Raw genomic sequence first — 118,470 nt, forward strand, 5'->3', positions numbered from 1 at the left:
CTTGCAGTCTGCCCCGTTCATGCTGCAAAACAGAGAGGAAAAGGTTCCCAAATGCCACCCGTGTGCGTTTGGTTTCCGCCCCAGGCTGGAACTCCTGCGGCAGGGCCAGTCCCGGGCTCAAGGCTGAGCTTTAGCAGAAAGCTCCGGCTGCTCGGTCGGCTCCCCTGGGCCACGGAGCTTTTGTGCTGTCCCTGCGGTCCCCCCTCCCTGCCCCAGTGTCCCCACAGCCCACACTCTGCTCTCGGGACCGTCTCCTCGGCTCCTTCTCTCCCAGGCTCCCCCGGCAGCGCGTGCCGCCCGCAACGTTCTCCGGGGCCGTTACCGGTCCCTGCGCAGGACTCGCTGGAGCAAAGCGCTGCCAGAGCAGCACCGCAGCCCGGCGGGCCCGTCCAGGAGGAGCGAGGAGAGAGAAGAGAGAAGCGAGAAGCGAGAAGGGAGGCGCTGCCCCAGAGCGGCCCCGAGCCAGCCCGGCTCTCCCGCCCCGCGGCTCCCGGCCGCGCCCGGCGGGCAGGGGGAGCCGCTCCGCCCGGCCCGGAGGCGCCAGCCCGGGGCCGCCTGAGCGCGGTCCGCCGGGGCAGGGCGCGGAGCAGCCCCCGCCGCGGGGCCCGGCGGGCAGCGGAGCCCGGCAGGCGAGCGGGGCCATGGCGGCGCCGAGCCAGGCCTCCCTGCGCCGCCGGCTGCAGAGCTCGCAGGAGGCGCAGCACCGGCAAGCGCTGCTGGTGCGGAAGCTGCAGGCGAAGGTGAGGAGCGGCGGCGCCTGCCCGGGGGGAGCTGCCCGGGGCCGGGCCGCGGTGCGGGGGCCGGGGTGTCCGGGCCGCCCAGAGAGGGCACTGGGCCGCGGCGATGTCGGGGGCGAACGCGCGGCCCCAGCGGGTTCCTCCCCGGAGCTGCCGCGGGCGGGACGGTGCCCAGCCCGGAGCTCGGGGGAGGCCCCGGGAGCCGCCCCGCTCCGCCCGGCCCGCCCAGGCGTGCTGGGCGCCGCTTCCCCCGCTGGCAGCCCCGAGCCGCTCAGTGTGCGAAAGAAACCCTGGCTCGCTTGCTTGAGGATCAGGGAAGGTGAAGCTTCCCTGTATGGGAACGACTTCTCGTTGGCTGTATCAGCAGCGCCGTGAAATGTTCTGTGCTTGGGCTGCAAAGACTGAGAGCAAAGGGGCTGCGGGAGGAGCCGCGTCTGCGAGAAGCTGCATTCGCTCCTCTTCATTCTCTGTATCCACGCAGGTCCTGCAGTACCGGACTCGGTGCCGAGAGCTGGAGCAGCAAGTGGAGGCAGGAGGGGTGAGTGTGCAGGCTGCTGAGTAACGATAGTGTACGTGGCATTCGTTAACGCCGGCAAAAAACATCTCTCCAGAGTGACAGTGACAGAGGAAAACAGGATTTTGCTGCCTGAGGGTTTCAGGAAGCGCTGTAATTCTGCCCGTCAGTGTCTGTGCAGTTGCCATTCTTGGAGCAGCCAGTAGTCCCAGAAATGCCAGTCCAGAAATCCCCATCAAGAAGGATTTTAGTTTTGCGAGAGAGTGCTTTCCTGCTGGGGTAACGCGCTGTCCGAGGTCTCAGGAGAGGGCTGTAGTGCCTGGAAGAAGCCACGAGCTCCTGAGATACCAAGAAATGGAGAGGAGAGTGATGGATGCTGACAGTAGTGAAGGGAACACAAGAATTTGACTGATGTTTTCCTTTCTTCCTAAGGGATCCCTCCCCGGCAGGCGGGAAGCCACAGAAGACCACAGCCTGGAGAAAGCACTGCTGCAGCTGGAAGAGGAGCAGCAAAGGTACAAGGAAGAAGCGTTCCCTCATAGCCGGTATCCTGGATGCTCATGGAAGGGAGGGAAAACCTGCCAGTGCCAGCTGGTCTCCCCAAGGGAAGCGGTTGGACGAGCCGCTTTGACAGGAGAAAGGTCCACGATGTGTTTTCTGTGGTGCAGTAACAGTGCTGTGTGCTGAATGGCTCTGTTCTGAGCGGGGGGTTGTTCTGGGTGAGCTCCAAAGGTCCCTTTCCAGAGGAGGGGAGAACCGAACCTGTGGGTGGGAATGGGAGGCTTAAAGCCAGGAGAAGCAGCGGAGGTGGCCATCTCAGAGAGATCTTAGTTAATGCCAGGAGGCACTTTTCCTGCCTCTCAGTGTGACAACAAAGTCAGTGTTGAGGGAGCTGGGAAATCCCGGGGCTGCCGCTTGTGGGCAGCAGCTGTTGAGCGACCTCCTGGCTGTTTCTCCCTTTCCCAGGTGCGAGAATCTGGCAGAAGTGAACGCTCTCCTGCGGGAGCAGCTCGATAAAGCCAGTGAGGTTAATTCAGCCCTTAAAGAAGATGTTGGAAAACTGACGGCGGACTGGATGAGGGCCCGGGAGGAGCTGGGGTTGAAGGAGAGTGAATGGCGCCGTGAGCGTGAGGTAAGGAGAGGCTACGGGCATGCCAGCCGTGGCGCCAGAGTGGCGTGAGAATGGATTTGATTTCCGGCAGAGAGGACTTGCTGTGTGACAGTGGTGGCTCTGCTGAGCTGTGTTGGTGCTGAGGAGCAGAAGACAGGGCTGGGAGATGGAGGAGACCTGGTGCTGGGGGTTGCACTCTCTCCTCTCTGAAAGACTCGTGCAGTGTTGGCGAAGGCTGAACTGGCATTTCTTTTTGTCTTGGCACGTTTAGCTGTATGACAGCTACGTCAGGGGTGAACGTCACCGTCTCCTCAGCCTGTGGTGTCAGGTGGTGACCTTCCGCCGTCAGTTCCTGGAGATGAAGACTGCCACTGACCGGTGAGTACAAGGGAAGGCCAGAGCTCTTGCAGGAAAACTGTAGCTTCCCTTCACACCTGCTTGGCGAGCCTCCGTGTTACGGTAATTGCGGCTCAAGACGTGATTTCTCCTTTGACGGGCTGAAGCAATGCCATGAAGCTGCTTTAGCTGTCTTTGGAATCATTTGGTTTGATGCAGGTTTTCAGATCAGACTGAGGGCTCGGGCTGTGAGCAACGCCGGGGCCCTGAGCAGATGAACTTGACTGTGGTGATGTTTGGGCACATTAACTCAGGCACGGGCGCACATGGACAGGCTGGAGGAGACTCCCCACAGCTGTGCGTGCAGCATGTAGAGCAGTCCGTTTAACAGAACGGTGAAAATCTGCCTTACATCTCACTGAGTTTCTTTTCCTACTGCTCCTCATTGAAAGATCATTCATGACTATGTATGGGGTTTTTCCTTCTCATTTCGAGTGTACATTTGTTCTGGTCAGTTTGTATCCTCTTATTCCTGTAGCAACATTAGTGAGAGAAAGAATAGCTTCCCCACTCTGTTACTGCATTTTTCAGTTTGTTTTTCTTGGCCTGACACCTCTTTTTGTGGTGGTTTTCTTGCTCTTGGGCTGTCTGAGGTTCCCTTCTCACAGCTGCCTTCTACACAAACAAAAACAGCGTAGCCATAAGAGTACGTTCTTGTGGTGTCAGCATGCAATGTCACATTCCAGGTTACTGTCAGCCATTTATCTTATTTGATTATAAGCTTTCCTTAAGGTGAGAGTATGCCTGACCAACTCTTTAATTCTTGTAGCATTTGTGCTTTTTTGTTGCAACATTCGGGGCTTAATCTTACACCACCTCCAGTCCTAGTGCGGACAGTAACAGGTTGCTTAAGGCTGATCCCCAGGGTGTAAAAGGTGGGGACCTTGGTAAACTTCCTTACATCTATTAATGACAATGAGAGTATGTTAATGAGCTAGAGCAGGAGCAACAATCAGTAAGAGTAATTAGAGGTCCTTGAGGCCTTCTGGCTGTCCCACCCATTTCTCCTCATCTCTGAGGAGGAAACAGACTCATCCTCGACGATCACGCAGACCCATTGCTCAGCTGTCACGATGTGTCCTGGTCCCAAAGTGCCAGATGAGCGGCTCGTCCCAGCGCAGATGTCACCTTTCCTGCCAGCTGGGACTGGTGCACAGTGATGTGCTTCAGAAGTGAGTGAGCTGATCAAGATGGTGCTGTGAACACGGTCTTTTTCTTAATTCTTCTTCAGAGATTTGTCCGAGCTGAAGGCAGAGCACATGAGGCTTTCTGGAGCTGTACTTGTGAGCTGCTCCCGTCCAACCTCTGGCGACCTGGAGAAGAAGGAGCTTCAGGACAGGTGAAGCTGTTTTAAACTTTGCTGTTATCAACAGGATCTTTTGTGGCTGCTTCTGTGATTTGTACATGAGCTGTGTTCGTGTTTAAAACACACCCATTCTGCACAGCTCTGTTTCTGTCCCTCGTCAAACTGTTGCCTTCAACAGAACGGACAGAAACACCGTCTGACTGACAGAAGCTCTTCTGAGTGAGACGAGACTGGCAGAGAGATTGCATATCACAGTGTTTTAGTTGTTAGCTGATTCTTGGTGAGAAATGGAGAGCAGCATAAAGAGAGCACTGTCTCTGTACAGCCCTTTTGCTACCCAGGGCTGCGCTAAAGCAGTTGGGAGGAATGTGCACAGGAGCATCATGAGCAGCAGCTCCTCTGTGCTGACGGTTCCTTGCAAGACTGAGTGCAGAAGACCTTTGGGGCAAGAAGTGCCATTTTGCACCCTCAAGCTCATTAGCCTGTAGAGCTGGACGCTGCCTTTGCTGTATTTTCTGGGTTGAACTTTCTCTGCTGTGCTTCTGGGAGCTGCTTAGCTCTTTTCCAGGCGATGGTGTGCTGTGCTTTTGGAGTGGCACGTGGACCTTCTCTTCTCAGGGTGATGGAGCTCTCGGCCTTGCTTGTGCAGTCCCAGAAGCAGAACGAGGAGAAGGAGAAGCCCATGGAAACACCTGACGACACTGTGGAGATTCTGGTATGTTTTCCCTTGATCTGGGAGACAGCCCAGTGTTTGCTCCCCAGCCGTAGCACACAGAGGTGTGGTTTCCTCCGCAGAAGGAGTGGTAGAGATGCCAACTGTAGGGGAACAGCAGGGACATTGCCAGAATGTTCCTTGTGTGTTTGGCACAGGTGGAGTCAGTCCAGGTGCAGCAGCGGCAGGGGAGCTGCAGACAACTCCGGTGTCTTCCTCAGGGGGTTGCACCAAGGCTGTTGTGCCTGGGGCCAAAGTTCTTGGCACTGACAGCTTCCTAGCAGTCTATGAAAACGAGCTGTTGGTCATTCTCTTCTTAGTTGTAGCGAGGAAGAAATGGAATAGATGTGGGAAGGAATCTACTGGAGTCACGAGGGCTGAGGCTTCTGGGCACGGCAGTGCCGCTGAGGATGGGAAAGCTGCAGAGGGGAGCAGCTCTTCCCTGCCCACCCTTTCCTCCTTCTGTTCTCAGGAAGCCAGTCGGTTAGAGACAGAACATGAAGCTTCGTGGAGTAAAAGTGCCAAAGAGGAGAACCTTTCCCTGCAAAAGCTGATAAAGGATATAACTGAGGTGAGTGCAGAGCTGGGGCCACATCCCTGTAAACGAGGTTTCCAAATGCTTGAGGAAGGCAACAGCCCAGCCTGGGGAATAGAGATCTATGTTGGGTACTGTCTGCGGTAACCGCTACTGGCTGTTTAGTTTTTGTACCACCTTTCTGACGTAAAACCTGTTAGAACATCCGAGTTGGCTGTCCTGTGACTCTTGAGCTGAGTCGCTAGAAGTTTCAGAAAGTACCTTTGCCTTCACCGTCCCGCTCAGGTCTGTCTTGGGCTGTGCTTTCCGAGTTGGCTACTTGACATTTGTATTGCAGGATTGCTCGGGGGCTTCCCCCACCCTCCTTGAGCAATGACTCTTGTTCTTCAGATTTTATAAAATGTCACTGGCTCAATTGATGTACTTGCCAACTCTGCTCCTTTACTCGACATTCACTGACCATTATCCCCCCGAGAATCCAACTGGTCTAACTGTTTAGGGGGAACTTTAACTTAGTCCTAAACTTCCCTCTGTGGAGGGGGGTTAATCAGCCTCTCTCAAAGTCAGGTCTTTCCCCTGATGGAGTCACTGTTATCCACTTGGGCTACTGCGCAGAGTCATTATAAACATGAGCTTTTTCATGGCTCTTTTCCAGTATTCCTCAGCTTTTAATGACTCAAGGGTGAAGTGGGGGCAATAGGAGAAATAGATAAAGCAAGCCAAGTAGACTGAGCAGAGCGTAACAGCTTGCTGTGGGCTTTCAGGTGGTGTTGGATGCCAGTGACAGCACGGTCAGCATGATCTGCCCTGGCAGTTCCCAGCAGGCAGAGCCCAGCACCATCCTCTCTGTCCTGAGCTCCGGTGGGACAGAGCAGGCCTTTGCCTTGGTTCAGGAGGCGCTGGCAAGGAGGCGAGGAGCAACGCGGGTGAGAATTTCTGCTTGTCTTCAGCACTGGCCACAGGCTCGGCTGCTTGTGCCTCCCTTGGCTTGGACCCTTTCCATTTCCTTGGCCAGTTCAGCCAGTGTCTTTCCAGCCTTCCCACTCTTGGGACCCTGTTGCCTGGCCCGTCTCCCCAGCCCTGTGTTCTGCCGCTTTGCTCTCCTTGATCTCCACCCCCTCATCCCAGCTTTTGCCTTCAGCGGAGCCGTGTCTCTGCTCGCTGCTTCTCCCAGCTGTCTGGAGCCGTCTCGGCTGCTCCTTACTGCTTGTTTGTGCTCTTTCCCTGCCCGGTGCTTGCAGGCCCTACAAGAAGAGCTTTCTGCCAGGCAGGACTCTATCGATTCCCTGCTGCAGCAGCACAGGCAGCAGGAAGAGAAGTGCAGGAAGCTGCAGCAGAGGCTTGAGCAACTGGAGGAGGAATGCGCCACGTCCAGCAGGCAGCGGCAGCACCTCCAGTCTCTGGTGGAAGCGCTCAGAAGGTGAGTGTTTCCTCCTTCTCCTGCGCTCTAGAGGCAATCTGTTTCCAGTTCGGGGAGCTCAGAGGTGTTCTGGGCAGAGAACTTGCCTGCCCTACCTCGTGTGTGCCTCTGTATGGCACCACAGCATCCTCCTGTCACTGCTTTTCATGCTCTGCTGTGCCTCCCAAGGCTGTCTGGGCGATTCAGAGCAATGCTGGCATAGAAGGTGCCTCTCCCTCGACATGCTGCGTCTCTGCACTCTGCTCTTTGGGTGCCCTTTCCCAGGCACCGCTTCTCACTGGATGAAGGCAACAGCCTGCCTGCCTTCCTGCTTCCCTCTTCAGTTACCTTGGGAGGGGAAGAGCAAGTTCTTCCTCCCCGTGCTCCCCACAGCTCCATCCTGGGATGGGGAAAATGAGATCTGTGACTCTACCGGCCTCTTCATTCTTCTAACGGAGCCTTGTCTCTGCAGTGACTGTGCCAACCTGGAGAAAACCAGGGAAGAGCTACAGCAACAGCTGGAAGTAACGGAGCAAGAAGCCTCGCGTCTGCGTCAAAGGAACACGGAGCTGCAGCTGAAGGAAGACTCAACCCAGGGGGAAATGGTGGAGCAGCAGCAGGCGATGGAGAGAGCGCGTCATGAGCGGGAGCTCCTGTGAGCGTTGGAGCTTTCTCTGGGCAGGGGTGGGCATGGCTGGACCTTAGGAGCCCAGTGTACAAGGCTGAATTGTGCCTGCTCATCATTTGCAGCACAGAAGGGTGAAGGGAGCACATGGGCAGGGCTGGCTGCCTGCTGCCATCCAGCAGAGCCGCCTCCTTGTGCTTTGTGTGTGAGCTTCACAGAAATCATTCCCCACCTGAGCAGAGTCTGTCTTACCCAAAGAACTTTGTCAAGTCTTGTATGCAATGTATCCAAGAGAGGGGAGAGAACTAACACGCAGGAAGCTGTTGAGAGTACCTGAGCCACTTGGAAAGCTTCTGTGACTTCTGGAAGCTTGTTTTACTTTCTCAGTGACAAATGTTTCACCTACATCAATGGCAAAGAGTGATGTGGCTCTAGGCAAGAAATTCCAGTGTTCCTTAGGTGTAAATAGAAAGCTGTTGGAAATGACTCCAACTGCCATATCTGGGACATAGTAGGTACTCTTGGAAATGAGAGTGTTTTTAGATTAAGAACTTGTTTGTCTTTCCCCTTCTCACAGGCTGAAGGACTTAGCTGCACTTGAAGGAAAACATTCATTGTTGCAGAGTGAGCTGGCAGGCACGAGAGAGAAGCTGGAGGAGTCGCAGCGTCAGAGGGGTCTGCTGGAGCAAGAGAAACACAAGCTGACCACGGCCCTGGAGAAGGTGCGGGCACCTTATTCCTAGGGAGCCCTTGTGGGAGAGGGAGTTGTGACAGCAGGACCAGCACAGGTGCTGTTCCTGGCAGGAGAAGACAGGGAAAACGTTGTTGTCCTTGGGAAATGGGGATCAGACCACCCAGGCTCTTTGGGGTTTTCAGTCCCCACGTGCTTATCGGGAGCGTGAACTGGGAGCGTGTCAGAGACATGCAGGGGATGGGGAGTTGCTGCTTGGAGTCAGGGATTTTGCTGCCCTTGTTGTCACGTTGTTCTTTTGTCTCTGCAGGCTGAGCAGTCGGTGGCAGAGTTGACAAGGACTCAGAAGCAGCTGAGTGCTGAAATAGCTGATCTGCGTGTTGCAGCAGCCAACATGAGCAGTCTCAATGAAGCTCTTGCAGTGGAGAAAGTGCAGCTGAACAACCTTGTGCTGCAGGTGAGCAGAGCTGCCAAAGCTCTTGCCAGGTGTTTGTCTCCAGCTGCTGCTGCTTCTCAGCCTTCTTGCCTTCCAGCAGTAGGACTGGCTGGATGTGGAAATGTTGTTCCTTTTCGGGTCCAAGGCAAAGCTCCTTCCTGGGAAATGTTCCTGTCTTTTATGTCCTCTCTGCCTCTGTGATTGTAGCTGGAGCAAGAGAATGAAGTTGTGTCAGCGAAAGTGGCTGAGATGGAGAGAGCAAGAGTGTGTGAGCAGGAGCAGCTGAGCTGGTGTGAAAGAAGCAAGGCAGAGCTCTGTGCAGAGAAAGCCCAGCTGGAGCAGCTGCTGCAGAAAGCAGAGGAGCAGCAGGAGGGGCTGCGGGTGGAGCTGAGGAGACTGGCAGAGGAGAAGGAAGAAACCCGAGAGCAGCTCAGTGAGGTGAGACCAAAAAGCTGCTGCTTCTGGGTGTGCGTTTGGCTGCTTGGCTGAGTGAAGCTGTATCTGTTGGCTGCTGCAAGGTTTGTGTCAAGGAGACACTCGGTAGCCCTGGAGGGCAGAGGGTTTTTTCCCTTCTTTTTGGCAACATGTTGATGGCTTGCAGAGCAGTTCTGCATTTCTCTGCGCTGTCCTCTGCTTCTCTGGATTCTTTTAATCCACTGGTCTGTGTTGGCCTCTTCTGTGGCTTTTGCTGAGCTGCAAAGAGATGATGGTGCTGTCCCTGGATCAGAGCGGGGTGACTCCTGTCACCTGTGGCAAAAGAAACAAACCATGTAGCTCTGAATCTGTTTTCTGAGGCAAAATCCAGTTGGGAGCAGCTGATTATGACCTGGCGTGTGCCCAGGTGGCCAAGAAGGCCAAGAGCAGCCTGGCTTGTCCCAGCACTGGTGTGGCCAGCAGGAGCAGGGCAGTGACCGTCCCCTGCACTGGGCACTGGGGAGGCCACAGCTGGCCCCAGGCAGCCCAGTCTGGCCTTGCACATCACTTCCCAGTGAGCGGGGCCAGCGCCTTTTGGCAGCCCAGGCTCTCAGCGCGGTACCAGCAGCTGCTCTCACACTTGGAGCCCCCGGGACAGGAGCTCTTTCTCCTCCCGCCCACTGGCCAGCGGCGCTGGCTGCTCTGCACACAACTGCACAGCAAGGGCTCCAACTGCGGTTTGTCCCGTTCCAGGTGTCCCGGCAGCAAGAGTCGGCCAGCACTGGTCTGGAGCAGTTGCGCCAGGAGTCCTCTCGCCAAGGGCTCGCGCTGGCCAAGGTGTCCGAAGAGAAGGAGGTGCTGGTGCAGGAGAAGGCTGCCCTGGAGCTGCGCCTGGCAGCCGTGGAGCGGGACAGACAAGGCCTTTCAGAGCAGCTGGCAGAGGCCAGGTAAAGGGGGAGGAACCCTGGGCAGGACATGACTCACTGTCGGGAATTATAGAGCTGGTCATCGTTGCACGGGGCTTTCTTGCGTCCTCTGTGCTTTGGGGGTGTTTTCACCTTCCAGGGACAGAACATGGAACAATCTTGAGGAGAAAAAAAGAAAGTCATGTATACTGTGATCTGATGTGATTTTTCTGACAGCTAAAGCCAGCACAGCTCTCCTGAGCCTTGGGCTCATGTTCATGCCCCTCGCACATTCCTGTGTGAAGTCCAAAGCAAGCCAAGATAATTCCTCAGTATCTGGCCCCTTGGCTTTGCATGGAGTAACAATTAAACCATGCAGATGTTTACTGAGACCTGCAGTTTCTATTGGGTTTTGGTGTCTTGTTCAGTGCCTTTCAAAATTAGATCTTTCCTGATCAAGTGTTTTGACATGGGATCTTCAGAATTCCAGGCTATTTCGTACAGATGTTGTGAGGAGAACACTGCCATTTAGGGTGAAGCTGGAGGCTCATGCTGAAAACCGTGATGGCCTCCTGTTCCTAAGCCACCTCTTGCTAAGGACGGTGCAGGACCCAGAGCTGGTTGCACCAGCAGCAGAGAAACCTCTTCTGAATTCTCGCCAGTCTTTGGGGGTTCTTGCCCATCGCTGATGTCTGGGTCCCGTACTCCTTACCACGTGCTGTTTGGAGACAGACGTCATGGAGAAGTTCTACAGGGAAGGAACAAGATTCTGTGCTTCTGGTCTATCAGGTTTCTCAGATCAAATGTGATGAGTTCTGCTTTTCAAACAAACCCAAAAAGAAATAAAAAAGACTCCTTTAAAAACAGGGAGTCTGGAAAATTCCCTACCTCTGCCTATGCTGTGGGCAGCATTAGAAAGTCACGAATCAGGGCGGGAAATGCTCTCATTGTGTCCCCCTGCAGAGCAATTGGAAGTGCTGATGAGACAGGGGCTGTGAGCAGAGGTTGGGCTTTTGCTGGCTGGCACAGACGTTGTCAGGAAACCTGCTCCCTGTGTGCCATCGATCAGGCAGCAGGGATTCAAGATCTGGCTGTCAAGATGAAATTCGGCTGGGCTTGCTGTGTTACGCTGGGTCATAAGGAAAGCCTGGGCATTCCCTCGGAGGGGCCTGCATTGCTACTTTAAATGGCAGAAATCTGTTTTCTGTGCACAGGTGTCCATGCAACCCATTTTCCATTCTCAGGGGCAGGGATCTTGAACCACTTGTCACTGGAATCCCTCCCTGTGGGTGTCAGGAGCAAGAAGCTCATTTCTCTCCATGTCCACAACCTGCAGGTCGGTGAAGGAGACCCTGGAGTGCAGCCTGTCTGAGGCTCAGCAGCACGTATCTCAGCTGGAGATCGCCCGGAGTCAGCTTGAGATGCAACTTCACACCGTCACACAGGCCAAGGAGGTGATACAAGGTGATGCCCCATGTGCTTTGTTTCTGGTGATCCCCCTGCCTAGAGAAGACGGTATAAAAGCAGCTCTCTGTCCGCAGTGCTGGTGGGGAGTGAAGGAGCTGGAACAGATCCCTCCTGCACTGAAACTCCAAGGGCTGAAGGTCAGTAAGGTCAGAACCAGGGTCTGGGGAGACTCTGACTCTTGCCATTTGTGGGGTTTGCAGGGGAAGTGAAGTGCCTTCAACGTGAGCTGGAAGCAGAGAGATCTCTCCTGAGGCAGGAACGGGAAAACACGGCACAACAGCTCTTGCGGAGAGAACGGCAGCATGACGATACCCTCAGACTTCGGCAAAGCCATCACGAAGCAGAAATAAAGAGGCTTCTGCAAGACCTGGTAGGAAACAAGAGGCGTTTGAATTCCTCAAGCAAGCTTGGTGGGCTGTCTTGAGCAGAAGAACGGCCCAAGGTGTGAAACGGCAGCAAGTGTGCGTCACGGGCCACACGTTGCCAGGCCAGCAGCAGAGCCGATGGCTCGTACTCGAAGGCACGTGGAGCCCACGGGACTGTGCTGGGACAGGAAATGCAGCCACAGATTGAGCGTGGGCGTAAGACGAGTTCAAGGGCAGGTTGGGGGTCCCACCCAGAGCGTGGCAGCCCAGGGGGGGCTCTTAGCAGCCTCCCGTCTCCCATGGGGCAGAGTCCTGACCCTCCTGCCAGCTGCAGTCACGGGAACTTTGTTCCTTTCTCGGTGGACAGAGGGGTTTTCTTTGGGCTTGAACCCCAAAGGAGGGATGAAGCTTCCCATGTTTTTGAGGAGCTTGGCTGGGGCTCCATCTTGAAGTCTTTTCCTCCCCTCCTCAGGCAAGCGCGCGGGAAGGGCACCAGTCGGAGCTGCAGGAGCTGCTGGAGCGATGGCAACAGGAGAAGGCAGAGACAGAGAGGGAGCACGAGAAGCAGCTGTTGGATATGGAGCAGAAAGTTGCTGCCGTGCAAGCTCAACAACAAGAGGAACAAACTAGACGTGAAAATGCCGAGCAAGAGGTAAAGGCTGCGAAAGGAGAACTGGTGTGTTTTTGCGAGGCTGGGGCTGTGGGAGATGGCTGGGAATGGGGCTGTGTGGAGCATCCCTAATGTTTCCTGCACGGAATTTGGGGAGGTGAAAGGCGTGCAGGGCCAGCGCTGGGACTAGGGACGAGACCTCTCATAGGAAGCCAGGCAGAAATGTCACCTTTGGTTTCAGATTGTTGTGCTGCTATTGTGTTCTGGTTTTGTAAGAGTTACCTCAGAATATCTTCGCTGCTCTCTAACGGTCCTCTTTTGATGTTTCCTGGTAGGTGTTTAAAGCCTTATCTCCATTAAAGACCAAAGTGAGCTTGTAGGCCTGAATCCCCACGAGGATGGGGTTTGTGTTTGGGGAACAGGGAAGGGCGCAGCAGGATTGTTGGCAGAAGAAAAACCTTTTTAAAGAGTCCTGTGAAAGATTTCGGAGCGGTAGGACAGAGGTGTCTTCCGGGCTGTGTTTTCAGTCACTTGCTGGTGAGCTCTTTTGTGCCCAGCTCTGCTGTGCCAAAGCAACCCCGTCCTGCGCTGGCAGTGCTTGTGTCCTGCCCAAGGTCCTGTGTGCAGAGTGCCCAGGGACAGCAGAACCCCCAGCTGTGTCTGCAGGTCCTGACAGGACAGGGCAGCACTCGGAGATGACCGTGTGTCCCTGGCATGTCACTTCTGAACCAGAGTCTACTGAGTACCTTAAAACTGAAGTGATTTTCACCAAACCCCGCTTGGAATCCCTGAGTTTCCTGAAGGAGCTCTGGCTGCAGCCCTCTGGCAGCCTTGCATTTTCTCTGCTGCTGACTGGGGGCAAAAGCCGCCATGGAAAGGCAAACAGGACCAGCAGAAGAGGAGGGATCCCCTCACCAGCAAGGCGAGACACTTGAGAAATGCCACACGTTTTCCCGTGAGCTGACTAAGAGTTTGTTGAGGATTCAGTCCCGGAGGGACCCTGTTTATCCTGCCAATCTCCCTTAGGAAGCTGCGTCTCCCCGTGGGCAGAGAATGACCCAGGAGAGCAGCAGCGCAGCGCTTGGAGAACGTGTGAGCCCATCGGCCTTTGAGCCTTGGCACGGACATTTTGCGAGGGAAGTTTAAGCCCGTCTGCTCTTTATTTCTGTGCAGGCCGTGCTGGAAAAGGAGCGTGAGAAGAATTCTTTACTAGAGACGCTCCTCCAGACTCAGGGAGAGCTCACAGACGCCTGCCAGCGGGTAGAGCAGCTCAGGCAGCAGATGAAAGAGCAGCGAGAGAAGGGGCAGGTGAGTCTGCCTGGTCGGGTGGGTTGAAGGAACAGGCTGTTGGCCACTGGGCGTAAGCTGAGAGGGGCTGAGAGAGCCAGGGAAGAGAGGGAAGGGCAGTAGGAAGGACAGAAAGCCTCAGTGCTGGGGCTGGGCAGGCAAGGACTACTGCAGGCACTGAAAGCACAGAGCCTGGTCAGCTCCAGAGAGGAGCAAGAGGAAGGAAGGGTGACAGCGGAAGCAGCGCTGGGTAGAAAAGCAGAAAGAAGTGGCTGAATGAATGTGATTTTGAGGCAGAGAGAGGAAAAGCCGGACCTGATGGCAGGCGATCGTCCTCCTGTGCTGGGCACTGGGGAGGCCAGACCTGGAATCCTGGGGGCAGTTTTGGGCCCCTCACAACAAAAAAGCGCTTGAGGTGCTGGAGCGAGTTGAGAGAAGGGAACGGAGCTGGTGAGGGGCTGGAGCACAAGTGTGATGGGAGCGGCTGAGGGAGCTGGGGGTTCAGCTGGAGAACAGGAGCTGAGGGGAGACCTTCTGATCTCTGACCTGCCTGAAAGGAGCTTGGAGCCAGGGGGGTCGGGCTCTGCTCCCCAGGAACAAGCGCCAGGACCAGAGGAAACGGCCTCAAGTTGCGCCAGGGGAGGTTGAATCTGGGGAACAATTTCTTCCCCAAAGGGCTGTGGGGCATTGGAACAGGCTGCCCAGGGCAGTGCTGGAGTGTATGCCTGCCAGGGGAAAACTAGTCCTGATTTCAAACACAGAATGACAGAGTGTGGTCTGGCCATTACTCCTTCAAGAGGGGACAGTGGGGTTCTAGAGGATGGTGCCATGAAAACTCCACGCAGTAGAGGGCCAAAAGCCGCCCCCCAAAATGGGAAATCAAATGTTGGGGTTTTTCTTTCTTCCCTTCCTCCCTAACACAGAGAACATCACCATGCCCCTGCCCAAATCATGTTAGTCTGGACTTTAAATCCTGGCTGCCGCTCAGGCAGCTCCTCCCCACAGGAACACACTAGAGCTAGAGGAGGGTCAGGGAAGGGCACAAAGGAAGGTGGGACAGGCTGAGTGAGCTGGGAAAGCCGGAGCTGGAGGGTGGTGCAGGAAAGGTCTGAACAGCCGGAGAGGCAGGAGAGAGCGGGCAGCCCTGGGCTGACACTGAACAGGAGTGCAAACCCCGTAGGAAAAGCAAGCATCTATAGGTGGAATGACCTGACCTTTTTCTTGCTGTTTTGCAGCATGAACGGGACAGGCTGGAAGCAGTTAAAGCAAAGCTGGTATGGGAGAGAAAACGTCTCCAGGAGTCAGTCACAGCCTCTGAGATCCGAGCAAACACAGCAACAGATATGAACCACTGCCTTGAACAAGAACTTCAAACTACTTTGTCTGTCTTAAAAATGAAAAATGAGGAGGTGGAAACGCAGTGGCAGAAAATCCAGATGCTGCAGAAAGAGCAGAAGGAGCTGACCCAACAGCTGGAAGACGAGAGGAAAGCAAAGGGGGAAGAACTGGAGCGTGTGGCTGCTCTTTTGAAGCAGACTGAAAGAAGAGAACTGGAGTGGCAGCAGAAGGCACAAGCGCTGACTCTTGCCCTCACCAAGAGTGAAATGGCCAGTGGCACTCTGAGGGAAGAAGTAGCTGTCCTGCAGAATATGGTTTCGGAGAGGGACACGGACCGGTTTCATCATCAGGTAGGCACTCGAGTGACCATCAGCCAACTAAAATGTCTCTCAAGGATTCTAAAGATGTTTCCTGTAGACATACATGGGAATCTCTCTTCCCACAACTCCACGATCTGCTTGGCCGAAGCCCCCGTGAGCGCAGCCAGCGGGCTGGCCTGTCTGTGCAGGGCGCTCAGACACCGTTCACCTGCTGGAATGTTTTCTGCCCAGCCCACAACTACCGACAGAACAAGGGGGCTTGATGTTAAAATTAACTCCAGTCCCACAGCTGGGGCTGGGTCGTTGGTTCTCTCCTGTCTGGGCACGCTTGGCCAGCGTGTCCTGCTGTGAGGATTTGGCACAGGAAGGAAAGGGCACGGTTGACCACACTAGCGTACGGAACTGGGTAGAATTTTATACCGATGGCTGAACAGCAGCGACACTGATGGTGCTTAGAGGATGCTTTCAGAGATGGAGATTTCTGCGAACAGCTTTTCCACTGTATTAAAAATAATGGAATTGGTACCGTTGCCTGATCTGGTTAAAGGCTTCATTGCCATTGCGGATGTACTTGTGCCACAGCCCAAAAAGCAGGAAGGCAAATGAGTGTGGATTTCTCCCAGGTGATGTGTAGGGGGCCCCTAGGAAGAGAGTTTGGGGCTATTTTGGGCTGTGGACCAGGGGGAGAAGAAGGGACTTGGCACTGTGCAGTCCTGAGCCCGCTCACTCTCCCCGGCTTGTTCATTCTGGCCCTTGTAAGCTGCATGTGGCACCAGCTCCATCATCTCCTCTCTGAATCCCCAGCAGGCTGCTGCAGAAGGGGAGCAGCTCTCCTGGCTCTCAGAGAAGAGACTCCTGTCGCAGCGGCTGGAACGTCTGCAGGGAGCAGTTGCAAGGCTGGAACTTGAGAAGACGGAGCTGCAGCAACTCAACGCTGAGCTCAGGAGGACCCTGGAGCAGGTAAAACAGGCTTTCCCTGCCTCTGCAAAGCCTCCCGGTGCTCTGGAACACCACACATTTCCCAGACAGCGCTTCGGAGTCCTCTGCTGGTTTCCTGCCCTCTTCCCCTTCCTCCTGTGGACACTCACTTTCTATTTTCTCTCCCTTCTGGCACCCCGTTGCCTTCACAAATGCACATTCACTGGGGTACCACCCTTCTTGCCCCATTGTCCCCATCCACACACACTGGACTCTCTCTGGCCCTTTCTCCTCCATAGTCTGCTTCGAGTGTGTTTTGCCGCAATGTTCTCAGGTGCAAGTGACAGTGTCTGAGCAGAAATCTCCTTGTCCTGATGTGCAGAGGTGCTTTTGCTCCTCGTTTGGTGGCAGGAGTCTGTGACCCTTTCTCCTTCCCCACGTGCAGGTGGAACGTGAACGGAGGAGACTGAAGAGATATTGCCGTGGTCGGTCGCTGCCAGACGCGTGCTGATTTTCTCTCTCTGACCAGCAGAAGGTGCCGGCTTCTAGACAGGTGAGAACAGAATCACACTGGGTGGCAGGAGGGTCTGGCCATAGGGAGGAACGATGGCAAATCCCAGTGGCAGCAGCCCCCCAGTAGAGACTTATTGTAATTGAAAAGCAGCAGGTTCCACGAGCCATAAGACTCCTGTAGGAATTGCTTCTGTTATTTGAGTTCACCGCCCAAGAAAATATTCTCCTATTCCAATTTGAGGCTGGGGATTGCAAAGCACTTGTCACTCTGGGAACAGAGGAAAACCTCTGGCCTGAGCTGTTTTCCCTCAAACAGCAAAGCCCGGAGCACTGCTCCCAGCGCTGCCAGATCCTCCGCTCCACAGCGGGCAGAGGGAACATCCCAGAGCTGCTGTGGCTGCGCTGCAAACGTTCCAGGAGCTGAGAGCAGCTGGGGCTCTGCTCCAACAAGCGCAGCAGGCACGGCCCGTGTTGCCAGGAAAGAACAGAGTGTGAGGATGTCAGGGCCCCAGCAGTCCTTTAAGGCTCATTTGCCCCCGGGCTTTGTTCATCAAATGATGCTCTGCTCATTTGTGAAATGCTCCAGAGTCAGGAAAAGTGAGAGTTTGCTCCCTTTTCCTGTGCCAGCTGTCGAGTTTGGAAACTCGATCATAACAGGACAGTTCTTTGCTGCCTCGTGTAACCAGTAGTCCTCCTGCTGAGGAAAAAGCGTGTGGAACTAAGGTGGCAGTAGCCCAGACCTCTCTTTTGAAACAAAGAGTTGGGTTGCTAAATCCTGTAGGAACCTCTCTCTTGAACATACCCGTAATGTCTGGTGCTGTACGTGGGTGGTATGCCAGAGAGAAACTGGCACTGTCGATAATCTGAGCTCAGTTCAGGGTGACTCTGGGAACCTGTTGCTGCCCGTTGTAGAAGGACAAAGTGTTTGTCAGGGCTGGAGTTAGAGGGCGCGTCTTCCCTGCCGGCCGGTTCCGTGGAGCTACGGCTGGTCCTGACGGCGTGGGCTTGTCTGAGCTCGGCCTTTTGCCTCTTTCAGGTGTCCCTCCTGCAGACGCAGCTGGTGAAGAGCGACCTCTCTGCTATTTCTCCCTTGCCAAGGGGCAGTTGCACCCTTGGAGATGAGGGAGCTGAGTTTTAACCACCAGCTACAGGGGGGGTGGGGGGGTTGTGGGTGGGGAGACATCGGGGGCTGGGTGGGGAGATGGGGAGCAGGCGGATCGGAAAGGTTGTACCCTCCGAGTACCTCAGCCCATGGGGAAAGGAGGAGGGATCGTTGCGGCCGGGAGCTAGGGCTGGGGAACTGGGGTAAGTGGGGGCTGCGTCCCCCGCGTTTTGGAAGAGACCCCACAGGGATATGCCCAGTGGACTCTTCCCTTTATTTGAGTAAAGTTTTTCTTTTGGTTTGACTCCTCTGTCTCTTTTTCTGAACATTGAGCTCTAGCGAAATGAATTTCTGTACAGCTGCCTGTGGGTACCCAGCATGGCGCTCCGTGTGCCCTGGGTGCCAGGCTCTGCGTTTCTCTCTGCCCCGGGAGCTCCTTTTCTCCTCTTTTCTTTCTCTCAGGGCAAGGGGTGATGGGTTTAAACCAAAAGAGGGGAGATCTAGACTATAGATACAAGGAAGGAATTATTTTACAATGAGGGTGGTAAAATACTGGCAAAGGGTTGCCCAGAGAGGTGGTAGATGCCCCATCCCTGGAACATTCAAGGTGAGATTTCGTGGTGCTCAAAGCAACCTGATCTATATAGAATGGAGTAGAATGGAATAGAATCATCAAGGCTGGAAAAAAGATGTTTAAGATCATCAAGTCCAACTGTTAACCCAACGCCACCAAGTCCACCACTAAACCATGTCCCTAAGTGCCACATCTACATGTTCATTAAATCCCTCCAGGGACGGTGACTCCACCACTGCCCTGGGCAGCCTGTTCCAATGCCCCACAGCCCTTTGGGGAAGAAATTGTTGAAACCAAAGGACAGAATCCAGTACAAGCGTTAGGGGAGGGAATCTAAAACCCACCAGCACTACAGGGACATTGAGCAACAGCAGGTTCCACAGAGCATCGGGGCCATTATCACCACATGGTCACAGGAGCCGGGCAGGCCCAGCCCTCGCTCACAGGGAGCCCGCACCCCAAACAATCGCTTGTCAGGGGCTCCCTCGAGGAAAAATAATTGCTCACCCAGGAGCCGGTGAGGGCTCTCAGTCCCAGGAAGCCTCCTCAGGCGGTGTCCCTGCCCGAGGCAGGAATCTCACCTCCCTCATGGCAGCCAGAAGATCACTCCAGGGGGGTTAGCGGGGTCCTGTTTTATAGCCCGGTCACTTATGGACATGGTCTGGAAGCTTCTCTGGGCTGGGGCACCTCGTTGGCTGAGCACCCTGTCTGTGACCGGGGGTCCTGCCCCTCTGCTCCCCCAGCCCGGGGGCTGTGAGGGACCGGAGTCCCGGGTGCGGGATGGAGCGGTGAGACGACAGGGGGGCACAAAAGGTGCCAGTGAGCCTCCAACTGCCCAAAGCCTTGGACCCCATGGGAGGGTGCAGCTGCTACACGGGCAGGATTTGGGGGGAACAGATTCCTGGGTCCCCAACCCCACCGTGGGGCAGGATTTGGGGGGGCTGGGCTAACCCCCATCTGCAGCCCCACGGCGAGGGGAATGGGTCAGGAAACTGGCCCCTCCCATGGTCCGGGCCACCCACAACCCCCTCCAGTGCCACCCAACATGCCTCTATGGGCCCCCTAAACCACCCCGGCCCTCCCAAACTGGGGCCCAGCCCCACATCTGTCCCCGAGTGGGGCCGTGTCATGGCAGGATGGTTCGGGGCCAAGGTCTGCGCTTGTAGACAACGGCCCTTTCCTGGGACCCCCACTCTGCCCCCCAACTCTCCCCTTCTGCCCCCAGAGCCCACCTCGTGCCCTCCAACTTGGCCCGACACCCCCACCCCCTCCAGCCCCTAAGTGGGGTCCGGGATGCCCTGTGTCCCCCCAACGCCCGCACCCACTCAGCTGCCGGTTCTCGTTCATTGGGGGCCGGGGCCGGGACATGAGCGGCGCCACCAGCCCCGGCAATGTCCTGCCAGACACCCCCAGCCCCGGGGGCGCAATAACGTCTCCCTGCAGCTTCTCTTCTCCAGCTGAACCCCCCAACTCTCTCGGCCTGTCCTCCCAGCAGAGCTGCTCCAGCCTCGGATCATTTCTGGGGCTCCTCTGGCCCCTCTCCAGCAGGTCCATGTGTGTCCTGTGCTGAGGACCCAGAGCTGGACCAGCCCTGCAGGGGGGTCTCACCAGAGCGGGGCAGAGGGGCAGAATCCCCCCCAAACATCAAAAGAGGACCGTTAAGAGAGCAGTGAAGATATTCTGAGGTAACTCTTACAAAACCAGAACACAATAGCAGCACAACAATCTGAAACCAAAGGTGACATTTCTGCCTGGCTTCCTAGGAGAGGTCTCGTCCCTAGTCCCAGCGCTGGCCCTGCACGCCTTTCACCTCCCCAAATTCCATGCAGGAAACATGAGGGATGCTCCACACAGCCCCATTCCCAGCCATCTCCCACAGCTCCAGCCTCGCAAAAACACACCAGTTCTCCTTTCGCAGCCTTTACCTCTTGCTCGGCATTTTCATTGAAAGGGGCAGGTATCCCCCAACTCTTGGAAGAGACACTAATTGGCACACTACAATTACAGGCACGATTAGTTTCTGAAATCCTGAGGCAGTCAGCAGACCTTGCATATCAAGCTATGATAAAGGTGCCTGAACCCGACAAAGCAGCCAAATTATTTACGACTATTAATCAGGGTCCCAATGAGAATTACATGCAATTTATTGACCATCTTCAAGACACCATCAATAAGCAGGTTGAAAACTTAGAAGCTAAGGAAGCACTAATGTTGAAATTAGCAGTAGAGAATGCTAATGTTTGCTATCAACATGTTATCTGTGAGTTTTACAGTACATACTACGTGCTTCTGTGTATTGCCTCTCTGAAAATGAAGCAGCTTGTCAGGAATGTGAGTTAATTGTTTTACTGGTTGTTTTTACAGTTGTTTTTTTTGTGGCACTGATTGTGTAAGTGCGCCATAAAACCTTCTCCCCACTTTTCCCACTCGCGCTGCAAGCAGCCCTTTGCTTCCTGCCTCCTCCTCCCCTTCTCATGGTTTTTTACTTACGAGATGGGGTCAGAAATGACTGTTTTCAGTTGTGTTCCTAAGAAATCAGTATTGGGAGGTATTTTAGAACATAGGAAAGCACTTGGAAATATGAGGAAGAGGATCTTGTTAAATATTGAAATCAGTGGTGGCTGCTGTATAAGTTAAATGATTGGGAAAACTGGCTGGAGAATACAACCTTTAAGTATCTTTAAGCATAACACAGCAATCATAGATGTTTTCCTTGTTAGCCTGTTTTCTTTGTGGCTATTTGTTTAAGCATGTTGCAGTTTTAGTAGGTCTTTGTCTGTTGTGTGGTACGGTGAGTTCGCAGACTGTTAAATAATGAGGATCCATGGACTCAAAATGTGCGTTTTGTGATAATACATAAGATCATGAGTAATTTAGGTTTTTTTAATTGCATGAATGTGATGATAAAATTTTGTGTGTAACAGCTATTACTTTTCTTTCTAGCATGCTAGCTTTATTCCAGCATTCAGACTTGCACAACTCTGTGATAGGCTGTGTCTCATCTCGGTGTACTAAATTTGGCTCTTTTGTATGCACACCAAGTAAAGAATCCTGTTTTGGGATAACAGTTGTAGCACGCCAGATAAGACACTAATAAAAGCCTTGCCCAGTCCAGCTTGCTAGAGCAGCGGGGGGGCAGGTGCTGATTGGGCTCCAGTGCGCACTGACCTGTTTTGTCAGGGAGACCCGGCAGCACCTCTACCTGGCTGAGCAGTAAGCTGTCCAAAGGTGCAATGCAAAAGTCGAGATGTTGTCTTGAATAAGGGTAACTGTGATCCATCTGCATATTTGAACTTGGTGTTTGGTTTTCATATCTGAGCTCAGTATTTTTGTTCATACATATATATTTGGTACCAAAAGAATTTTGTTTGGGGAGATAATTACAAAATGGGAACCGGTTCCACTACTAAAATATCACTTTGCTCCCCCTTAGGATGCATCCTTACACATTAGAGTAACTTTTAGGGGAATATTCTGATGAAAGAGAATTTGAAACGATATTGTACTCGAATGTGGCTTAAATGTAGAATTCTGGGGTTTAATGCTGTATTGCAATTAATGTTGTTCTGCAGAACTTTGGAAAAAATGGGATGAAGTACGGTACTGTAAGTTAATTTGCTCTTATTGTTATCTAATAATTTTGAGACCAGAAAGGAATTTAAATTGTTAAACTCTGATTGGTATTGTAAAAAAAACCCAAACAAACCGAACAACTTGAATGCTATGATGTGAGCTTGGTGTTGTACGAGTGTGACCTTGCAGAGCTGGAGCAGCCAGGAGGACAAACCACGTCCTGGGGGCATCAAACACAGCGTGACCAGCGGGTCAGGAGAGGGGGTTGTCCCGCTGTATTCAGCTTTGGTGCGGCCTCACCTTGAGCCCTGTGCGCTGTGATAGGGCCCACAATTTAGGAAGGATGTGAAGGTCCTTGAACGCGTCCAGAGGAGAGCAACAAAGCTGGTGACAGGGCTGGAAGGAACGTCCTGTGAGGAGCAGGTGAGGGCGCTGCGTTTGTCTGGTTTGGAGAAAAGGAGGCTGAGGGGCGACAGCCTCCTGGCTCTACAGCTCCCTGAGGAGGGGACGTGCAGAGGGAGGTGCTGAGCTCTGCTCCCTGGGATCCAGGGACAAGGTGCATGGGAATGGTTCAAAGCTTTGTCAGGGGAGGTTTTGAGTGGACATTAGGAAGCATTTCTTTATTGAGAGGGTGCTCAGACACTGGAACAGGCTTCCCAGAGAGGTGGGCAATGCCCCAAGGCTGTCAGTGCTTAGGAGACATTTGGACAATGCCCTTAACAACAATTAACTTTTGGTCAGCCAGCCCTGAAGCGGTCAGGCGGTTGGACTAGGCGATTGTTGTAGGTCACTGCCAACTGAAAATATTCTATTCTATTCTATTCTATTCTATTCTATTCTATTCTATTCTATTCTATTCTATTCTATTCTACTCTACTCTACTCTACTCTACTCTACTCTATTCTATTCTATTCTATTCTATTCTATTCTATTCTATTCTAATGCCAAACACACTACAATTGCTCCAGTTCCTAAAGAGGTACAGTGTGACAGTGAATGGGATGGTCTGACAAAGTGGCAGTGCTGGGGAGAAGGAGGATTGCTGCAGCAAGGCAAGGGGTAGAAATGACAGCTCTCCTCCGGCAAAACCCAAGAGGCCGGGCATCAGCAGCACTGAGGAGCGTGGGGGAGCTCTGCTGCCTTGTCTTGGCAGAGAGTTCCCCTCCAGCTCCTGCGGGCAGGGCAAAGAGGCTGTCCTGAGCATAGCTCAGCTGCTCCCAGCTTCAGTCAGCAGGGAATAGGCCAGCACTGGCTGTTCACGCGGCAGAACATGTTCATAAAGCTGCTTTGACAAGAAGATGAAATCCCTGTCCTGTATTTGTAAAACCCAACGTCCTCACTGTTTCCCCGCGGCAGCAGCAGCGCCTTCTGGCCTGGGACTCCCGGGCACGGTGACTCCTCCAGGTCCAGCACATGGCGGGTGCGCTGACGCCCGTTGCCCAGCTCAGGTTTCTCAGTCCCTGTGCCGGGCTGGCTGCGGGCACAGTGCTCCAACCTTCCTTCCCAGCAGATACACCTTCAAACGCGTGCGTCAGTATGGTTCAGCCACTGACAGAGCAAGAGGTTCGCCTGGTGGCAGAACGTCTCCCCCACCCAAAATCCCTGATAGAATAATTTATTAAGCGTGTGTGAAAGTGCAGGCTGCCAACTGCTGTTTCAGACCCTGCCGTCCACAGCCTCCTCCTTCAGCCTGTCACCACGAGGCATCATTTTTGGCCCCAAGTGAAACAAAGCGGAGACATGGAGTGTGACAAAGCCCTGGGTCTCTCTGAGGTGGCACAAACCCCACGCTGGGCACACAGCTCAGGAGCGCAGCCCCTCCTTGCGGCCTGGGATGGCTTCAGGGCAGGACCACGGGCCAGCGAACTGCCAGTGCCGCACCGGGCTGGATGTGAGGTGTGTGCAGCTGGGCCCCCGCACCCGACTCCTACGCGTGTGGTATCTCCAGGCTGCCCCAGCCCACGCCAGGCAGCCTTGGCGGGAGCTTCTGAGCACGAAACGAGCCCGTGGTGAGAGGAGCGGCCGGCAGGGAAAGGCCTCGGCCCTCCCGCTATGTGCCGCCGCGGGCTCGGGGGCCATTGCCGGCCCCTCCGCCTCTCCCCTGCCCGCAGCCAGAGGAGGGGAAGTGGAACAAGCCCAGAGGTACGCGGCCCGGGGCCAGCCGTTCCCGCGGGGGAAGCTCCGCCGGGCGCAGCTCCCCAGGGCCGCGGCCCTCCGCAGAGCAGCGGCCCCGCAGCGCCCTGCCCGGCCCCGCCCGGCGGAGGAAGAGGCGGCGCGGCCGCTCCTTCCCCTTCCGGCTCCTGCACGCAGCCGCAGCCCGCGCCGCTGGGCCGGAGCGCTGCCGGAGCCCCGAGCGCTGCCATGGCGCCCAGGCGGCGCCGGGGCCTGGCCGCGGCGGGCTCCCTGCTGCCGCTGCTCTGCGCGCTGCTCCGCGCCGCCGCCGACACCAGCCCCGGCCGGGTAGGTCTGGGAGCGGGGCTGGGGCCGGCCCGGGCGGCTCTGTGGGGTGGCGAGCCCGCCGGTGCCGGAGCTGGGACCGGGGCCCGGGAAGCCCGGGGCCGGGCTGTGCGCTGCGCGCTGCGTTGGCCCGGGGGTGGGCTGCGAAGCGGGGAGGGCAGCGGCTCCCCGGCTCCTCCGCGCCCGGCTCCAGCCCCTCGCCGCGCCCGGGCGCTGCCGCTGCCCTCGGGCACCTCCCGTAGGGCCTCGAGCCGCTGCCGGAGCGGCCGGGCTCGGTGTCCGCTGCCGGGCTGCGCTGAGGGTGCGCGGCCGCAGTCGCTGGCAGTCGCTGCCGCGCTGTGCCGGGGCAGGCGGGACCCGGCGGGCAGAGCAGTCGGGCCCCCGTGTGCTGGGAGCACCGGCCTCCCGGGAGGAGCCGGTCGCGGTGCCTGTGCAGACATTGCCCGGCGTCCCCGTCCCTCGCCCGGCATCCCCGTCCCTCGCCCGGTGTCCCCGTCCCTCGCCCGGCGTCCCCGTCCCTCCCCCGCTGCCGCGCCCGAGTCTGGCTGGCAGGAGAAGGAGATACTTGCGGGCAGCGCCTCTCAGAGCTGTTTTGGTTACTGAGCCCTTGCTGCTCAAAGACAGCGTATTTTGGTCAGACGGAAGGTTCAGGTGTTCCAGCGTGCTGTGCTTGTCAGAGGCCAACGCAAGGTGCCAAGGCAGCAGTAGCAAATGTCCAGTCTCCAAGCAGGCTTGCAGCTTGGCTTTGCCTTGAGCCATTGCTGATGTCCATGTTGCATAGTGCTGTGTGTGCATTTACTTGGTGAACTTTAACATGCCTGGCGCAGGTACTGTCTTATGCCTTTGTTCTCTTGCTGTGGAAGCAAGGCCTTTCTCTCTTCCCAATGTATTCTGGTATCTTCTTGTTGCCATGAAGAAATGGGGATTGTTCTCCCTCTTGTGCTTCCCTGACCTGAGTCCCTTTCCCGCTGCCCTGTTGTCCTAAGGGACGGTGTTTGTCTCCTCTCCCTCTGAGCGACCAGGCTGCCAACGCAAGATGATTCATCAGCGCTTGTGTGTTGAGGACTCTACCTTGTGGGTCAGATGGGATTGTCCTTGTGGCTGGAAAAAGCTTATGGGATATCTGTCAATCTCATAGTAACCCTTGGTCTAAGTGTTGAATCGCAGGGCTGGGGTACTGGCCAGAAGAAACACTGGGGTGTGTGCATGAAAGGATTTGGTGGAAAGTTTATGAAAGCAAGCTTTCATTCAAGTTTTATTGGCATTTGCACTTGATGGTGAATTAATATTCCTTTTTCTTCTGGTATCAAAGTGAGAGAGGGGAAGAAAAAAACCCCTGAATTGATGGGTGTTTTTGAAAATTCTGTCCTTAGCATTTTGACAAGTTTGACATGTGTTTATTTCTAAGGCTGCATTTAGGGGAGGAGGTGGGGAAAAGGGACAAAGCTCCTTGAGGAGAGTTGGCTCTTTTCCTGTTCTGACAATTTGCTAGATATCTGCTATTAGTAGAGAAAAAAATCCACCTAACCAGAGTCCCTGCAAACTTTCTGAGTGTGTTTTTTGGTGGTGCTTTTTTTTTTTTTTTTTTTTTTTTTTTTTTTAAGAAATACTCCTGTGCTCAGTGCAAGCGTAAAGCTGAATCTGTGTTTGCAGGGACTGCCTGGGTTAAGCCGTTTGCTTGGGGTGATGGTTCAGAGCAGCAGCAGGTGGTGGGTGGGCAATGGGTTCCGGAGAGCGTGCTGCTGTGTGGGCTGGTGACAGCAAGGTAACAAGGTGTGCAGGTGACAGGGTGCGCAGGGGGTCTCTGGAACAATGACAGAGCTCCCTGGGCATCTCTGGTGCCCCAGAGACCTAAGGCTGCCCCAGTTACTCAGTAGGGATGACGACTATTTTGAATTGGCAGGTCTGCATTGTCCTGTCAGGACAAGGTGATATTAAGCTGGGTCTTCAACCCTTCCTAGGGATCAGATGATATTACCAAACCTAATTAAAAAAAAAGAGAGGTAGTTGAATTTTTGGGGGGCTAGTTAGTCACTTTTTCTTTTGAGGAAATGTTCTGATCTGTTAAGTTGAAAACTTACTGTGGCATCTTACCATCTGTTTCTCTGTTTTACAGGTTTGGTTAAAAACTTATGGCTACTTACTTCCATCTGACAGCCAAATGTCTGCCTTGCAGTCGGGAAAAGCCGTGCAGTCCGCAGTTGCCACTATGCAGCAGTTTTATGGGATCCCAGTAACAGGAGTTTTGGACCAGACAACTATTGAGTAAGAGTAACGTAGGCTAATTTTGTATTTCCCTTTCTTAACACATTGTCGTATCACCTGGGTTATTATTCCAGCTATAAGAAGTTCTCAAAAGGGATATATTTGACTGACTCAGCCAGAAATTCTTGATTACAGAAAGGTGCCCCTAACGAAAGCATTGGGACAACTTCACCTTTGCTTTTTGCCAACAGTACTGTTTGCAAGTGTGAGGAGAAGCTCTTGCTAACTGTTGGGTTTTGTACATAGATCCCTGCTGATCACGCACAGGCAAAGTGTGAATCCTGTGGGTTTCTGAAAGCAGAGAACATTGAGGGTTCCGTTTATTTCCATCTCTCTCTGGATTTAGGTGAAAATCTGCCTTCAGAAATGGCTTCTAGTGCATTTAGTAATTAACTGGAATCATGGATCTCCATAGATGCTATTGGTGGAGATCAACAGTTCCAATTTGAAGTGAGTTGTTGTAGTCTGATGACAATAGCCAAGACTACTTAGCTGTCAGTAGTTGCCATTTGTTGGACATCAGATGTTCTCTGCTGTATGTTGACCATGTGTTATTTGTCGTTTGTGATCAGTGTCTCAATAGCATGGAAGCATTGGTCTAAATTGCCTGGGCTGGAGTGACTTTCTTCTTTGAAGGCTGTTGCCTTTAGTCTGCTCTTCAGCGTGTGCTGCGGTGGTGCGGGTGAGAGCTGTGTTGTGTCGGGGGTGGGAGCAGCGTTCTGGAGTGGGAGCAGTTTGTTGCTGTTGGTCCCTGTCGTCCACTTGCCTGGTTGTCGTGTATTGACTAAATCTGCTGCTGGTCTGGACTAGGGCAGCATCTGTTGACTAAAGCAGAATGCATATAAGGTCTTACTAATTCTGGGGGAAAGAAGCATCTCGTGGTGAGCAACAAAAGAAAGCACAAATAATAGGACTTGTTTAGGCACTGCCTGAGAGTTTTCCCTTGACCTTTCCTTATTGCATCAGCAGACCCTTTTAGAGCACGCTCTGCCGAGTTCACCTCTCCTGTTGTAGCACTCTGCTGGCAAAAGAGACGCAGTAGCACTGAAGAAGGGGGCACCAAGTAACCAAGTAGTGGGCAGAACAAAGGGGTTTGGTTGTGTGCCTTCCAGACTACAAGAAGAGGGAGAAACAGAAGAAATGAGTGAATGAGGCAGGAGAGGATCATCCTGGACTGGGAGCGCCTCTCCCACACTCATTTAGTTCACAGGACAAGCCCCTTGTTCCCCATTGAGGGATAGAGAAAATCCTGTTTGTTTACTTTTCAAATGAGTTGAAAATGAAATGGTTTTTAAAGGTGGGGATTTTTCATCTGGAATCTCTTTGCCCTTAGTAAGTGGATGCTGAAGCAGAACCAGAGAGCAAGGTTGTGTACGTGCAGTTGTATGCAGAAGCTTGCAGGTGGGATGTGTGTGAGTTGGAACGGGCTGGGGTAAGAAGGGGCCATGGCATTGGGGGGCTAGTTTGGAAAGTTAGGGAGCTGCTTCTGCTGCCCTGTGGGCGATGGGAGCAAACTGCATTTGAGAGTCCCTGCTTTAGTAAGTAAAAGGATTTTTCTGGCAGAAATGAAGGTGTTGCCCACATTTTACTGAGTTTGTATAAGGGCAGGGCTTGATTGGTGCGTAAACACCCAAAGGCAGGTGGATGAAAGACCTGGATGGTACCTCTTCTGAAACTCCACTCTCCAAAAGCTCGCAACCTCAGCTGCAACCCAGCGTGGGTGTGCTGTGCAGGAACGGTTGCTCTACCTCCGTCCATCCTAAATCAGGAGGTCCCTATGTTGTATGGCAGGAGTACCTACCTAGAAATTATGTGAAAGGAAAAACAAGTCCTAAATGCTCTTAGCAGTGACCCTGTGTTTTGAGTGGAGGGGCATGTGTGGCTGGGCCGTGTTGGGCCATCCCCTCAGCCCTGGTTGTGGAAGCTGAGCAAAAGGAGCAGAGCTGGCAAGGCAGGCTGGCTCTGAGAGCTTGGAAGGAGATTACTCAGGTGTTTGCTAAGCTGTTAATTCAGTCTGTGGTAAGAGTTTTGAGATTGCAATTATTAATTTTTACGTTGCTTCTGCCAGCGTCATAACCTCTGTCCCTGTAAAGTGACTTTAGAATCAGTCAGAGTGCGAAGTTACTGTTTTCTATGGTTTCTTTGTTAGGCAACAAATTCTGCATATTCTGTTTACACTTACAGAAGTTTTTGGTCTCCTTCCCCACGTGTCCCCAATCCCCGAGCTTATTCTCCAATAGTGGTACCCGAGAGTGCGAAAGCCATCATGCAGGGGCTGCCAGTGGGAGTGGGGAATGGGAAGGAACAACACCACTGGTATTGCTTACCGGGACCTGTGAGGAAGATGGGGTAGGAGTCTGTTCAGCAGAGAGGCTGCCCAGAGGCACAGGCTTGTAAGGAGAGCAGGGGAGAATGCATAGAACAGCCTCCTCGTGTCCTGCCTGCAGCTGGCGGATGGAATTGTAATTTTGCTCAGCAGCTGGGCAAGGCGATGGTCCTGGGAGCGTGCCAGAGAGAAGGGACACTGACCTCTAGCAAAAGTGGTGACTGCTGTGTTTGTTGTAATCAATCACATGGCCCTGGATGGACCTGAGAAATAGTCTTAGTGGTGTTGGGAGTGTCTTGTGTGTCTTGTGCTTTGCTTTTAGCCTGTTGTGCAGGTTCCTGACCTTGGAATACATGACACTGTTTGAAAATAACTCTCCCACTGGCACAGTAGTAGGTGACTGAATGACACCTTCCCCGATTTAACAGAGTCTTGTGGAAGGATTGGAAGGGACCTCGAAAGCTCAGCCAGTCCAATCCCCCCCAGAGCAGGCACACCCAGAAGAGGTTACACAGGAAGGTGTCCAGGCGGGTTGGAATGTCTGCAGAGAAGGAGACTCCACAACCTCCCTGGGCAGCCTGGGCCAGGCTCTGGCACCCTCACTGGGAAGAAGTTTCTTCTCATATTTAAGTGGAACCTCCTGTGTTCCAGTTTGCACCCATTGCCCCTTGTCCTATCACTGGTTGTCACCGAGAAGAGCCTGGCTCCATCCTCCTGACACTCACCTTTCTATATTGATCCCCATGAATGAGGTCACCCCTCAGTCTCCTCTTCTCCAGCTCCAGAGCCCCAGCTCCTCAGCCTTTCCTCACACGGGAGATGCTCCACTCCCTTCAGCACCTTCGTGGCTGCGCTGGACTCTCTCCAGCAGTTCCCTGTCCTTCTGGAGCTGAGGCGCCCAGAACTGGACACAATATTCCAGATGAGGTCTCACCAGGGCAGAGTAGAGGGGCAGGAGAACCTCTCTGACCTACTGACCACCCCCCTTCTAATCCCCCCCAGGTCCCATTGGCCTTCCTGGCCACAAGGGCCCAGCGCTGGCTCATGGTCATCCTGCTAATGCCAAGTATAAACTTTGATGATCCAGTGTTATTGGTGTGCCAATTAAAAAAAAGGCTGGGGCGGAGGGAAGGAAACCATAAGTATAAGAATCCTGCTTTGAGTAATTGTCTCTTGTGGTTGTTTCTGATGCAATGTGTTTTTATAAATCCCCTGGAGCTCAGAAAGGGTTATCCAGACTGCTCAGTAGAGAATGGCTGTCCAAAAGCTCAGCTGAAGAAGGTCAACAGCAGCAAGCTACAGCTTTTTGATTCTTTTGCCATAGATCTGCCCTGCTGAGAAAATAAGAGATGGCTGGACTCGTACTTGGCCCATGTGATTAGACTGGGTTCCTTATGTCTGGGAAGAATGTTGAATTAGGGAACTGATCCAGAAAAACATTCCCAGCTTGACTTTAGCACAGGAGCACAACTCTGGTACTGGCTTTAACCAGGTAGTTGGGCTTTATTGCTGGGTCTGTTTTGGAATGTGTGTAGCTGAGCTCTGGAGCAAACTGTGGTAGAATATGGGGGTTCAGACAGGCCGAGGTGTTATGGGGTTGAAAGAGGAGTTAGGCAGCTGTGCGTAGCATGACTCTATCGGCAGCTCTGCAAACACTGATACCTTGGCAGCTTTGGCTGAAGAAGCCTCTAAAGCCCAGGGTGCCGGTATTGCAGCTTGGCCCGGGGACGAGGCCAGCACGGGCAGGGAACTTGACTGTCTTTGAGGGAATTAACTCTTGGTTGGGTGTCTGTGCAGTTCTGGTTGTCTTTGATAGCCCCTGTGGGGCTGATCTCCCGCAGCCCGCTCGGCGTGGGGCGTGAGGTGGGGCAGCCGGTGTCCGTCCGTCAGACGGGCCTGGGGTGTGAGGGGCTTGACGGTGTATTGCTGGTGTCTCAGCAGAGCTGGCACTGCCCGGCGAAATCCTGCTGGCTTGTCCCGCACATCCACATTGGTTTGGTAGCACTCTCTTCTTTTTGTCTTCTAGATGATAACCAGTAAAGGTGGAACAGAAGGTCATTTTCTGACTGTAATCAGGGCTTGGTGATGGTGATGTTCAGAGTACTGGAGTTCTCATGTAGCTCAGGAGATGAAAACCTAATTCACACTGTGGTTTGTATAATGTTATGCTAAAAACTTGGTGCCATATCACGTGACTGGAATTTTTTAAAAAAATACTCAGGAAATATCTAGGCTACATTAAGCCTAACATCTCTCTAGCAAAGTGGTAGAAGCAATGCAAAAGAACACAAATAAAGGACACCTGGAAAAAACACGGTGTATTGAGGTTGAGTTAATATGGCTTTTCTAAAAGCAAACCTTAGATGTGCTGCTTTTCTTCGAAGGTGGCAGCAGTTGTGTGGGCAAGACAGGTTCCTTACATTTCTGAAAGATGTACTGTACTGATAACTGTAAGGTAATGTAAGACGGGAAGATGTGTGCTGGCTTTATGTACTCAGCTTGGGTTCTTGTCAGGTTCAGTACAGTATGTGTAACAAGTCTCATTTGCTCCGTTTGTGGTGAGGAGCAGATGACAGATGAGTGCACTTTGTAAGCCCCTGTAGGTTTTACGTGTAGGAAGTGGACTAAGGAAAGGTCGGCTGCTCGGCTTCCTGAGCTGTGTGTGCTGTGAAAGAAAGTCCTTGTGAGGCTGGATGAGGCAAAGTGTCTGTCTGGTTTTTATTTAAAAGGTGTTCTGAAAAGAAGTCTTGTAAACCATCTCCTGGGAGTGGGAAGAGGCTCCCATCCTGAAGGTGTGGGGCTAATATTTCTGGTAGATGAGATGTCTATAGCTTAGGCTCAAGCACGTGGGCACATATGGACTGCTCATCATTGGCTGGTTGCAGCTGATGGGGGAATGTCTGCATTTGGAGGCCAAAAGTTGTCCCCCAGGTGGCCGGGGTTGTGGGGGAAGCCCTGCTGAGGAGAGGGGAGAGAATTGGGTAGTCAAGCGGTGGGCTACGGAGATGATTAGGGGCCTAGAGCACCTTTCTTATGAGGAGAGAGCTGTGTCTGTTCGGCCAGGAAAAGAGAAGCTGAGAGGGGATCTCATCAATGTTTATAAATATCTCAAGGGTGGATGTCAAGAGGATGGACCAGACTCCTTTCAGTGGTGCCCAATGGCAGGATGAGGGGTGACAGAGCACTGGAACAGGCTGCCCAGAGAGGTGGTGGAGTCTGCTCCTCTGGTTGGACTATATGATCTCCAGAGGTCACTTCCAACCCCAACCATTCTGTGATTCTGTGAAATCTGCCAGGATTGGCTACGATGCTCTTCTTGTGTGTGACCAGGCAGTGGCATGTTCCGTACCCCATGTCCTGCAATGTGTTCTCAAGGCCTTGTGTCACAGTGGACACTTGCCTTTGCTGTGAGACCAAATGTGTAAAACGCCTGATGAATGCCAGGGCCATGTCCCCAGCAGCAGCCCAAGCTGGGCCAAGGGCCACTGTGCTCGGGAGGCTGTGGCCAGAGACCACTTGCGTGATTCCTGGGCCCTGGTCTCCTGTCCTGGGCTGCACTGCAAAATCCCAAAGAATGTGGCTGGGGCAGAAATCTGCTGTGCTGGGACCTTTGGAGACCAGTACCTGTAGTTCCCGTGTTTCTGTCCCTGTCTCCTGTCTCCCCTGCTGCCACATGCAGTGAGGGGCAGATTCTTTCCTCTGTAAGCTGCTTCTGACTTCTCTGGAGTGTGCTAGCACCAGCGAGTGCAATGATATTCTGGGCTACAGTCGATTTCTCCTTGTCAGATAATCGTTTATATCAGAAAGGGACTTCTTGAGATCATCTACTGCAACCTACTCCTCAAACAGGGACAGCTGGGGCAGGTTGCCCAGCACCACGTCCAGTTGTGTTTTGGATACCTCCAAGGATGGAGACTCTACCGCTTCTCAGGGCAACCTGTGCCAGTGTTTGACCACCCTCAGCCTGGTGCAAGAAATAAGCAAAGATGTGTTGAGACTGGAGAAAAAGGAGGTTGGGGAGGAGACCTGTCTTCTCTGATGGTCATACGTGGGTCCTGTGAAGGGACAGCAGCCTTTGCTCTTCCAGGTCGCCTGGCCATGAGGCAAGAGTTTCCTATGTGACGAGGGACATCAGAAGAGTCAAGGCTTATGGGGAGGACCTAGTAGAACTTGGTGACTGTGACCCACAGATTGGAGTGGTCTGTTCTGGTCGTTACAGGTGAAAGCCTTTGTTATCTGGGAGGGTCATGCTTGCTCTTGTTCAGTCTTTTCTAGCGAGCTACAAATTGGAAGGTTTTTTTCCTGGCACAGGAGCACTTTAACAAACGGAGAGTGGATAGAGCAGGTGATGGCAGAGTTTGATCCCAGTGCACACACACGGGCAGTTTTGATCTGGGCCTCTCTTGTGACATTATTGTCACTAAGCTCTTGACAAGCATGAGGGCTACCTGATCTGGTGTCTGTGTTTCCAAAAAGAAAAATGAATTATTTTGGGTGTGCTGGGGTGTGGATTGTCAGCAGAGGTGTGTGTGCAGCTGTGTGCATAGAGGGTGAACCCAAGAGAGGGAAGACTGAGACCTTATTGGTGTCTGCACTGGCCGTCCCTCAGAGGTCTTCCAGCCACCCCTGAGTTCTTTTGAATCTCTTTTCCAAACTCTTTATTAGCTTGCTCTTTCCTTCCCTTCCAGGTGGATGAAGAAGCCTCGATGTGGAGTTCCAGATCATCCCCACCTACGCCATAGCCGGAGGAAAAAGCGGTATGCACTAACTGGACAAAAGTGGAGGCAGAAGCATATAACGTACAGGTATAGACCCCCCCTGCGCCTTTTCTTTTTGTGGGGAAAAAAATGTTCTGTATTTGTTTGGTATGCAAATTTTGTAAGTATTTTTGAAAACTGGATTTTTGCTCCAATGGCTACATGAGCCTTTCAATTCTCAGAACATGGTGGAGGGAAATACTTTCAGAGCACTGGAGTAACTGAAGAGTCTGTTCTCAATTAGAAAATTACTGATCAGTAAAGATGCCTAAATCCCAGCCATTAGTTGTGTCATTTCAGCAGGAAAATCCTAGTGAGCCCCTTTCTGTTGCTTTAGAAATATAAGACTCAGCCCTTAGATCATGTGTCTTCTTTAAGAAACCGTTCAAGCAGAAGGAACATCCTTGTCTACAGGCCTGATGATTTCTCCCTCTACTGATTTGTAATGTTTTACTGAATGTTTATTTTTGCAGAGGTTTTGCTTTTCCTCATGTAGTAGAGCTCTTGCTTTTGTCCAGACTTAGGCCTACAGAGGCCATGTGCTGAAGTGTCAAGTGAGTGTCATGTAGTGAGGATTGTTTCCAGAGATGTGTCTTGTTTGAGTCATTTAGGCCTTTACCTGTTGAAAGGCAATTGCCAAGTGATGCCAATGGAAGTTTCTGACAATAAGAATATCACTTCAAAATAAAATTAACCCCCCCTCTAGTTGAAAGTATAGCCTTTTTTTTTTTTGAGAGGGAAAGGAGGTTGCAGAGGAGTAAAAATTGTCAATGTAGACATTAAGGAGAAGATAGGGGTGAGCAAGGCTAAGACAGAAAGAAAGTCTGTGGTGAAGAGAGAGAAATATGAGTGACCAGTATGTGGAAGGTATCAGAACGTGTAGGAAGAGAGATGATGGTGTGAAGGGAAAGAGAATCGGGGGCTCTGTTCCTTCTGCCGAGAGCTCTGAGAAAGGAAGAGGAGGATTCTTTAGTGAGGGACCGCAGAGAATGGTAGCAGGGCCTAGTTCGAAGCTCCCACCAATAATCATTCCTTTGACTCAAATTTTAAAGAGACACCTTCTGTACGTGAAGATCGGAGAGTCAGATCCTGCTTCTAACCTTTTCTGGACCCTAGATACCAAAACTGGTATGTGATTGTATAAGTAAAATCTAAGCATATGTGTAACAGGAAGCAGGTTGGCAGGTGGCTTCTCTTTTGCCATTGTCAAACTAGTAGTTGTTTAACTTTCTAGTTTCGGTGTTCGTAGTTTGTCATCCAAGTGATAGACATCTTGTTTTACCACTGAATGTATTACAGTGTCTTTCATCTCTCAATCATTATATTAAATTGAGCCAGTTTCATTAAAAACTGAAAGTTGCTTCCATGACATGGATATTTCGTATTCCCCAAGCCAAGTTTAATAGGTCTTGAGTCTGCTATACGCACACACAAAAACCAGTCCATGAACAGCTCTTTTTAAGCTAAAGCTTACAATTACGGGAAATTTATGTGCAATTAAACTTTCCCCCCACCCCCCTAAACTCTGGATCGTCAGCTGTCATGGGCTGGGTTGCACCAAACGGGCAGGTCCATCGCTTCTGTGAGCTCTTAAGTATTTTGAGTAGTCCTGAGAATTAAGCTGCTCGTGTAAGTAAGGCTGTATCATTTACTGAAAGATTTGTTTCTGAAAAAAGAATTTTAGCAGTCAGGTTTTTTCATATGCTGAGTTCCATTTTAGCATGATAATTTCAGACAAAATCTGAAGTGATTTACATTTTTAAACTAGCTTATTTAGCTGTCTACACCAGGACTGAAAGGTTGTCAGGTTTTCAGGCAGTGATGCAAGATTAACCAAAGCATTGGGAATATTCTTGTTAGTAAATGTAGACTTCAGATCAGGGCTGTAGTTTTGTTTGTAACTTTATTTGTAATGGCAAAACTTTGCATGCACAAAGTAGTATCTGCAAAAAATAAAGACCCTTTAGAAATGGAAACTGTGTAGATGTGGCTATATACTGGAATTATAATAAGAAATCTTGAATGTGTTCTGCAAATTTAACACTTCTTTCTCATTCGCACAGTGTACACAACTATACCCCCAAGGTTGGAGAGGTCGATACAAGGAGAGCCATCCGACAGGCGTTTGATGTTTGGCAGAGAGTGACACCGCTGACCTTTGAAGAGGTCCCTTACCATGAAATTAAAAATGACAGAAAGGAGGCAGATATTATGATATTTTTTGCTTCTGGTTTCCATGGAGACAGTTCTCCGTTTGATGGAGAAGGTGGATTTCTAGCTCACGCATACTTTCCTGGACCAGGAATAGGAGGAGATACTCACTTTGATTCCGATGAGCCATGGACCCTGGGAAATTCTAATCACGATGGTAAGAGCGCAGGTCATTTTTCAGAACAAGGATAAGGTGAATGTAGACACATTGACAGGCTTTCACCTAGAAAATATTTGGTTAGTGGAGCTTTCACCTCCCATACAATGGTACAAATGTTTTCTCAAACATGGATTATATCTTCAATGAGTCGATAATTTTATCAGTAGGTTTGTGACTCCGCACGCCTCTGTGCACGTGTGTGAATGTTGAGGTGTGAACAGAAGTGTGTGTCTGCTGGCTTTTTACGTCTCTCAAGATTTGGACCATAGTTGCTACAGAAACCACAGCTCTAGGGGGGAAAAGGTGAATAAGAGAGAGTTGAAAAGTAAGCTCTGGATCTCCTGGAATACTTACCAAGGGCCATTGGAGTTAGTTGTAACGGTGAATAGAGAGAGTGAAGACATTTGAGTATCAAGTTGTTTTGATCAATATTTGTTTTCCCACAGTCTGAGTGTGGTCCTAATTTCTCCCATCAGAGGCTGGGTCTGGCTGATTTGTTAGGGAAGACCAATGTTTTCGTGATATTAAGCAGAGTTTCTGCGTCTTTCTAGCTTTATCTTACTCTCTAATGGCAATGAGCACTTTCTCATCTATTTTCAAAACTTTGATTGAGAATGGTGATGACTTGTAAAAAGTTTAATTTGGAAAACTAGAATTTTACAGTGGCCTCGTAAAATATCACTCAAATTTCCTCTACTCTTAGTGGTTTGAGAAGGGCGACGTGTCTTTAAACTTTTAGGGATTCAAAATCATGTTTTGAAACATTTTATAAGAATTAGAAGTTTATTTGGAATGTACATATGGCTTGATATTTTAAAGTGTATAAAAATATAGGAGCACTGTTGTGGCCATGATGTCTAAGGGCATATGCAGAGTCTTTCATTAGACCGCACAGTCTGAAAAGTAGAAAAGCTTTCAGGCATGCAATCCGCCTTCAGGCCTAACCTAAAAGTGACAGCTTTCTTTCCAAATGGAATGGAAATGAGAAAATCCCTCGGAGTTTTGAGTCTGTATCTATCAGATCCTATTTGAAAGGAAATGGAGCTGGCAAGTTCAACGTGGGAATGCTGATTTGTAGGAAAGCAGGAATGACGTGATACTTGTCTTCTCAGGGAAAGAGAAGTGATGTTTCCTGGCATGTTTAAATGACCAGATTAGATGTAGGCAGAGAAAGAGAGAGGTGACAGCCCGTGGGATGTGGGGGTTATGGTGTGGCAGAGCAGCACAGTTGCTGTCTGGAAATGTTACAGATTTTTATTTCTTGGTTTGTGGCTGGAGGGCAGTTTATGGGTTTCCCTGAGGATCAGGATTGACAATCGGACTGAGCGCTGGCCTTGTCAGAGCTGCTTTTGCAGCAGTTCGGTGTGTTTGTCCTTCACCAGTGGTCCGTGCGGGTTCAGTCTGGTCTTGGGAGTTATTCCCTCCCGTCCCTGGGGTGTGAGGGTGGTTCGTGCACGGGATGTGACTTCCCAGGTATGAGACCTGCGAGTGCTGGTGTCTGGGATAGAAGGTCCTTATGGGAAGGTGAAAGGGAAGGGTTTGACAACACGTACTTGGTTTTTCCTTTTCTCTTTTTTCCTCAGAAAAAGCTTCCTCTGATGACAAGCTTAGCAAGGTTGGGAGACAGCTTAAAGACTGGCAGAGATGGCTCTGGGGAAAATTCTCCACTGGCTAGGATGTTCCAACATAGATTATCGCTTTTAATTTTTTAAATTTTGTATAGTTTTTAGGATGGTGTTTGAGAGCAGTGTATACAATGAGTAGATGGTCGTCTCTTATTTTATAGAACCAATTTCTTATGCAGTCTCCATGTGGCTCTTTCAAAAACATAATGTGTTTCTCTGGTGTGCTGAGTGTCATGAGTAGTGTCCTCAAAGTGCATGTAATTGGTATTTGAGGAGCTGATGTGTATGAAAATTGATAGAAGAGTTGAGATTTCCATTCCATTCCAGAGGATAAATGTCATTTGTGTATTTGTTTTCAAATAAGCAGGTGGCACACTTATTTGAAAACTCTTCGAAAAAAGTCGCCAACAAGGATGTTGGGAATGGCGGGGTCATATTTGTCCCCTCCACCTGAGGGAAGCACTGATGATCGAAAGGGAATTTCACGTGTTGAGGATGACGGGGTAACCTGTAGTTGGAGCATTATCAATGTGAGTGTTAAATGTGAGGAATTTGGTTTCGCCTGTGTTCTTAGCCTTGGTTTGCAAATGTGAAGATGTCCTGTCTCCTCACTGGGTGATCCAGGCCGTTTTAGGATGGATTTTCCTTCTGTGTCACTAGATCCAGATTCTCACCTCTGATGTCTTTTACTTGAAATGCTGTTAGCAGGTCTTAAGGAGTTTCTTCTTGGTCAGGAGTTTCCCGCAGTGCTGTTTTTCATTGGCAAGAAGGTGTTAGCAAGGACAATACTGTCTTTCTAACAGGAGGTATTTCTTCAAATATGGTCTTGCTTGTCCTTATGACATATATTTTGGGGCAACGAGATTGTTCAGTCTGGAACTGAAGAAGTGTCTGGAAGAATAAAAATACCCTACCAGTAGATCAATAACAAAACTCGTATTTATTCAGATGCAAAAAGAAACTGTTCTGGCCTTTCAGCATCCATTCGATGACTGTGTAAGTCTTAAAATAGCCATGAAGTAACAATGGTATCCTTATATCAACCCACAAAATATCACCATGTAAAACATTCCATTCCTGACAAGAATGTGTATTGGTTGAAGGGAAAATTTGAACAGTCTGCCTCGAAGCTCTCTTAGCCTTGCAATGATTGTAAAGATAAATCTCTGGTCAACAGAGCAGGATGCTGAAACTGGCACCGTAGGTCCTCAGAGTATTTGGCTGATCTATTTCATCCATATAATTTTGTTACAAACCAGTATGGTCTGAAGCTTTGCTTTTGTTGGTCTACATTTGTCTCGCTGGGTTGTAGCCCCTGAAGAGTTTTGGTAAGTCCATGCTTGGATGCAGCTGTCACCCCACCAGCTGGTGGAGGGTTAGTTGGGATTGATCTACTCATTTCATTGTGCATGATTGTTGTTACACTGCTTTTGCCCCTTGTGGACAGCCATGTCCCTTAAAATTATTGGTACAATCATAATAACTGCAATGCTGCTGGTTGTCTTTCTGAGACTGTGGTAACAGAGGCACGTGCACCAGCACTGTTATGTTATGCTGTGAAGAATCATCCTGCACAGGCTTTCAAAGAGAATGCAAAGTTTGCTTCCCCTGGATATTAGTTCCAGTTCCACTCATGCATACAATTCCTTGAGCCGACTAATACTCTACTTTCAATTTGTGATTGCTGATTTATCATCTTAATTGTACTGCCTTCTCTGACATTCCCACAAGCAAGCTGTGGAAGATTAATTTAGATAACATTATGATGAGGATGTGCAAAACCAGGTAGGGAGCTGAACTCCTGGAACAGACTTTATTAACTGAGATCATGGGCTACAGAATTCCTTTGTGAAATTTTCAGATGAGAATGTCAATAGGAGCAGCTAGCGGCATGAAGCAGGATATTGGAATTTGGAAGGATCCAGGCAAATCAGAGAAGTGATCCAGCAAACAGGATGCAACTGGAAAAGGAGTGGGGTTTTACATTTAGAGATAAATCATCTACGCAACCACACAATGAGGAGCAACTGTCATGGTCACAGTTGCAGGGACTTACATTTTCCCTGGAAGGTGCTCCTCAACAGAAGTGAAATGAGCTCTTGAACTTTAGCTTCTCCCAGACTTGTAACAGCAAGGCCTCTGGCTTGTTCGACTTTGATGTGCGGGCACTTGGAGGCAACTGAAGCCGTGTTTGGAGTCTTTGGTTTTTAGTGGTACCTTGTGTGTAGCTGCTCGCAGTTGAGTGGCCCAGCTTGGCTGCTGAGGTCAGCGTGTTACGCGTCAGCGCAGGCGGTCTCAGTATCCCGATTGCTTGTATTACCACAAGGGACACCAAAGGTGACTTTGCTCTACTTTCTCCAAGTCTTGGGCCTTTTATACTTGAAATGAGCTGCAGGAACAGCTAAGCAAACTATAACCTGCCTGTCTCAAGGCTCAGAGCTGCTGACAGACGTTGCTCACCGTAGGCAGCAAAGCCTGTGCCCGAAAGAGGGTGAACAGACTTGGCTGTGCTGGGATCTCTCTCCTTGGCTGCCTCAGTGTCTTATCTCACTTGGCGCAAGCACAGAGGTGCTGCGTGAAATCCATTACTAAATGGCTAAATCAAGTATTTTCTAGCCTTTATATGAAAAAAGTAGTTATATATATGTGTATCTCCAACAACAGGTTGAAAAGGAATCTTGAGTCACTAAAGTAAGTTCTGTCAGTTTAAATATCCACATTACACATGCCTGCTCTTATACCGCTCTGACAACTCAAACATTTAATCCAGGTTAATTACAGGAAGTAAATTTTAATCTCCAGTTTAACGCTGCAAGCAGTATCAATAACAATCCCAGGCAAATCTTCTTCATGGTCTTTTAAAGTAGTAGACCATCGCAGTTCTGCACATTGTCAACACCATGCCAATAAATATGTGGTATCTGCCAACCCACTACAGATATTCACTTTATATAGATAGAGCTGCATAAAGCTGTTATCTGTATTCCTGTGTTGGCAGTGGCAATACATGCTCTGTCACCACTGCCAGGAGCGGTGCCTGTGTCTTACCAGTGCTGGTGCTGAGAGCACCCAGCTCCGCAGTGACTCTGGATGATCGGGCAGTGAGGTGGGCTGTGAACTGGCTGAAGGAAAGAAGCCAGAGAGTCGTGGTCAATGAGGCAGAGTCCAGTTGAGGCCTGAATCTAGTGGAGTGTCTCAGGGGTCAGTACTGGGGCCAGTGTTATTCATCAATGACTTGGATGAGGGAGTAGAGCGCACTGTCAGCAGGTTTGCTGATGGCACCAAACTGGGAGGAGTGGCTGACACTGGAAGGCTGTGCTGCCATCCAGAGACCTGGACAGGCTGGAGAGTTGGGCAGGGAAAAATTTAATGAAATATAACAAGGGCAAGTGTAGAGTTTTGCATCTGGGCAGGAACAACCCCAGGTTCCAGTATAACTTGGGAACGACCTGCTGGAGAGCAGTGTAGGGGAAAGGGACCTGGGGGTCCGGGGGACAGCAGGGTGACCATGAGCCAGCACTGGGCCCTTGTGGCCAGGAAGGCCAATGGGACCTGGGGGGGATTGGAAGGTGGGTGGTCAGTAGGTCAGAGAGGTTCTCCTGCCCCTGGTGAGACCGCATCTGGAATATTGTGTCCAGTTCTGGGCCCCTCAGTTCCAGCAGGACAGGGAACTGCTGGAGAGAGTCCAGCGCAGCCACAAAGATGCTGAAGGGAGTGGAGCATCTCCCGTGTGAGGAAAGGCTGAGGAGCTGGGGCTCTGGAGCTGGAGAAGAGGAGACTGAGGGGCGACCTCATTCATGGGGATCAATATGGAAAGGGGGAGTGTCAGGAGGATGGAGCCAGGCTCTTCTCGGTGACAACCAATGACAGGACAAGGGGCAATGGGTACAAACTGGAACACAGGAGGTTCCACTTAAATATGAGAAGAAACTCCTTCCCGGTGAGGGTGCCAGAGCCTGGCCCAGGCTGCCCAGGGAGGTTGTGGAGTCTCCTTCTCTGCAGACATTCCAACCCGCCTGGACACCTTCCTGTGTAACCTCATCTGGGTGTTCCTGCTCCGGCGGGGGATTGGACTGGATGAGCTGTCGAGGTCCCTTCCAACCCCTGACATTCTGGGATTCTGTGAACTGCCACCTCTGGGCTGTCCCACCTGCCGCGGTGACACCGTCTGTCAGCCGTCCTCTGCAGTCCGGATTGCTTTCCAAAGCTTTCGTGTGCCAGACACTGTGCTGGTCAGGAAATGCACTGATGCAGTAGTAAAAGGCTTAAAGTGTAGAAGGAATGATTTAGGGAAGACATTTAGAGAACCTTGCTGATGAGTTCTAAGGTATCCATGCCCTGCCAGGGATCACCAGAATTTTTTCTTTCAGCACGCCCAGGGTTGAGCTCTAAGGGCCTCCCTGTTATTGCTGCTTGTCTGGCATTCTCAGGGGGAGCAGCCGCTTCAGCTTTGTCAGGAGACAACCCCAACTGAGGAGTTATTCCCGCAGCGACTCTAGTGTAACTCAGCTTCGCATCACGTTCGGTCGCCTCACAGTTCACAGGATTCATCTCTCAGTATCCCTTGTTCCAGGTGCTCTCCCACACTGTGCAGCTTTGTGCCTGTATCAAGTTCTGTGTGTAAGTGCAGGATTAGCACTGTGGCTGCTCCTCAGATATTGGCAAGAAATGATGAACTTTGCTAACAGTGAGTAAACAAATATTGTAATCGTTACAACAAACATGTCCCTATTGATCCCAGTGGGTTCTTCCAGAGGCTTCTTTGGAAAGCTGCTTGTTCAGGGCTTCTGATGAAAAGCCAACCAAAAAGAGCGCCAGCGTTTGCCAGGCACTGCCAGAGCGGGTGCAGGAGGTGACACCTCAGGAGTCACTTTCAATACCAGATCAGTGCAGGAGCTTCTGAAGAATTTCTGGGAAAAAAAGGGCCTGAACCACCTTCTGGGAAGGCTTCTGTTGGCCACAGAGGGGAGGAACCGGGCAGATTTTTCTCTGTGGTTCCAGCACAAGGACTGGCATTGTTTCAGGGGGCATCTGCCTGGACAACAGGGCCAGCACTCCTGGAGCCACCATCTGGCCATCTCATATGTTCAGGAACCTGTGCAGGTTTTTCAGGACAGCCAAATACTGTTTGAGCTGACTGTGATTGCTCAGCAAGGTCCTCAAGGAGAAAGTTTTGATTAAAGTAGCTAATTTTGGAGGAGAGTCTTCCTGATAGCCGGCCTCTTGTACCCGTTGGCGGGGGACACACATAGTGAGCTTTGAGCTGACGTTTAATCTGCTGGATGGTGTGTTCAGAGTGGTGTCTTCACTGGAGATTAACTGTTTTCTATCCTGGCAGTATTAATATCACAAACCTTCTTGATTCTCTTGCCATTTGTATTCCTGTTCCTAAAGACAGGATCCTCTCGCCAGTGGAGTTCAGTTGCACAAACACAGGCATTTAGCCAAGCTTTGAGAGCCAGTCCTGTCCCAGCTTGGGCTGTTCTTGTTAAGAAATCCGGTGTGCCAAATTAATCTGAGCTTGAACCTGAATGTCCTGGTACTCTTTTTATTCCTGCTATGATTACAAAGTTCTTAAAATTGCCAAGGCACCTACAAATTTTCTGCTGCAGCAGTGCCCCTGCTTGGAGTCTGTCCTATTTAGATCACTGACCCTCACCTTTATCCCTTTGGTCCATCTCGGGTGTCTTATGGAGGATGTCCTATGCTTGTTGCCTTTGCTGTCATGTCTGAGTACTTAAATCTGCTTACTTGTTTTGAATACCTTAGAAAGACATTAGAGATACAATATGGAAGGTTTCTTCTCAAAAAATCCGCAGATACTGAGCAATGTTGTTATACTTTATGGACCGTGTCTACCTAGAACAGGTTCTTTTTCTACAGACTGTCTTATGGAATAGGGGTATGGCTTTCCCTGTTCAGATTTCCTGGATCTTGGAGGGATAGATAATTTGACCTCAAATGAGAAACAAAATGCAAGTACCATGCTTTTCATTCTCAGCTTCTGAAACTTAGTTTGCAGACTAGTGCTCTGGGTCTGCAGTCAGATGCTTTAGGTCTCTGCTCAGTTTAAACGGAGCACAAGGGACGATGCCCACGCCTCCCTCATCACTGGCACGTTTCTCCCAGCACCTCTTTCTATTTCTTCCCCTTTGAACCAGGGGAAGGTTGAAGTGGGCACAGTGTGAACCAGATGGGGAACAGATGTAGCCAAATATTGTCTTTCTCTTCCTTTCTCCTGATCTGGTTTACCTTAGAGCTGCCCCAGCTCTTGGGCTCAGATGGAAGAGCAGGTAGAAATGGGTGTCGGGGGCAGGAGGAAGGGTGCTGCCCTTTCAGCTGCAAGATGCACATCGGAATCATAAAACCACAGCAGAACTATTGTGTGTCTACGTTCTGGGTAGAGTTTGATTTCTTCAAACCTGTTAGTTTCTGCCTGTCGTTCTCTTTGCCTTTTTTTCTTCCTGCTCTTTTTAACTATTTTCATCCAGAAAGCTTTTCTTGTTCCTTAGCTGGATCTCTTTGCAAAGCCAGCTTCACTTTTGTCGGTAGTGCATGGTTGAAACCAGTGATGTTTCGAGTTTAACAAGAATGGAATGTGGTGTTTGGAGCCTCCAGTACACAAAAGGTGTCAGCAAACTGGGAAGAGTCCAGTGCAGGAGCACGGAGGTGATAAGGGATTGGAGCAAGAAGGAACCAGGGGAACTGGGCTTGTTCAGCCTAGCGAGGAGGAGGAGGATGGGGAGGAAGCATCTAACTGAGGGCATATTACAGGGAGGACAGAGCCACACTCTGCTTGGAGGTGATCAGAGGAAGGAGTTAAGGGCAATGGGCACAAACTGCAACAAGGAAATCTCCGTCTGGGCAGAAGGAAAAAAATTCTTCATCAGCAGCGTGGTACGACTGAGGCTGCCCCTGGGGAGGTGGTGGAGGCTCCATCCTCGGAGACATTCAACGCTTGGCTGGTTGATGCCCTGAGCAACCTGACGTAGTTTTGAGATGAGCCCTGTTTGAAGCAGAGAGTTAAACTCTATGACCTCCAGACGTGCCTTTCAATCAGAGTTTTTCTGTGATGCTTTAGCATTGCCAAACAGACAGAATTTTAATTCCTAGAACTTAAGAGCAAATTGGAGTTACTTCTCGTGGCAGCTCTGAGCTGTTCTGAGGTACTCAGCTCATAAAATTCTCTTTTCTATCACCAAATTCCCTTCTAAAACCAGGGATCTTTTAATGCTGAGGTTCCTCTTTAAGGATGACTGGTGATGCTTGTAGATGCATAAAAGGTAGCTGGCAATATTTTTTGCCAGATGTTTTGACATTTTTGAAGTACCACCTCTTATTGTTACCGTTTTTAAAATGCAAGAATATACAAGGTTTCTGTAAGGATTTAGTAGATTAATCATCTAAACATTGGATGTGTGTTAGGCCACAATATATACCAGATTCCCTAGTATTGAGGTGTATGTGTAAGTAGGTTTGGCTTTTTTTTTTACCTGGTCAGGTAGTTCTTTATTATCAGAGACTTCTAATTGTTTCCAATCACTTTGGAAACTTTGCTGACTAAACATTCTTTTATCCTATTTGATTTGTTTGATGACAATCACGATGTTTTATGTGGAGGGAGGAGACAAAGAGGAATGAAGAACAGCCAGTCGTTGCTCCTTTTTTTGAGATTTGTATTGGTGTATCTACTTTTCTAGGCTGACTTTCTATAATACTATTCACTTGCAATGCACTTGTTTGACTTGTACGGGTACAGTGCACGCTGGCTGAAAAACAAAGTGTGGCCTGAACCCTGTACCTTCACCCAGCATATTGCCAGAACTTGGTAGTCTTTTATTCTGGATTCATTCTTGTTTTCTCTGCGTTTTATCATGCTTTCTGTCTCCTTTCTTATTTTACCACTTTTATCATGTTTGCTGACCTCAGCATTTCCATAGAAAACAAAGACCGTTTATGAAGTATCAATATAGTGAGCAGCTTGACAGAGAGCACATGTACTCGCTACATGGTACACTTATAATCTTTGTGCTATTTGGCTGTTAAATACTTTTAAAAAATGTTCTTTTTCTGATTTCTCAGGTACAGAACATCTCCACATCTAAAGACTTTTGTTCTAACAAATGGCATTTTGAATCCATCATTATTTTTCAGGCTTCTGGCACTGTTGTTGAAAAGGAGCATCAGTATTTTTCAGCTGCTTTGAAGTTACCCACGTGTCCTTAGACTCAGAAGACCTGTTATCTGAAAGGCTTTCATATAGATGTTGGAAGCAGTGCACAGATTGTATTAAAATTTCAATTTATTCTATCAAGTCTTTTAATGATATTTCACCAGGTCATGCTGTCAGTCAGTACTTTTGTTCGTTGAAGGAGACCAGTTCAATATTTGGTCTCTAGAACATACCTATTTAATGTTGGTTTCATCCTGTAGCTACTCAGGGAGACTTGTTCCCGTAAACCAAAGTTCTCTAAAATCATCTGCTAATGTTGAACCAAATTTGAGCAACCATATAGACATGTGGTCTCACGACAGCCAGCCACACTAAAAAGAAATCAAATCAGACGGCTTAAATCAGCAACAGTTTGAGGTTACATCCCTGGCATGTCAATCCAAACACCCAAGGCTGTAAAATAAAGCACTTGCAAATTAAAGGTTTTTTGCAAAAGTCAAGTGAAGAGAGAAAGCCCACCTGCACCTGCGGAAGTCTTGTCTGCAGATCCTTCTTCTTTGCTACCGGACAGCATCTCTGTAAGTAGCGCTTTCTTTTCTTGTAAATGCTGCTGTTATACAAGCATAGAAGTGACATTACAGTCCTGCTGTGCTAGGGCAGTCTGGATTTTAAAGCTTTACAGTATAGACAGTGATAATTATTGACTACAGCTGAAATTCATTAATAAGGATCACCTGCAAATTCCACTTTCAAAACAATGCTTGTAAATACACCTGATGTTCACAGTGTTCTAGAAAGAAAATTATTATCCAGTGCTTTTGTCAGTAATTGTTTAATACACAGTATGAATGCAGTTCTGTAGGTATTTGGAATGCTATTGATTTCTGTATAATCAAAGTAAAATATTTTACTTCTTTCCACAGAAAATGAGATGCTCTGAAATTCCTAGGAAGGAGCCAATAGGGATCAAAACGATGTCTCATTCCCTTAAAAAGGAAGAAAAAAACCCAAGTGCCAAGAAGGCAGGTGAGCCAAAAAGTTCCTTTGTGCTGCCTGCCTTTTGTAAAGCAGAAACAGATGATGTGAAGCAAGCCAAAATACAGCAGTATCTCTAATAAATGTGCTGCATTCCATTTGCTGAAGGGGAGAGGAGTAAAATAACAGGCGTTCAGGAAGAGAAAAAATAAAAATACATATTAGCAGGTGGGTTGGACTAGATGATCTCCAGAGGTCCCTTCCAACTCCAACCAGTCTGTGATTCTGTGCTTAATTCTTGAAGAGTTTGCTGCTCATTGCAGCCACAGGTGGATTGCAGCATCAGCACCGAAATGACACCCAGTACTCTAGATCTTGACATCACAACCAAGTGACAAGCTTGGGAGTTGTTTAAACTACTTTTTGGTTTTTTCTCTCCTGTTTCTGAAGAAGAACATGAGATTTGAGGACAGATTAACTAGTACTTCTTGCCTGCTCTACCCAAATTCACCATGAATACCAATTGGAGGGGGGAACATCTTTTACATCACAGTTCTCTTACTTCTGAGTCCTGCTCAGTCTTTGCAGCCCCGTCAGGAACCTTCTGTGTCTGGGGAGGACAATCTCTGTTCTAGGTACAAAACACCTTCTTTGTGGCAAAGAGCTGCTCTCGCAGCGTCCAGAACAGCACTTGCTCTGTTGCCAGCACTAGGAGTTAAATACAATTTCAACTTGACTGGCAAAAAAGGTTCCCAAACAGCACAAACTGGTTTGTACCCATGCTGTGTATGCCGGGATCTCTTTGGAACACGCTGGTCCAGCCTCAAAATCCATTTGTTTGGGGGTCTTTTTGTAGTCGCCTTCCAGTTGTTCCACAGCTGGGGCAAGTACTAAGTTCTGTCTGTAGACTAAATCATATTTAAATACCTTAGAAAAAATAAAACCACCAGTATAGTTTTGTTTTAAGACTGATAGAATGAAAGTCATATCTACATTTTCCATGCTTGTATGAGTATTTTTCTTTACCATCTCTTCTATCAACTTAGGGAATGATATGCTGATATAGGCAAATAGGAATTTTCATTTTAGGATTGGTAATGCTTCGGTATTGAATTGCTTATTGAATTACAACCTACACTTTGGAAAGATAAGGGACCATCTTTGAGCAGAGCACTCTGACGCCACTGCCTGTCAGGCTGCTGAGCCAGCTGACACGTCCCGACCTCCCGCTCGCTGGCCGCTCGCTCTTGTCCGCACATCACTCCCTCAGTTTTGGTCTTGCTATTCCAGAAAAATATTTTACATTTTTCCTGTGAATTTCTACAGGAGATTGTCCTCATGTTGCCGTCTGTGTGGCGTCAGACAAAGCACAGCCTGAAACATGAGTCGGGTGTGTAACACAACCAAGAGGCCTCGTTTGCTCGCTGCCCTTTGGGGACAGTAAGGCAAACGACCTGTCTTTTGTGATGATTGCTAACATGATGTGGTTCTGTGTCCTTCCACAGTCATTCATCTCATAGAGATCAGTTTGTTGAAGTGGCTGCAGCACAATTTCTGTTCAGACTGCATGTCACTCCCTCTTCCTCCAGTGCGGCTGTTTAAAGACACTCTTGAGTTTTCATGAAGTCCTTAAGATGCATCATATTCATTGCTACATTTATAACGATACTAGTTTATGAACAAAACGAAACCTCTAGTTCTTTTTAACCTGTACTTTTCTTCCTTTCTAGATAGGAAAGCTGTTTTCCACATCTCATTTGACGCAAACAGATGGACGAGCAGTATCATCACTTCTTCAGGGTCTTCAGAAGATTGAAAAGCTTTTCTTGAGTGGAGCGTGTCGTGGAGGTGAATGGAGGAGTACAGACCAAGGACGTGTTCTTCTGCTGAGCGGTTCAGACTTTCCAGGCCTGAAGGTGCAAGAACCAAGGCATAGCTTAGAGTAGCCCTAAAGCTTCTTTAAGTTGTGCTTGGAAAGCAAGTGTTTCTACGTGGCTGTTGGAGTGGAAGGGAACATTTTGGTGTATTTAAAGCACGTTTAGTTCACACCAGTTTTTCTGTAATTGTCCTAGGCATGCTATTGTCACAAGCAATGATCTGATTCTTTCAGTATCATTCTTTAATAAAATTTCAACATTTAACCTTCCTATGTCTTTTTAATTATGTCTGAGTAAACTGCAATATGTAGATGTCTTACCATGTTCATAAAGTATAAAACTAATATGACAAAGGTCAGAGATTTACAGTTGTTTTTTTATTATTAATCAGATATACACTATTCTTTGTACTTCTGTTGTCTTAGAAGCTCTGTCCTGAATGTGCACTGTGCTGGGTGCTCTACAGAGCCCACCTACTCTCATTACAGCTTCATATACAGCTGTCGTGCTCAGGGATACGCACTGGTAGTAATATCACAACATTGCCATAATAGTATCCCTGTGACCTATTGCTGTAAACTGAGGGGCATTAAATGAGTGTTTTCTCTGACCTGCAGCAATTGGATACCCTACTACACAATGAGTTATTAGCCAAATAAAATGTTTTGATATGGATTTTCGTGATTAAAATGGATGCAACTACAAGAAGGCATGTTCTAGCAGATTCACAAATGAAAACCTTCCTCAAGATGTCTGTTGTCTGATCGAAGATGAAAATCAGAGAAGCAGGAGTGATGGAGTATATGACTAGAATGAAGATCATCCATAGATCAGTTTATCTGTGACTACATTGTTCTCTGTGTTGTTGCAATAAAACCATGTGTTTCTGACCTCTGCAGGGAAAGGTATTATATTGTAAACAATTTGAGAGTTCTTAACCAAGAACTGGTTTTGATGTGTGATTATATTGCAATTTATCTTAAGCAAGTTAGCTCAACTGGGAATACATCACCTAACAGGAGGTTTATTCTGAACACAAATTTAGATTACTTTTAATTAAGAAAATTCAACTAAAAGTTATGTTTCAAGTTGTGGGGAGTATAGAGCTTTTAAGCTGGATGTAAGATAAGCAGTGCATTCAGCTGGTTTAGCACAGTAACAGGCGATGCTTTTATATTGTTATAGGTGTGTCCTCAGTTATAACTTTATCTGGTGATAACATTGTTTTGGTAAGGAAAACGCATCAGCAACTTTAGAGCTAAATTAACTGTGTTTCTTTATGTTTTAGCATAGCAGGTCAAACTGTTTCACCCAATGAATCAACTTACAAAACAACCCCAGTTTTACAGGCTCATCCTTTCTCTGGTGCTCGTTGGTGGCCTGGATGCCTCCTGAGAATTGGGAAGGAGAAAGCTCAGGCAGGTCTCTGACCAGACCTGATTATTTTGTACAGATGGTGCAAATGAGCAAAAGTTGTTGGATTTCTCTTGGGACCATTCCCTGCACCTACAAAGCAAGGGTGGTCCGTCCTTCTTCACCCTCCTGTCTTATCCAGGTGGCTGTTACACACTGAATACAAGTTTTACTTGTTACTTGGTCTTGGGGGATGAAGTTGAACAGGAAATTAAGGAGCTTCCTCTGGTTGCCTGACCTTGTTTCTGTACGAGTAGCAAAGTATCAAGCTGGGCTGTTCGTTCTCCCTTCTGAATCTTGCTCCAAGAAGATGGGCGTGATTAAAAGTGCTGTTTGGACGTGAGCTGTGGAGAACATGAAGGTCAGAGACCTCACTGCACGTTCAAGAACTAACAGAAACAGTGTGAGGGGTACAGGCTCCTGTCAGGACTCCTCCGATCAGCTGAGTGGGCAGTTTAACAGCGGCGGGTCACAGAGCACAGCGAGCACGAAGAGCCACCACAGCTCCGAGCTCAGGCTGTGCGAGGAGATAAGCTCGCTCTCAGGCAAGGCTTTCATACCTCGATATTTTCTTTTCAGAGCAAATCCTAGCCCACCCTTTGAAAAGAAAATTAACAATGTGTTTTCTTCCACGCTATGAAGTTCCGTACCACTTACAAAAATAAAGAGAACTTGTTGCTTAACAATTTTGTTAATGTAAACTGACCCTGCAAGAGAAATAGGATAATGAATCCGGAGCTGAGTTTTCAAGCATTCTCTGCTTACAAAATGGTCTTAGACTTTTTTCTGCAGTCTCCTCTTCCCACAAAATGCATGCTGTACCCTCGCCTCGGACTTTGGACACTCTCCTAGCAGGGCGGAGAGGGCGGATGACACAGGCGCGCTGGAAGGAAGAGAACTACAGCTGTGTCTGGGAGGAGACTAGAAGAAAAAGAAAGGCGAGAGGATGAAACAGCAGTGAGAAATCTTCGGCCAGGGCAGGGAGCAGGAAAGGGAGCTAAGGCCATTCGACTGCCTTTCAGCAAAGGCTTTGAGATGACGAGCAACCACAGCATTGAGAATCGGAGTATTTGCTGAGAAGCAGGAGGAGCTTCTTGTCTACTGTCAGTGAAGTCACTTCCTTTCCTAGAAATTCTCTTTAGCTCCACTTCATCTGCTCCAGCCACCACCTCCCAGCACATGGCTACTGCAGTTTGAGTGGCCTCCTGGCCGTGTAGCCTCCCTTAGGATAGCTTTTCAGCTTTTCCACTCCAGTGTTGACCTGTCCTCCAGCTGTGCTGGATCTGGGAAGGTCCATCTCTTAGTGAGTCCCTTTAAATGCAAGGAAGAAGAGCTCCCCAGCCACAATTTTCAATGCTCCGTGGCATCCTCACACACTGCTGTTGGTCAAAACAATCTTTCAGAACAGGACAGCAGCAGCTGTTTTCCATAGTTGTCTGTATTTCCAGATACAGGTATTTCATAAGGACAACTAGGAAAAGGTGCATTTCTGTTCAATAGTGGAAGAGCTGGTCAGCTGTAGTTGTTGATGTACTTCCTCAGGTATGAGCCATCATCTTTCTGGGCTTGGTGATCATCTCAGAACTCTTCCTAGTCGTCTCACAGGTGATGAAGGAACCAGCAAAACCGTGTGATCTGCTGGACCTGATACTTAAAAAGGAAGAACTGGTGGGTAGTGTGAAGATCAGTAGCATCCTTGGCTGCAGCAACCGTGAGATGGTGGAGTTCAGGGTATATGTCAGAGGGGACAATAGTGAGGTCACTACTGTTTAATATCTTCATGAATAACCTCAATGATGCATCCAAACGTACCCTCAGCAAGTTCAAAGATGATACAAAAAATGGAGGAGTGGTTGATATACTAAATAGTGATGCTGCCATTCAGAGAGACCTCAAGAGGCTGGAGAAATGGGCTGACAGGAACCTAATGAAGTTGGGCAAAGAGAAATGCAAAGCCCTGCCCCTGGGCTTTATTGGTGGCCGACAGACTGGAAAGCAGTTTTGCAGAACCTGGGGGTCCTGTTTGACACCAAGTTGACCATGTGTCAGCACTGTGCCCCTGCAGCACAGATGGCCGAGAGCACCCAGGGCTGAGTTAGGAAGAGCGTTGCCAGCAGGGTGAGGGAGATGCTCCTTCCTTTCTGCTCAGCACATCTGGAGTGCTATGTACAGGCTTCCCAATACAAAAAACTTGAAATTCAAAACCCGACTGGACAGAGTCCTGGACAGCCTGCTCTACTTGACCTTGCTTGATCTGGGAGTATAGACTGGAAATCTCCAGAGGTGCCTTCCAACCTCAGCCATTCTGTCAGATTCTGTTTTCCAGCTGTAAAGTGGACTGGCACTTGTTTTGGGCAGAAACAAGTGACTGAAGGCTATTTAAGACTAATTTAAATGAAGGTAGTGTCTGATTTTATGTTCCTGATAAAGGTTTAACACATAGAGGTGAGTAACTTACATAGATTTGTATGCAGACTTACATAGAGACAAGTTCTTGACATACTGTCTGGGATACTTCAACAAGAGGGAAAATGTCACCAAATTGATGAGGGAAAAGGTCTCCAAGCACTTAGCACAGGCACAGCCTGTGAGCCTGTGGTGAAAGACCCTCAGGACAGAGCTGACTTTGATGAGGCTCTTCTGATGAGAGTCAGCTCTGTCCTGAGAGACTTCTACCGTGGACTTACATGTGTGAGCGGTTGTGGCAGCAGTGAAAATTATACTTTCATGAGCATTTAAGTGATATAGGAGAGTAAGTCCATTCAATTTTCAGCAGGTCTTTGTGTCTTTAATTGTTTTTGCAAATTGCTGCATCTTCTAAGCCTGAATGTTTTTGAAAACCCATGAAGAGTGATCAGTCCTCCAAACCTTACCGTGAAACTACCTAATGCATTTTATGCTATGCTGTTGGGTGTATTATTGACTTTATTGACACCAGATGAGAAAAAATTATTAGGTCCCCATTCCGATTTCCCAAATACAGAAATTCTGGAATTTTAAATACATGCGTGGCTAAATTTTAGCCCACATATGGTTTTGGACATTTGTATTTGAACACCTATTAAAAATGCATTTGTGTATTTTAACATCTTGCATATTCAGGTGTTTATGCCCTCCAGCTCACATGTTAAGACAATTTAACCATTTTGATGGGGTATGTATGACCAGTTGAGCACTGTTTGTTACTGGCTTTAGGTGTCTTGAGATGCTGGCAAAACACGCTGCTGTGAAGATTTGCAGGTCCCCCAGCCTAGGTTGTCATGTTTTTATGGGTACTAGTGAAGCAATAAGTATTAAAAAGTGGAGGTAGTCCTATGTGAATCACTGTTGCAACTCCTGTTCCAAAGGGAGCTCAGCTGTCTACACAAAACTGGACTTTGTTACCTCTAAGATAGGTGCAGTCTGGAGATGCAGTGGAGATGCGCTGCTTGGAGATGCTGCAAAGCAGCCGCTGAGCTGCCGCTGCCAAAGTGCCAAATGCCTTGCCAAAAAAAGCAGAGAAACCTGATTCAGGCAGAATTGAGGGCTCAGGCATTTTATTGGCATGGGGAGACTCTGGCATCTGTCTTTGTTGGCTGCGTCTTCATCCCTCACGCAGCATGGCCTGGTCAAGGTGCCCTCGTGGAGCAGGACATCCAGGGACCACACTAGATCAAGGAGATGAGGGTCCCCGCTCCATGGGACTGAAGAGGAATACATGCCTGTAACATAGAGTAGAAGGTACCCCTGCTTCGCACTCCTACCAGCTTCTGGACCAGACAGGGCTCCTCAACCTTCTCCTGTCAGGAGCATGTCCCTTCTCTCCTTCCTCCTCCTCCTTCCTCCCATTGGGATCCAAGCCAGCCTTTCCCTGTGTGGCTCTGCAGGATGGTGCTGCTGGTGCTCACGTCCTCCCGCAGACATGGCAGTGCCAGGAGTCCAGCAAAGCAAAAGCACATCGAGGAGCCTGTGCTAGAGGAGATGGGGTTGCGCCAGGTGCTACGTGGGTGTCAGCCCTGGTCTTCTCTGTCCTTCCTTCTGCCTTACAAGGTGCCTTACAGATCTCCTCTAGGATTTGGCAGTCCAGGTCAGGTCAGAGCACAGCACTAGAGGACTCAGAAGGGGGACAAAGCTCCCTTCCCACCACGTGTCCTCGTTGATGAGCACACTGGCAGTGCTCTCACCTCTCCTGGCAGCTCCCAGTAAGGAGGCAATGGTGTCAGAGCCCTCTGTTTTGTTGGCCATTTTCTGTAAAGCCTCTGCAAAAGAGTCTGCAGTTGTATCCTTTCACTCCAGGCGGCCTGTTGTACCTGGGCTGAGGGTGCTCATGGTGATGGATGCTCATGGGCAAGGAGCCTCCTGCCCATTCTGTGGCAATGACCGTAAAACCTGCGCAGACTTCCAGGACTGAAACCACCTCAGGAGCTGACCCTGGCACTGTGACCTGCTGTGCAATAGGACAGCGAAGTGTTTGCTTCTTGCTTTATGAGGAAGCGGGGCTTGGGGTTGCATCAGGCCGTGGCTGTGTGCTAACCTGGCTGTCCCTTCCTTCCGCAGGGAACGATCTCTTTCTGGTGGCAGTCCATGAGCTGGGACATGCGCTGGGGCTGGAACACTCCAATGATCCCAGTGCTATCATGGCTCCTTTCTACCAGTACATGGAAACACACAACTTCAAACTGCCCCAGGATGACCTCCAAGGAATTCAGAAAATCTATGGTGAGCAACACTGTCTACTCATCTACTTACACTGAGCTCGAGTCTAGTGAGTATTTTACAGCTGCAGACAGATATCCCCTAAAATGCTCACAGCTGGTGGGCTGGATTTCCTGCCATAGCTGAACTATGAGCTATTGAAAGCCCTTGATCCACAGCCAAGTGTCAAACAACTGTGCCGGTGGCAATATCTTTGCACAAGTCAGGATAACCAAAGCTCTCCGATCTCACTGCTGCTCCATCCCTCACTATGTCCCTGATATCAAGGAGCACTAGAAAGGGAAAAACAGGCAAATAGAGGGGAGGAATGTGACGAACATGGAACATCAAGGAAAGGTAAAAGGTGTTTATGCACTCATTTTTTTCCCCGTATATAAAAGGCACAGAAAAAACGTTTGGATCTTCTTAGGGAAGACTTTACTTCTTTTACTCTCCAGCTGGACGTTGTTGTACAACATGTGCCAGAAACATATGGGCTTAAGGAAAAGAGAGAGCAAAGGAGGTGGAGGGATTATGGGAGAAAACCAAGGGGCTGGAGATGATGTGGCACCATGTGCCAGGGTCCTGGATACCAGGGTGTGAGGACAGGGATTTTCAGAAACTTATTGGCTGAAGGAGACTCTGAAAGCAGAGGGAAACACAAGTTTTAGGAGCCACAGTCAAGGGGAGGCTGAGCTGGAAGATGCTGATGGATACAGTCTGTGGCAGCCCATAGAAAACAGGTTTCGTCAGACATCCCTGATTTCATTATTTGAGGAAAGTTTGACAGAGAGGTTACTTAAAAAGTGTAGCGTAGAGCAACTATGCTATGTAGCTATGCAACATTTGCAGCTGCTTGACCATCTGGAGTCAACTATTAGCTCCTGGTACCAGTAAAGCAGATACTATATGAATAAGACCTGAAAAAAACCTTATAAAATGGTTCTCAGTGGGAAAGCTGGTGTTTCTAAGGGATTGCTTCTGGGATCAGTGGCAGACCTGACACTAGTTAACATTTACGTCGGTGGTCTGCCAGTGAATTTTAAATTACTGCCAATAGAATTTGTGCCAAGACCTATAAGACTCTAAAGCAGCACAGCAAGACTTCCGAGATCTAAGATGCATGTCAATTGTTTCAGTCTGATTTGATTTTTTTTTTTTTTTTTTTTTTTTTTTTGGTGACTGGAATGAGATTCAGGTGTTCAAACGTAGATGCCTAAAGAAGAGAAATCTCTTTCTGGGCTAGTTTCCCTGACTCCTGTCTGGACAATGGGAAAAAAACGGGCATTTGTAGAGTGCAGTTAGTTCATCTCACTGTGAGGCAGATATCCAAGTAAAGTCCAGCATTTAAAATAAGATGGCTTGAAGTACACCCAGAGGGAACTGGCTCTTCTCATTAGTGCAGCTGAAGATTTCTTCTTATTGTTCATTACCAGGATGAAGATGCATGGCAGTTGTCATACAGTATGCCATATGGCATAGTTTAACATAGTATGTGTTCAAATACTCAGGATAACAAACTCTGGACGGTTTTGAAATAAAGTGCTAATATTAAACTTGCATTAAGTAATATACTTGAGTTTTCATTTTTGAAAGCTGCTAAAATGGCATTATGCTCTTTCTATTTTGAAATGTTGAATTAGTTCCTGTGAACTTTGACTAGTCAGAAAGAAAGAAAAAAAAAGAATCTTAATTGATTGCTGACAGTGAAAGTGCAATCAAGAAATAATTACTGGTTTCTGTTTTCAGATACCTTTTTGGAAAGGGAACAGAGAAGGAATTGACAGCCGTGCTGCTTCACATTAGTGGTTCAAACCAGGATCAGCTGTGTCTGAGCTGGGCCCAGCTTTCCCCCAGCACAGCCTAGGCTGGGCCTAGTGCCCAGGCCTGAGCTCAACTGGGACTCCTGGGCCTGTGGGTGGAGGTGCAGGTGCCGGGGTCAGGGACACTGGTCAGGGACATGAAAGCCTGTTAGTGTCCTCAGAGCCCTGATAGTTTGTGAGAGCACCGATGGCGTCTTGTGCACCGCTGTGACGGAGCAGAGGGCTCAGTCCCGCGCTGCCCACAGCTCTGCAGCACCACTGCGCTGCCGCTTATTTGTCGCATGTAGTGACATTGAACTTTAGCCACGTCCTGTGTTAAGATTCTCTATTATGCAATATAATGTGCTTAAAATTTCAGCTCAGCGTGGAAAAAAGCAGTATGAATGAATTACTGCCTAGTGCAGGCAGGAATTAGGAATTAGTTTGTTGACCGTCATGGAATCACGCAGGGCTCTTCTCTGAGGCCTGTGGGTTGGGAACGGCGATGGTGGTTGTAGAGATAATGAGTCCTGCGGGGAGAAGCAGCAGCTTCTGCAGTAGGAGCTTTGATTCCCCAGGTAGACATTTCAGCCCTTAGCACAGAGTTATGGTCTAAAAACTCAGGTTTTGTTTAAAACTGGGTTTTACTCTTACGGTTCACAAAGAAAAGATGGAAAATGCAAGTCGTGTTTCTCCCTGGAACTGGAGATATGAGTACAGATCCTTTCATCTGATATTCTTACAGCTGAGAGGGGACTCCTGAAATATCCTTCTTGTAGCATTAACAGGAACATTCAACTAACATGTTTTATTTCCGCAGTGCCAATCTGCTTTGTTGTGCCTTGGGAATGCCAAAAGCCCGTCTATCAGAGCACCTGTCCAAAATCAAAACCTCCTGCTTTCTTGCAGCTTTGACGTTATCTACAGTGCAGCATGTGCTCAAAATTATTCAGGAACCTGTTATGCAAAATAAGTCAGAGCCAGAGCCACTGCCTGGCCTACAACCTCTTTTTTAAAAAATAAATTCAATTAAAACTTCCAATTTTTCATGCCACTGAAGTTGTTAGAAAAAAGAACAGAGGCTGTACGAAAGCTTAATTCCATTTTGTCTCCTTTTGAGAATGATGTGTTTCAAATGTACTTTTATGCTGTATCTGTGTTTATCCATTAGAAAAGAAATATGTCTAAATCTGTCATATAATGATTTGTTGAACTATTAAGTTATTTTCTGCTGGATTTATTTCAAAACTCACCTAAAGAGACAGGTGATGTGAACTCTTGTTTGTGTTTCATGCTGGTCATAAGGTCAATGTTTAAAACGTTATGTCCACTTCTGGGCTAATGATGAAAAGGCCAGTAGCTCACCGTGTGTGACAGAGCAGACTGTTACGACAAGTCAGCACTATTTCTGTCTTCTGATAGTGCTTCTTGCAGCATGTTCCTTGCTAAAATGAGGAAGTATCATACTGTTCTTTGCACATCTTTTTCAGATGGATATCTCCCATTGTACTTATGTGCCTGTGTCACAATTGACATGCCCAGGGAGGAATTAAACTGGAAATAATACCATTATGTAGGTCCCCTGGATATTCTGTTGACTGCCTCTTTTAATTTTGCTGGTGCTGAAGTCAGGGCTGCACGCAGCTACAGTGCAGATGGAGAGAGGAGACAAACTCAGCCGTGGCCTTGTCCCACAGCCCGCACTGCTCATCCTTCAGCACTGGTTCTCCTGTTCTTCACGTCCTGCCCTTTTGCAGTTGACAGTGAAACAGCCTTTCATGTTAGCAGTGGCTCTTCTGACACTATGTCTGGGGAGCAGAGGGGTTGACATGATGTGCAGGAAAAAGCTCATGTCTACACAGATGCTTGGAGCTGGTGAACCAGGCTGTTACCTTCAAGGCCCTTTCAAAGCCTAAGGTCATAAAGGAAAGGTCTCCTCATCACTCAAAGATAGACCAAATCATTAAGCGTGGAGACAGCCTCAAGGATCTGGGTCCTCATTGAAGATGTGTCAACCTCACACATCTTTTCTGCAGCTCAAAAGCAGAGTTCCCAGTCCAGTGTACATGCTGCATCCCTCCCATGAGGGCTGAGGTCCAGGGTGGTCATGAAACCACACCAGCCCTTGGCCAAGGAAGTAGTCGCACCAGCTGTGACATCCAGGAACCAGATCAGCAGGGCACAGTGTCCATGAGCAAATAGCACCTTCTGCCAGCCTCAGTACTCCTGTGCAGCACACAGGGGTTTCACAACCTCCCTCCCCTTTTCCCAATGGCAGCCCATGGAGCAATCCCAGATGCTTGTAACCTACGTGTATCTGTGAGATGGCTCATGAGGAAATAGCAGAAACACCTGATGCAAAGTGTTCCACGTGGTGACACTGCATTGTGAGTGGGACCATCAGAGCGAGCTTTGCTGTTGTGCAGGACCTGGACATGTTAGACGTGGGGCCGTTTTCTGATAATGTCCTCTTGAACTTGGGAAGAGAACAGAGTAACATCCAAGACCTTATCTGTAGAAGCTGCAAGATCTGTGACTTTTGGATCTGTACCCCATAGTGCTGTGCTTGTAGGAGGGCAGGGGAAGGAAAATATGTGGCAATAAGAGAGCTGGAGGGATCTGCCCTGGTGCCACATCCCTGTCATGTTGCAGAGGTTCAGTGTTCCCTCTCTATGTTACATCCCTTCATTTGCACCTGTGCTCCTGTCTGTGCTGAACCCAGGAGGAAATACCAGACTCCACCTCTGGTGCATCCACCGAGTCTCACCTGCTGTATGCCAGGTCTCCATTCCCATTCCTCCGAAAAACAGGCAGGGAGTAAGCGCCTGGTTCCTGGTGCTGTCCTTGTGGCCCACCTGACCAGGGAGGGCTCTGCGGTGACGCAGGGACTCACCCGTGTCCGCATCAGCCCTGGGGCTGCACGCACGGGGTGTGAGGGGAGGGAGCCGATCATGCTGACCAGCTGCCTCCTGACGAAGGGGGAGCTGAGAGGTCCCACCTCTCCTGGGAGGTTTCTCAGCTGATGGAGAAACACTGCTTTATGTTCTGGCTGGGTGTGAAATGCTTCTCTCATCCTACAGATCTTTCTGAGTATAAAAAAGTGTTCTGGTTTGCAGTGGAGCACGTCAGGCTTCTTAAAGTTTCGCCAGGGGGGAACTGGGCTGCAAGTGCCACAGCTGGAGCATCTTGCAGAGCCCCAAACTCTCATCATTTGCCTGCCTAAGCCTGGGAATTTCGGACTCAGTTTTCTTGCACTCAAAGCAGAGAACCCAACCGAAAGGTGAATTGCCTTGTTAGCGTGCCGAGGAGAGCGTTCCCTTTGGCTTCGAGCAGGGGTTTCAGGCATGGACAGTTGTCTCCCAGGTGAATGCTCTGTCACCTGTGTGGCAGCTGGTCATTCAGAGGGGAATGTCCATGACAGAAGGGCTCAAGAAACCTTTCTGCCACCCAGTGATGATGATGGGGGCCACGACTGCCCAGCCACTGGGGGTGCTGGGGGTGCTGGGGCTTATTCTGCAGACCAGAGTGCACTGGGGTGCAAAGTGCTCTGTGGACAGGTTTACTGAGTGAGCAAGGGAAGTGAGTCCTTCCTGAGCTCTGAGCTGTTGTGGATGGACCATCTCTTGTCCCTGAGATAGCTTGTTGGCAGCTACCTCATTTAACATGAACAGGAACCTCTCTCCACCGCCCTGGAGTCTGCAGAGCAGCCAGGTGGGTTTCTCTCACTCTCCCTGGCTCATTTGGATCCTGCATTTTGATTTGAAACCGTGTGCCTGGACAGCTGGTGCAGTCCTGCAGAAACATGCAGGCAGCTCAGCTTTGTACAACCAAGAAAACCCTGTGTGTTAGTCAAAAGCACAACTGCCTGCCTGTAGTCTGGATGATCGTTCTAGTCTTGGAGTGAATATTAAGAAGATAAAGACAGGCGTTTGTTTGCAGGTGGATCGTTTTCTCCCCGATCTGAAGGGAAAGGGCATCCTGTGCACTGGCAGGCTTGGAGAGCCCCCTGGCTCACCCGGCGCTGCTGTGACGATGCTGAGCCAGGCAGGATGCTGAGCCTCCGGGCAGGTGTTGTGCAGTTGAGGGAACACTCTGTCAATAGCCAGGAGGACAGTACAATTATATTTTGTCCTCAACTATCGACACAGTGGCTCCTAAATGCCTCCTCTCTCTGTGTTATCTTCACAGGTCACCTTGGTATTCAGATGGTCTACGGCAGAGGAAGCATGAAGGGAGGAGGCTAAGTGCCAGTGGTGGAAGTCACACTCTGAAGGTGATCTGCTGTGACCCAAAAGCTTTCTGACATATTCTTTGCCTTGCTTGTGATAGAGAGGAAGAAAATCTTCTTCTCCACACAGTGTCTGTAAAGTCCCAGCAAGTTACTTCCCTCCAGAACTCAGAGTTTCCAGCTCCAGGAGGTTTCTTACCTGCTTCCCATGTGGAAGTTGCTGCAGGTTCATGCGAGGTGGGGTTCGGCTCCGGTGCTGGGATCACGCGCAATAACTAGGGACCAGGTTCAGGCCCAATTGCAGACCCATGCAATAGCCTCTCTCACTTAATTTTTCTCTCACTGAGATTTGCTCTGACTGATTTTCCAAAGTTGCTTGGGAACACAGTGATAGAGGCTGTGATTTGCATGCGATACTGCCTGGTTAGTGATAGCAGCGATGGGTGTAATAATTTCCTTTACTAAATGCCAAGGTGCCAGCAGCTCTTAAGTAACTCTTTGTTCACACGGTCATCTCTGCTGCTCGTAAACCTGTTATATCCTGCCTTTAGCCATCTGCTTTGGAGGCAGGTTACTGTGATGAGATTCTGGAAACAGTAATGACCGGCAAACCATATAGAGTCGATTCATTCTGCTTTCATGCCAGGTTGTGCTCTGAAGTGGCTTAGGTCTTACGAGGTAGCATCTTTCTTCAGCAATGGACAGGCTGTGCTTCTGATTTCCATCCCCCGCACTGCAGACCAAATTCTGCCTGCCTAGCGCTTGGACCCGAGGATTCTCAGGTTGTATGTGTGCTCCTCTGCTCGTTGCATGTGCGTAGCTGCAGGATTACCTTCCACCTTTGGCTGAGTCCACCCTCACTCCGTGACAAAGAGATTAAAGATAAAAATTCAATCTCTATACCTACAAGTGGAGACAAGACCTCAATCAGGATAAATTAGAAGGCCCACAATGCATAAAAACAAGAAAGACAGCAAGGAAAAGTCCATGGCTGTCAGGGAAAACAGTAAGAGGAATATTTTAAGTGAAATGACCAGGTCTGTATCCAAGCAACTTGCAGTACCACCTGCGAAATGTGTGGGGAGCCTTGTCAGTGCTGGGCGGCTCCTTCAGAGCAATTTGCCAGCACTGGCCGGCAATGAGGACATACGGTGGCCCAGCTTCCATCATTGGTCCTGACTTGTGATCTCTTTCCGTTGCTGTAGCAAATGCTTCAGTTAATGCAAATCTCTGGTTCACCAGACCCGTTGCTGATTTTTGCTATCCTGACTGCAGCGTGTACAGCTGCTGCTGCAAGTTTACTGCATTCTGTTTCAGTGGCATCTTAGGGCTAATTAAAACCTTTACGTTGGTCCTCTGGTTGGCAGGTGCTATTTTAACTTTGCTCTTCTCTACAGAAGTCTGAGACAGACTTTGGGCACTTAGGTTGAACATGAGACAGTTGCACATGGCTGCTGTCCCGCAGGGCGGGCTGTGACCTGGTCCACGAGTGCTCCTCGCTTGTGAAGAGAGAGTGAATCTTTCATAACTCCCATCATGCATGAGATGTTAAATAATGAGATGTTAAGTAATGAGATGTTAAGCGTATGACCACAATACCGTAGTCCCTATTCTGTACCTTGCTGTCAGATTCCGTGTGTCTTCGTGATGCATCAGGCACATTCATCATAATTTTGTTTAGATATTACTCATGTCTCCCCCTTTTTTCCCTTAAAAGAGAGGGGATAAAATTAATGTCATGTCCTTATCTTGCTGCTCATGGCCATCTCTATAAAACTCTTAATTCTGCTCTCTTCTCCTCTCAAAGTGTGGAGGGTTTGGTTTGTTATTTCTGGAAATCCAGAACTGCTGTTGATTTGAGCATTTCTGTCAATTTGCTGTGTCTGAGAAGCAGAACCGCCTTGAGTTGGCAATCACTCCCTTTCACACTCTGTGTCTCCCCAGCGAACAGTTTGAAGACATAACACTCAGTGACTTCTTGAGTCCGTCCCAGACAATTTCCCCTCTCAGCATTGCAGATTGCTACACACCTCACCGTGTTTAAAGGCAACAGTGCTCCTTGGAGTCCTCCTTACAATCAGGTTGTGAATTTGCTTCTGGCTGCCTCTCGCAACACGGGGATCTGTCCTGTGCTGGAACTGGTGGAGGTTTTCTGCAAGCTACCAAATAGCCGTCTGATGAAATTGCTCCACTGTATCAATTAAACTGACCACAAAAGAGGCTTTTCTGGTCCGTCTACGGCAACAGAAATGCATTTCTGACTCGGTCAGCGCGCTCTTGCCAAGGGGAGGGAACAAGCCTCTCGTGCTTCTGTAGCAACATGCTCTAGTCTCGTTTGGAAAGATGATCCTTGTATCAGTCTGTTGGCAGGAGAATCCTATCATGTAGGACATGCATTAGAGTTCTTTTCAATGTTATTTCCACGTGGATGGCAGCACAGGCATGATGTTTGATGAGAGACCCGCAGTGTGTGCTAAGTCACTGCTTGTTCTTTCCTTCCTGAGGTCCCAGCCAAGGCTTTCCTTAATGCAGGCGTTTCCTATCTTCACCAAGTATGTAGATCACTGGTTTTCAAACTTAATTTATTCAGGTACTGTACCTGGCACCAAGTGCCATTTTTGGCAGCCAAGTCAGGTTACCAGTTTCCTGCTCCTTTAATTCACCCAAGCAGGGGTTGAACACTGCGCTCCCACATCCCATCCAAACAAACCAGAACCCGCTTTGTGGGAGATCGGCCTGGGACATTCCCCATTCCCGTCCTGTGCAGCACGTCCCCCTGTGTCGATCCAGTCCAACCAGCCTGGCCCAGAAGTGCAACCAGCTTGTGGAGGAGCCGCCTTTGCACAGCCTGGGGCGTCACCCCGGGTCACTTACCTGTGGCCATATCAGCGGAGTCACAGCAGCACGTCTGTGGGTACCGCAGCGATGACGGACGGGGTGCAGTAAATCGAGCGCTGAGGACTTGACACCCGCTCAGGCTGCGTTTCGGGAAGGGGGTGGTTGTTGTGGATCACAGAATCCCAGAATGTCAGGGGTTGGAAGGGCCCTCGAAAGCTCATCCAGTGCAATCCCCCCGCCGGAGCAGGAACACCCAGATGAGGTTACACAGGAAGGCTCTGGCTGTGCCCTGTGCTGCCCCTTTGCAGCTGCAGGTCCTGGTGCGCTCCAGAAGTGCATCTGCCGGGTTAGCTTTGGCCAAAAAGCCGATAAGCAAATTTCGTGGCTGACAAGGGTGTCCAGTCCTGCTGCTCCTGTGACAGGCGATGTCTGCAGAGCTTTGCTGTGTGCCATTTGGGGAAAGTTCACAGAGCACTAGTAGGAGTAGCATCACAGTTTGGGAATTTTATTTAAAATAACTTATGGTCTGCTAAGATACTGGGCACTGAACAGCTAAGAATAGAGGGAGATGAGTATCAAGTATAATCAATATCAAGTATCAAGTATATTAAAAGGCATTTATACAAGGTTCTTAGGCACATGGGTTAGTGCTGGAGTTGGGTTGGGTTGTGGTTGGACTTGATGATCCTGAGGATCTCTTCCAACTGAAGTGATCCTATGATTCTATAATATTTTTATCTGTTCCATGTGGACAGCTTTCCAAGAATAATTCTTAACAGAGAATCCTCATCTAAATGATTTCTGTGAGCAATACTTGATGTCTTTTAGTAAAGTTCTGGAATAAAAGTAAATAAAAATAGTTGCTAAGAAAAATTGCATACGGCACAAAACACCACATTATGAGGACAAGTAGCCTGAAAGAAATATAATGATCCATTTGAAAGCTTTAGAAAAGAGCTCCAAGAGTAAATCTCAAGATCTTAAAACCAAAAGACAGCAGAACAAGCAGCAACAGACAGAAGGAACTAGTCTATTTAGCTCATTAAAGAGAATTTTAAAAGCATCATCATCAAGATGTATGAATGATTAAATATTGAGACACTAAAGATAAGAAAAAAGTACTAAGTATAAGCTGCACAGACTCAGACAACACGTCCGACACGGGCTTTAGCAGTGACAGGGCTTAATCACAGGAACAATTTGCTGTGGATTTTCCATGGCTTGAAATCAGGAAAGCGTGCGGTATCTGCCCCAGGAACACGAGGCTCATCACGGGACTCCCAGGTGCAGGTTTCTGGCCGGTACTGCAGCGAGTTGGACGGTTATTATCTGACTGGTACTTTCTGAACATAATGTCTATGAAACCTACACACAAGATTCTTACTGTTATAACCTTGTAACAATTCAATATGATGGCTTTCTCAGGTGACGTCTTTGTCACTAGCGGTGATGATTATCACTAACCCAACCACCTTTCTAGCACGCATTCATTATAGGAACCCTTTGGAAATGTAACATTTAAGAGCTGAGTTGACATGGGGACTCGGGCACCTAACCATCATTTTAGGCAGCATAGTTCAAAATGTTTATGTGCAGAAGTCCTCTTCTAATCCCAGAGACGCGCAGCCTCCTTGGGCACCTGAATCCTTACCCGTAAATTCCTTCTCCGGGTACGGGCACGGCAATCACCCACCACAGGGTCACCCAGTCTCTTCCAGCCTGGGAGGACGAGCCATGTCCCACACACATGTTCGGCGACACCGGGGGTGTGAAGCACCGTGGAGCTGCTGCTGAACCCCCGACACGGGGGGACTGACCCACAGCCACATCAGCCCCGCTCTGCCCACTGTGGGAGGTTTGTCCGGCAATCTCTCTACACAGCCCTTCAAAAGCACTGTTCAGAGAGAGACCGACACCACAATCCATGCAAATAAACAATCAAATCCCATTTGGTTGCATCAGATATAAAACTTGCCAAAATCTCTTGTGTCTAGTAGCCTTCTGCTTATAGCCGTACTAACCTGTGGCCTTCTCTGAGAAGCAACAATAAATCTGTGACTCTCTTAATTTGATTTGGTCCCGATTCTATCACTGTTAATAGGATCGTCTTGTGGCGGAGTTGGTTTAAAAGAACACCTCTGCTCCAAGTCTAAGTCACTTGTATTTTTATAACTCTTGACATTCCTGCAGCCTTGTCAGATCTCAGAGCTGAGCTGGGGGAGGACTGAAGGGGGAGCTGTGCTTGTGGGGAGCATCATCGGAGTGAGCGCGTGGTCCCTTCCCTCGGCTGTTCATCAGAGTTCCCATCGTGTTCTGAAAGCAAAGACTGGTGACTAATAAAGTAATTACTTTCTAATTTCTGAATTCCCCTGCAGTTCCCCTTCTATTGTAGCATTGGTTTTCACACCTTAACTTCTTTCTGGTTTTGCTTTGGCTTTTATTTTGTTTTGTTTTTTCATGGTCTACTAAACTTTTCTATTCAAGGGTTATCACCTTGCATTTCAGTTGGGAACGTGGTTGGTGCGGCTCCTCCTTCCTTCTAGCTCCAGCCTCCTTGGGAGGACCTACAAAAAACCATACTGGCTGTTGTTCAGCTCTTACCGCTCGTCTATTTTGGGACATCTTTCACGTGCGGACACATCATGTTCTGCTCCCCATTTCTAGGGAATGAGCTCTGCGTAAGGCGTATGTAAATTCCTCGCAATCCATCCAGACTGTTGCCTTTTAAAACCTTCAAGAGAAGCACAGAAAATCCAAACTTGTCCACTTCACTGAACATTTTTCTTTTCACTTCTAGGTCCTCCCATAGAGCCCCTGGAGCCAACCAGACCTTTACCGACTCTTCCTGTTCGCAGAATTCACTCGACTTCAGAAAGAAAACACGAGAGACAGCCAAGGCCTCCTAGTCCTCCTCTGGGTGATCGGCCGTCTCCTCCTGGCGCAAAACCCAACATCTGTGACGGCAACTTTAACACCGTGGCTCTCTTTAGAGGAGAAATGTTTGTTTTCAAGGTACTAAGAATTCCTGCTTACCCATGTGTCTTTCTTTAGTTTCATTGCTGGAAAAGATTAATAGAAGTATAAGGTAGTGAGATTTGAAATATCTGAAAATAGCTCTGTTTCTCTGAGGCTGATGAATGAGCGATATTAGAAGGAAGTGTAAGCTGTAATATTTGGAAACAGCGCCTGATGCGATTCACAGGATGCCCAGGCAGCCCATGCACCAAAATGTGAACTGGATGCGCTGGCGGAGAATTCAGACACCATCAAGCTGAGAGCAGAGCCACCTGTGCAGCCGGAATTCTGCAGCAGGACCTCAGCAGGGCCCAGCCCCGCGGCCTCCAGCGATGCGCACACCAAACTCTGGGCCCCACGGAGCTCCCAGCCCGCCGGAGCTCTTGGGAGGTTGGGTCAACTTTGCCTGGCAGCTACAGCCAGGGAGGAAGGAGAGGCTTTGCTCAATTACGCTCGCTAGAGTGCTTTGAATATGGAAATCCATGGTCCCATTCCCAAAATACCTGTAGCTTTCCCTCTGCCCAGTGAGTGTGAATGTCGAGAGGGCTATAGTGAAGGTCATTAAATGGACAAACCACATCAGTTGCAGAAAACGCCTGAACTGAAAACAGTTGAAGGCTGGAATGGTACCTGGGAGAAGTCTCACAAGCTCTGCCCTGCCCTCAGTGAGCCCTGAGCATCGCTTATGGCTTTTTAATCCGTTTATGGCTTTAATGATCTCATATCTAAAGGGATATTTATTAACTCCTTTGTGCCTCTTTGTGTTTCACACAGTCCCTGGGTAACGTTAAGGCTGTGTGGGGGTGTCTGATAGTTGAGCACCAGTTGTACAAGTGTGACACCTCAGTGACGAGACACGCAGAGAGGCCACTCACAAACGGGTTCATAACGCTGATAACTGTGGACTTGCTTCCCCTGCTCCTTTTCCCTCTCCTTCTTTCCACCCTTTTTCACAGCACCAGTGATCAACTTCTCACCCTTTTGGCTGCCGTCTTCCCCACAAAGCGCTTCCCTCACTGCAGACAGTGTTGGGCTGGGTTGGAGCTGTCACTGAACCAGGACTTGTCTGTAATGGTTACGGGGCCTAGGCAGGGCTTAGTAATGCTGGACACCCAGCCTGATTTGACTGCAAGATAAAAATAGTCTGAAGACGCTTCTGGTTTTCTCAGGATCGCTGGTTCTGGCGCCTGCGCAACAACCGAGTGCAGGAGGGATATCCCATGCAAATTGAGCAGTTCTGGAAGGGCCTCCCCGCAAAGATCGATGCAGCCTATGAGCGGTCTGATGGAAAGTTCGTTTTCTTCAAAGGTACAGTACATTTCAGTGCCAGCCTACCTCACATCACAGTCTTTTATGGCGTAAAGGTGGTGAAAACAGGTACGCTGCATCCTTGTCCTTTTCCAAGGGGACACTTCAAGCAGCTAAAATTCCTTAAAATATAGTTTAGTGTGGGCTGGCCTTGCCAAGACAATCTCTGTATAAAGCTAATATTGATCACTGGAAGTTGGCTTCCATGTCATAGCAAGAAATAGCTCCTGTTTCCCAAGGAACGTCAGTCTCCCACCTATCTCCTTGAACACATTTCAGCAGGGCATTAGGGCCTCTCCAGGTGCAGGGCGCTCCCAAACCACATTTCTGGACAATTGTCTCCTAAAGAGGCAAAATGTCCAACCTTATGCTGGGCCCCACGTGAGCTCCTTGCACCGGCACAGTGTCTGCACACGATCCTGTAACTGAGAGCAAGGTGCAAGCAAGGAAATGTGGGGGGCATTGGCCTGCCCCGTACAAAAACACCGCACCTGATCTTCTGCATTTATGTCTGCTGCCTCAGGCCCTCAGCTCGGTAAAGTGTATTACAACTTGAGAAGGCTCAGAGAAAAGCAACAGAAATCATCAAAAAGTATGGGCTGACCTCCTGCAGGAACTCCTCAGCCTGAATGAGGGATGACAAAGGGCATGAACGGGTCTTTGAAATCATGACTGGCCTAGAGGAGGTAAATGGAAGAGGTTGCTTAACATGTCTTCTAAAATGAGTTGAGGAGCAGCAAATGAAATCAGGTTTCAGGTTCAAAACGAAGAGGAGGAGCAGCTTTCTCACATAATAGAGTTACGGCTCTAAGTCCTCAACATGCTATGGTTCATTGCGGCTGTTTTACATTTATATCAATTCAACTACCGACTAGGCAAATCTGTTTGTTGTTTGTGTCCCCATTCATCTCTAGGAGATAAATACTGGGTTTTTAAAGAAGTGACAGCAGAGCCGGGCTACCCCCACAGCCTGGTGGAGCTGGGGAACTGTCTGCCCCGGGAGGGCATCGACACGGCTCTGCGCTGGGAGCCCGTCGGCAAAACCTACTTCTTCAAAGGCGACAGGTACTGGAGGTATAACGAGGACAAGAGAGCAACGGACCCAGGATATCCAAAGCCCATCACCGTGTGGAGAGGAATCCCTCAGGCTCCCCAGGGAGCTTTTATCAGCAAAGAAGGCTGTACGTATCTGCAGTCGTTGCACGCGTTAGATCACAAGCAGCTTGTCTGCCCTGGGAGTTGGGTTGTTGGCTGTGGGGTGTTTCGAATGTTTCCTGAGATAGGAATAGTCTCAGAATTTCTGGGGTCACACCAACACCCGCGAGCACCAGCAGTGAGATCCTTCCTGACCCTCGTCCCAACTCCTCACCTCCTCAGCTGCCAAACCACGTTAGCGTGACGTGGGGAAGGACTTTTTCTGGTTTTGCTGCCACAACAGTCCCCACCCGAGTTTTCCTGGGTGCTGATTGTGAGGATGCTGCAGGTTACATTTTCCCCCTGGTTTCTTACCTGTAGCTGCCTCAGTCACTGCACCCACCTGCCTGATGATTTGGAATTCAGCCAGGCCCTGGACCTCCAGAGGCTCCTTCTAACACATTCCTCTCTCTGATTTGGAGATTTCTTCCTCTTCTTGCTGGGGAAAGAACCAACAGAGGGGGTTGTGCTGTTGAGACCGTGTTTAAATGTGGGGCTGCAGTGTGAGACGAGGCCGTGGGGCTGGCAGACTGCAGTGCGCCAGGCTGGAGGGCAGGCACAGGACACCCAGGCTGTCACCAGTTCCCTTCTCCTTTTTATCTTCTAATCACTTGAGAGTGATTAGGAAAAGAGTCATCTGGGGAGATGGGCGGTACTTCAGGCAACATGTAGCATAAACCATTAGCCTTTTTTTAACAGCAGGACAAGACCGCTCCTTAACAAAGGCCAAACCTTCTCGGTTCTGCGGCCAAAAGGACTCATTCAGCACCTGCTCCCTCAGGCTGAGTGAACAGAAACCTTCAGAATTCTTCCAAACACCGTGGCACCCAGGCACACACTGTCCTTCTGCAGATTATGTTAATGCTTGGTAACAACAAGCACAGATTTACAGATGCTTTAGTGAAAAATAACTCACTGCAGAACACTCACTTTAAAGTCGGTTATTTTTTTCCACAGCCTGTCTTGGCGGAGGGGAATGATGCTCTGTGGGACAAATCACACCCCCAAGCCAGGGTTATGGCTTCTCCCTTAAGTCCCAGCTCCAAAACACCTTCACTTTGCAGTGGTTTTGGGCTGCCCTGGCTGCATGTGGTTTATTGCCCCCTCCAGGCTCTGCGCATCCTCACACAAGCCAGCTCACCAACTTGGAAATGGTGTGGTGAGAAATATTCTCTCTTTTGTCTCCTAGTTTATACCTACTTTTACAAAGGGAAGGAGTACTGGAAGTTCGATAACCAGAGGCTGAGCGTGGAGCCAGGCTACCCCAGGTCAATCCTCAAAGACTGGATGGGCTGTAACCAGAAGGATGTTGAACGAAGTAAAGACAGACGCCTCCCCCACGACGATGTGGATATTATGGTGACAATAAATGATGTGCCTAGCACTGTAAATGCAATCGCAGTTGTGATCCCTTGCATTTTGTCTCTGTGTATCCTTGTCTTGGTATACACAATCTTCCAGTTTAAAAACAAAGAGGTGCAGCAGAATGTTGTGTATTATAAAAGACCTGTCCAGGAATGGGTATGACACAGCCCGCTGCACATTTCAACTCATTGATCTGATGAGGACTATGGACAAAAAAGGAAAAAAAAAAAAAAAAAGAAGAAGAAAAAAAAAAATGCATTCAAAAGCCTACCAAACAAAACTACTTCAGCAACCTACAAGTTTTGGACAGCCTGGGACTGAAAGAAGCAGGAAAACTGGAAAAAAATACAGGCAGCCTTGCAGTGAGGAGCCTCTTTCCTTCTTGCTGCCTCAGCCGCGTGTCCATCTCGTGTGCCCACTGCCCACATCGGAGTCTTCGAGACAGGTTTCAACTGCCCTTCAGTTCCCTGCACCAGTGCTCCCTGTTAAGCCCAGCATTCTCCAGTGTAGCTGAACCACCTCTGGACAGAACCATTTTTTTAACAGCTGTCTCATAAATGAATTAAGATCATGAAATCTATGAACATGAACAATTCAGTATTGCAAGCAGAAGACATTCTGATGCTGAACCATTCTAAAAGATCTTCTTAGTTTATTACAAAATCCAGGGAATTACCTGGATACAATTTTCCAATACCTGCTGGTCAGATGTTTTGTACATTCATAACTAATCGCCGCTGCCACTCAGCACCGTGCACGAGGAACCACTGAGCACTCAGAGAGGTAAACGAGTGCAGAGCAGAAGCTCAAGAAGCACCAAACCAGACACCACAATGTTACCTGGCAACATCAAGCCCTAGATTGGGACAATCTGAAGACAAAGTAATTGGGTCTAGAAAAAAAAAAAAAAAAAAAAATCATGGAAATACATGTTTTTGTTTTGGGAGCCATTCATGAAAGAAATATTTAAATGTCACATGATGTTGTTTTAAGCTCCCATCAGCAAGAAACGATGAACCAATGGTTACCAATATACTGAAAAATATGTATAGATGTAGACTGCACTCGGTTAAGATGCTGGGAAAAGACGAATTGTTGTTCTGTGGCATGTATAACTAGATTGTGGAGTTTGTATGTCGGGTTTCAGGAGAATGGCAATGTCTGTTTGGAGTGAGGTCGTCATTATGTTTTGCTGAAATAATCAAGGTACAGTAAGAATTAGGCCTGTTTATAACTAAATCCAGTCCCTGTAGATGTTACAAACGTTGTATGCCTTCGAAATTTGTTTTTTGGTTTTGCTCACGTCTTCACAGGCAAATATTTGGCAAGAACCAAAGGCAGCATGGCACACAGCAGAATGAGTGACTCCATAGCCGCACTTGACAGAGACATAAAAATCAGGTAAAGGCGAGACAAATATCCGAACTTTTGGCTAGTAACTTTTCACAAGTCTCTTTCTGCAACAGTAGTTTCTGTTTATCCCTCTTACAATTGTGAATGGTTTAGGATGTTGTGTCCTAACCACAAACTTAGTCCATTTTGCTGTTGATGCTTCTATTTCTATCATGTTAAACAGGAGTGGAAGAAGGAGTTTCTTGCAATGCAATGTCACGGTGAAGCCCAGCCCGGTACAGAAGTGCCATTCGTGTCTGCACATTAACTGCTTTGCACACTCACTATAAGGAACAGGTGATTAGTGTAAGCCCTCTGCCTATAACTGAGTTTTATTCAGTGCAATGCACGTGCAATGCACAGAATGTCCGGTTAGTATAGAGGAAATACAGCTTTATAGTGTCAGATATGGAAAAAAAAAGGGAGGATGGCAAACATGCTAAAAATATTCCTAATTACAGCGATGAGGAATGAAGAGGCAGAAAGACTGTTAGCATTCTGAATTTCTAACTAGTGTTCAAATATTGCTGTGGTGAAGCAGGATAGACAAGTAGATACTTGTAGTGAAGCCCACTAGGACTGCGCAACACATGGTCTCAAACTGTATTTTGTCCCTCATAACTGATTTCCATAGCCAAGCTGTTTCTTGTGTTTAAACATTAAAAAAAATTACAAACATATTACAAAATAAGTGAGAAGCTAGTAGATGCAAAACTTTGAATTTTAGTGAAAAAATGTTAGAATGTCTCATGATGGGTGAAGGAGTGCAAAGGACCAAATGAAATTGGAGCTACTAATTAGACACCCCCACACGTGCTACTCCGTACGCTGCTACGTGTACTCTGTATGTGGTAGAATGCACACGAACACCACAGCCACATGGACTCATCTGTACGCTGCCATCTCTCTGGGACTGCGACAGCCCAAACCTTTGAGCAACTTCCAACAGCCATCATTAAAAAAAAAAAAAAAAAAAAATTACAACCTAGAGAAATGTCTGGTTTCGTTTGTGTTTTTTTCCTCCTGCCCTGTTGCGATGAAGCAGCCGCGCGGGCAGCACCGGGGTCTGGAGCAGGTGGAGCCGGTTCCCCGGCAGCTGCGTCGCCCTGCGGAGCCGGCACCCGCTGCAGGGACAACAACCGCCTGCCTGCACTGCCCAGCTCGGGCTGCCTCAAAGAACCGCCGGAGAAACAGTTCGGTGCCTTTTCTAACTGCTGCGTAACCAGCTTCTGGTGCAGGTGTTTGAGCCCTGCAGGGCTGTTTGTGGGTGTTCAGGGCCACAAACAGCCCTGCAGAGTCACCAGTGCTGGTCACTGCTGTGATAGTTTCATCACCACTAAGAAGGCTCGTTTTCCCAGGTAAGTTGGAAATGCGCTGGGATGCACAATCACCGCAGTCAGAACAGAGGTGCTTCTCCATTGGGAGAGGGAGTGGTTGTTCCTAACTTACAATTAGTCATTAAACCTCAAGGAGATCTCCCGTCTCACACCATGAGGACTCAAGTTTTTAAAAACCTCTGTGAAGGAGCCTGACAGACGATTTTGGGCATTAAAACACACTACGGCAGCCAAAGCTACACACCCTGTGACTTCTGCGCTGAACCCTGAGTTGTGAGACTTCCATTCCTCCCTCAAAACCTCTGGACAACTCTTCTCCATCTTGTCATGTTCATCCCAGGGCTTGATTCCAAACCTTCTCCTGGTATCGGACTCACTTGCCCAGCACAGCTGGACTCAGCTGTAGTTCTTCGGATCACTCCTGCATCCCTTTGCAGCCTCTGCAGTCACGTCTTGCCTTCCACTGCCTGACAGCAAAAGCGGCACGAAGCCATGGCGTGTAACCCACAGCTCCACAGCTCCGCCTCGGCATTTTTAATCCTGAGAACCCGCAGTAGTAATACCCAGCACTGGGGAAATACGACTTGATTTTATTGACTATTTCCTAACACTTTTTGGCGTCGTCACTGGAGGGTGCGGCCTGTGAGGTAAAGCACAGAAAGCGGGTCAGTCAGGGTTGCTCAGGGCTTGAAGTGCCTCGGGCTGCGGAACGCCCGAGCTGTGCCGCTGTCGGCGCCGCTGCCGGCGCCGTTCCGCGGCCCGGCCCGAGCTGCCGTTTGTCCCCCACCATTTCACACCCTTGTTCTCAGGGTCTCGTCCTCGCAGCCCCTGCAGCTCCCGCACCGCCAGCCGGGTCCTCACGGGGAGCGGCCAGCAACAGCGTGAGAGTCTCACTCCTGTCCCCCAGCTGCTTTTGAAGTTTTTACAGAAGAACCCGAATTTAGTGAACAATGAAGCGCATAAGCACTACCCAAAAATCTGTATTTGCAGAAAAGCTTCGTAACCACTGTGCAACACTTGCATCTGATCTACAGATAGGACTCGAGATCGAGATGCATTGCAGATTTACGGAAAATGATGCTTTGTTTGGGCTTTCTCTTCCTAATTAACTCCAAACTTTTATTTTTGCTTTTTTTGACTGTTACTGAAGACTGAGCAGGTCTTTATTCAAACACATACCTTTGAGTGAAATTTGGGTTCTTAACCACAACGTGCTTCGCTTCACATTCAGCTGCACTGAATTTACCTTCCCATCAACCCACCAGTCAGTGCTCATCCTTGCTTGTCAGTCAGTCAGTCCAGGCAAACTTCCCTGTGTTAAAGCGCTGCCTTTGCTGAACATGAGAACACAAAACGTTGTGGTTTCCAGTGGAGCCCCCTGTGTAACTGCTGGAAAATCTCACCCTATACTGTGGCCTTTTCTCCCCCCGGCTCAAGCACATAAAGGGGCTTCCCTCTCATTCTATGGGATCACTCACCCAGGGTCCTTAAAAGCCTTCGGCACAGAAACCTGCCAAATACCTCTTGGAAATACAAATAACATCACAGCGAATCTTGTCCACATCCCTGTGGACTCCTTTGAAGAACTGCACAGGTCTTTATGACCATGACTCGCCGTTAGAACACCATGTTTGCGCACTCTCATGATATCATGTATTCCTGTTCTTTATTAGAGTTTCTGTTTCCCTTGTACACAGGTCCACCTTACTAGTTCAGCATTCCCACAGGCCCTTGTTTAGAACAGGTACCACATTTGCCACCTTCCAGTTCCCAAGCTCCCGTTTAATGATCTGGATTACACAGAGTATGGATTATTTTTCTTGTTTACCTCTAAGCAATTCTTAACATGGCAAACACATCAAGATCACTAATACAAACCAGGATTCCCGCCTATCAACTGGAATAAGAAGAGTTAGAGCAGTTGCAGAAGAAAATTTCAGCCTTAATTTTGCACTTGATGATAACACACTAACATCGATAGCAGCAGTGGGACTCTCATTTATACCCAAGAGCCAAGCCCTGTGACGTGGCCAAAGGAACGCAGCTTCTCACTCTGAACACTGCGATCCGTGCAGACCCAGAGTCAGCGCTCGGGGAGGCAGTTCGCCACCTCACAGGGGCCGTCGACACCAACAAGCGTTCGCTGCAGCAGCCGTGAGCTGCTCACAGGCTTCCCGCGGGCAGGAGGACGGTGAGTTGTCTGGAACGGCAGCCCCTGCCTGGTGACCGTTCTAGCCAGACCAGGCGGCAGGACCGCTGTGATCAGAGAAGAACCTGTGGCAATCTTTACTTAGAAGTTTAAGGAGCAACCTTTAATCAACCCAAACTTATAAAGCCTCCCCTTAACGTGCAGACAGTAAAAAACGGAAGTTTGCTTAATTTTCTACAAAGCCTGAAGCACCAGGGTCAAAGAAGAGCTCTGCCCACTTCAGCACAGCACTGAGGGAGCCCAGCTGAGGGCACCACAGCTGCGGCGCAGCAGCTCGGAGCTTCCACACGCCCGCAGGGTGGGAACAGGAGGCGTTTTTCTGCCTTCAGTACACATTTAATGGGCAAGAAGCAACTGCAATGAGAGATCAGTGAGAAACAGCTCAGTTTAGAGGTAAATTACCATCTTCTACCTGAAAGCCAGATCTACAGCTCCTTTTCGTCATCCTTGCTCCCTGACGAGGGCAGAGCTCTTCATTAGCAACCTCCCAAACCTGTAACATCCGACTGAATGGAGTAACTGGTTACAACCGTGTTACTTAACTTTTGTCTCCAAGATAACTCGAGGTGGTTTAAATCTTTCTTGATTTGCTGACTTCTAAGAGTTTCCCAGCAGAGGTGGGTAACTCCAGCAGAACATGTTTAAGCCTGTTGGCAATAACCTGCTTTGCTGGGCTTGCTCTTGCGGATGCCCCAGGAGCAGCACAAGTGCCACTAGGCACAGGCAAACAAATGAAACAGGGCTGCTCCAGGGGCAGTCACACCTTGCTGCCGACAGAAACGCCGCGCTGGCTCTGAGAAACTCCAGTTCTAAGCAGAGCTGATCCCTGCAGAACCACCAGCCCTGTGGGAACAGCTGCAAGTCAGGGCAGGAGAGCGGGTGATGGCTTCCAAATTACCTGGTAGCAAGTAAACTACTATATTTTTGGTACTGGACATACAAGGGGCTCTCAGGTCTATCTAGAGCAGAAACATCACTCTTCAGCAAAAGCGTGGAAGGAGAGGGCAGTGCCATGTACGTGCTGAAACAGACTGCTGTGCAGAACACTGATGCATTATTTAATGCAAAATAATCCCTAGTGATCAACAGCCAAGAGCCACAAGAGTAAATACTGTGGGCTGATTTGAGGGGCTCGCTCAGCATCACAAAACAAGAAAGCACAGCTGAAGAACTGGAAAATGTCAGCAAAGGGACAGAGAGTATTCCTTATTTGTAACTTATGCATGTTATTTGCCAGGTTTTGTAATAATACTTAATTTACAAAACTACAAAAAGTTGGTTTTGTAGTCTCTTCCTTGGCTAGGCCTGCAGAAACAACTTTAGAAGGTCCAGGTGTCTGTAATCCAAAGTGCAGCTTGACACCACTCCTTCGGAGCTTTCTGGAAAGTAGGAACCAACACTGCTCATGTCAAGCTACAAAGACAAAAGAGAAAGGAGATTTAGCAGATGAGTGCCAGAGAACACACAAGGCATTTCAAAACACCCGTACAGTCGGTTCTCAACCTCCAATCACACAGACCCAGCAGAAATTTCCCTTCTCAGAACACAATGGTCTGTGAACAGAGGGCAGCAGAGCCAGCCAGGCTAAGGACAGACACGTCCCGCTGGCCAAGGCAAAATGTACGCTCAGGCTGGTCTGGGTTGTTATCAAAACCTCAGAGCAAGTTTAATCATGGCTCTGTCATGCTCAGAGACATCAAGCCTTGATACAGGAACTGTGAGGGGCAGCAGAGAGCTCTTCCAAAGGGTTCTTCATTTAAGGAATTCCTTACTCTTTCCTGATGCCATAAACCACTCCCAGCAGTTTTTACGATAACTGAGAACTCGGCCACTAAGTTACAATGGCTGAGGTGGCTCAAGAACCACAGCAACGATCCCAAGAGTTGTCATCAAATGAACGCCCAAATGAAGTTTGCACAGGACAGTCAACTACATGTATGCCTAAACCTTGCAAAAAAAACCTGCACACGTGACTGACTGGGGAAGGTCCTACACTGCTACCCGTCCAGGCAGAAAACAAGAAAAACTGCCTCCCATTAGAAGATAACGTGGACAAAGCCTTTGACAAAAAGGCTTAAAAAAATTTAAGGTAGCAGCCTTAAAACAGAAAGATTTAAGCCAGCAGCAAAATTCCAAAGTCTTTTTTGGCTGGAGAAATGGTTGTAGCAGGTATTTGAAATAATAATTTTATTGGTTACAACAATCAAAAGCCAAGATACCAAACAAAGTCACCAGCATTTTTACTTTTAAGGTTTGTTTAAAAAAAACCATTAATGTCATAGATAAGCACTGAACAGCTAAGAAAAAAACAGTATCTGAATGTTGAAATGGATACTATTTCTCACAAAAAGTATTAAAAAACCCTGACACTTTCGAAACAGGACTAAAGAGGCTCATCAGCTACAAGGAAACAAACCCTTCTGCAATTAAGTTATTGTTGTCAGTAACCCAACAGAAGAGGAAGTAAAAAAAATAAAACAAATCAATTGTGAAAACAGCTAGTTTTATAGTAAAATCTTGCCTGTTTTGATCAGGATAATACACAGACCCAGATCCTCCTTACCTGTCAATCAAGGAATCTCTCATGTTGGTAGCAATTGTACTTGGCTGAGCTTCGTTCAGCCGGAAGATGCTCTCGATGACGGAGAGCTCAGTGCTGGTGGTGTCCAGCCCGCAGAACGCGCACCAGTCGTTGACAACCATTCCTGCCGCGATGACCTCGCTGCCACGGTTCACCGTCCCGGCCTGGCAACAACAAAGCAGAGAGAGTTACAGGCTATGCTGACGGCAACGCAGTTCTTTACGCGTCCTTGTTACGAGTCTGTAGTGGAGGGACTCAACTCATGCTGCTGAAAAGAATAAAGCTTCTGCCATGAACAAAGTTATAAAGGTTTCAGTCAAAAAGATGAATGAACGGCCTTTAATCTCTGGAGAGAAAACTGTGTGCGTTCAGTGAAATAAAATCTAACAAGTAGGAAGCACAAAGGCACAGCAATCCTGAAACTCACAAACCCAACTGAGCAATTGTTTTTTAAACGCTATTTTGGGCCAAAACATGGCCAATCTCGCATTTTGTATGAATCCATCAGCACAACTTGCATAATCCCAGCAGAGTAACGTTTCAGAAGCAAACTGAAGGTGTTAAGCAGCTTATCTAGGCTCAGAAAAGATAGGGAAAATGTCTCGGAGGACTTGGCCCATTCAAGTCTTCTCCTCATCTCCTGCTTGGAACAGCTCTGCGAGAAAACAATGTCTAGGAGCCCAGGAGATGAAGAAACATTAAAACTAGAACTGGGTTGGAAGGGAGCAGCAGGAGAAAGCACAAACCCCCAAATGCCTTACCACGAGGGGGACCTGGAGCAACGAAGACAGTTCATCCTGATCATCAATTGAAGTTTTGGGGTGCACAATTCCTCCTTGGTTACTAAAAACACAGTAACTTCCTACCAGCACCTGATCTGCAACCGTTTGTCTGAAAACCTCAACCTTCAGTACATCTGCCAAGATCTCTTCTGTCTCCTGCAAACAGAAGGAGAGAATAAAGTCCTCAGCAAAACAGTATCCAGGAATGTGAAGTGAAGCTGCTCCTGCACGCAACACGAGAGGGATCCTCCTTCTGAGAGCCGGCCTGAACTTGCACACTCCATCGCAACCCAACCATTACCAAATGCTCACTCAACGTCCGTACTCCAGGCGTTCCCAGCTCCCCGTGCACACCAAGCTGAGCCGCCATCCCCCAACACGGCACCGAGTCTTTACCGAGGAGCGCGCACGTCCCCGCTCTCTGCGGGGTCTGGCAGCTGCACCAGCACCAGCTCTCGGCCGCTCTCTGGGAACCAACCCTCTTCTGTCCCACTGGGGCAAAATTGTCTTCTCCTGCATATAACCCTAAGAACTTCCCCCCCGCTCCAGGTTTTCACTGTGATTTGTTTTGATTTCGCCCTCTCTGGCCACCTTACTTTACTTTTTACACTTATTTAAAACATAATATGCTGCAAAGACCACTGCCTTCCCCATACCCACCTTTTTTTTTCCTTTGCACTCCTAACACCGAGTCCTGTCTCCTCATCACCTGTAGCACAAGCTGAAAGCCAACACTGTGAGACCCTTGCTACCTGCAGCTACACACACCTCTCTCTGATGCTGTGATATCAGTTCTCAAACATAAAGTAGCAGCAACTTTGTGTCCTCTGCCCTTATTTTAAACTTTCATACCAGGCCCTTCTATTTCTCTTTCACCCCTCTGTAAACGTCCACAGCCTCTCACAACTACTACAAATTTCAGTCAGCACAGCAGCAGCTCGTAACCACTGCTGCAGTCCTGACTGAGCTCTCCTTCATGCTTTCTGCACTACACACACACACCCTCTTTTATTCATTCAATTTTACATACACAAAGCAAATCGCACCCAACAATACACTTCCATACCCCACTCCTCCCATTCCACAAAGAGCAGTCACTGCAGCCCGCGGAACACGCGGGCACACGCCGCACGTGGGGCAGGGCCCACAGCCACATGTAGGACAGGAGGCAGATCAACTGAATCCAAGTCAGACGTCCAGAATCCACTTTCCAGACTTCTCTCTTGAGAAGAAAGGAGCCGGGAGGCAGCGCAGCCTCCTACATGGCATTAGCTGAGCTGTTACCACAGGTCTTTGGATCCCCGTGCTACGAACAGCGACCCCAACAACTGCACACCCAAACTGCCGCTGGGCAACCACCGCGAGCTGAAAAGCGCCACCAAGCCACGAACCCTGTCCAGATCCGGGTGAACAAGGGCTACGTAGTCATTGCAGGTAGTGACGTTGCCCAGCGCCGAGAGACGCTCTTCTACGCGCTGAATTCGTACAGAATCTGGAAGACTATTGCGGATATGCTGAAGCTCTTGGTCTGTCGTACTGCTTGGGACCAACAGTCCGTGTCTGTTTCCTAAAAAGACCAGAAAAAGAATTAAAAAAAAAAAAAAGAGACAGAGAGAGAGAAAGGGGGAAAAAAAGTTTCCACAGGGCTTCCTCCTTTCCTGATGCCCAAGCAACGGCTTGAATGGGCCACAATGGCCCTTGCCCTGTCTGCCGCTCCCAAGCCCAGAATTCAGCCCAGGAGAAATAACATCACCATTTAAAACCAGCAGCACCACAGGTAAGGAATAACCAGGATGAAGCACAGACTTATCTCAGAGTAGAAGTGGGTGAGTAGCACCATCTTTCATCCTTTCTCTTTTCCAACAGAACCAAATGCAGCCCAAGGTTCTCCGTGAAACACTCTGACCAGGAATTTCCCCTATAAATGCCAGTTGCCCCACCAAACATGGAGATGCTGCTTGTTTGTATTATTTTACTGTAACACAGGACGGACAAATACGTTCTTTTCACAGGAACAAAAGCAAGAAGTTTGATGGAGTAGGGTCTCATAACCAGAGACAGGGGACACACACGTCTGTGGCTTCCACAGCTGTTGACGCCTCCCCGTCCCGGGCACTGAATCATTATTAACACAAATTAAACTTCTCACGGTCAGCCCAAAGCAGCCTGAGCCGAGTCTCCAGCCCATCCCAGCCCTGAGGGGCGCACTCCGCTGCTCCAGCTCTCCCGGGCGGGTTTGACTCCTCTCCACACAAGCATCAGAACCACCGCTGGGGACGCGGGTGCTGCCCCCGGGCCCCCCGCCCCGGCCGGACCCCGGCCGGACCCCGGCCAGACCCCGGCCGGACCCCGGCCAGCGGGGCGGCCCCGAGCACCGGGCTGTTCCCGGGCTCTGCTCCCTCGGACCTACCCACACACATCCTGCCGATGATGCGGCAGCCGGCGATGGACGCGTGAACCACCGGGATGGTCCCGAACAGCTCCCCCTCGAACACGCTGCAAGGAGAAAGCGCTGTTAGTGCTGCCGGGGAACGGCCGGGCCGGGCCGGGCGCTCGGGGCTCCTTCACCTGTAGAAGTTCTCGGAGCCGCCGATGGCCACGAGGCAGTAGGCGTTGGTGAGCTTGGCGAAGCAGCCCAGCTCGTTGTTGTTCTCGAAGCTGGCGCGGACCGCCATGGCGGCACCGGGACGGGACGGGCGGGCCTGGCCGCTGCCGGACGCACGCGGTGGCACCACTTCCGCTTCCGGCGGGGGAGGGCGCGGGGCAGAGCGGCCCCGGCCGCGCCTGGCGGGAACAGCGCCCCCACCGGCCGGGAGGTGCGATCACACCGGCTGCCGCCGCCATGGAGAGCGCGGGAGCGGCGGGACAGAGGGACAGCGGGACACGGGGACAGCGGGACAGAGGGACAGCGAGACAGAGGGACAGAGGGACAGCGGGACAGAGGGACAGAGGGACAGCGAGACAGAGGGACAGAGGGACAGAGGGACAGCGGGACAGAGGGACAGAGGGACAGCGAGACAGAGGGACAGAGGGACAGAGGGACAGCGGGACAGAGGGACAGAGGGACAGAGGGACAGCGGGACAGCGGGACAGAGGGACAGAGGGACAGAGGGACAGAGGGACAGAGGGACAGCGGGACAGAGGGACAGAGGGACAGAGGGACAGAGGGACAGCGGGACAGAGGGACAGCGGGACAGAGGGACAGAGGGACAGCGGGACAGAGGGACAGAGGGACAGCGAGACAGAGGGACAGAGGGACAGCGGGACAGAGGGACAGAGGGACAGCGAGACAGAGGGACAGAGGGACAGAGGGACAGCGGGACAGAGGGACAGAGGGACAGAGGGACAGCGAGACAGAGGGACAGCGAGACAGAGGGACAGCGGGACAGAGGGACAGCGAGACAGAGGGACAGCGGGACAGGGGGACAGCGGGACAGAGGGACGGCGGGACAGAGGGACAGCGCGACAGGACAGCGGGACAGAGGGACAGTGAGACAGAGGGACGGCGGGACAGAGGGACAACAGGACAGAGGGACAGCGGGACAGTGGGACAGAAGAACAGCGGGACAGAGCAACAGAGGGACAGCGGAACAGAGGGACAGCAGGACAGATAGACAGCGGGACAGAGGGATAGCGGGACAGAGGGACAGCGAAACAGGGGGACAGAGGCACCGCGTGGTCCCCGTGTGCCCAGACACAGCACACAGGCTGACGCCACCCGTAGCAGAGGCCGCCACCACGGGCCCGCTGTCCCCTTGCTGTCCCTGCGCACGGCACCGCGGGCACGGCCCCTGTCCAGCTGCCACCCGTGAGCAGCCACAGCGTCCCTGTCACCGCGGGGCTGTGTCCCAGCACCACCTCTGTGCTGACGTGTCTGTGCACAACGGCACCCGGGGACAGACGTGTCACCTGCGTGCAGACGTGTCACCTGTGTGCAGACGTGTCACCTGTGTGCAGATGTGCACCCACTATCCAGATGCCACCTGAGTGCCTCAGCATGTCAGTTATATACAGGGGACACCCATGTCCAGGCGTGACCTGTGTCAGCTGCCACCTGTGTGCACACACCACCCATAGAATCATAGAAACATTTTGGCTGGAAGAGACCCTTAAGATCAAGTCCAACCATAACCCACCCCTGGCACTGCCCCATGTCCCTGAGAACCTCATCTCCGGGTCTGTCCAACCCCTCCAGGGATGGTGACTCCAGCACTGCCCTGGGCAGCCTGTTCCAATGCCCCACAGCCCTTTGGGGAAGAAATTGTTCCCCAGATCCAACCTCAACCTCCCCTGGCGCAACTTGAGGCCGTTTCCTCTGGTCCTGGCGCTTGTTCCTGGGGAGCAGAGCCCGACCCCCCTGGCTCCAAGCTCCTTTCAGGCAGGTCAGAGATCAGAAGGTCTCCCCTCAGCTCCTGTTCTCCAGCTGAACCCCCAGCTCCCTCAGCCGCTCCCATCACACTTGTGCTCCAGCCCCTCACCAGCTCCGTTCCCTCCTCTGCTCTCTCTAGTATTTCAATGTCCTTCTGATGATGAGGGGCCCCAAACTGACTCCAGGGTTCGAGGTGGGGCCTCCCCAGTGCCCAGGACAGTGGCACAATCACTTCTCTAGTGCTGCTGCCCACACTATTCCTGGTACCAGCCAGGATGCTGGTGGCCTTTTTGGCCACCTGGGCACACGCTGGCTCATGTTCAGCCGCTGTCACCAACACCCCCAGGTCCTTTTCCCCCAGGCACTTTCCAGCCGCTCTTCCCCAGCCTGGAGCGTTCACGGGGTTGTTGTGACCCAAGTGCAGGACCCGGCACTTGCCCTTGTTGAACCTCAGACAATTGGCCTCAGCCCAACGGTCCAGCCGGTCCAGATCCCACACTAGAGGCTTCCTACCCTCATGTGCAGACACCACTTACACGCCAGCGTCATCCTGCGCAGATGCCAACCATGTCCCCAGGTGTGCCACCCCAACCCCCGTGCAGCTCAGCGCGGGGGCCCCAACCGAGCGCAAGGTGCTCACCCCCATGAGAGACCCAACACAGCTCCTTCCAGCAGAACAGCTACTTCATTTTGAACAGTGTTACCCTGCATTTGACCGTTTCATTTTCAGCACACGGCTACAGGGAGAGGAATCGCTGCTGACCGCATTGGCCAAGCCACTTCCAGCTGTAGCAAGAGTTTTGCTGTAAGTTTTGGGCAAAATGGTTCTTTCTTTAAAGGGCAAAAAGAACAAAGAAGTATGGATTATGCTTATATCATTTTCTCTCTCCTATAATTGAAAAACGGAACAGTACTTGCTAATTTAATCTGAATCAGTCATCTGCATGTATTAGAAACAGCACAGACACCTTTTAATAGGAACAAGAGTAATTTGCCACCCATGTTTTGATTTCGAGCCCCAGGTATGATGATTGGTGGGGAAAAGCAGCCACTTGAAAATATGACCAAAGGACATCTCAAGGCCCAGGTCAGAGTTCGAACCGACTGTGTATATGTTTAGATTTCAACTTGTTGTACTTGGTGATCAGATCCAGCTTACTGTGCCCAAGGGTCAGTCTTTTCTCAGCCCCATATGTGCTGTTCTTTTCCATCAGCATGTCCTCAGTGAGTTTATCATAGCAAGGAACTACAGGCTTTTTATCTCGTTTCAGCTGGTTGTAGGGGGATGGCAGGTCCAATTTTCCTTGTCTAGGACTCTGTCTTTTTTCTATCCCACAAAAAGCGTCATTTTCTGCTGTCGGTTCCCTTTGGGCAGCAGACGGCCCTTTCTGCTTCACACTTGTCCCGTTGCTACTGACACCCTCTGAAAGGGACTGCAACATCTCCTCCTGTCGTAGTGGGGAGCAGTGGCTGCTGGTAACTTTACTGTCCCCTTCATAACTCGGTTTATTGGAGCTCAGGGCAGGGGAAGGCTCTGGCTGCAAGAATGTCCTTGCTGTGGTGAGATTGGATTTGTGATACAAGGCTGGGCTGGGTTTGTTTGGAGGACTGTTCGGTGAGTCTGGTGGTTCTCCTTGCTGCTTAGGGCAAGTGGGCTTCAGAGATGTGTCTTCCTTCTTATTACCAGAATCAGAGCTTGAATCTTGCTTTTCCTGGTGCGCATTGCAGCTGGAGTTTTTCAGAAAGGGAGACATTTTTATGCTTCTGATGCTTACATTGGACAGGCTGCTGGAGGGGGTTGAGGTTTCAGCATCATTCACCTGTGCAGGTTTTAAAAGGGAGTTGGCAGCTTTTGAAGAATTCTGAGAAGAGGGGCACGTTCCCGGGTCCGGCAGACAGAAGCTGGTCACTGCTCTGGACTCCGCATACAAGTACCGGAATTCCTTGTCAAACTCTGCAACAATTTGACCACGGAAGTGGGTCATGAGGCAGGTGTGGACTTGGCTGCAAAGCCAGGTGAAACTGTGAAAAAAGAAGAAAAAAACCACATGTAACTTTAGTTCACAGAGTGCTAAGATGCTTAGGATTGATTTTAACGTCTGAGTGATGTATTGCAACCTTCCACTCTTCTGATACCCAAGGCATTTTCAAGTGACAGATAACACATGCTGGGTAGTAGTTGAGCTATTTCATCCTTGCATTCCTTTGGTGCTCTTGATTTAATGTTAACTGGTCCTGCCAATTTGTTATTATCTGCTTTGCTGATATGTTTTCTAATCTCTTCTACAAAGATTTCAACATATCTTTAAAACTTTCTCTGCAGTATGCAAGTTCGAGGTTACTTGTAGAGATGAATGTACTCATTACACAATTATGAAAGCGCAACCCTAAAATGGTCATTTACTTTCATCTCAGCGATGGAATGAACTGTATGAAAATATAAACAATGAACAGGAAATATCAGCCAGTTTTCCTCAGCCTTATGAAGGATGTAGAGCAGCAACTGGTCCCTGCCTAAAAAGCACAGCAGCATGACTCAGGCCTTTTCTTCTCCAGCTTCCTCGTGCCAGCAAGAGCCATCGTTTCCCATTCCCCATCCCGTTAGTCCTGGTGAACCCTTTGTGGGTGGGTTTGTCAGCCCGTGCAGGCGGGTTCTGCGGGGTGTGTGGTGTGTATCAAGCTGGCGGTGGCAAGGAAAGCTTCGACTGCCCGGAGACGGTGTGGCCATGGGACAATGAGACATGAAGCACTGAAAAGCTCTCTCTGCCCAACACGTGTTGCAGAATTCGTAGCTCCGCACTGGGCTGGTACTGCACACTGAACCAGACCTTCCACGGAGGGCGAGGAGACTCCTTGGGGGACACCACAACCTGCCTGTCTCCTGCTCGCTTCCCTTGCCTTGGCAGGAGATATGTTCTCATGTCCTTACCATCTGTAACACATGATGGACTTGAAGGAGCCACTTTGGCAGGTGGGAGGGTGTGGAATGGAGATCCGGGCACTGCCTTGAGGAGCAGAGGTCTCCAGAGCCCCACAGGGATTCCCCAGGACAGGAAGGCTGGTGATGTTTTCCATAAGTATTGCTTGTGAAATTCCCCAGACTTTTCCTTGCCATCCAGTTAAGAGATGAACGGTGTTAGAAGTTCATGAGTCCTTTGCTCAGTAAGTCTAGTCCCTGCTCTCACAGTACAATGTCCTGGGATCTTTTCTGGGAGATCATTATGTTCCACCTTAAAATGAATTACGTTTTGCCCCAGTTGGAGAAAAACTTCCACTAATTGCCACTCTGCATATTTTTCTTATCTGTTTAAACCCACCTGTTGTTTGTGCCAAAACTGTAACTTAATTAGCTCTCCCCTCACTTATTTACACATAGTAACCACATCTCCCAATCTTCATTTTCCTGGATTAAACAGGGAAGCTCCTCTTAAAGAGTACGCTCCTGGTCACCCTAATCATCAGCTCCTTCTTTCATTCTTGCTATAGTCAAACCAGATTAGCAGACTAACTGTGTGAAATAAAACAGAATCTTGACAGAAGAACCGGCTTAAGGCTGCGTTATCAGCTGCTAAAGCAAGATGCTGACTGACAAGAGCAGGATGAAATCACAGGAACTACAGGAGAGCAATTGCAATGGGAGATTCCAATTATTCTCAGGTAAATATAATTTCAGGACAAGATACTGACACTATGTTTTGGGACCTCATCAATGTTTACCTCACAGGGCAGCTATTTGGGAACTTTTAGTAGGACAACCAGCTCTTGGCTTCTTCCTGAGCAGGATGCAGTTGTTATGGTTCATAATGTTGTTTCGAAGAAAGTAGTGTACGTACACTCAGCATACACACCCCTCAAAGAGCAACATGAAATGGAAAGATTGAAACTCTTCTGCTTAATATCGAAACAGTTAAATTACGTAACAATGAAGAAGTAGTAAAGGAGCAAAAAGCCTTTGCAAGTGCCATGAAGAGTATTCAGAAATACCATATTGGAAGCTCAAAGCAAATGCATACAACTTCACAGAGACACAAGGGAAAACAAAACAAACCCAGAACATAGCTGGGATGGCTAAATGAGAGAAGAGAAGCTATTAAGACCAGAAAACCCATCTTTCAAAAAGGTTGGGCCATACGTTGGAAAAGGCACGAGAAATACCACTCAGCTCTGTGGGGCCAGCAAGTGGTCCATGTGTAAGAGGAGTGCGCAGATAATCCCTCTGCATCGGTGCTTATCGTACAGGATCTCGGGATGATCCCTGCCCTGAATGTACCTCTACACAGAACACAGGGGAGGACCAGTCTCATGTTGAAATCTTTGTAGAAGATATTAGAAAACATATCAACAAAGCAGATAGTAACAAATTGGCAGGACCAGGTAACATTAAATCAAGAGGACCAAAGGAACGCAAGGATGAAATAGCTCAGCTACTACCCTGCACGTGTTATCTGTCACTTGAAAATGCCTTGGGTATCAGAAGAGTGGAAGATTGCTAATGTGATGTAATTTTTTTAATGTTCCAGACCATTAAGTGTCATAAACTGCACAGCGCAAATTAGTAGAAACTCTTCTAAAGAATACAATTAATGGCCATATAGGTAAATACGATATAATAGGAAAGGCGGCTTTTGCAAAGGAAAGTTATCTCTCACAAAGCTGTGAGAGTTCTTTTAAGAAATCAGAGTCCAGACAGGAGATTTTGCACCGACATTGTGACAGGCATCTGTCCCGGGGCACTGCCTGGCTCCCAGGGTGCTGGTGTTCCTGCCCACGTTCCTGACAGCTGTTTCCCTTCTAGACGTGTCCCAGCTCACACATTCACTTGTGTTCACTTAACTCCTCAAAACCACAAACGCGCTCAGAGGGCTGAGCACCCTCTCCTCTGGAGGGGCAGGTTTGCATCCCTGGCACGGTGAGGATTGTCCTGTCAGCGAGAAGTCCCTGGTCAGCCAGGGCAGGACAGAATCACAGACTAGTTGGTGTTGAAGGGACCTCTAGAGATCATCCAGTCCAACCCCCCTGCTAATGCAGGGTCACCAGAGCAGATCACAGAGGCTTGCATCCGGGTGGGTTTTTAATGTCTCCAGAGAAGGAGACTCCACACCTGCTCTGGGCAGCCTGGTCCAGGGCTCTGGCACTTCAAAGAAACCTCAAAGGTTTCTCCTCACGTTTAGATGGAACCTCCTGTGCCCGTTGCCCCTCACCCTGTCATTGGGCACCACTGAACAGAGTCTGGTCCACCCTCTGACACCCACCCTGGAGATATTGATCCCATTGATCGGATCCCTCTCAGCGTCTCTTCTCCAGCTGAACAGCCCCAGCTCTCTCAGTCTCTCCTCATCAGAAAGATGCTCCAGACCCCTCGTCATCTTCGTAGCCCCCCACTGGACTCCCTCCAGTAACTCCTTGTCCTTTTTAAACCGGGGAGCTCAGAACTGGACACAGTAACTCCAGATGTGGCCTCACCAGGGCAGAGCAGAGAGGGAGGAACAACTTCCCAAGGTGGGAGGACAGTGCCACCCCATCCCGCTTCCCCCAGCCTGGCACCCTTGTGGCCAGCAGACCTGGAAACAGAACTGTGCAAGTAGTCACGCTTGCCCTCCTCGTCCTGGCTAGGAGGTCTCATGTCTCAGACTCAGATCGTTTAGCAGGAACATCACAACAGCCTCTGGCCACACCATAGCAGGAGGTAAACAACAGGTCTTGCTTAGATTTTCCTTCCCCCCTGGATGAAGTGACTTCCACCTTCTGCCTTCTCCCAGCACACTCCGACCCAAGAGCTGCCACCCTACAGAAACGCAGGAGATGGGGACACCCAGCGATCTCCTCTCATCCACAGGAACGGTCCTTGCCCCTGTCAGGGGAGCAGCCTCACATCCAGCAGTACGGTCCCCTGGTCTTATGACTGTTCGTGCCACTGATGCCTCTTACAGCATTTTCCCCAGTCCAGGCATCACTGTCTCCCAGTTTCCCATGCTGATCCAGTGGGGTCTGCCCACTCTGTGTCACAACAGGACCTGGAAGGAATCACCCAAGTCCCCTTTTGCCATAGTACAGGTCTCCATGACAGGACAATGTGGCTTTGCCAGCCATGGCTATTCCCATCACTACAGACTGAAAAAGGTCTTTTCTTCCATGAATGGCGTGGAAGAAATAGCAGGGAATGATCATTCTTGGTCTATTCTGGTATTAACGTGAGGCATTGAATGAAGTTGACGGGTTCCAAATTCAATGCAGAGAAGAGGAGGCACTTCCTCACACAACAAAACACACAGGCAAGCTGTGGAGCTCCTCACTGCAGGCCAGTGGGGATGCTTAGACTTCATGTGCATCTCTAAAAGTGGTTGGGATTTCCTGTCGTTACCTTTTCCATATCAAACTGCTGCATACAGAGATCCCGTATCCAGCTGTGAATCACCCTGGGCCACAAAGTCTGGGAAAGGACGGCTGCAGGATGGGGAGCTGTAGGACAGGGGGGCTGCAGGACAGGACTTCTGTAGGATGGGGGGCTGCAGGACAGGGGGGGCTGTAGGATGGGGGGCTGCAGGACGGGGGGGCTGTAGGACGGGGGGGCTGTAGGATGGGGGGCTGGAGGACGGGGGGGCTGTAGGATGGGGGGCTGTAGGATGGGGGGCTGCAGGACAGGGGGGCTGTAGGACGGGGGGCTGTAGGATGGGATGGCTGTACGATTGGGGAGCTGTAGAATGGGGGGGCTATAGGACGGATGGCTGTAGGACAGGGGGCTGTAGGACGGGGGGCTGCAGGACAGGGGGGCTGCAGGACGGGGGGCTGCAGGACGGGGGAGCCGTAGGACGGGATCCCAGCCCTGCTTTGCTTCCAGAGCCTCCCGGAGCAGGACTCCGCCAGGAGCCCCTGCAGCTCAGGCTCTGGCCAGGAGATGGAGCTGCAGCATCACCTGCAGGGGTGGCAGCGCCCTCCTGTCCCTGTCCCCGTCCCCGTCCCCGTCCCTGTCCCCAGCTCTGCCCGGGCAGTGCCCAGAGCCCCGGCGGGTTTCAGCCCCAGCACTATTTGGTTCTTGTCCCTTTGTGAAGCGGCCGAGGGGCGCGGGGGCGGCTCCACAGCCGCGTTCCTCACACTCACCTACTCTGCTTCTGCTCTTTCCAACTGATGAGACACCAGGCTGCAGCAGAAGGCTTTTTGCTTTCAGTAGTAGTTTCTCTTACTCATTTTTATTGCTTTTCTACCACTTTGGCTGTCGAAGGAGTTATTTTCTTTCTGTATGCCAACACGAACTCCTGTGTATCATTTTTGTTCCTTGCTAAATGTAGATACTACATAAAACTCATTACTAGACCTTTCATTTCACGTGACATTTTCTTTGATAAGATGACAATACTCTGATATTATTGTAGTAAGCTCTTTAAGCTTGCTTCCAATGCACTTGAAATAATTTTCACTCCTCATTTTTCATCTTCATTTTGATTAAAAACAGTGCAAGGTATTCATTTAAGTTGGCCATCCCATCTCAGTTATCCTTATCTCTTATTCATCCTTACAGCAGCATGCCTTGGCTCTTTCTTCTGGATTCACTTTTTCTTTATAATCCTCTTCGCTTTGCTGTGCTCCGCAAGGTCATACAGGACTTATCTTCTGGCAGTGTCACTTTATTGCTGTGCGTATCAACCTGGGGTTTCTGTGCTGATACACTTTTCATTCCTCATCCACTCACTTTCTGCTGAACTATAGTTTCTTTATTGAGTTAGATCATCAAGTTAGATCTAGAACTTGCTCTTAACAGCTCTTTGCTCTTGCTTGGGACATGGATACCTGAGAATAAAAGCACCTTCCTTGTGAAGAAATTCCAAGTCTCCTCCAGGTTCAAACCCATGGAGCTTTACCTGTCCGTTGCCAAACACTTACATATGTTGTTTTTCCTTCCTCGGTACTGAAGCCAGGTGCAGAGCTTTTGTGATCCTCTCAAAGTTCTCCTCTCATTTTTCAGTTTCAGCTGTACTGTCAGCTTCAACTCCGACTCTTGAGTTTCTTTCACTACAATATAGCAAACAATGACCTCCGTCCTCCCTGTGCCAATGGCAGAACACGGACCGATACTTTGACCACCTTTCACTTGGACCTGAGAAATTTAATCTCCTCTAAGGCAACTCAAACAGCCACGTAACTCCAGTTCAGGCTGACAATACCACCTTTTTAGTCCTAACCTGGCAGGTGTTTTCTCTAGTTTTCCTGTTCAAGATCCTGTTTAGCTCTAGCCCCATTTGCCTTTAGGTTCCTCCCATCTGCTGCATTAGGAAGTGTCTTCATATCCATCACTCTGTTATGTTAAATAAGTGCTCAAATAAACGTATTTTTTCTTCTGGTGCCCAGAATGACACTAAATAAGTAGATACACAATTAATATTTAGGATTTTAGATTATTGCTTTTCCTAGATATCTAAATGAACCCTGTTTTCACCTTGTCTTCATTTAAAGGAGATAAAATGTTAAAGACAGAAAACACAGGGAAATTTTTAATCAATAAACTCATAAGAGTTGAGGAGTCTAAGCTAATTTGCTTACAGTTAAGATAACAGCAGTGACCTTGGTTCCTGTATTTAGAAAGCTTTCCAAAAAGGTGCCCAATTCATACCAATAGGCAGTAATATATCAGAATGAGTTCAACTTGCCAAGAGTACTTTGGAAAATAAGAAGGGCTTTTACAAAACTGTCAAGGAAAATGTCAGCATAGAGAACGACAGTGTCAACATAGAAGGTTCAATATGAAAATGTCAATACGTGCACTGCTCTTGCCGCATGCGTGTAACACTGCATATGGGGCTCATAGAGGAGAGAATGTGATGGCTGGAGATGTAACTAGAGACTGGAAATGGATTTCAGGCATGATTTGAGCATGCATTTGAGGAGAAAAGAGTCTCATAGCTGAAGTATTAAAAGACACTGAATACCTGAACAGTCAAGGATGGAGTAGGAAAATACCCCTCTGCAAGGGAAGGTGCAGAGAGACTAAACATCTGGATTCACTGCCAACACAGAAAGATGTATTGGAACTCTAGAGGGGTCTGGCATCTTGGCTCTGGTGCTATCCAATATCTTCACAAGCAGCCTGAATGATGGAAGAGTGTACACTCATTAAATTCACAAATCATATACAGTGGAAAGGGACTGCACAGATATGAATTTGAAAAAAGTTCTGAAAAAAACAGATGCAGTTCAACAGGAAAATATTCAAGGAGAATACATTCCAGGCAGTCGTGATCAGGTGCACGAACACAGGCTGGAGAACGTGCAGGCGGCAGCTCTGGGGTTAGAGTATGTCCTAAGGAAAACACGTGTCTGTAGTGTCACAGCGTTGGGAAAAAAAACCAAACATCCTGGGGGTGCACGAACTACATTGCAGCCTACAAGACATGCGTAATCCTTTCACTCAACTTGAATCCTTTGAGGAACAGGAGATGTTTGGTCTGGAAAAGAGACAACTGACGGTCAGCATGGTCACTGTCCCCAGGCTGTACAAACCAGCTATATGGCAGGTACTAAATTGTGTTGGTGTTTGTAGGAGACAGAGAGCACACAGATGTATAATAATCCTCCCTGACTCAGTGCTCTGGGGGGTGACAGCAGAGAATGAAGACTGAGTTGCTCACTGGGATGAAGGACAGTAGAGACATTTGGATCTAAGTTATGGAGCACTACAGAGAAGCCACTGGTCAATGTCTGAATAGGTCTCACTAACACAAAAAGACAGGATGAGTCTTGGGGCTAAAGTGAAGCGCCTAACTAGGAAGCTAAAAAGTTCACAATTTTATTGGTAGCCTTGTAAAATGCTCCCTCTTCCATGCTTAGAATGGGACAGAGAAGTAAAAGAGCATTTCAGGACACGGTTATGGAAATTATGTTAGGGAAAGGATGGTAGAATCATAGGGAAATGGAAAACTGTATGAACACAGTGACCCTATAAAGAAAGCTGGATTCCATCTTAACCTAAATGAAACCTGGCTGCTGCACAATGGAATGCACAAGATCTAGGGAGGCTTTAAACCAGAATCTGGAGCAGAGCTGTGAGGCGTAGAAGGCCACGCAGTTTGAGATTGCACACTTGACCTTCGGAATAAAAGCAAGAGAACCACATTCTAATATGAGCACAGGATCGAAATCAATGACACTTAGGTAAGAAGTTAGAATCAATGAAGAACACCTGAACAAATAAAACTGTGTTTAGAAAAGTCCATAGTGGTGAACAATCAGATCAGATACAAAGGTTTACATGCACACATACATGTTATGAGTTAACAAATCAGATAGATGTTGTGAAATACCTGAGCTGAAATGATGACTCTGACACAGAAACTTACTGGGTAGAAGAAAATCAAAGAACAGTGTAACTGCAAGGGTAGAAATTATACAGAAACTACAAATAGAGAATATGTTGCTGGGGCATTTGCACAATAGATTAAAAAAAAAAAGTCTAATAAGGTAAATGATACAGCAACAAAGGAAACATATTCCTGTTGGATTAAAATTCCACTCTTACATAGGCAAAACACAGTCTTAGGGCTATAGTGGGAGCGGAGTTCTGGTGATAAACGTGCAGGCTAAGGAAGTGCTGAGAGGCAAAGACAGCAGAAAACAGAGGAATAAAGGGAGATTCAGTTATAGTCATGTTGGACAGGGGCCATTACTAGGAGAGCTGCAGAAACTGCCTTTTAGACACTGTAAATGGCTGCTTTTTTGAGAAACTAACCAGAAAACCAGCAAAAGGAGAAATAACATTACCAGTTCAGAAAGTTTCTTTGGAAAGGCCACCCGGCAAAAAAATAACCATGACATGCCCATATCAAATATTCTTTCAGGACCAAAATTATCCACAACAGTAATACTTAACTTAAAAGAGAAAGTGAGGAATGCTATTAAAAAGAAATTTAAAAGAGTAACCAAAAAGGTTAAATGCTTGAGGCAGCATGAAGATTGTTTAAAGATGCTATATTAGAGTCTCAGAGAAAATGGACCTATCAAAATAAAGACATTTTAAAACATCCAAAAAGTCACCATAGTTAAAAGGAGCATTAAAGGAAAATATTAAACAGCCTCCAAAAACTGGAAGTCAGCAATTTTCCAATTATTAACCGGTGAATAACCTGTCATTTAAAATTGAACATAGTAGCAGAGGAATGGAAAGTAGTAAATGTGAACCTTTTAAAGGGCTCCTGGAAAACTACGAATGAGCCAGTCTTATTTCCATACTGAACAAACTGGTAAAAGCAAATAGAGAGTAAAATGATTAGACGCATAGCTATAATCATAACGCTGAAGACTCAGCATGTTTTCGTGGAAGGAAGCCATGCCCCAAAAGCCTCTTGCTGGTCTTTGAAGGAGGCAGCAAGCACACAGATGCATTTGATCTGCTTGCTGTTGGATACTTGAATTTTCAAAGAGATTTTGACACGGTCATTCAGCAAGGACCCTTAGAAAAACTACATGATCATGGAGTACAAACAAGGTCTACCCAAAGAGTAACAGTTGATTAAAGATGGGATGCAAATGCTAGTAATAGTGTTAAATTACCCACTGGATCACACAAGTTTTGTGCGGGGATCACTGCTGTTCAACATGCTCAGAAAAGTCCTGAAAAATGGTAGAAACAGTCTGTGTCAGAGCTCATGACAAAATTATCATGGGTGGTCAAAAGAAAACTGGATAATCAGAAGCTGCAAGAGCTGCTATGGGGTGAATAAGTGACAAAATGACAGACAAAATTCAATGTCAATAAATTCAAGCAGTTGCAAAAACTCTGAGAATATCTGTATATTGCTGAGCTCTCAGATATTAACACTTAGGAAAGAGATCAGGGTGCCTATGGATGGTTCAAAAAATGATCACTACAATGTTGAGCACTAGTCCAAAAGGGAAACAGCAGACCAGGAACTGCCAGAACGGGGACAGAGGAAAAGACAGAAGTCACCATTACACTGCAGTGCTAAACTGGAGCGGGTGGGGACATCCTGACCTCTTCATGCAGTTGTCAGTTCATCTCAGAGCAGACAGACGTTATGATTAAAGGCCTGGAAGCTCTGCACGAGAAACAACTGAATGGCTGACGATACTTCAGCTGGAGGCGAGATAATTCACATAAGGGATTATAACAATGGAGGATGAAATCATGGATGCAGTCAAGAAAGTCAATAGAGAAGAGTGATTTACTGTGCCCAGGTTATGGGAATTTGGGGGCATCAAATATAAGGCCTAATGTAGAAACAATGGATCACTTATTCACACCAAACATAAATTAAACTGCATGACCCATTGCCAGAGAATATCGTGAGGCCAACCACGGTGGGAAGAAGTCTCCTGTGACAAATCAAACATAACGAAGCACATACAATGTGCAACCCTGGAGGTTCTGAAACCTCTGATCCTTGCACACGAGACTGTTGAACTGTAAAACCTGCCAGTGGGTAAGAACACTCTTACCCTCTTTCCTGTGGCATCCCGAGACAGCCCTGGATCCACCTGGATCTTTGGTTTCACTCAGTAACTATTCTCACCCTTTCAGATGGCTGATGGCATTTCCATCTGCAGGGAGAGTAATCTAAATATCTGCTGTACTAGGTTTAGTACCAGGCTGCAGTATACCCAGTAGCAGACTTCCAGATTTTCTCCTGTGACAGTTTTTCTGACCACTGTTAAACAAATTCCACAGAGAGAGACTGTTTCTTTTAGTCCAGAACATCATGTGCTTACTGGGACAGCAGAGAATCAGATATAAGACCTTACGCAACTGAATAATTATCTTCCAGAACTCAGGAAGTTCCAGCTATACAGAAATCTATAGAAAGAGAGCACATCGCAGACCCAAATCCCGGCCCCAGAGCAGCAGAGGGAGGAACCCACCCAGAGCACTGAATCCACGTTTTGAGCAACACGTGGACTCTGGGCCACAGGGAAACAAGATGTTCCTGCAGCCGCGGAGTTCAGTCCAGCTGACACATGCACTGTTTTAGCCATTCAAGAATGAGTGTTCTCAGTTATCTAATCCCCACCTCCTGCACTCAGTGGGGATGGACAGATGTTTCCAGACAGTGATTCACTCCATTGCTCTCAGATACTGCCGTGGTTTAACCCGAGCTGGCAATACAACCACAACAGCCGCTCGCTCACCCCCTCCCCACACCTCTACCAGGGGAGAGAACCAAAAGGGAAGGGAGAAACTTGGATTGAGATAAACACAGTTTAATAAAATAACTAAATAGCAATACACTACTAGTAAATAAATATATGTATATATGAAAGAGAAATAAAAGATACTCAAGGCAATTCCTCATGAGCTCTGTCCACAACTGAGCAGCCAGTCCCAGCAAACCACACCTGGTCCTAAAGCCGATCCCAGAGAGAGAAAAGAGGAAAAAGGCAGAAAAGCCCAAAGGCCTCTGCAAAATGGCAAAAGGCCGGGCTAAAAGTCCCGACCAAAACACTCCCCTGGCTGCACCCCAGAGAAAGATAGCGGAAGAAGGGCCAACCAGAAGACCCTGACTTCTTAAATACGAAGCCTGACACTAATGGGCTGGAACACTCTCATTGCTCAGTCTGGGTGTCAGTCCACCTCTGTCCATCTGTCCACTTCCTCGCTGCCTCACACCTGTGGGCAGAGCTCAGGGTGTCCTTGGCTCTCAGACCAGAGCAATCAAAAACATTAACTCTGTGCTGGGCTGCTATCTGCTTGTTCTCAAACTAAGTGCAAATAATGAGCGTGCTAGCTATGGAAAAGAAAGGTTTCTAACTGCATGGAGAAAATTAACTCATTTTCAGTCAAACCAGCACAGATACACATCTTAGGATGGACAAAATGCCACCAGACACTGCTCTACGTATTGTTTATATAGAGACTCTACATAATCAGTTTCAGCCAGGTACTTCCAATTTTCACTGCCAGAGTTTGATAAGAAGAGACCTCCACACTCAGAGGTGATGAAGTCAGGAGCAGAGCAGGAGGTGCAGCTTGGAGCTACAGCACCGGTGAGGACGCTGGTAGATTGAGGGTCCAGCATGTGCTGGCTGGGAGATGGAAAGGAGAGAAAAAGGGGGAGGGAGAGCAGTGGACAAGGAGAGCCGGTGGAGGGAGAATAAAATATTGCCAGGGCACCCAGTTCACAGAAATATCACAATAGTCTGTCCTGGGAAGCTGCACTGTTTGTGAAGGATAATCTGATGTGCAACGGCATGAAAATACTGTGGGAAAGATCTGTGGGTGGAAAACTCTGAGTCTAGTAATAAAAATATAGTACAAGAACTGTAGTCCCAACCCTCTGATCAGAACAGTGATGGTGATCAGACAATGTGGTTACAGCCTCTGTGGTTACAGAGGCTGCAAAATTAGGACAGGTAGTAATAGTGGAAGATTTCAGCCACTCATATACATACTAGGTTAATGCTCCACTGGGATGAGCTGTGGAGAAAAACTTTTTGGAAGCAATAATTTATTACTTCCCAGAATTAACTGGTCTAAATTGTTTGACCCACAAGAAGAGACGCTCTTCAGGATGTGGTCTGGAATAATGCATAAGACTCTGTTCCAGAGGCAAAATTGGAAGAGCCCATTTATAGTAATGCACACAACACAATTTTAACTCTGTAGTGGGAGAGGGCAATCTAAATAAATGCAGCAAGTGGATATTCAATTTCAATAAAGGTTAACTACGTAAAACTGCAGCAATTAGTCAAAAACAGCTGAAAAGGAGCAGTCCAAAAAACCCGAGATGACTACAGCTTCTAGGTTGTTCAGAAATGTGGTACTGGCAGTTAAGAAATCCGTGGGCTCATCTGAGACCTGTGGGCCAAAAGGGGGTTCAGTGATGGCGGGACCATAGCAGAGAACCTCAATGAATTTTTGCACCCATCGGTAATGCTGGTGATGTGTCTCACTCCTGTGTATTGAGCCACTGCAAAGGCTGCTTCGCCGAGGACTGGGAGGCTTCCAGTAGGATCCCATGTACAGAGAGGGCTCTGGATGTGATCTCGAGGACCACATACCACTGGAGCTGAGCTCCCCTCTGGGACACGGCAGAGTGTGCTGGGAAGAACCAGATTCCTGATGGCACAGGGAAGCCTCTTGGAAAAAGGTCAACAGGGCTCCTGTAAGGCAAGCCCTGCCTCACAGACTTGCTGCGGTTTGGGGAGGGAGCCAGTCAGCACGTGGATAAAGGGATCGGTCGACTACATATTTTTGGGTTTTCAAACAATCTTCGTCAAGGTTCTCCACCAAAGACTTTTAAGAAACTAAGTGACCGTGGGCATGAAGGCAAGGTCTTGTTATGGACCGAGAGCTGGTGGAAGCACAGGATGCAAAGGGTCGGGCTTAGTGGTCGTTGTAGAGGGGAAGAGTCAGCAGCAAGGTCCCACAGACTGGTGCTGGGACCGGATTTCATCTGATCGGTGACCTCAGGCACAGGGGGTGCAGTGAAATCCCCAGGTGTGCAGAGGATCCTCAACTCCTTCAGGTGGCTGAATACCCCATTGGAGGCGAGGGAATCCAGAAGGACCTCACGGAACTGAGCAAGTAGACAAACATGCGGCAGATGAGCTTCAGTGTAGGAAAATGTGGTGTATCCATAGGAAAAAATGATCTGTACCAGGCCTGCATGATGCTGAACCTGGAACGACTCACAGTGGAGCTCAGAATTACCATCAGCAGTTCTCCGAAATCATCAGCTCAGTGTGTAACGGCAGCTAAAAAATTCAATTAATGTTGGCCACTGTCAGCAAGGGTAATAGCAATGACAATAATGAAGCAGAGGGCACCATTTTGACCCTCTATAACACCTTGGTGCAGCCATATCTTGGGGGCTGCGTGCAGTTCTGGTCTCTGCATCTCAAGAAGGACATAGTGAGGTTAGAGATGGTGTGGAGAAAGATAGTTAAAATGACTGAGGGATGCAGTAGCTGCCATATGAGAAGAGACACAGTAGTTGCTGCTTTTTCTTACCTGTATGTACCAGCAAGAACTTGGTCACAATCAATCAGGACGAACTTCTCCAGAACCTGGCCTGTAAACTTCTTGCCTGCTTTGCTGTAGTACGTGTCTCCACTCAGACATCTTATGCGCATGTTCTGAAAACAAAGCAAGCAGAGTTGGTAAGCTGAACTGAACTGCAATGTTCCCTGGTGCATCATTGATGGACTTCCTCAAGCAGGAGCTCTGCTCCCAGCAGTAGAATGCAGGAAGGCATTAAGTATTCCTTGGCTTCTACATACCAGATACTTTGTCACACTGTCTGTTTCTATAAGATAAAAATACCAATACATGTTAACAAGTTGTGCTTGGGTACAAATGTTGGTTTGAAAAAAAATGAAGAATCTTATGACCTTGCAGATCATTTCTGAAGTAAGACTATACAATTTCTTCTACATTACTGGTAATATTAAACTAATCCCACTAGCTGATGGCCCTGCATTTAAACTGAATTTCAACCCATAACAACTAGACAGTTTCTAATAAATTGAATGTGCTGTTCTGATTTTATACAGTGACAGGCTTCTTAAAACCAAAATATCACTCAATAAAAATAAATTACAGAAAGGTATGTCTACATTTTAAGAATTGCCTTTTATCAGTATATTTAAAAATTACATTAAGATTTTCAGCTGCTCTACTCAAGTGTAACAGACCTGATCCTCATCGGTTTTAAAGACTGCAAAGAACTTCTCTGATAGAACTTTGGCCCATAAAACTGACTGCCCAGTACAAAAAGGGAAATAAGTCCCTCAGTACCCAGCAGGAGCCTTTTTTCTAATGTGACATTTGTGCCCATAATGAGAGTTATTTGCACCTCAGTTGGGGAAGGCAGAAGAGAAGAGTCACTGAAAAGGGTCAGTGGCCTGGTCTGTATGAGGCAGTGCCAAACAAAACAGCTGGTGTGTAAACGAACATCCCTGAGGCTGCAGCTGGGGTGGCCCGCCAGCCCGTCTCTCCGGCCCGCCAGGCCGGGTCCTGCCGCCTGCGCTGCCTTTGGCACCAGGAGCTGCCACAACTGTCCCCACCTGCGTTTGGGCCGGCAGATCCCTTTGTGGCACCAGCCCTGCAGAACACAAAGGCCCAGGGCAGGGGTTGGAAGGGGCTGCAGGCGCCGTTTTGCCTCTGAGCAGAGGTGGGTGCTGCCCATGGCCGGTAGCTGCTCCAGGGGACGGGGCAGCTTCCCCCCAGCCGATGTCGGGCTGGCAGACACAGCAGTTTGTAACAGCCAGTGCTGCAGGCAGCGGACAAGCACAAAGAGCTGTGATTTACCTACAGATGTTCTCCGCAGGGCACAGACCCACGTCCCTGCCACCCCTCTGTGCTTGTGGGCACGGCTGCAGCCCCTTCTCCCCGTCCTCAGCCTCCATGGCCGCTCGCACACAGCCCGGGACCGGCTCGCCCAGTCTCTGGTTTCATGTGGGGCTCATGACGCAGAAGTTGTGCCTCGGGGGTGAGGAGCAGAGGCAGCCACCCTGCGGCAGGTGACTCCATTCCTGACGCTTTCCTCTTCTGTCAGAGTCCCCGGGTCGGAGCTGGGCTTCCCAAAACGTCTGCTCACCACAGCGGGGTGGGGAAGGTTTGGCTCTCACCTCACGCTGAGGAAGTCCCTGCCTGCCCAAGGAGCACCATTGCCTTCAGGGCTTCAAAACAGCTGCAAATCTCCTCAGGATCAGGGCCCATCTGACCCAACAGCCCATCTCTCGCAGGGGGCAATGGCGGCTGGAGACATGCAGGAGAAGCAATCGTTTATGGTGCTGCCCCCTCACATTGCTGCTGACTCTGTTTTCTGCTCAGGGCACTTCCTGAGCCTCTTGTGGTTTGTCTTAGTGGGAACCCCCTCAGACCTCTTTTCCAAGTGCTTGTCCAGTCTTCTCTTACGTTCACGGAAACTTTTAGCAGGGGCAGAGCTGAAGCTTCACAATCATTGCACTGCAGCTCCCAGTTGTTGCCTTCTTGTGACCCAGAACACGTCCTGATCTGTCGCCTATGAGAAGGGAGAAACTTTTTCCCCATAAAGACAGCTATGCATTGGAACAAGTTACCCAGAGACGTTGTGTAGTCTCCACGCTTGGAGATTTTCAAGACTAGACCACGTGAGGTCCTAAGCAACAAAGTCTGACCTCACAGGAGATGCTGCTTTGAGCAGGAGGTTGGACTCAATGACTTCCTGAAGTCCCTGCCAACTTGTATTAACCTACAATACCCTGAAATGCCACCACAAGTTGCTGATATAGATAGAGCAAGATATGCTGGATGCTTGGGGAGATGTTCACCTAATCCTGTTGCAAATCAACATAGGCATTTTTTTTTTCCAGCACTGAGGTTTTGGTAATACTAGTTCTTACTGGGAGGAGCTTCCTCTTGCCCCCGGGGAAGCTAAAACCACTTCAGGTAAGGGATATCCCATAGATTTCTCACCACAGTATTTCTTCACTCCCTCTGTCCTTTCCAAGGCTGGACGAGTTTCTGATATCTGGCTCATTTTTTCCATCATCTTCTTCCTCTTGGCAATCCAGGCCCTGAATTGTCCAAACGAGATGAGAATCCTGCAGTCTTGCAGAAAAGCCAGGCTGCTAGGTGCCACTCTCACTCGATTTAGACAGTAGTTTTAGGTTCGGCAGAAGGCCATTTGAAAAAATCCGATAGTTACGTCTTCTGCTGTGACCGCTGCCAATGCTCAATGCGCCAGCGTGGGATTTGGTGATGTTCAGCACCAGGATTTGACACCAGTGGTCTCACACAATGTTCTCAGAAAATGCTGGAGGGGCAATTGCCCCAAATTCCCCATTAACCCCAAATTGTCACCAATTATTCCAAATGGAGATTTACCATCACATCCTGTCTCAACTCAGAGCCAGATATGTACATTCGTTCCACTTAGATGTGACTATCTAGCACATATGTTAACATACTGCTTGAGATGCATCAGCTTAAGAGTCACTTCACATTGAGACCTGCGGGTGAGTCACTGCATGGGGGAGGGAAGTGCTAATTAGCCATTCAAGCACAAGACGTGACATCAGGTCTAACAAAGAGACAGACATCCCCATGGATTTAAACTCATTCAGATTTTAATTAAAAACAATGGCTGGGCTGTTGGATAAGAAGCAAATAAAATAAATTTTGGAGAGATGGAATTCATCTGGATCTACCAGGTGACTTCAGTGATGCAGTTGTTTATGAAAGAAAACATGCTCCAGCACGAAGCAGTTCTCCCTAACAGCTGCCATCTCAAGAGGCAGGATGAAACGGGTCTGGCTCGTGAGAAGCAAGAAAAGACAGGGCATCACCAACATGGGGTGCCTGTCTAAATTAATCTTTGTGTAGACAGGTTAAAAATGAGGGGAAATTTAGACCTTTGTAACTGCATCTATTTTGAATGCTGTAAAACATGATTTTTGCATTTTCCCTAGCCTCTTTTTTAGTTAAACATTGTTTTGAGGTAACTGGATGACTCCCAAGTGTCCCTCACCAAAACGAAGGGAAAAACTATGAACTTGGTGGCTGGAAGAGAATCAGTCCCCCAGCCAGTGAAGGAGCACAGCCAGGACTGCTGGCCTTGCAGGACTAACGAATGACAACAAAAAACCAACTTCCATTGATAGATGGTAGCCAGAAAGGCGACATGGGGAGCAGCAAGATACTGGGGTGCATTTCTGAGTCTGTGAGTTCCCAAGAGAGCTTGCTCCACTGACACATTAATTTTTTATTGTTTGCCTGGTCTGGGCACCACACACCATTGCTGATGGGCTCCCCACTGAGCGGGGAACAAATCCCTCAGGAACCCACAACTGAATCACAAAGCCTTTTAGGCAGATCTTAACATGAGATTTTTAACACGTGGTTTTACAGCGAGGCAGTGCAGCAGGGTGAGGAGGAAACGGAAGGTTTTGCATCAGGACATCTGAAGGGACTCTCTGCTTCCCTTCCCCACCCAGTTACGCACTCCAGCAGCTCTGGCCAGAATCTGAACTGAGCTGAGGGATCTGAGCTACGAGCAGTTTAAGTCTTGCAATTCTATGTCCTGAGAGGGGACAACGAAAGGAGATGATACAGGTTCATATGAACATAAGTGTTCTGGTCTGCTCCTGTCTGCCCATCTGCACCAGCCCAGCAAAGCATTCAGTACTGTATTGCATCTTATTGGCCTTGGCTTCACGCTTCTTGTGTGTCAAACTGAAACAAGGGCCACAAAACACGGAGACATGGGACTAGAACAGCTCCTTCCCTCCTTCCCCTGAGCTTCCAGGCAGATCTCTGTTTCCTAGATCAAACAGCCGTGGTCTCTTAGCCTGGGACAGTGGGACAAGGGATAGGTCCTACGGACCAGAACAAAGGGTACATGAATTTTAGCAATTCCAAGACCTGTTTATCCTATCCAGTGTGCGACTGAAAACTTACTGGGAAGTTGTCCTGAGTAAGAGCCATTTTATTGCACATTTCCACAAAATGCTTCAAGTACTCTTCATCCAGGATCAGGTAAACAGGGACGTGCCGTCTGCTTGAGGCCTCCAGCAGGTCACACAGTATTTCCATGTCTGTAAACAGATCCATCACAATTGCTATCACCTAGCCAGGAGAAAAGAGGGGGGGGGAGAAAAAACCCAAGAGACTGTTAAAATCTCATGCCCAAGTGAACTATGCTTTAAACTATGAATTAAGCATTCAAACCTCCTGAGTTAGTGAGCATCTGTGGCCACACAAGTGGACATTGCTTCTGGACCTTTATGTTTAAAAGCCCTTACCCCACCATGGCAGACAAATTCAATTTAAAAATCTATGAAGACACTCCCCATCCAGCTACCTCCTGTCTCATCTGTCATTCACAGAAAGAAATAGCTGAGAGGTTAATGCATGTTCACAAACTGTGCTTATCCTTAATGCAACAAATACATGTTGCCTTAGGCAACTACACCAGAAACACAGCATATGAACAGAAGAGCTAAGACTGACCAAAATAATTATTCAATCAACATGTGTGACTCCATAAATAACTAGCATATTAATATAAAGACATATTATTTTCTTCAGGAAGGACACACTGCCAAGTAAGGGAGAAGGTATTTTGACCAAGTATGTACATGCCCTTGTTCCGGGATTACATCCTAGGGGCGACCAGACAAAATTGTAGAATAATGTGTGCAGGAAGGATCCCTTCCCCTTCCCTGCTGGCAGCACTCCTGCTGACACAGCCCAGGATGCAGGCGATGGTTATGAAACCTAACAGCTCTATCGTAATAAACTGAAGACTTGTAATATAAGGTCTCCAAGGAAGGGCTTCTAAAAAGGAAAATAATTTTAAAAAGAACTGCCAGTTCTTTAAAAAATGAGATTGAAGAAGGCCATGGAAACCCATCCCACTGTGGAGATGGGATGGGAGGCAGCAGACCATCTCAGCTAAATGAAATCTCCAAAAACTGGAAGGAAAATACAGAAAATGAAAAGTAGGTCATGACAAATACCTACTATGGGTTGATCCAGAACTAGAAAATTCAAAGTACAGTATGACTGCAACCAGAACCATGGATCAAGAGAAATCAACCATAAATACATTAAGATACGACTGGAGAAGCCGTTGTACCGTCCCTCACGGAGTGAGGCTGCCAGCGGACAACATCAAGGCAGCTGTTGTTTGGATCAGGAAAGGACTTGCTGGGATCCACCTGTTGGCCATCACCATTAGTGGCAGGAATCTGGGGGACACAAGGTGGAGAGGGAAGGTCCAGGCAGGAGAGCACTTGCTGAGCTGGATGCTTTGTCACGCCTGACGCACTTCACCTGAGGCTGCTTGCAGAGCAATCTTGTCACTTAGACCTTGAACCATTAACACTGAGAACTCATGGAAGGTGGCAATGCACTGCGGGACTGAAAAAGGCGAAGTGGTGAAGGCTTTACTGACAGGCCAGCTCCATTTCAAAAGCTGAAAAAAATAATGGAACTACTGACCAAGTACTTTAGTGCCGGTCTTTAGCATAGCTTAGCAGTAAATAACATAACTGTTTGGTACTTGTAAGTTATATGCATAGCTCTGATTTGGAGTTTCTGTACCTAGTAGAGGATGCCCAAATAAAGATGAACCAAAAAGCATTGAGTTTTGGAGTGAAGTTCCAGTGGCCTCCTCTACCCTGCTACTCAATATTCGTGCCCTGCACTACACTTTGCACACAAAATGCCTGAGTTTGTTCTGCTGCTCATCACATACTCCATGAGGATGGAGGAATCCTGTTTTCAAACACCTCCTCTGCCTATGTTAGAGCACGGCCATAAATGCAGTTCTCCATAGTGACAATCACCCGATGGAGCAGACCACGTAGGGTGAGGTTTCCTCTGCCACCTCTGCTCGGCTGCTCCTCTTCAAACAAAGAGTTAATGCAGAGGACAGCAGTGAGGTTGACAAGTGCAGTGGTTCAAGCTTTAAATAAGAACAGGCTGAATCACATTCATGGGTCTGACCTGGAATATCTTCAGAAAAGAGCAGAGGACCTCCAAGTGTCGCTGCCCTTGGATGTGGGGACGGGCTCATGTCTATGCTCCAGATCGTCACACCCCAGATTGCCCACTGCCCAGTGTAGCTCTTCTGCTCTGTTTTCATTAATAAACTGACTCTTTCCAGGTCCATACTCGTGGTCTCTGCGCTGAGTGGAGGCGGCTGCCATGGGCAGAGCAGAGCCCCATGGCTTCCCCATGCTCTCCTGCCCAGGCTTCTGCTTGGCAAGCTGGCTCCTCTCAGCCCCGCTCTGGCGCACACACTATGGAGAGACCCTCTGCCCCGGAGCCGCGGCAGCGAAGGGCAGTGTGTGGGACTATGGCGGGTCCGTGGATTCCCTGACGGAGGGCATGGGAACAGAGACTGGCCTTGAAGATATTAAGGTGTACCCGTGAGAAAGAAGGGAGTAAAAGAGTAACATTGACGATAGCAAAATTAGCCAATGATACGCTAATATTGCAGCCTGTAACCAATAGCAAAAAGACACGAGCTGGTAAAGACTATATAAAAAAGTGTTTGTGGCAATAAATGGAGACTGCTGTTTGTACATAAGAAGAACTTTGTCTATGTTGTTTGTCCATCTCAACTGCGATGGGGCAGCAATGCCAAAAGGTTGCTTCCTGCTCCCTTTTGCACACGGACAAGATCTCTTGGCTCTATCTGATTTGTCCCCAAAGATGATGCCTTCAACATAGGCATTGGTCCTCAACATCTTGCAGAAGACTCCAGGCCCAGCCCAGCAGGATTTGGGGAAGAACCTTCCTGGAGGCTGGTGTGATCCCAGGCATCCATGTTGGACATCAAGCAGCTGTTATCAAGAGCTAAAAATCATTGCTACTGTCCAGGCCACAAACACATCTCCACCGTCTCACCCTGGCCCTGGGAGATACAGGTTCAGAGCCTGACTCCAAAGGGCACCTCTTTGGTAGCCCTCATCAGTGATGTCTTCCCAGAAGCCTTATGAGGTTCTGGCAAACTCTGCTCCCCTCCAGAAATGTGCCGATCTGGCATGGACAGCAGAGTCAGCCCTGGAAGAGCTATGAAAGTGGTAAGAAGCATCTTCAGCTTCCCAAATCAGTGTTGCTGCTGGGCTATCAGCATTAGGTACTGCAGAAACCCCCACAAAAAACACAGGACTTGACCATGTCTTCCCACATTGGCCTTCAGGTAAAGATAAGCCAAATGACTTTGATGGGCCACCCATCCTCTAATGATGAAGCACCAAGAAAAAGTATAGTCCAAACCTTGTGTGAGGCCTCAGGCAAGTCCTTCTCCGCTAAACTTGCCCCACGATATTCCAGCTCATCTCAAACGTAGGCCTGAGGCAGGTTTGGCCCTGGAGACAGTCTAAACTTCGCTCGGGAAGTCAATATGATGGAGTCAAGAGAGACCAATGCTCCTTTGTCCTCAGACCCCACATGCTCAGAGGCAATGCTGCTGCCTAGCGTGCACAGAAGGTCCACACCATCTTGCTTTTCTCTACCAGTGCTCACAGGCTTTGGCAAAGTTCAGGGCTGTTTCTTGCCCAGAACCAGCACCGCCAGTCTGCGGTGCTCGCTGCGAGAGGGACGGGGCTGAGCGGGCAGCAGCGTGACTGTGCACGGCAGCACACGGCCCAGAGCCACCCATGTGGCACCCGTGTCCTGGGCTGGATACAGCTGGATGCCAGGTAGACCCGCATCTCCTGGCAGCCTCCCGGCAGGTTTCTGGCGTTGGTGTGGCAGCAAACGCCCCAGGCAGCGGGACACCAGCTTGTGCAAGCTGGGTGGAGCCCTGCATGATAGTCAGACTCATGTTTTCCAAAGCGGGTCTTCACTTGGCATCAGGAGGTGGAACAGGCTCCGTTCAGGGCCTCCTCACATGTGATCCTTTCACAGGAGGGATTTGGGCAGAGTTGCTCTGGGGGTGCTGGCAGCACCCATGTCAGGCAGGAGGGCTGGCAGCCCCGTGTGCGCCGCAGTTTGCAGCAAGGAGCACGGCAGTGCAGAGAGAGGGGAGGTTGTGCCTGGCACAGCCTCGCGTGGTGGAGATCCAGGTGCCCGTGTTGGGGCTGCTCATTCTAAGCTTGGGTGCCACTAAGGGCCGCTCAGATCAGCATACCCCCTCAGTAAACAAAGCAGGCAGCTTTTATAATTACACCAGCTCAACCCCAAAGCCAAGAAGTTTTTGGGGAAGAAGACCCTGGAAGTCTTCCCCTGGAAGCCTCCTAAGAACTTACTGTCACAAAAGTGAGGTCTAAAGCCTCGAAGATAATTTCCAACAGCTCTATAAAACAGTGGAATTTAGGTACCTAAGTATCATCTCCAATTCAGGCTCCCACCAACTCATGTCTCACATTTAAAGCCTTGGGGATTTAAGGCAATCTGGCCCTACAAACCCAAGCAATGTATGCCCAGTGCCTCCAGGCCCTCAGTTTCAGCGGTGGAGGCTGCAAGGCTGGAGCTGCCTCCAAGCATCGCTGCTCCTCGCCACACTGATCACAGCCTTGAAACCCACGGGTCAGCCTTGGCGGGTCAGGACACTGCAGACACAGCTGTCCCGCAGGCTCAAGACAATTCACACTTTGCCATTGTAGGGTTAAATCATGACATTTCTACATCCACTTCTGGAAACTCACAATTCAGCAATTACTTCTGTCATCACTTTGGGAATTACAGCACTTACCAGCACCCCACTGGGGTTGCCATCTGTCTGGTTTCTAACCAGCACAGCTGGTTTTACTGGTATTTGCCAATAGCAGTGTGGCTTTGGTCATTACCGTAGTGTTGCCACTTGAAGCAAGACATTGCTTCTCCAGGGGACCATCAGGGACCCTTCTACCATTGCAGGTAAATGCAGACACACCGCCAGTGCCAGAGTTGTACAGGAGGGGTGAAGGAAGCAGCATGGACAGTTCAAAATAGATTGGAGCTCATTCGACAAAAGTAAAATTGTAATAGTATTATCAAATGAAGGCTAAGGTGTGGCTGTGCTGCATCTTCTTATGTCTGCAAAGAGAAAAGCTCAAATCTGAAAATACATCTTCAAAGACAGCTGGTTTAATGCAGCAAAGGAGAAAGACAAACTGCACCAGCAGAACGTACCAAGAGAACAAATGCCCTTTTTGCCGATTTGTCAGTACAAATATGCTGCTGCAAAATATGTCAGCCGATGTTGATCTGTATGACTGTACAGGAGAAAACAGCAAACAACCTTTCAAGACACAGGCCTGCCTGTCTACACGGCCCAGGAAAAGCACTCAGGGATCTCAACAACCTTCCCACAACCCGCCGGCACTGGATCCCCCTCCTGTGTTAGCTGTAAGCACACAGCAGGAGAAACACTCCGAAGGAGGGATATATGATGACAGCTTAAAGTCTAGTGGAGGAAATATTTGAAATGCCAAACCAGCAGTTGAAAAGCAAAAAAGGAAGCAGTTCCCCACACAGTTGCTACTGGTACTTCAAGCAAAAGACGTTTTTACCTCTGGTTGCTCTTTTGTCATTAAAAGACATACAGGCAATAACTTTTTGGTTGGTTTGATGAGCAAAATGACTCAGTAACTACTCAAAGATGTGTAACTGGGGTTGTGAATGATCTGGAACTGCTGTAAATCACAGAGTTAATCCTGGGAAGCACTGGACAGAGCTGCTAACCTAGTCAGAGCTGCTAACCTAGAAGCCAGTAAAACACCAGTAATAAAACAATAAGATGGTTTAAAACTCATTCTCACATTTCATGCAACAGTCAAAACTACTGCATGAAAATCCCCAGCTTGAACATAAAGGGCTGAAGATTGTCAGTGCTTTTTCAAGCCAAGCAAAAAAAAAAAAGTAAATATCTCAAATGTACTTAAAGTACAATAAAGCACCTACTGCCTGGGCAACTCCCCTGCAGCAGTAGAGAAGTTCCTGTGAACTGAGAAAACAACGAGTTGTTTTTCCTGTGGTTTGGAGGATCATAATACTGTCAGAGATCCGGGACACGTGCTAAGCGACAAGGGGACATTCCTTGGTAGTCATTTACTTTGTGCACTCTACCATGACTGTGTCTTAATCCTCATCGCTGAAAAAGATGCAGCAAGCTTCACAGGACTTTTCAGATCATTTAATATATCATAAATCAGCCGTCTGCAAAGACAAACAAAGTTTTTTGTCACTTACTTCCTAGACAGAACTTCCCGTATTTGCCTACAAAGGTGCAGTAGGAGTTCAGGCATTAAGCAACGGCTGCTTACAACTGAGCAGTAGCTTATGTGACAAAATGGTCTTTTGGACAAAAAAAACAACGTCCCCATTTACCTCATGTCATGCCCAAATGTCTGTGATATGTGGTTCTTTGGTGAAGCTCTGATGCTGCACAGCCATCTGAGCTGCTCCATGGCCCCAGTTTCATCTGCTGGGGGTAGCATAACTTGGTTTGCTCAACTTTGCAGATGGTGATAGAAGATAACGCTTTAGCTCAGCCTGCCTGGAACCAACTCATTTTCTTGACACAGCTAAGTCCAGGCTTAACAATTCTTTATCTTCCGCTTTTTGCACTAGGCAGTAATAAATTTAAGGAGCGCCTGTAAAGTTAAACAAGAAACTACTGGAGTGATAAGAGAAATTGCCTAGAAGCCAACTGGTTAAAAGTGAACTTCGCACTAAAAGTTTACTCAATTTCACCAAGCTATTGAAAGGAAATACATGGAACAGATGAAAAGAACCATAAAGAGGACGAAGACAATAAAAGCTGAAAACATGCCCCAGGTACAGTTGTCCGAGCTGCTCCTTTAGAACACAGTATAGTGACAGAGTAAAAAGAAACAAGAAGGAACACAATTTAGTGAGTAAATTCACGCTGGGTTTGTGCTTGGTAGGCAAGTATTGCATTCATCCCGGTTTTACTACATACAAGGGCTGGCAATTTCTACCCAGCAGAAACTGCAACGTGGCAAAACGGGCTGATATTACTCATCTTCAGAGAGGCACAGATGTCAAGTCTAGAAGATACGATGATGTACTCTAACTCACTTCAAACCACAGGTGGGGATTTTCAGTATCCCACGTTTACTCAGGTCTTACGTTCTCCCACAGCAAATCACAGCGATATCCTCTTGTCCTGCTTAATGCCATGTCCAGGGGTCCAGGAAAGCCCTGGCCGTGCAGACCCCGGGCGGAGGGGCTGGCGGGTGTGCCCTGCAGCCCAGGACAGCGCTAATCCTGCACATCCTGCCGCTCGCTTCGCTACCCTGCTCTGCACACCCCCAAATACAGACCCAGCGTGCCTGAAAGGGCACTGCCTGCGTGACGTGAAATCCCGGGCAGAAAGAAATTACAGGAAGGAAAGGAGCAGGAACAGTTAGAGATTGGCTAGAGAAAAAGCAATCACATCACACCAGGCATCTAGAGAGCAGCACCTGCTTGGAGCGTGTGGTGCATGGATGTGGGACCAGCCACCAGGACTCGGGTGCAGTGGCACGAGACTCAGCTCAAGGGACGCAGTTCCATACGTACCGTCCGTGCCCGGCTGATCAGAGACCGGAGCAAATCCTTAATGCTGTTTGCTTTGTTTCTTTGGAAAATCACAGTGGCTTGAGTCTGGCCAGACAGCGTGCGGAACGGCGCCACTGGCCACCCCAGCTCCAGCTCTGGAGGGTGCACATCAGACATGAGTGGAAAGTAGGTGCCAGATGTCAGTTCAGAGTTGAGGGAAGATCTGTCTCCACTGTCAGCATTGCCAGGGTCAGCCTCTTTGTCTTTCATTGCGCTGGGATCTGGAAAGCTTTGGTTTCTCTGATGGCTCATATATTCCATATCCAGGCTGGAAAGAAGGGGCAGCTCCCGCTCCTCCGCGATGGCACTCAGGTATCCACGCTCCCCCTGCTCAAGGAAGGCGTCTATGGCAAGCCTGGCTGTCTCGCTGTGCTGGAGCACCAGCGGGGTGGGCTCCCACCAACACGGCTTCTTCAGCTGCTCCAGGCGGCTCTTCAGCGGCCCAGACAGCCCTTGCTGGCCTCCATAGCAGCGGTGGAACTGCGGCCTCACCTCTACTGCCAAGTAGTTGAACATGACCGGAGCAGCTGGTGCTAAGAAGTGTCTCTCCAGCTGCATTAGTCCTCTGTGTGACTCCAGGTCTCCTGGTCCTCTTGCACTCCTGAGCTCCTCCCAACAGGTTCCCTCAGGACTCAGCATGAGCTCCACTCCTCATGGGGAGTTAATCACCAGGTACGGCCTCCACGCTGGGGGAGGAGCTGGCTTTCCCCAGCTCCCGCCCTTGGTTTCCTCAGACACGCAACTGATACCTGGCGCTGAGAGTGTCACTTTGCAAGGGGAGGACGGGCAGCTCTTCAGGCTGCTCCTTCCCTTTCCCTGTAACTGATTCACTACTGCCCTCCCCTCCCCTACCAAGAGGTCCCCACCCTCGGCCAAGCAGGCTCCAACCTGTTCTGTCCCTCATTGTGCTCACAGTGGAAATGCAGATGCTGAAACTTGTTCCTGCTTGAAATTTGTTCCAAATCAAACATGCTTCTCCGTGTCAGTTATAATGACAAACAAATATCCCAAGTGGCTAATCGGACTCGGCCAAGAAACTTATTCATCCCTGAACCACAGCTAACACTCCTCCTTGGCATTTCTTGGGAGCCCGGGATCTGCAAAGACTGGCACTCAGCAGAGAAGCCCAAACATTATCTTTTTTGATATCATGGGGTCACAGTATTTGTTCGAAGCACAGCAGGAATCTTGGCGCAGCTCATGTCATTAGATACCACAGGCTACAGGAGCTCATGCGGTCTTTTTGCATTTCCCTGGAAATCCTTCAAGGAAAGGACATGCAAACTCGGGAGTCTGGTGCTACGTGAATGACCAAACTGTCAACATGCTGTGTGTATTTTGGGATTAGTTAACTCCAGCTTCCCAAAAGCAGCATGGAGCTATTGTTGGAGAAACAATACAGGCAGACATTAATATGTGATTCAAGACACTGTGTTAGGAACGCACCACCTAGAACACAAGGCAGTACATGAGAAACCGTGCACAGGAGGCACACAGGAGTCCCCAGACCGCGGTGTGGACCTCCCCACCACCTACCCTGGAGCTACTGAACTCCACAGAGGCTAACCAGAGAACCAAGAACTTTCTGGATAATTGGGCTAATCAGCTGGCCTTTTATCTACAAGTTACAAAAGCCCTGTAAATTAAATTCATCCAGGCTAAATAAGTAATCTAAAAGCTAAACGTCTGCTCTCTAATGATCGCTGGGCTATAGTCAACGGGAGAGAGACAGCCATGCCTAAGTGTGAACCAGCACATTCAGACACCAGGTTCTTAGTCAGCTGGGATGAGTCATGTCCCCAAGGGACTATCACTCTCCATGGACAGAGTGGGATGATTAGTTTAAATTAGCTGTCTCGTCTTTAGATCACTGAAGTCAGAATGAACTCTTACGAGGACTGTGCGAACTGCAAGAACAGGTACATTTATTAAAAAAATGTAAGTTGTCTGCCAGAGCTGTGCTGCAGTGCAGCAAGCAGGTGCAGAGTTTGCAGCTGTGGATAATAGATAGGGGACAAAATCATTATAAAGCTGTTGGCATAGAAGTGTTAAAGATGTAAATAAGTGTTAGAGCAGCTTAAACAACAACGTTAACTGAAAATGTAAGGTGAACAGCTGAACACAATGTCAGGAAGTCTGGGGAAAAAACAAAGGCTATAACGTGATGGGCCTTTTTCTAGAGCTGCTTTGCCAGGGTGACAGCATCACCTTGGTGATAACATCAAAGGGTAACATCAACCTACTTTTGCTTCCTGAAGAGCCGAAAAGAGTGTGATTGTTTAAAAACTCATCAAATGCGTGTCTTCTGCCAGATAAACAACTGCTGCTGATTCTGTAAAGGGATTTCCGCTGTCTCCACAATCTACACCCCCTCCAGTGATTTCTCATGGACCTCAGCACATGAAAGCACAATCGATGCAAACATCCCCAACTGAGCTTGTCTGGTTGGGCTTCTTCAGTGTTGGTGGGAGAGGCAGCGATTTCTAGGGAGTCAGTTCCCTCACCCTGTAGCCAACATCTGAGACAGGGCAGACGAAATGTGCCATGAAACCGCTTCTCTCTCTTCACGGAGCAGGAGAGCTCAGGCTGCCGAAGTCACTGACAGAGCTTTACCATGCAGACATCTAAAATGAGATGAGAGGTGTCCTGTCCCTGCTGTGTGGCAAAGAGATAAATGTCCATAATTGGGACTCTATAGACTGATTGGCCAATACAGGATGCAGGAATCTCATCAGCCAGTTTTTTGCCAGCTAAAAGCAAGGAATTTATTTGGAAGTGTTGTCTACACACCTTCTGCAATCAACAGCGAAAGACAAGGGGAAAATTCCTTCTGGCTAAACACACACACCAAGTCCCAGTTCCAAGTCCATGTCTCTGGGCAGCCGTACTCTGGCTGATACTTGAGCTCAGGCAGGATCCAGGCATCAGGCAATGCTTCATTCTTGTGTCCCACTACAGATGCTCTTGGAGCTCACCAAACACAAACACCTTGCCTGGGCTTTCCACAAAAGATACCTGCTGCTTCCTCTTCAAGCACAAGTGGAAGGGAGCCTGCCAGCTTGCTCCTGATAGCACAGCTCCTGCAGAGCACCCGCCTGGAGCCAGATTGCCTTTTACCCCTCCTCTTCATTCAGACTGAAATCCACGTCTTCCACCACAAAGCATCATGGTGCTCAAACACACCTATCTATAGGCACTTCTGGAAGGCATATGCATGGCGAAGTTCCACGGTGCAGAATTCACTGGCCAGATGTAATCAGCAAGCACAGCTAGATGAGAAAAGTCCAAACTTTAGTTATTATGCTGAGATCTGTGTGAACTCACAGAGAGAACAGTGCAGAGTCAAGTCTCTGAGTTTTTTATCCCAGGTTCCTGACCACGGCATTACAGAATCATTCTTCGAAACACAGCAGCAGGACATAAATTCCTCATTTCATTTATTCCATTCTCATGTCAAGCCTCTTCCAAGTCAGAGGACAGACAGCTTTGCACCCACTCAGCTGAAGGAGGGCACTGGACACCAGTTGCCAGCTCCAGGCCAAACGATCTAACTGGTGGTGGTGGCAGGGAAGGCAGAGAACCCGACCTCCGCTGGCTCCCTGCACAGGGGGAGCCCAGCACACAGGTGCTTCCCAGTTGCTGCTCTGAGGTCCCTACCACCCACGTGCCACGAAGGGAAGCCAACGTGTGGCCACAGAGTCGCTCTGGTGGTCCTTTGAGGTCCAGCCCTGAGCTGCTCAGGGTGCCGATTTTCAGCCGTCCTGAGAAGGACCACAGGGTGCCTCTTCCCCAGGCTGCTGCCCTGGGCTGCACACATGAAAACACACTTTTAGACACCTCTTCCTTCTCTCCTTCCAAAGGAAATTCACAGCAAGAGAACTGGGCATTGTAACATCAACGGGACTAGTTAGCAGCAGGAAGAGGGTACAAAGGGAAGGATGTGGGACAATGAGCAAATCCTCACGAGATGCCTGGCTGGGACAGGATGTGGAACAGCCCGGGAGGCGCAGGGGGGATGAGGAATGAACGAGCCCAGCTCACTCCTTTAGTCAGTGACGTAACCGGTAATGAAGGCTTTCATGTGCAAGACTCCTTGTTTCCTAAATAAGCATGAAGGAGCTCTTACCTCCTGGGAGAGCTGCAGCAGCACACCGACACCACCAGGATCCAGCCTCAGCAACACGTTGCAGGGTCCTCCTACATGAACATACCTGCACAAGACAGTAAGAACGGGACAGTGGATATATCTGGTTCCTGCACCTGCACGCAGGAAATTGTTTACACAACTCTGCCCCTGGTCCCTGCAGCAGATCTATTGTCACTTGCCCTAAACTCCCTGGCTCCCATCACATCTGGAGCAGCCACTGAAACCCAACAGCAGAAGGTGGAATCGTGCTTGTGTGAGGTCTGTGGAAGCATGAGGCCCAAACATCTCTTCTGTCCTACAAATGAGCAGAGCAAGCTGCTAAGCAGGTTGAATGACTGCAAGCAAAACAAGTACTCCCTCAACATGTTCAGCAGCTTCAGGAAGAGCACATGTAGAATCACAGAATCATAGAATGTCCTGAGCTGGAAGGGAGCCCCAAGGCCCATCGAGTCCAACTCCTGTCCCTGCACAGGACACCCCACAGGTCACACCGTGGGTCTGAGGACGTTGTCCAGTCTCTTCTTGAACACTGTCAGGTTGGGGCCGTGACACCTCCCTGGGGAGCCTGTTCCAGTGTCCAGCACCTCTGGGTGAAGAACCTTTTCCTCATGTCCAACTGCCCCTCCCCTGGCACATGTTCCTGCCATTCCCTGGGTTCTGTCACTGTCACAGAGAGAAGAGCTCAGCCCGGCCCCTCCTGCTCCCCTGCTGAAGCTGCAGCCCCATGAGCTCTGCCCTCAGTCTCCTCTGCTCCAGCGGAACAAACCCAGGGACTTCAGCCGCTCCTCATCTGGCTTCCCCTCCAAACGCTTCCCCAACTTCGTAGCCCTAAATTAAAAAAAGAAGCTTCAAAGAATTCACTGACACTCGTGCCTGTTCCTCTCCACAGACACCTTTAGTAAGAGGTGAAAGATTTATACCATCTGAAGAGAAACCAGAGTATGTAGGATGCATAGGACAGGCCTAAACAGCTGACAAAGGAGCAGTGGTAAAATAAGCTCACCAGAGGAGTCTGGGAACGATCATGCAACTGTTAATATGCAACTGTCCCATCAGGGCAGGGGTCAGGCAGCCCACAGCACCGGTGGGTGATACTCCCTTTGCAGACAGAGGTGGGTTCTTCACAAGCACAGCACAGCTGCCCAGGCAGCAGAACCTGCCGCTCACTCATGCTGGGCCTCAGGGTTGTCCCTGTGTCCTTGCCAACTTCCCCAGACTCCCGTGTAAGCTTCTGCTCTCTCCTTGACCTTCAGAAAAGACAAACAGCGCTGGGGACAGGCTGTGCAGACACAATATGCCCAAAAGATGGAGATATTGCTCCCTAAGGCCTGCCACAGAGTGGTACAAGTACCATCGCCCAGGCTGCCGGAAGAGATGCCAATCCAGCCTTAGGACACCAAAGGCCCAGTCAAGCTGATGCAGCACTGTTCAGCAGAAAGAACAGGGCACAGCTTGAGCACAATATCTTTGTAGAGAAAAGAGCAAAAAAGTCTTGACTAATTACACAAGAAGACAGATGCTCTCAACCTCCCCCGGCCAAACCAGCACCAGTTTGGTCCAGGACCCAAAGGAGGGAAAGGCCTAAGCGGCAGCTGGGCCAAGAATTTTCCTTTTAGAAAACCCCCAAGGAAGCAGAACAGCAACTGAACCCGGTAATGTGTGGGTGCAGGAGTCTCGTGCAGACCTTTCCCACCGTGGGCAATTTGACTACGAGCCAACCACTTTATTCCATAAATGTGACAGGCTGGGAGAGCTACGGTGAGCACTCTCTGCTAGACGAGCTGGCTATATGGTCATGATCTCTTACTACTCACAGATCACTGGGTGAGCCCAATTTACGTTTTATATTAATCATTAAGTGTGTTTCACATAGAACGAATCACTTAGAATTATAAGATGTGTGATTTTTAATATACTATCTGCTTCACATTACTTACTAAGTGAAATTTGCTGACATCTTAAACTGTATGTTGTAAAGTTCTGCTCATATTCACCAAACTTGTATCTACTTAATGAGAAAAAGAACCAGCCACAAACCATCAACAGCATCTGCAAGATAAGGCCTGTTTTGCACTTTGTTGAGCAAGCAGGATCCATTCGGACAGAATAACACTTTCAAGGCTGGCACCAAGCGGCTACGAACTATCAACAATGTCTGCAGCTGAACAAAACAAAGGCCTGTTCGAGGTCAGAGAGAGAAAACAAAAAGAAGCAAGAAGACCCCAGAGTCAAATATTGCTGTTGGACTGAACCATGGTGTGAGGGGCGGGTACATAATCTGTAAGGGATTTCTATGCCGGGCTGGACTTCTGCAAGGGCACCAGCTCGAGCTGCCCCTGCTGTTGTACTACTCCATTAAATTATTTATTCCTATGAACTTCAATGCCTGAGAGTTTGCTTCGAGAGACCTGGGATCCAGACTTCGAAGCAAGCTGGCACCAGGCCCCTGGAGGGGAGGTGATCAGGTTGAGACGCAGAATGATGAAACTCTGAAATCCCAGCCAAACGATATAAAGAATCTGGTGTCTACATATAGTCCTTGGGCCATGAATACATATAATCCCCTTACCTGTCTTCCCTTACCCTCTACGTCTCTTAGACATGACCCATTGACCAAGTCTGCGGTTAGTCTGGATCCAGCCGCACTCAGACTCCTCTCTGAAAAGGAGCTTAGAGAGCAAGAGGTCCCTTCTGAACCTCCACACTCAACAGGAGGGCCTCCCTCTGCCCTTTCGCATCTCCTGTCCCCACAGAAATCGCTCTGAAACAACTCTCACCCCATTCTGCTTGACATATTTCCCACACACAGTAAGTAACAGAGTGACCCTTGCCATCGAACTCAAGTTGCACTTTAAGTGACCTAAACACTGCTCTGTGGCAAGCAGGACCCTAAACCACTGACATGACAGCAGACCCCACAGCGACCACGCCAGCAGAACCAGCTGCCATCTCCTCCAGCTGACGCTCACTCTCCCATGGCTTCACTATCCTTCATCTGCTCTACATTCATCTCATTTAAAGCTCTGCTGGAAAAATTTGCTCTTACTCAGTTCTCCAGTTTCTGCTCACCTTGTTTGCCAAGCCAAAGGCAGGACAAGCGAGACCGGTCAGTGGTTAAGTCCAACGGCTGTGTCCGGAGCAGCAGTTTTGACCTGAG

At 49.1% G+C, this 118,470-nt stretch overlaps 4 protein-coding genes and 1 non-coding gene across 9 annotated transcripts; 2 read left to right on the forward strand and 3 right to left on the reverse strand.

The window, feature by feature from the left end:
- The first annotated feature begins 539 nt into the window (after positions 1–539).
- LOC135994684 (centrosome-associated protein CEP250-like) lies at positions 540–17,738 on the forward strand. 4 transcript variants are annotated; one of them, XM_065645452.1, is made up of 23 exons: positions 540–740; positions 1,219–1,275; positions 1,684–1,766; positions 2,218–2,383; positions 2,634–2,740; positions 3,990–4,097; positions 4,683–4,779; positions 5,249–5,347; positions 6,076–6,237; positions 6,553–6,731; positions 7,183–7,365; positions 7,913–8,057; positions 8,337–8,483; positions 8,670–8,900; positions 9,630–9,823; positions 11,118–11,245; positions 11,449–11,618; positions 12,086–12,265; positions 13,397–13,531; positions 14,746–15,198; positions 15,973–16,128; positions 16,532–16,639; positions 17,636–17,738. In XM_065645452.1, exons 1-22 carry the CDS (start codon positions 642–644, stop codon positions 16,595–16,597), a joined length of 3,345 nt encoding a protein of 1,114 aa, XP_065501524.1. In that variant the 5' UTR covers positions 540–641; the 3' UTR covers positions 16,598–16,639; positions 17,636–17,738. The 4 variants fall into 4 exon arrangements, with proteins under 4 accessions (XP_065501524.1, XP_065501526.1, XP_065501527.1 ...); XM_065645454.1 differs by having other exon boundaries at positions 15,976–16,128; XM_065645455.1 differs by having other exon boundaries at positions 6,583–6,731.
- Positions 17,739–24,175: 6,437 nt separating this feature from the next.
- On the forward strand, positions 24,176–72,799 carry MMP24 (matrix metallopeptidase 24). Of its 2 annotated transcripts, XM_065645833.1 has the most exons (9): positions 24,176–24,308; positions 26,422–26,570; positions 33,585–33,701; positions 35,717–36,021; positions 54,624–54,785; positions 66,427–66,641; positions 67,814–67,952; positions 68,867–69,133; positions 70,336–72,799. In XM_065645833.1, the coding sequence occupies exons 1-9, from the start codon at positions 24,210–24,212 to the stop codon at positions 70,671–70,673; spliced, it is 1,791 nt and encodes a 596-aa protein (XP_065501905.1). In that variant the 5' UTR covers positions 24,176–24,209; the 3' UTR covers positions 70,674–72,799. The 2 variants fall into 2 exon arrangements, with proteins under 2 accessions (XP_065501905.1, XP_065501907.1); XM_065645835.1 differs by lacking the exon at positions 54,624–54,785.
- A 3,856-nt stretch (positions 72,800–76,655) lies between these two features.
- On the reverse strand, positions 76,656–81,548 carry EIF6 (eukaryotic translation initiation factor 6). Its single transcript, XM_065645572.1, has 6 exons — positions 81,381–81,548; positions 81,223–81,308; positions 80,204–80,379; positions 78,792–78,968; positions 78,013–78,194; positions 76,656–76,862 (listed from the first exon to the last, which is right to left on the reverse strand). Exons 1-6 carry the CDS (start codon positions 81,485–81,487, stop codon positions 76,853–76,855), a joined length of 738 nt encoding a protein of 245 aa, XP_065501644.1. The 5' UTR covers positions 81,488–81,548; the 3' UTR covers positions 76,656–76,852.
- Positions 81,549–84,206: 2,658 nt separating this feature from the next.
- On the reverse strand, positions 84,207–111,767 carry FAM83C (family with sequence similarity 83 member C). The gene is made up of 4 exons (XM_065645868.1): positions 111,128–111,767; positions 103,565–103,732; positions 99,134–99,258; positions 84,207–85,203 (listed from the first exon to the last, which is right to left on the reverse strand). The coding sequence occupies exons 1-4, from the start codon at positions 111,722–111,724 to the stop codon at positions 84,270–84,272; spliced, it is 1,824 nt and encodes a 607-aa protein (XP_065501940.1). The 5' UTR covers positions 111,725–111,767; the 3' UTR covers positions 84,207–84,269.
- Positions 111,768–116,137: 4,370 nt separating this feature from the next.
- On the reverse strand, positions 116,138–116,256 carry LOC135995042 (U5 spliceosomal RNA). The gene has a single exon (XR_010607063.1). It is a non-coding gene; the product is annotated as a U5 spliceosomal RNA (small nuclear RNA).
- Positions 116,257–118,470: the final 2,214 nt, after the last annotated feature.

Source organism: Caloenas nicobarica, chromosome 15 (genome assembly GCF_036013445.1).
Source record: "Caloenas nicobarica isolate bCalNic1 chromosome 15, bCalNic1.hap1, whole genome shotgun sequence".
Classification (NCBI taxonomy): Eukaryota; Metazoa; Chordata; class Aves; order Columbiformes; family Columbidae; genus Caloenas; species Caloenas nicobarica.

What these genes read in the sequence shown, in the direction of transcription:
- LOC135994684 (XM_065645452.1), top strand. Translation starts at nt 642, where the DNA reads ATGGCGGCGCCGAGCCAGGCCTCCCTGCGCCGCCGGCTGCAGAGCTCG. An exon ending in TGACCACGGCCCTGGAGAAG is followed by an intron (nt 8,058 to 8,336) that starts GTGCGGGCACCT and finishes TTGTCTCTGCAG; the next exon opens with GCTGAGCAGTCGGTGGCAGA. An exon ending in TCAGGAGGACCCTGGAGCAG is followed by an intron (nt 16,129 to 16,531) that starts GTAAAACAGGCT and finishes CCCCACGTGCAG; the next exon opens with GTGGAACGTGAACGGAGGAG.
- FAM83C (XM_065645868.1), bottom strand. Translation starts at nt 111,724, where the DNA reads ATGCAGCTGGAGAGACACTTCTTAGCACCAGCTGCTCCGGTCATGTTC. An exon ending in TGATCAGCCGGGCACGGACG is followed by an intron (nt 103,733 to 111,127) that starts GTACGTATGGAA and finishes TCTCCTGGCTAG; the next exon opens with GTGATAGCAATTGTGATGGA. An exon ending in GTTCTTGCTGGTACATACAG is followed by an intron (nt 85,204 to 99,133) that starts GTAAGAAAAAGC and finishes CTTTTTTCACAG; the next exon opens with TTTCACCTGGCTTTGCAGCC.
- MMP24 (XM_065645833.1), top strand. Translation starts at nt 24,210, where the DNA reads ATGGCGCCCAGGCGGCGCCGGGGCCTGGCCGCGGCGGGCTCCCTGCTG. An exon ending in TTGGACCAGACAACTATTGA is followed by an intron (nt 26,571 to 33,584) that starts GTAAGAGTAACG and finishes CTTCCCTTCCAG; the next exon opens with GTGGATGAAGAAGCCTCGAT. An exon ending in AGGAATTCAGAAAATCTATG is followed by an intron (nt 54,786 to 66,426) that starts GTGAGCAACACT and finishes TTTCACTTCTAG; the next exon opens with GTCCTCCCATAGAGCCCCTG.
- EIF6 (XM_065645572.1), bottom strand. Translation starts at nt 81,487, where the DNA reads ATGGCGGTCCGCGCCAGCTTCGAGAACAACAACGAGCTGGGCTGCTTC. An exon ending in CATCGGCAGGATGTGTGTGG is followed by an intron (nt 80,380 to 81,222) that starts GTAGGTCCGAGG and finishes TGGTCTTTTTAG; the next exon opens with GAAACAGACACGGACTGTTG. An exon ending in TGCTCCAGGTCCCCCTCGTG is followed by an intron (nt 78,195 to 78,791) that starts GTAAGGCATTTG and finishes TGTTGTTGCCAG; the next exon opens with GCCGGGACGGTGAACCGTGG.